This window comes from Ovis aries, unplaced genomic scaffold (genome assembly GCF_016772045.2).
Source record: "Ovis aries strain OAR_USU_Benz2616 breed Rambouillet unplaced genomic scaffold, ARS-UI_Ramb_v3.0 scaffold_111, whole genome shotgun sequence".
In the NCBI taxonomy this organism is placed as follows: domain Eukaryota; kingdom Metazoa; phylum Chordata; class Mammalia; order Artiodactyla; family Bovidae; genus Ovis; species Ovis aries.
In genome coordinates, this window is record NW_024599728.1 from 149,989 (window position 1) to 288,924 (window position 138,936).

Sequence of the window (138,936 nt, forward strand, 5' to 3'; positions counted from 1 at the left end):
TGCTTGGCCGCCCAGACTCAGCGCTGCACGGAGTGCACCAGGCTCCCAGGGTCCCTGGCTGGGGTCTGCAGCCCCACACACCCGGAGGCTGACTCCTGGGCGCCCAGCAGCTGCCTCACACACGTAGCTTCCTAGCGCTCTCCTCCCCAGCAGAGACGTGTGCAGCTGGTTGGGGCCTGCCCCTGCGTGCCTGGGCTCCCGCCCACAGCCCCAGCTCAGGGCAAGCAGCCTCTGAGCCAAGACCTGCAGGAGGCGCAGAGCGCCCCACCTGGAAGCCGAGTGAACGGCTGGCGGGAGGCGAGCCTCCTCGAGGGAAGAAGAGGCAGCCCAGCCTCGTTTGGCTCAAGCCCTACTTGGCTGGAGCCGAGTGCGCCTCCAGGACGGCAGAGCTCCAGCTCTGCTCAGAGGCCCGATCTGGCAGAGTTGCTGGCGCGAGGCTGCTCTGCCCTGGGCGAGCCTTGCCCAGACTTGCCTCACAGCTAGGCTTCCTTCCCAGGAAGGAGCAGGCTGCGCGCGGCTGGGAGACGCCACTGGCGCCTTCCTGACCTCAGCTCCGCTCCTGCCTTGCCTTTGCACCTAGGCCCCAGGCGTCCTTGGGGAGGGCTTAGGGACGGTGGCTTGCACACTGCCAAGGGCTCCAGCAGGAAGAGCTCTGTGTGAGCGAAGGAAGGGCTAGTGCAGGGCTCCTCCAGCCGTTGCTTGGCCGCCCAGACTCAGCGCTGCACGGAGTGCACCAGGCTCCCAGGGTCCCTGGCTGGGGTCTACAGCCCCACACACCCGGAGGCTGACTCCTGGGCGCCCAGCAGCTGCCTCACACACGTAGCTTCCTAGCGCTCTCCTCCCCAGCAGAGACGTGTGCAGCTGGTTGGGGCCTGCCCCTGCGTGCCTGGGCTCCCGCCCACAGCCCCAGCTCAGGGCAAGCAGCCCCTGAGCCAAGACCTGCAGGAGGCGCAGAGCGCCCCACCTGGAAGCCGAGTGAACGGCTGGCGGGAGGCGAGCCTCCTCGAGGGAAGAAGAGGCAGCCCAGCCTCGTTTGGCTCAAGCCCTACTTGGCTGGAGCCGAGTGCGCCTCCAGGACGGCAGAGCTCCAGCTCTGCTCAGAGGCCCGATCTGGCAGAGTTGCTGGCGCGAGGCTGCTCTGCCCTGGGCGAGCCTTGCCCAGACTTGCCTCACAGCTAGGCTTCCTTCCCAGGAAGGAGCAGGCTGCGCGCGGCTGGGAGACGCCACTGGCGCCTTCCTGACCTCAGCTCCGCTCCTGCCTTGCCTTTGCACCTAGGCCCCAGGCGTCCTTGGGGAGGGCTTAGGGACGGTGGCTTGCACACTGCCAAGGGCTCCAGCAGGAAGAGCTCTGTGTGAGCGAAGGAAAGGGCTAGTGCAGGGCTCCTCCAGCCGTTGCTTGGCCGCCCAGACTCAGCGCTGCACGGAGTGCACCAGGCTCCCAGGGTCCCTGGCTGGGGTCTACAGCCCCACACACCCGGAGGCTGACTCCTGGGCGCCCAGCAGCTGCCTCACACACGTAGCTTCCTAGCGCTCTCCTCCCCAGCAGAGACGTGTGCAGCTGGTTGGGGCCTGCCCCTGCGTGCCTGGGCTCCCGCCCACAGCCCCAGCTCAGGCAAGCAGCCCCTGAGCCAAGACCTGCAGGAGGCGCAGAGCGCCCCACCTGGAAGCCGAGTGAACGGCTGGCGGGAGGCGAGCCTCCTCGAGGGAAGAAGAGGCAGCCCAGCCTCGTTTGGCTCAAGCCCTACTTGGCTGGAGCCGAGTGCGCCTCCAGGACGGCAGAGCTCCAGCTCTGCTCAGAGGCCCGATCTGGCAGAGTTGCTGGCGCGAGGCTGCTCTGCCCTGGGCGAGCCTTGCCCAGACTTGCCTCACAGCTAGGCTTCCTTCCCAGGAAGGAGCAGGCTGCGCGCGGCTGGGAGACGCCACTGGCGCCTTCCTGACCTCAGCTCCGCTCCTGCCTTGCCTTTGCACCTAGGCCCCAGGCGTCCTTGGGGAGGGCTTAGGGACGGTGGCTTGCACACTGCCAAGGGCTCCAGCAGGAAGAGCTCTGTGTGAGCGAAGGAAAGGGCTAGTGCAGGGCTCCTCCAGCCGTTGCTTGGCCGCCCAGACTCAGCGCTGCACGGAGTGCACCAGGCTCCCAGGGTCCCTGGCTGGGGTCTGCAGCCCCACACACCCGGAGGCTGACTCCTGGGCGCCCAGCAGCTGCCTCACACACGTAGCTTCCCTAGCGCTCCTCCCCAGCAGAGACGTGTGCAGCTGGTTGGGGCCTGCCCCTGCGTGCCTGGGCTCCCGCCCACAGCCCCAGCTCAGGGCAAGCAGCCCCTGAGCTAAGATCTGCAGGAGGCGCAGAGCGCCCCACCTGGAAGCCGAGTGAACGGCTGGCGGGAGGCGAGCCTCCTCGAGGGAAGAAGAGGCAGCCCAGCCTCGTTTGGCTCAAGCCCTACTTGGCTGGAGCCGAGTGCGCCTCCAGGACGGCAGAGCTCCAGCTCTGCTCAGAGGCCCGATCTGGCAGAGTTGCTGGCGCGAGGCTGCTCTGCCCTGGGCGAGCCTTGCCCAGACTTGCCTCACAGCTAGGCTTCCTTCCCAGGAAGGAGCAGGCTGCGCGCGGCTGGGAGACGCCACTGGCGCCTTCCTGACCTCAGCTCCGCTCCTGCCTTGCCTTTGCACCTAGGCCCCAGGCGTCCTTGGGGAGGGCTTAGGGACGGTGGCTTGCACACTGCCAAGGGCTCCAGCAGGAAGAGCTCTGTGTGAGCGAAGGGACGGGCTAGTGCAGGGCTCCTCCAGCCGTTGCTTGGCCGCCCAGACTCAGCGCTGCACGGAGCGCACCAGGCTCCCAGGGTCCCTGGCTGGGGTCTGCAGCCCCACACCCCCGGAGGCTGACTCCCTGGGCGCCCAGCAGCTGCCTCACACACGTAGCTTCCCTAGCGCCCTCCTCCCCAGCAGAGACGTGTGCAGCTGGTTGGGGCCTGCCCCTGCGTGCCTGGGCTCCCGCCCACAGCCCCAGCTCAGGGCAAGCAGTCCCTGAGCCAAGACCTGCAGGAGGCGCAGAGCGCCCCCACTTGGAAGCCGAGTGAACGGCTGGCGGGGAGGCGAGCCTCCTCGAGGGAAGAAGAGGCAGCCCAGCCTCGTTTGGCTCAAGCCCTACTTGGCTGGAGCCGAGTGCGCCTCCAGGACGGCAGAGCTCCAGCCCTGCTCAGAGGCCCGATCTGGCAGAGTTGCTGGCGCGAGGCTGCTCTGCCCTGGGCGAGCCTTGCCCAGACTTGCCTCACAGCTAGGCTTCCTTCCCAGGAAGGAGCAGGCTGCGCGCGGCTGGGAGACGCCACTGGCGCCTTCCTGACCTCAGCTCCGCTCCTGCCTTGCCTTTGCACCTAGGCCCCAGGCGTCCTTGGGGAGGGCTTAGGGACGGTGGCTTGCACACTGCCAAGGGCTCCAGCAGGAAGAGCTCTGTGTGAGCGAAGGCTAGTGCAGGGCTCCTCCAGCCGTTGCTTGGCCGCCCAGACTCAGCGCTGCACGGAGTGCACCAGGCTCCCAGGGTCCCTGGCTGGGGTCTGCAGCCCCACACACCCGGAGGCTGACTCCTTGGGCGCCCAGCAGCTGCCTCACACACGTAGCTTCCTAGCGCTCTCTCCCCAGCAGAGACGTGTGCAGCTGGTTGGGGCCTGCCCCTGCGTGCCTGGGCTCCCGCCCACAGCCCCAGCCCAGGGCAAGCAGCCCCTGAGCCAAGACCTGCAGGAGGCGCAGAGCGCCCCACCTGGAAGCCGAGTGAACGGCTGGCGGGGAGGCGAGCCTCCTCGAGGGAAGAAGAGGCAGCCCAGCCTCGTTTGGCTCAAGCCCTACTTGGCTGGAGCCGAGTGCGCCTCCAGGACGGCAGAGCTCCAGCTCTGCTCAGAGGCCCGATCTGGCAGAGTTGCTGGCGCGAGGCTGCTCTGCCCTGGGCGAGCCTTGCCCAGACTTGCCTCACAGCTAGGCTTCCTTCCCAGGAAGGAGCAGGCTGCGCGCTGCGCTTGGAGACGCCACTGGCGCCTTCCTGACCTCAGGTCCGCTCCTGCCTTGCCTTTGCACCTAGGCCCCAGGCGTCCTTGGGGAGGGCTTAGGGACGGTGGCTTGCACACTGCCAAGGGCTCCAGCAGGAAGAGCTCTGTGTGAGCGAAGGAAAGGGCTAGTGCAGGGCTCCTCCAGCCGTTGCTTGGCCGCCCAGACTCAGCGCTGCACGGAGTGCACCAGGCTCCCAGGGTCCCTGGCTGGGGTCTGCAGCCCCACCCACCCGGAGGCTGACTCCCTGGGCGCCCAGCAGCTGCCTCACACACGTAGCTTCCCTAGCGCTCTCCTCCCCAGCAGAGACGTGTGCAGCTGGTTGGGGCCTGCCCCTGCGTGCCTGGGCTCCCGCCCACAGCCCCAGCTCAGGGCAAGCAGCCCCTGAGCCAAGACCTGCAGGAGGCGCAGAGCGCCCCACCTGGAAGCCGAGTGAACGGCTGGCGGGAGGCGAGCCTCCTCGAGGGGAAGAAAGAAGCAGCCCCAGCCTCGTTTGGCTCAAGCCCTACTTGGCTGGAGCCGAGTGCGCCTCCAGGACGGCAGAGCTCCAGCTCTGCTCAGAGGCCCGATCTGGCAGAGTTGCTGGCGCGAGGCTGCTCTGCCCTGGGCGAGCCTTGCCCAGACTTGCCTCACAGCTAGGCTTCCTTCCCAGGAAGGAGCAGGCTGCGCGCGGCTGGGAGACGCCACTGGCGCCTTCCTGACCTCAGCTCCGCTCCTGCCTTGCCTTTGCACCTAGGCCCCAGGCGTCCTTGGGGAGGGCTTAGGGACGGTGGCTTGCACACTGCCAAGGGCTCCAGCAGGAAGAGCTCTGTGTGAGCGAAGGAAAGGGCTAGTGCAGGGCTCCTCCAGCCGTTGCTTGGCCGCCCAGACTCAGCGCTGCACGGAGTGCACCAGGCTCCCAGGGTCCCTGGCTGGGGTCTGCAGCCCCACACACCCGGAGGCTGACTCCTGGGCGCCCAGCAGCTGCCTCACACACGTAGCTTCCCTAGCGCTCTCCTCCCCAGCAGAGACGTGTGCAGCTGGTTGGGGCCTGCCCCTGCGTGCCTGGGCTCCCGCCCACAGCCCCAGCTCAGGGCAAGCAGCCCCTGAGCTAAGATCTGCAGGAGGCGCAGAGCGCCCCACCTGGAAGCCGAGTGAACGGCTGGCGGGAGGCGAGCCTCCTCGAGGGAAGAAGAGGCAGCCCAGCCTCGTTTGGCTCAAGCCCTACTTGGCTGGAGCCGAGTGCGCCTCCAGGACGGCAGAGCTCCAGATCTGCTCAGGAGGCCCGATCTGGCAGAGTTGCTGGCGCGAGGCTGCTCTGCCCTGGGCGAGCCTTGCCCAGACTTGCCTCACAGCTAGGCTTCCTTCCCAGGAAGGAGCAGGCTGCGCGCGGCTGGGAGACGCCACTGGCGCCTTCCTGACCTCAGCTCCGCTCCTGCCTTGCCTTTGCACCTAGGCCCCAGGCGTCCTTGGGGAGGGCTTAGGGACGGTGGCTTGCACACTGCCAAGGGCTCCAGCAGGAAGAGCTCTGTGTGAGCGAAGGGAAGGGCTAGTGCAGGGCTCCTCCAGCCGTTGCTTGGCCGCCCAGACTCAGCGCTGCACGGAGTGCACCAGGCTCCCAGGGTCCCTGGCTGGGGTCTGCAGCCCCACACACCTGGAGGCTGACTCCCTGGGCGCCCAGCAGCTGCCTCACACACGTAGCTTTCCTAGCGCTCTCCTCCCCAGCAGAGACGTGTGCAGCTGGTTGGGGCCTGCCCCTGCGTGCCTGGGCTCCCGCCCACAGCCCCAGCTCAGGGCAAGCAGCCCCTGAGCCAAGACCTGCAGGAGGCGCAGAGCGCCCCCACCTGGAAGCCGAGTGAATGGCTGGCGGGGAGGCGAGCCTCCTCGAGGGAAGAAGAGGCAGCCCAGCCTCGTTTGGCTCAAGCCCTACTTGGCTGGAGCCGAGTGCGCCTCCAGGACTGCAGAGCTCCAGCTCTGCTCAGAGGCCCGATCTGGCAGAGTTGCTGGCGCGAGGCTGCTCTGCCCTGGGCGAGCCTTGCCCAGACTTGCCTCACAGCTAGGCTTCCTTCCCAGGAAGGAGCAGGCTGCGCGCGGCTGGGAGACGCCACTGGCGCCTTCCTGACCTCAGCTCCGCTCCTGCCTTGCCTTTGCACCTAGGCCCCAGGCGTCCTTGGGGAGGGCTTAGGGACGGTGGCTTGCACACTGCCAAGGGCTTCAGCAGGAAGAGCTCTGTGTGAGCGAAGGAAAGGGGCTATGCAGGGCTCCTCCAGCCGTTGCTTGGCCGCCCAGACTCAGCGCTGCACGGAGTGCACCAGGCTCCCAGGGTCCCTGGCTGGGGTCTGCAGCCCCACACACCCGGAGGCTGACTCCCTGGGCGCCCAGCAGCTGCCTCACACACGTAGCTTCCCTAGCGCTCTCCTCCCCAGCAGAGACGTGTGCAGCTGGTTGGGGCCTGCCCCTGCGTGCCTGGGCTCCCGCCCACAGCCCCAGCTCAGGGCAAGCAGCCCCTGAGCCAAGACCTGCAGGAGGCGCAGAGCGCCCCCACCTGGAAGCCGAGTGAACGGCTGGCGGGGAGGCGAGCCTCCTCGAGGGAAGAAGAGGCAGCCCAGCCTCGTTTGGCTCAAGCCCTACTTGGCTGGAGCCGAGTGCGCCTCCAGGACGGCAGAGCTCCAGCTCTGCTCAGAGGCCCGATCTGGCAGAGTTGCTGGCGCGAGGCTGCTCTGCCCTGGGCGAGCCTTGCCCAGACTTGCCTCACAGCTAGGCTTCCTGCCCAGGAAGGAGCAGGCTGCGCGCGGCTGGGAGACGCCACTGGCGCCTTCCTGACCTCAGCTCCGCTCCTGCCTTGCCTTTGCACCTAGGCCCCAGGCGTCCTTGGGGAGGGCTTAGGGACGGTGGCTTGCACACTGCCAAGGGCTCCAGCAGGAAGAGCTCTGTGTGAGCGAAGGAAAGGGCTAGTGCAGGGCTCCTCCAGCCGTTGCTTGGCCGCCCAGACTCAGCGCTGCACGGAGTGCACCAGGCTCCCAGGGTCCCTGGCTGGGGTCTGCAGCCCCACACACCCGGAGGCTGACTCCTGGGCGCCCAGCAGCTGCCTCACACACGTAGCTTCCTAGCGCCTCCTCCCCAGCAGAGACGTGTGCAGCTGGTTGGGGCCTGCCCCTGCGTGCCTGGGCTCCCGCCCACAGCCCCCAGCTCAGGGCAAGCAGCCCCTGAGCTAAGATCTGCAGGAGGCGCAGAGCGCCCCACCTGGAAGCCGAGTGAACGGCTGGCGGGAGGCGAGCCTCCTCGAGGGAAGAAGAGGCAGCCCAGCCTCGTTTGGCTCAAGCCCTACTTGGCTGGAGCCGAGTGCGCCTCCAGGACGGCAGAGCTCCAGCTCTGCTCAGAGGCCCGATCTGGCAGAGTTGCTGGCGCGAGGCTGCTCTGCCCTGGGCGAGCCTTGCCCAGACTTGCCTCACAGCTAGGCTTCCTTCCCAGGAAGGAGCAGGCTGCGCGCGGCTGGGAGACGCCACTGGCGCCTTCCTGACCTCAGCTCCGCTCCTGCCTTGCCTTTGCACCTAGGCCCCAGGCGTCCTTGGGGAGGGCTTAGGGACGGTGGCTTGCACACTGCCAAGGGCTCCAGCAGGAAGAACTCTGTGTGAGCGAAGGAAAGGGCTAGTGCAGGGCTCCTCCAGCCGTTGCTTGGCCGCCCAGACTCAGCGCTGCACGGAGTGCACCAGGCTCCCAGGGTCCCTGGCTGGGGTCTGCAGCCCCACACACCCGGAGGCTGACTCCTGGGCGCCCAGCAGCTGCCTCACACACGTAGCTTCCTAGCGCTCTCCTCCCCAGCAGAGACGTGTGCAGCTGGTTGGGGCCTGCCCCTGCGTGCCTGGGCTCCCGCCCACAGCCCCAGCTCAGGCAAGCAGCCCCTGAGCCAAGACCGGCAGGAGGCGCAGAGCGCCCCCACCTGAAAGCCGAGTGAACGGCTGGCGGGGAGGCGAGCCTCCTCGAGGGAACAAGAGGCAGCCCAGCCTCGTTTGGCTCAAGCCCTACTTGGCTGGAGCCGAGTGCGCCTCCAGGACGGCAGAGCTCCAGCTCTGCTCAGAGGCCCGATCTGGCAGAGTTGCTGGCGCGATGCTGCTCTGCCCTGGGCGAACTTGCCCAGACTTGCCTCACAGCTAGGCTTCCTTCCCAGGAAGGAGCAGGCTGCGCGCGGCTGGGAGACCCCACTGGCGCCTTCCTGACCTCAGCTCCGCTCCTGCCGTGCCTTTGCACCTAGGCCCCAGGCGTCCTTGGGGAGGGCTTAGGGGACGGTGGCTTGCACACTGCCAAGGGCTCCAGCAGGAAGAGCTCTGTGTGAGCGAAGGAAAGGGCTAGTGCAGGGCTCCTCCAGCCGTTGCTTGGCCGCCCAGACTCAGCGCTGCACGGAGTGCACCAGGCTCCCAGGGTCCCTGGCTGGGGTCTGCAGCCCCACACACCCGGAGGCTGACTCCTGGGCGCCCAGCAGCTGCCTCACACACGTAGCTTCCTAGCGCTCCTCCCCAGCAGAGACGTGTGCAGCTGGTTGGGGCCTGCCCCTGCGTGCCTGGGCTCCCGCCCACAGCCCCAGCCCAGGGCAAGCAGCCCCTGAGCCAAGACCTGCAGGAGGCGCAGAGCGCCCCACCTGGAAGCCGAGTGAACGGCTGGCGGGAGGCGAGCCTCCTCGAGGGAAGAAGAGGCAGCCCAGCCTCGTTTGGCTCAAGCCCTACTTGGCTGGAGCCGAGTGCGCCTCCAGACGGCAGAGCTCCAGCTCTGCTCAGAGGCCCGATCTGGCAGAGTTGCTGGCGCGAGGCTGCTCTGCCCTGGGCGAGCCTTGCCCAGACTTGCCTCACAGCTAGGCTTCCTTCCCAGGAAGGAGCAGGCTGCGCGCGGCTGGGAGACGCCACTGGCGCCTTCCTGACCTCAGCTCCGCTCCTGCCTTGCCTTTGCACCTAGGCCCCAGGCGTCCTTGGGGAGGGCTTAGGGACGGTGGCTTGCACACTGCCAAGGGCTCCAGCAGGAAGAGCTCTGTGTGAGCGAAGGAAAGGGCTAGTGCAGGGCTCCTCCAGCCGTTGCTTGGCCGCCCAGACTCAGCGCTGCACGGAGTGCACCAGGCTCCCAGGGTCCCTGGCTGGGGTCTGCAGCCCCACACACCCGGAGGCTGACTCCTGGGCGCCCAGCAGCTGCCTCACACACGTAGCTTCCTAGCGCTCTCCTCCCCAGCAGAGACGTGTGCAGCTGGTTGGGGCCTGCCCCTGCGTGCCTGGGCTCCCGCCCACAGCCCCAGCTCAGGGCAAGCAGCCCCTGAGCCAAGACCTGCAGGAGGCGCAGAGCGCCCCACCTGGAAGCCGAGTGAACGGCTGGCGGGAGGCGAGCCTCCTCGAGGGAAGAAGAGGCAGCCCAGCCTCGTTTGGCTCAAGCCCTACTTGGCTGGAGCCGAGTGCGCTCCAGGACGGCAGAGCTCCAGCTCTGCTCAGAGGCCCGATCTGGCAGAGTTGCTGGCGCGAGGCTGCTCTGCCCTGGGCGAGCCTTGCCCAGACTTGCCTCACAGCTAGGCTTCCTTCCCAGGAAGGAGCAGGCTGCGCGCGGCTGGGAGACGCCACTGGCGCCTTCCTGACCTCAGCTCCGCTCCTGCCTTGCCTTTGCACCTAGGCCCCAGGCGTCCTTGGGGAGGGCTTAGGGACGGTGGCTTGCACACTGCCAAGGGCTCCAGCAGGAAGAGCTCTGTGTGAGCGAAGGAAAGGGCTAGTGCAGGGCTCCTCCAGCCGTTGCTTGGCCGCCCAGACTCAGCGCTGCACGGAGTGCACCAGGCTCCCAGGGTCCCTGGCTGGGGTCTGCAGCCCCACACACCCGGAGGCTGACTCCTGGGCGCCCAGCAGCTGCCTCACACACGTAGCTTCCCTAGCGCTCTCCTCCCCAGCAGAGACGTGTGCAGCTGGTTGGGGCCGGCCCCTGCGTGCCTGGGCTCCCGCCCACAGCCCCAGCTCAGGGCAAGCAGCCCCTGAGCCAAGACCTGCAGGAGGCGCAGAGCGCCCCACCTGGAAGCCGAGTGAACGGCTGGCGGGGAGGCGAGCCTCCTCGAGGGAAGAAGAGGCAGCCCAGCCTCGTTTGGCTCAAGCCCTACTTGGCTGGAGCCGAGTGCGCCTCCAGGACGGCAGAGCTCCAGCTCTGCTCAGAGGCCCGATCTGGCAGAGTTGCTGGCGCGAGGCTGCTCTGCCCTGGGCGAGCCTTGCCCAGACTTGCCTCACAGCTAGGCTTCCTTCCCAGGAAGGAGCAGGCTGCGCGCGGCTGGGAGACGCCACTGGCGCCTTCCTTACCTCAGCTCCGCTCCTGCCTTGCCTTTGCACCTAGGCCCCAGGCGTCCTTGGGGAGGGCTTAGGGACGGTGGCTTGCACACTGCCAAGGGCTCCAGCAGGAAGAGCTCTGTGTGAGCGAAGGAAAGGGCTAGTGCAGGGCTCCTCCAGCCGTTGCTTGGCCGCCCAGACTCAGCGCTGCACGGAGTGCACCAGGCTCCCAGGGTCCCTGGCTGGGGTCTGCAGCCCCACACACCCGGAGGCTGACTCCTGGGCGCCCAGCAGCTGCCTCACACACGTAGCTTCCCTAGCGCTCTCCTCCCCAGCAGAGACGTGTGCAGCTGGTTGGGGCCTGCCCCTGCGTGCCTGGGCTCCCGCCCACAGCCCCAGCCCAGGGCAGCCCCTGAGCCAAGACCTGCAGGAGGCGCAGAGCGCCCCACCTGGAAGCCGAGTGAACGGCTGGCGGGAGGCGAGCCTCCTCGAGGGAACAAGAGGCAGCCCAGCCTCGTTTGGCTCAAGCCCTACTTGGCTGGAGCCGAGTGCGCCTCCAGGACGGCAGAGCTCCAGCCCTGCTCAGAGGCCCGATCTGGCAGAGTTGCTGGCGCGAGGCTGCTCTGCCCTGGGCGAGCCTTGCCCAGACTTGCCTCACAGCTAGGCTTCCTTCCCAGGAAGGAGCAGGCTGCGCGCGGCTGGGAGACGCCACTGGCGCCTTCCTGACCTCAGCTCCGCTCCTGCCTTGCCTTTGCACCTAGGCCCCAGGCGTCCTTGGGGAGGGCTTAGGGACGGTGGCTTGCACACTGCCAAGGGCTCCAGCAGGAAGAGCTCTGTGTGAGCGAAGGAAAGGGCTAGTGCAGGGCTCCTCCAGCCGTTGCTTGGCCGCCCAGACTCAGCGCTGCACGGAGTGCACCAGGCTCCCAGGGTCCCTGGCTGGGGTCTGCAGCCCCACACACCCGGAGGCTGACTCCTGGGCGCCCAGCAGCTGCCTCACACACGTAGCTTCCTAGCGCTCTCCTCCCCAGCAGAGACGTGTGCAGCTGGTTGGGGCCTGCCCCTGCGTGCCTGGGCTCCCGCCCACAGCCCCAGCTCAGGCAAGCAGCCCCTGAGCCAAGACCTGCAGGAGGCGCAGAGCGCCCCACCTGGAAGCCGAGTGAACGGCTGGCGGGAGGCGAGCCTCCTCGAGGGAAGAAGAGGCAGCCCAGCCTCGTTTGGCTCAAGCCCTACTTGGCTGGAGCCGAGTGCGCTCCAGGACGGCAGAGCTCCAGCTCTGCTCAGAGGCCCGATCTGGCAGAGTTGCTGGCGCGAGGCTGCTCTGCCCTGGGCGAGCCTTGCCCAGACTTGCCTCACAGCTAGGCTTCCTTCCCAGGAAGGAGCAGGCTGCGCGCGGCTGGGAGACGCCACTGGCGCCTTCCTGACCTCAGCTCCGCTCCTGCCTTGCCTTTGCACCTAGGCCCCAGGCGTCCTTGGGGAGGGCTTAGGGACGGTGGCTTGCACACTGCCAAGGGCTCCAGCAGGAAGAGCTCTGTGTGAGCGAAGGAAAGGGCTAGTGCAGGGCTCCTCCAGCCGTTGCTTGGCCGCCCAGACTCAGCGCTGCACGGAGTGCACCAGGCTCCCAGGGTCCCTGGCTGGGGTCTGCAGCCCCACACACCCGGAGGCTGACTCCTGGGCGCCCAGCAGCTGCCTCACACACGTAGCTTCCCTAGCGCTCTCCTCCCCAGCAGAGACGTGTGCAGCTGGTTGGGGCCTGCCCCTGCGTGCCTGGGCTCCCGCCCACAGCCCCAGCCCAGGGCAAGCAGCCCCTGAGCCAAGACCTGCAGGAGGCGCAGAGCGCCCCCACCTGGAAGCCGAGTGAACGGCTGGCGGGAGGCGAGCCTCCTCGAGGGAAGAAGAGGCAGCCCAGCCTCGTTTGGCTCAAGCCCTACTTGGCTGGAGCCGAGTGCGCCTCCAGGACGGGTAGAGCTCCAGCTCTGCTCAGAGGCCCGATCTGGCAGAGTTGCTGGCGCGAGGCTGCTCTGCCCTGGGCGAGCCTTGCCCAGACTTGCCTCACAGCTAGGCTTCCTTCCCAGGAAGGAGCAGGCTGCGCGCGGCTGGGAGACGCCACTGGCGCCTTCCTGACCTCAGCTCCGCTCCTGCCTTGCCTTTGCACCTAGGCCCCAGGCGTCCTTGGGGAGGGCTTAGGGGCCGGTGACTTGCACACTGCCAAGGGCTCCAGCAGGAAGAGCTCTGTGTGAGCGAAGGAAAGGGCTAGTGCAGGGCTCCTCCAGCCGTTGCTTGGCCGCCCAGACTCAGCGCTGCACGGAGTGCACCAGGCTCCCAGGGTCCCTGGCTGGGGTCTGCAGCCCCACACACCCGGAGGCTGACTCCTGGGCGCCCAGCAGCTGCCTCACACACGTAGCTTCCCTAGCGCTCCTCCCCAGCAGAGACGTGTGCAGCTGGTTGGGGCCTGCCCCTGCGTGCCTGGGCTCCCGCCCACAGCCCCAGCTCAGGGCAAGCAGCCCCTGAGCCAAGACCTGCAGGAGGCGCAGAGCGGCCCCACCTGGAAGCCGAGTGAACGGCTGGTGGGGAGGCGAGCCTCCTCGAGGGAAGAAGAGGCAGCCCAGCCTCGTTTGGCTCAAGCCCTACTTGGCTGGAGCCGAGTGCGCCTCCAGGACGGCAGAGCTCCAGCTCTGCTCAGAGGCCCGATCTGGCAGAGTTGCTGGCGCGAGGCTGCTCTGCCCTGGGCGAGCCTTGCCCAGACTTGCCTCACAGCTAGGCTTCCTTCCCAGGAAGGAGCAGGCTGCGCGCGGCTGGGAGACGCCACTGGCGCCTTCCTGACCTCAGCTCCGCTCCTGCCTTGCCTTTGCACCTAGGCCCCAGGCGTCCTTGGGGAGGGCTTAGGGACGGTGGCTTGCACACTGCCAAGGGCTCCAGCAGGAAGAGCTCTGTGTGAGCGAAGGAAGGGCTAGTGCAGGGCTCCTCCAGCCGTTGCTTGGCCGCCCAGACTCAGCGCTGCACGGAGTGCACCAGGCTCCCAGGGTCCCTGGCTGGGGTCTGCAGCCCCACACACCCGGAGGCTGACTCCTGGGCGCCCAGCAGCTGCCTCACACACGTAGCTTCCTAGCGCTCTCCTCCCCAGCAGAGACGTGTGCAGCTGGTTGGGGCCTGCCCCTGCGTGCCTGGGCTCCCGCCCACAGCCCCAGCTCAGGGCAAGCAGCCCCTGAGCCAAGACCTGCAGGAGGCGCAGAGCGCCCCACCTGGAAGCCGAGTGAACGGCTGGCGGGAGGCGAGCCTCCTCGAGGGAAGAAGAGGCAGCCCAGCCTCGTTTGGCTCAAGCCCTACTTGGCTGGAGCCGAGTGCGCCTCCAGGACGGCAGAGCTCCAGCTCTGCTCAGAGGCCCGATCTGGCAGAGTTGCTGGCGCGAGGCTGCTCTGCCCTGGGCGAGCCTTGCCCAGACTTGCCTCACAGCTAGGCTTCCTTCCCAGGAAGGAGCAGGCTGCGCGCGGCTGGGAGACGCCACTGGCGCCTTCCTGACCTCAGCTCCGCTCCTGCCTTGCCTTTGCACCTAGGCCCCAGGCGTCCTTGGGGAGGGCTTAGGGACGGTGGCTTGCACACTGCCAAGGGCTCCAGCAGGAAGAGCTCTGTGTGAGCGAAGGAAAGGGCTAGTGCAGGGCTCCTCCAGCCGTTGCTTGGCCGCCCAGACTCAGCGCTGCACGGAGTGCACCAGGCTCCCAGGGTCCCTGGCTGGGGTCTGCAGCCCCACACACCCGGAGGCTGACTCCTGGGCGCCCAGCAGCTGCCTCACACACGTAGCTTCCTAGCGCTCTCCTCCCCAGCAGAGACGTGTGCAGCTGGTTGGGGCCTGCCCCTGCGTGCCTGGGCTCCCGCCCACAGCCCCCAGCTCAGGGCAAGCAGCCCCTGAGCCAAGACCTGCAGGAGGCGCAGAGCGCCCCACCTGGAAGCCGAGTGAACGGCTGGCGGGGAGGCGAGCCTCCTCGAGGGAAGAAGAGGCAGCCCAGCCTCGTTTGGCTCAAGCCCTACTTGGCTGGAGCCGAGTGCGCCTCCAGGACGGCAGAGCTCCAGCTCTGCTCAGAGGCCCGATCTGGCAGAGTTGCTGGCGCGAGGCTGCTCTGCCCTGGGCGAGCCTTGCCCAGACTTGCCTCACAGCTAGGCTTCCTTCCCAGGAAGGAGCAGGCTGCGCGCGGCTGGGAGACGCCACTGGCGCCTTCCTGACCTCAGCTCCGCTCCTGCCTTGCCTTTGCACCTAGGCCCCAGGCGTCCTTGGGGAGGGCTTAGGGGACGGTGGCTTGCACACTGCCAAGGGCTCCAGCAGGAAGAGCTCTGTGTGAGCGAAGGAAAGGGCTAGTGCAGGGCTCCTCCAGCCGTTGCTTGGCCGCCCAGACTCAGCGCTGCACGGAGTGCACCAGGCTCCCAGGGTCCCTGGCTGGGGTCTGCAGCCCCACACACCCGGAGGCTGACTCCTGGGCGCCCAGCAGCTGCCTCACACACGTAGCTTCCTAGCCCTCCTCCCCAGCAGAGACGTGTGCAGCTGGTTGGGGCCTGCCCCTGCGTGCCTGGGCTCCCGCCCACAGCCCCAGCTCAGGGCAAGCAGTCCCTGAGCCAAGACCTGCAGGAGGCGCAGAGCGCCCCCACTTGGAAGCCTAGTGAACGGCTGGCGGGAGGCGAGCCTCCTCGAGGGAAGAAGAGGCAGCCCAGCCTCGTTTGGCTCAAGCCCTACTTGGCTGGAGCCGAGTGCGCCTCCAGGACGGCAGAGCTCCAGCCCTGCTCAGAGGCCCGATCTGGCAGAGTTGCTGGCGCGAGGCTGCTCTGCCCTGGGCGAGCCTTGCCCAGACTTGCCTCACAGCTAGGCTTCCTTCCCAGGAAGGAGCAGGCTGCGCGCGGCTGGGAGACGCCACTGGCGCCTTCCTGACCTCAGCTCCGCTCCTGCCTTGCCTTTGCACCTAGGCCCCAGGCGTCCTTGGGGAGGGCTTAGGGACGGTGGCTTGCACACTGCCAAGGGCTCCAGCAGGAAGAGCTCTGTGTGAGCGAAGGGAAGGGCTAGTGCAGGGCTCCTCCAGCCGTTGCTTGGCCGCCCAGACTCAGCGCTGCACGGAGTGCACCAGGCTCCCAGGGTCCCTGGCTGGGGTCTGCAGCCCCACACACCCGGAGGCTGACTCCCTGGGCGCCCAGCAGCTGCCTCACACACGTAGCTTCCCTAGCGCTCTCCTCCCCAGCAGAGACGTGTGCAGCTGGTTGGGGCCTGCCCCTGCGTGCCTGGGCTCCCGCCCACAGCCCCAGCTCAGGGCAAGCAGCCCCTGAGCTAAGATCTGCAGGAGGCGCAGAGCGCCCCACCTGGAAGCCGAGTGAACGGCTGGCGGGAGGCGAGCCTCCTCGAGGGAAGAAGAGGCAGCCCAGCCTCGTTTTGGCTCAAGCCCTACTTGGCTGGAGCCGAGTGCGCTCCAGGACGGCAGAGCTCCAGCTCTGCTCAGAGGCCCGATCTGGCAGAGTTGCTGGCGCGAGGCTGCTCTGCCCTGGGCGAGCCTTGCCCAGACTTGCCTCACAGCTAGGCTTCCTTCCCAGGAAGGAGCAGGCTGCGCGCGGCTGGGAGACGCCACTGGCGCCTTCCTGACCTCAGCTCCGCTCCTGCCTTGCCTTTGCACCTAGGCCCCAGGCGTCCTTGGGAGGGCTTAGGGACGGTGGCTTGCACACTGCCAAGGGCTCCAGCAGGAAGAGCTCTGTGTGAGCGAAGGAAAGGGCTAGTGCAGGGCTCCTCCAGCCGTTGCTTGGCCGCCCAGACTCAGCGCTGCACGGAGTGCACCAGGCTCCCAGGGTCCCTGGCTGGGGTCTGCAGCCCCACACACCCGGAGGCTGACTCCTGGGCGCCCAGCAGCTGCCTCACACACGTAGCTTCCTAGCGCTCCTCCCCAGCAGAGACGTGTGCAGCTGGTTGGGGCCTGCCCCTGCGTGCCTGGGCTCCCGCCCACAGCCCCAGCTCAGGGCAAGCAGCCCCTGAGCCAAGACCTGCAGGAGGCGCAGAGCGCCCCACCTGGAAGCCGTCGAGTGAACGGCTGGCGGGAGGCGAGCCTCCTCGAAGGAAGAAGAGGCAGCCCAGCCTCGTTTGGCTCAAGCCCTACTTGGCTGGAGCCGAGTGCGCCTCCAGGACGGCAGAGCTCCAGCTCTGCTCAGAGGCCCGATCTGGCAGAGTTGCTGGCGCGAGGCTGCTCTGCCCTGGGCGAGCCTTGCCCAGACTTGCCTCACAGCTAGGCTTCCTTCCCAGGAAGGAGCAGGCTGCCCGCGGCTGGGAGACGCCTCTGGCGCCTTCCTGACCTCAGCTCCGCTCCTGCCTTGCCTTTGCACCTAGGCCCCAGGCGTCCTTGGGGAGGGCTTAGGGACGGTGGCTTGCACACTGCCAAGGGCTCCAGCAGGAAGAGCTCTGTGTGAGCGAAGGAAAGGGCTAGTGCAGGGCTCCTCCAGCCGTTGCTTGGCCGCCCAGACTCAGCGCTGCACGGAGTGCACCAGGCTCCCAGGGTCCCTGGCTGGGGTCTGCAGCCCCACACACCCGGAGGCTGACTCCTGGGCGCCCAGCAGCTGCCTCACACACGTAGCTTCCCTAGCGCTCTCCTCCCCAGCAGAGACGTGTGCAGCTGGTTGGGGCCTGCCCCTGCGTGCCTGGGCTCCCGCCCACAGCCCCAGCTCAGGGCAAGCAGCCCCTGAGCTAAGATCTGCAGGAGGCGCAGAGCGCCCCACCTGGAAGCCGAGTGAACGGCTGGCGGGAGGCGAGCCTCCTCGAGGGAAGAAGAGGCAGCCCAGCCTCGTTTTGCTCAAGCCCTACTTGGCTGGAACCGAGTGCGCTTCCAGGACGGCAGAGCTCCAGCTCTGCTCAGAGGCCCGATCTGCAGAGTCGCTGGCGCGAGGCTGCTCTGCCCTGGGCGAGCCTTGCCCAGACTTGCCTCACAGCTAGGCTTCCTTCCCAGGAAGGAGCAGGCTGCGCGCGGCTGGGAGACGCCACTGGCGCCTTCCTGACCTCAGCTCCGCTCCTGCCTTGCCTTTGCACCTAGGCCCCAGGCGTCCTTGGGGAGGGCTTAGGGACGGTGGCTTGCACACTGCCAAGGGCTCCAGCAGGAAGAGCTCTGTGTGAGCGAAGGAAAGGGCTAGTGCAGGGCTCCTCCAGCCGTTGCTTGGCCGCCCAGACTCAGCGCTGCACGGAGTGCACCAGGCTCCCAGGGTCCCTGGCTGGGGTCTGCAGCCCCACACACCCGGAGGCTGACTCCTGGGCGCCCAGCAGCTGCCTCACACACGTAGCTTCCTAGCGCTCTCCTCCCCAGCAGAGACGTGTGCAGCTGGTTGGGGCCTGCCCCTGCGTGCCTGGGCTCCCGCCCACAGCCCCAGCTCAGGCAAGCAGCCCCTGAGCCAAGACCTGCAGGAGGCGCAGAGCGCCCCACCTGGAAGCCGAGTGAACGGCTGGCGGGAGGCGAGCCTCCTCGAGGGAAGAAGAGGCAGCCCAGCCTCGTTTGGCTCAAGCCCTACTTGGCTGGAGCCGAGTGCGCCCAGGACGGCAGAGCTCCAGCTCTGCTCAGAGGCCCGATCTGGCAGAGTTGCTGGCGCGAGGCTGCTCTGCCCTGGGCGAGCCTTGCCCAGACTTGCCTCACAGCTAGGCTTCCTTCCCAGGAAGGAGCAGGCTGCGCGCGGCTGGGAGACGCCACTGGCGCCTTCCTGACCTCAGCTCCGCTCCTGCCTTGCCTTTGCACCTAGGCCCCAGGCGTCCTTGGGGAGGGCTTAGGGACGGTGGCTTGCACACTGCCAAGGGCTCCAGCAGGAAGAGCTCTGTGTGAGCGAAGGAAAGGGCTAGTGCAGGGCTCCTCCAGCCGTTGCTTGGCCGCCCAGACTCAGCGCTGCACGGAGTGCACCAGGCTCCCAGGGTCCCTGGCTGGGGTCTGCAGCCCCACACACCCGGAGGCTGACTCCTGGGCGCCCAGCAGCTGCCTCACACACGTAGCTTCCCTAGCGCTCTCCTCCCCAGCAGAGACGTGTGCAGCTGGTTGGGGCCTGCCCCTGCGTGCCTGGGCTCCCGCCCACAGCCCCAGCTCAGGGCAAGCAGCCCCTGAGCTAAGATCTGCAGGAGGCGCAGAGCGCCCCCACCTGGAAGCCGAGTGAACGGCTGGCGGGAGGCGAGCCTCCTCGAGGGAAGAAGAGGCAGCCCAGCCTCGTTTTGGCTCAAGCCCTACTTGGCTGGAGCCGAGTGCGCCTCCAGGACGGCAGAGCTCCAGCTCTGCTCAGAGGCCCGATCTGGCAGAGTTGCTGGCGCGAGGCTGCTCTGCCCTGGGCGAGCCTTGCCCAGACTTGCCTCACAGCTAGGCTTCCTTCCCAGGAAGGAGCAGGCTGCGCGCGGCTGGGAGACGCCACTGGCGCCTTCCTGACCTCAGCTCCGCTCCTGCCTTGCCTTTGCACCTAGGCCCCAGGCGTCCTTGGGGAGGGCTTAGGGACGGTGGCTTGCACACTGCCAAGGGCTCCAGCAGGAAGAGCTCTGTGTGAGCGAAGGAAAGGGCTAGTGCAGGGCTCCTCCAGCCGTTGCTTGGCCGCCCAGACTCAGCGCTGCACGGAGTGCACCAGGCTCCCAGGGTCCCTGGCTGGGGTCTGCAGCCCCACACACCCGGAGGCTGACTCCTGGGCGCCCAGCAGCTGCCTCACACACGTAGCTTCCTAGCGCTCTCCTCCCCAGCAGAGACGTGTGCAGCTGGTTGGGGCCTGCCCCTGCGTGCCTGGGCTCCCGCCCACAGCCCCAGCTCAGGCAAGCAGCCCCTGAGCCAAGACCTGCAGGAGGCGCAGAGCGCCCCACCTGGAAGCCGAGTGAACGGCTGGCGGGGAGGCGAGCCTCCTCGAGGGAAGAAGAGGCAGCCCAGCCTCGTTTGGCTCAAGCCCTACTTGGCTGGAGCCGAGTGCGCCTCCAGGACGGCAGAGCTCCAGCCCTGCTCAGAGGCCCGATCTGGCAGAGTTGCTGGCGCGAGGCTGCTCTGCCCTGGGCGAGCCTTGCCCAGACTTGCCTCACAGCTAGGCTTCCTTCCCAGGAAGGAGCAGGCTGCGCGCGGCTGGGAGACGCCACTGGCGCCTTCCTGACCTCAGCTCCGCTCCTGCCTTGCCTTTGCACCTAGGCCCCAGGCGTCCTTGGGGAGGGCTTAGGGACGGTGGCTTGCACACTGCCAAGGGCTCCAGCAGGAAGAGCTCTGTGTGAGCGAAGGAAAGGGCTAGTGCAGGGCTCCTCCAGCCGTTGCTTGGCCGCCCAGACTCAGCGCTGCACGGAGTGCACCAGGCTCCCAGGGTCCCTGGCTGGGGTCTGCAGCCCCACACACCCGGAGGCTGACTCCTGGGCGCCCAGCAGCTGCCTCACACACGTAGCTTCCCTAGCGCTCCTCCCCAGCAGAGACGTGTGCAGCTGGTTGGGGCCTGCCCCTGCGTGCCTGGGCTCCCGCCCACAGCCCCAGCTCAGGCAAGCAGCCCCTGAGCCAAGACCTGCAGGAGGCGCAGAGCGCCCCACCTGGAAGCCGAGTGAACGGCTGGCGGGAGGCGAGCCTCCTCGAGGGAAGAAGAGGCAGCCCAGCCTCGTTTGGCTCAAGCCCTACTTGGCTGGAGCCGAGTGCGCCTCCAGGACGGCAGAGCTCCAGCTCTGCTCAGAGGCCCGATCTGGCAGAGTTGCTGGCGCGAGGCTGCTCTGCCCTGGGCGAGCCTTGCCCAGACTTGCCTCACAGCTAGGCTTCCTTCCCAGGAAGGAGCAGGCTGCGCGCGGCTGGGAGACGCCACTGGCGCCTTCCTGACCTCAGCTCCGCTCCTGCCTTGCCTTTGCACCTAGGCCCCAGGCGTCCTTGGGGAGGGCTTAGGGACGGTGGCTTGCACACTGCCAAGGGCTCCAGCAGGAAGAGCTCTGTGTGAGCGAAGGAAAGGGCTAGTGCAGGGCTCCTCCAGCCGTTGCTTGGCCGCCCAGACTCAGCGCTGCACGGAGTGCACCAGGCTCCCAGGGTCCCTGGCTGGGGTCTGCAGCCCCACACACCCGGAGGCTGACTCCTGGGCGCCCAGCAGCTGCCTCACACACGTAGCTTCCCTAGCGCTCCTCCCCAGCAGAGACGTGTGCAGCTGGTTGGGGCCTGCCCCTGCGTGCCTGGGCTCCCGCCCACAGCCCCAGCTCAGGCAAGCAGCCCCTGAGCCAAGACCTGCAGGAGGCGCAGAGCGCCCCACCTGGAAGCCGAGTGAACGGCTGGCGGGAGGCGAGCCTCCTCGAGGGAAGAAGAGGCAGCCCAGCCTCGTTTTGGCTCAAGCCCTACTTGGCTGGAGCCGAGTGCGCCCAGGACGGCAGAGCTCCAGCTCTGCTCAGAGGCCCGATCTGGCAGAGTTGCTGGCGCGAGGCTGCTCTGCCCTGGGCGAGCCTTGCCCAGACTTGCCTCACAGCTAGGCTTCCTTCCCAGGAAGGAGCAGGCTGCGCGCGGCTGGGAGACGCCACTGGCGCCTTCCTGACCTCAGCTCCGCTCCTGCCTTGCCTTTGCACCTAGGCCCCAGGCGTCCTTGGGGAGGGCTTAGGGACGGTGGCTTGCACACTGCCAAGGGCTCCAGCAGGAAGAGCTCTGTGTGAGCGAAGGAAAGGGCTAGTGCAGGGCTCCTCCAGCCGTTGCTTGGCCGCCCAGACTCAGCGCTGCACGGAGTGCACCAGGCTCCCAGGGTCCCTGGCTGGGGTCTGCAGCCCCACACACCCGGCGGCTGACTCCTGGGCGCCCAGCAGCTGCCTCACACACGTAGCTTCCTAGCGCTCTCCTCCCCAGCAGAGACGTGTGCAGCTGGTTGGGGCCTGCCCCTGCGTGCCTGGGCTCCCGCCCACAGCCCCAGCTCAGGCAAGCAGCCCCTGAGCCAAGACCTGCAGGAGGCGCAGAGCGCCCCACCTGGAAGCCGAGTGAACGGCTGGCGGGGAGGCGAGCCTCCTCGAGGGAAGAAGAGGCAGCCCAGCCTCGTTTGGCTCAAGCCCTACTTGGCTGGAGCCGAGTGCGCCTCCAGGACGGCAGAGCTCCAGCCCTGCTCAGAGGCCCGATCTGGCAGAGTTGCTGGCGCGAGGCTGCTCTGCCCTGGGCGAGCCTTGCCCAGACTTGCCTCACAGCTAGGCTTCCTTCCCAGGAAGGAGCAGGCTGCGCGCGGCTGGGAGACGCCACTGGCGCCTTCCTGACCTCAGCTCCGCTCCTGCCTTGCCTTTGCACCTAGGCCCCAGGCGTCCTTGGGGAGGGCTTAGGGGTGGTGGCTTGCACACTGCCAAGGGCTCCAGCAGGAAGAGCTCTGTGTGAGCGAAGGAAAGGGCTAGTGCAGGGCTCCTCCAGCCGTTGCTTGGCCGCCCAGACTCAGCGCTGTACGGAGTGCACCAGGCTCCCAGGGTCCCTGGCTGGGGTCTGCAGCCCCACACACCCGGAGGCTGACTCCTGGGCGCCCAGCAGCTGCCTCACACACGTAGCTTCCTAGCGCTCTCCTCCCCAGCAGAGACGTGTGCAGCTGGTTGGGGCCTGCCCCTGCGTGCCTGGGCTCCCGCCCACAGCCCCAGCTCAGGGCAAGCAGCCCCTGAGCTAAGATCTGCAGGAGGCGCAGAGCGCCCCCACCTGGAAGCCGAGTGAACGGCTGGCGGGAGGCGAGCCTCCTCGAGGGAAGAAGAGGCAGCCCAGCCTCGTTTGGCTCAAGCCCTACTTGGCTGGAGCCGAGTGCGCCTCCAGGACGGCAGAGCTCCAGCTCTGCTCAGAGGCCCGATCTGGCAGAGTTGCTGGCGCGAGGCTGCTCTGCCCTGGGCGAGCCTTGCCCAGACTTGCCTCACAGCTAGGCTTCCTTCCCAGGAAGGAGCAGGCTGCGCGCGGCTGGGAGACGCCACTGGCGCCTTCCTGACCTCAGCTCCGCTCCTGCCTTGCCTTTGCACCTAGGCCCCAGGCGTCCTTGGGGAGGGCTTAGGGACGGTGGCTTGCACACTGCCAAGGGCTCCAGCAGGAAGAGCTCTGTGTGAGCGAAGGAAAGGGCTAGTGCAGGGCTCCTCCAGCCGTTGCTTGGCCGCCCAGACTCAGCGCTGCACGGAGTGCACCAGGCTCCCAGGGTCCCTGGCTGGGGTCTGCAGCCCCACACACCCGGAGGCTGACTCCCTGGGCGCCCAGCAGCTGCCTCACACACGTAGCTTTCCTAGCGCTCTCCTCCCCAGCAGAGACGTGTGCAGCTGGTTGGGGCCTGCCCCTGCGTGCCTGGGCTCCCGCCCACAGCCCCCAGCTCAGGGCAAGCAGCCCCTGAGCTAAGATCTGCAGGAGGCGCAGAGCGCCCCCACCTGGAAGCCGAGTGAACGCCTGGCGGGGAGGCGAGCCTCCTCGAGGGAAGAAGAGGCAGCCCAGCCTCGTTTGGCTCAAGCCCTACTTGGCTGGAGCCGAGTGCGCCTCCAGGACGGCAGAGCTCCAGCCCTGCTCAGAGGCCCGATCTGGCAGAGTTGCTGGCGCCAGGCTGCTCTGCCCTGGGCGAGCCTTGCCCAGACTTTCCTCACAGCTAGGCTTCATTCCCAGGAAGGAGCAGGCTGCGCGCGGCTGGGAGACGCCACTGGCGCCTTCCTGACCTCAGCTCCGCTCCTGCCTTGCCTTTGCACCTAGGCCCCAGGCGTCCTTGGGGAGGGCTTAGGGGACGGTGGCTTGCACACTGCCAAGGGCTCCAGCAGGAAGAGCTCTGTGTGAGCGAAGGAAAGGGCTAGTGCAGGGCTCCTCCAGCCGTTGCTTGGCCGCCCAGACTCAGCGCTGCACGGAGTGCACCAGGCTCCCAGGGTCCCTGGCTGGGGTCTGCAGCCCCACACACCCGGAGGCTGACTCCCTGGGCGCCCAGCAGCTGCCTCACACACGTAGCTTCCCTAGCGCTCTCCTCCCCAGCAGAGACGTGTGCAGCTGGTTGGGGCCTGCCCCTGCGTGCCTGGGCTCCCGCCCACAGCCCCAGCTCAGGCAAGCAGCCCCTGAGCCAAGACCTGCAGGAGGCGCAGAGCGCCCCACCTGGAAGCCGAGTGAACGGCTGGCGGGAGGCGAGCCTCCTCGAGGGAAGAAGAGGCAGCCCAGCCTCGTTTGGCTCAAGCCCTACTTGGCTGGAGCCGAGTGCGCCTCCAGGACGGCAGAGCTCCAGCCCTGCTCAGAGGCCCGATCTGGCAGAGTTGCTGGCGCGAGGCTGCTCTGCCCTGGGCGAGCCTTGCCCAGACTTGCCTCACAGCTAGGCTTCCTTCCCAGGAAGGAGCAGGCTGCGCGCGCTGGGAGACGCCACTGGCGCCTTCCTGACCTCAGCTCCGCTCCTGCCTTGCCTTTGCACCTAGGCCCCAGGCGTCCTTGGGGAGGGCTTAGGGACGGTGGCTTGCACACTGCCAAGGGCTCCAGCAGGAAGAGCTCTGTGTGAGCGGAAAGGGCTAGTGCAGGGCTCCTCCAGCCGTTGCTTGGCTGCCCAGACTCAGCGCTGCACGGAGTGCACCAGGCTCCCAGGGTCCCTGGCTGGGGTCTGCAGCCCCACACACCCGGAGGCTGACTCCTGGGCGCCCAGCAGCTGCCTCACACACGTAGCTTCCCTAGCGCTCCTCCCCAGCAGAGACGTGTGCAGCTGGTTGGGGCCTGCCCCTGCGTGCCTGGGCTCCCGCCCACAGCCCCAGCTCAGGGCAAGCAGCCCCTGAGCCAAGACCTGCAGGAGGCGCAGAGCGCCCCCACCTGGAAGCCGAGTGAACGGCTGGCGGGGAGGCGAGCCTCCTCGAGGGAAGAAGAGGCAGCCCAGCCTCGTTTGGCTCAAGCCCTACTTGGCTGGAGCCGAGTGCGCCTCCAGGACGGCAGAGCTCCAGCTCTGCTCAGAGGCCCGATCTGGCAGAGTTGCTGGCGCGAGGCTGCTCTGCCCTGGGCGAGCCTTGCCCAGACTTGCCTCACAGCTAGGCTTCCTTCCCAGGAAGGAGCAGGCTGCGCGCGGCTGGGAGACGCCACTGGCGCCTTCCTGACCTCAGCTCCGCTCCTGCCTTGCCTTTGCACCTAGGCCCCAGGCGTCCTTGGGGAGGGCTTAGGGGACGGTGGCTTGCACACTGCCAAGGGCTCCAGCAGGAAGAGCTCTGTGTGAGCGAAGGAAAGGGCTAGTGCAGGGCTCCTCCAGCCGTTGCTTGGCCGCCCAGACTCAGCGCTGCACGGAGTGCACCAGGCTCCCAGGGTCCCTGGCTGGGGTCTGCAGCCCCACACACCCGGAGGCTGACTCCTGGGCGCCCAGCAGCTGCCTCACACACGTAGCTTCCCTACCTCTGTCCTCCCCAGCAGAGACGTGTGCAGCTGGTTGGGGCCTGCCCCTGCGTGCCTGGGCTCCCTCCCAGAGCCCCAGCTCAGGGCAAGCAGCCCCTGAGCTAAGATCTGCAGGAGGCGCAGAGCGCCCCCACCTGGAAGCCGAGTGAACGGCTGGCGGGGAGGCGAGCCTCCTCGAGGGAAGAAGAGGTAGCCCAGCCTCGTTTGGCTTAAGCCCTACTTGGCTGGAGCTGAGTGCGCCTCCAGGACGGCAGAGGTCCAGCTCTGCTCAGAGGCCCGATCTGGCAGAGTTGCTGGCGCGAGGCTGCTCTGCCCTGGGCGAGCCTTGCCCAGACTTGCCTCACAGCTAGGCTTCCTTCCCAGGAAGGAGCAGGCTGCGCGCGGCTGGGAGACGCCACTGGCGCCTTCCTGACCTCAGCTCCGCTCCTGCCTTGCCTTTGCACCTAGGCCCCAGGCGTCCTTGGGGAGGGCTTAGGGGACGGTGGCTTGCACACTGCCAAGGGCTCCAGCAGGAAGAGCTCTGTGTGAGCGAAGGAAAGGGCTAGTGCAGGGCTCCTCCAGCCGTTGCTTGGCCGCCCAGACTCAGCGCTGCACGGAGTGCACCAGGCTCCCAGGGTCCCTGGCTGGGGTCTGCAGCCCCACACACCCGGAGGCTGACTCCTGGGCGCCCAGCAGCTGCCTCACACACGTAGCTTCCTAGCGCTCTCCTCCCCAGCAGAGACGTTTGCAGCTGGTTGGGGCCTGCCCCTGCGTGCCTGGGCTCCCGCCCACAGCCCCAGCTCAGGCAAGCAGCCCCTGAGCCAAGACCTGCAGGAGGCGCAGAGCGCCCCACCTGGAAGCCGAGTGAACAGCTGGCGGGAGGCGAGCCTCCTCGAGGGAAGAAGAGGCAGCCCAGCCTCGTTTTGGCTCAAGCCCTACTTGGCTGGAGCCGAGTGCGCCTCCAGGACGGCAGAGCTCCAGCTCTGCTCAGAGGCCCGATCTGGCAGAGTTGCTGGCGCGAGGCTGCTCTGCCCTGGGCGAGCCTTGCTCAGACTTTCCTCACAGCTAGGCTTCCTTCCCAGGAAGGAGCAGGCTGCGCGCGGCTGGGAGACGCCACTGGCGCCTTCCTGACCTCAGCTCCGCTCCTGCCTTGCCTTTGCACCTAGGCCCCAGGCGTCCTTGGGGAGGGCTTAGGGACGGTGGCTTGCACACTGCCAAGGGCTCCAGCAGGAAGAGCTCTGTGTGAGCAAAGGAAAGGGCTAGTGCAGGGCTCCTCCAGCCGTTGCTTGGCCGCCCAGACTCAGCGCTGCACGGAGTGCACCAGGCTCCCAGGGTCCCTGGCTGGGGTCTGCAGCCCCACACACCCGGAGGCTGACTCCTGGGCGCCCAGCAGCTGCCTCACACACGTAGCTTCCTAGCGCTCTCCTCCCCAGCAGAGACGTGTGCAGCTGGTTGGGGCCTGCCCCTGCGTGCCTGGGCTCCCGCCCACAGCCCCAGCTCAGGGCAAGCAGCCCCTGAGCCAAGACCTGCAGGAGGCGCAGAGCGCCCCCACCTGGAAGCCGAGTGAACGGCTGGCGGGGAGGCGAGCCTCCTCGAGGGAAGAAGAGGCAGCCCAGCCTCGTTTGGCTCAAGCCCTACTTGGCTGGAGCCGAGTGCGCCTCCAGGACGGCAGAGCTCCAGCTCTGCTCAGAGGCCCGATCTGGTAGAGTTGCTGGCGCGAGGCTGCTCTGCCCTGGGCGAGCCTTGCCCAGACTTGCCTCACAGCTAGGCTTCCTTCCCAGGAAGGAGCAGGCTGCGCGCGGCTGGGAGACGCCACTGGCGCCTTCCTGACCTCAGCTCCGCTCCTGTCTTGCCTTTGCACCTAGGCCCCAGGCGTCCTTGGGGAGGGCTTAGGGACGGTGGCTTGCACACTGCCAAGGGCTCCAGCAGGAAGAGCTCTGTGTGAGCGGAAAGGGCTAGTGCAGGGCTCCTCCAGCCGTTGCTTGGCCGCCCAGACTCAGCGCTGCACGGAGTGCACCAGGCTCCCAGGGTCCCTGGCTGGGGTCTGCAGCCCCACACACCCGGAGGCTGACTCCTGGGCGCCCAGCAGCTGCCTCACACACGTAGCTTCCTAGCGCTCTCCTCCCCAGCAGAGACGTGTGCAGCTGGTTGGGGCCTGCCCCTGCGTGCCTGGGCTCCCGCCCACAGCCCCAGCTCAGGCAAGCAGCCCCTGAGCCAAGACCTTCAGGAGGCGCAGAGCGCCCCCACCTGGAAGCCGAGTGAACGGCTGGCGGGGAGGCGAGCCTCCTCGAGGGAAGAAGAGGCAGCCCAGCCTCGTTTGGCTCAAGCCCTACTTGGCTGGAGCCGAGTGCGCCTCCAGGACGGCAGAGCTCCAGCTCTGCTCAGAGGCCCGATCTGGCAGAGTTGCTGGCGCGAGGCTGCTCTGCCCTGGGCGAGCCTTGCTCAGACTTTCCTCACAGCTAGGCTTCCTTCCCAGGAAGGAGCAGGCTGCGCGCGGCTGGGAGACGCCACTGGCGCCTTCCTGACCTCAGCTCCGCTCCTGCCTTGCCTTTGCACCTAGGCCCCAGGCGTCCTTGGGGAGGGCTTAGGGACGGTGGCTTGCACACTGCCAAGGGCTCCAGCAGGAAGAGCTCTGTGTGAGCGAAGGAAGGGCTAGTGCAGGGCTCCTCCAGCCGTTGCTTGGCCGCCCAGACTCAGCGCTGCACGGAGTGCACCAGGCTCCCAGGGTCCCTGGCTGGGGTCTGCAGCCCCACACACCCGGAGGCTGACTCCTGGGCGCCCAGCAGCTGCCTGACACACGTAGCTTCCCTAGCGCGCTCCTCCCCAGCAGAGACGTGTGCAGCTGGTTGGGGCCTGCCCCTGCATGCCTGGGCTCCCGCCCACAGCCCCAGCTCAGGGCAAGCAGCCCCTGAGCTAAGATCTGCAGGAGGCGCAGAGCGCCCCCACCTGGAAGCCGAGTGAACGGCTGGCGGGAGGCGAGCCTCCTCGAGGGAAGAAGAGGCAGCCCAGCCTCGTTTGGCTCAAGCCCTACTTGGCTGGAGCCGAGTGCGCTCCAGGACGGCAGAGCTCCAGCTCTGCTCAGAGGCCCGATCTGGCAGAGTTGCTGGCGCGAGGCTGCTCTGCCCTGGGCGAGCCTTGCTCAGACTTGCCTCACAGCTAGGCTTCCTTCCCAGGAAGGAGCAGGCTGCGCGCGGCTGGGAGACGCCACTGGCGCCTTCCTGACCTCATCTCCGCTCCTGCCTTGCCTTTGCACCTAGGCCCCAGGCGTCCTTGGGGAGGGCTTAGGGGACGGTGGCTTGCACACTGCCAAGGGCTCCAGCAGGAAGAGCTCTGTGTGAGCGAAGGAAAGGGCTAGTGCAGGGCTCCTCCAGCCGTTGCTTGGCCGCCCAGACTCAGCGCTGCACGGAGTGCACCAGGCTCCCAGGGTCCCTGGCTGGGGTCTGCAGCCCCACACACCCGGAGGCTGACTCCTGGGCGCCCAGCAGCTGCCTCACACACGTAGCTTCCTAGCGCCTCCTCCCCAGCAGAGACGTGTGCAGCTGGTTGGGGCCTGCCCCTGCGTGCCTGGGCTCCCGCCCACAGCCCCAGCTCAGGGCAGCCCTGAGCCAAGACCTGCAGGACGGCGCAGAGCGCCCCACCTGGAAGCCGAGTGAACGGCTGGCGGGAGGCGAGCCTCCTCGAGGGAAGAAGAGGCAGCCCAGCCTCGTTTGGCTCAAGCCCTACTTGGCTGGAGCCGAGTGCGCCTCCAGGACGGCAGAGCTCCAGCTCTGCTCAGAGGCCCGATCTGGCAGAGTTGCTGGCGCGAGGCTGCTCTGCCCTGGGCGAGCCTTGCCCAGACTTGCCTCACAGCTAGGCTTCCTTCCCAGGAAGGAGCAGGCTGCGCGCGGCTGGGAGACGCCACTGGCGCCTTCCTGACCTCAGCTCCGCTCCTGCCTTGCCTTTGCACCTAGGCCCCAGGCGTCCTTGGGGAGGGCTTAGGGACGGTGGCTTGCACACTGCCAAGGGCTCCAGCAGGAAGAGCTCTGTGTGAGCGAAGGAAAGGGCTAGTGCAGGGCTCCTCCAGCCGTTGCTTGGCCGCCCAGACTCAGCGCTGTACGGAGTGCACCAGGCTCCCAGGGTCCCTGGCTGGGGTCTGCAGCCCCACACACCCGGAGGCTGACTCCTGGGCGCCCAGCAGCTGCCTCACACACGTAGCTTCCTAGCGCTCTCCTCCCCAGCAGAGACGTGTGCAGCTGGTTGGGGCCTGCCCCTGCGTGCCGGGGCTCCCGCCCACAGCCCCAGCTCAGGGCAAGCAGCCCCTGAGCCAAGACCTGCAGGAGGCGCAGAGCGCCCCCACCTGGAAGCCGAGTGAACGGCTGGCGGGGAGGCGAGCCTCCTCGAGGGAAGAAGAGGCAGCCCAGCCTCGTTTTGGCTCAAGCCCTACTTGGCTGGAGCCGAGTGCGCTCCAGGACGGCAGAGCTCCAGCTCTGCTCAGAGGCCCGATCTGGCAGAGTTGCTGGCGCGAGGCTGCTCTGCCCTGGGCGAGCCTTGCCCAGACTTGCCTCACAGCTAGGCTTCCTTCCCAGGAAGGAGCAGGCTGCGCGCGGCTGGGAGACGCCACTGGCGCCTTCCTGACCTCAGCTCCGCTCCTGCCTTGCCTTTGCACCTAGGCCCCAGGCGTCCTTGGGGAGGGCTTAGGGACGGTGGCTTGCACACTGCCAAGGGCTCCAGCAGGAAGAGCTCTGTGTGAGCAAAGGAAAGGGCTAGTGCAGGGCTCCTCCAGCCGTTGCTTGGCCGCCCAGACTCAGCGCTGCACGGAGTGCACCAGGCTCCCAGGGTCCCTGGCTGGGGTCTGCAGCCCCACACACCCGGAGGCTGACTCCCTGGGCGCCCAGCAGCTGCCTCACACACGTAGCTTCCCTAGCGCTCTCCTCCCCAGCAGAGACGTGTGCAGCTGGTTGGGGCCTGCCCCTGCGTGCCTGGGCTCCCGCCCACAGCCCCAGCTCAGGCAAGCAGCCCCTGAGCCAAGACCTGCAGGAGGCGCAGAGCGCCCCACCTGGAAGCCGAGTGAACGGCTGGTGGGGAGGCGAGCCTCCTCGAGGGAAGAAGAGGCAGCCCAGCCTCGTTTGGCTCAAGCCCTACTTGGCTGGAGCCGAGTGCGCCTCCAGGACGGCAGAGCTCCAGCCCTGCTCAGAGGCCCGATCTGGCAGAGTTGCTGGCGCGAGGCTGCTCTGCCCTGGGCGAGCCTTGCCCAGACTTGCCTCACAGCTAGGCTTCCTTCCCAGGAAGGAGCAGGCTGCGCGCGGCTGGGAGACGCCACTGGCGCCTTCCTGACCTCAGCTCCGCTCCTGCCTTGCCTTTGCACCTAGGCCCCAGGCGTCCTTGGGGAGGGCTTAGGGACGGTGGCTTGCACACTGCCAAGGGCTCCAGCAGGAAGAGCTCTGTGTGAGCGAAGGAAAGGGCTAGTGCAGGGCTCCTCCAGCCGTTGCTTGGCCGCCCAGACTCAGCGCTGCACGGAGTGCACCAGGCTCCCAGGGTCCCTGGCTGGGGTCTGCAGCCCCACACACCCGGAGGCTGACTCCTGGGCGCCCAGCAGCTGCCTCACACACGTAGCTTCCTAGCGCTCTCCTCCCCAGCAGAGACGTGTGCAGCTGGTTGGGGCCTGCCCCTGCGTGCCTGGGCTCCCGCCCACAGCCCCAGCTCAGGGCAAGCAGCCCCTGAGCCAAGACCTGCAGGAGGCGCAGAGCGCCCCCACCTGGAAGCCGAGTGAACAGCTGGCGGGAGGCGAGCCTCCTCGAGGGAAGAAGAGGCAGCCCAGCCTCGTTTGGCTCAAGCCCTACTTGGCTGGAGCCGAGTGCGCCTCCAGGACGGCAGAGCTCCAGCTCTGCTCAGAGGCCCGATCTGGCAGAGTTGCTGGCGCGAGGCTGCTCTGCCCTGGGCGAGCCTTGCCCAGACTTGCCTCACAGCTAGGCTTCCTTCCCAGGAAGGAGCAGGCTGCGCGCGGCTGGGAGACGCCACTGGCGCCTTCCTGACCTCAGCTCCGCTCCTGCCTTGCCTTTGCACCTAGGCCCCAGGCGTCCTTGGGGAGGGCTTAGGGACGGTGGCTTGCACACTGCCAAGGGCTCCAGCAGGAAGAGCTCTGTGTGAGCGAAGGAAGGGCTAGTGCAGGGCTCCGCCAGCCGTTGCTTGGCCGCCCAGACTCAGCGCTGCACGGAGTGCACCAGGCTCCCAGGGTCCCTGGCTGGGGTCTGCAGCCCCACACACCCGGAGGCTGACTCCTGGGCGCCCAGCAGCTGCCTCACACACGTAGCTTCCCTAGCGCTCTCCTCCCCAGCAGAGACGTGTGCAGCTGGTTGGGGCCTGCCCCTGCGTGCCTGGGCTCCCGCCCACAGCCCCAGCTCAGGCAAGCAGCCCCTGAGCCAAGACCTGCAGGAGGCGCAGAGCGCCCCCACCTGGAAGCCGAGGGAACAGCTGGCGGGAGGCGAGCCTCCTCGAGGGAAGAAGAGGCAGCCCAGCCTCGTTTGGCTCAAGCCCTACTTGGCTGGAGCCGAGTGCGCTCCAGGACGGCAGAGCTCCAGCTCTGCTCAGAGGCCCGATCTGGCAGAGTTGCTGGCGCGAGGCTGCTCTGCCCTGGGCGAGCCTTGCCCAGACTTGCCTCACAGCTAGGCTTCCTTCCCAGGAAGGAGCAGGCTGCGCGCGGCTGGGGGACGCCACTGGCGCCTTCCTGACCTCAGCTCCGCTCCTGCCTTGCCTTTGCACCTAGGCCCCAGGCGTCCTTGGGGAGGGCTTAGGGACGGTGGCTTGCACACTGCCAAGGGCTCCAGCAGGAAGAGCTCTGTGTGAAGGAAGGGGCTAGTGCAGGGCTCCTCCAGCCGTTGCTTGGCCGCCCAGACTCAGCGCTGCACGGAGTGCACCAGGCTCCCAGGGTCCCTGGCTGGGGTCTGCAGCCCCACACACCCGGAGGCTGACTCCTGGGCGCCCAGCAGCTGCCTCACACACGTAGCTTCCTAGCGCTCTCCTCCCCAGCAGAGACGCTTTGCAGCTGGTTGGGGCCTGCCCCTGCGTGCCTGGGCTCCCTCCCAGAGCCCCAGCTCAGGGCAAGCAGCCCCTGAGCCAAGACCTGCAGGAGGCGCAGAGCGCCCCCACCTGGAAGCCGAGTGAACGGCTGGCGGGAGGCGAGCCTCCTCGAGGGAAGAAGAGGCAGCCCAGCCTCGTTTGGCTCAAGCCCTACTTGGCTGGAGCCGAGTGCGCCTCCAGGACGGCAGAGCTCCAGCTCTGCTCAGAGGCCCGATCTGGCAGAGTTGCTGGCGCGAGGCTGCTCTGCCCTGGGCGAGCCTTGCCCAGACTTGCCTCACAGCTAGGCTTCCTTCCCAGGAAGGAGCAGGCTGCGCGCGGCTGGGAGACGCCACTGGCGCCTTCCTGACCTCAGCTCCGCTCCTGCCTTGCCTTTGCACCTAGGCCCCAGGCGTCCTTGGGGAGGGCTTAGGGGACGGTGGCTTGCACACTGCCAAGGGCTCCAGCAGGAAGAGCTCTGTGTGAGCGAAGGAAAGGGCTAGTGCAGGGCTCCTCCAGCCGTTGCTTGGCCGCTCAGACTCAGCGCTGCACGGAGTGCACCAGGCTCCCAGGGTCCCTGGCTGGGGTCTGCAGCCCCACACACCCGGAGGCTGACTCCTGGGTGCCTAGCAGCTGCCTCACACACGTAGCTTCCCTAGCACTCTCCTCCCCAGCAGAGACGTGTGCAGCTGGTTGGGGCCTGCCCTGCGTGCCTGGGCTCCCGCCCACAGCCCCAGCTCAGGGCAAGCAGCCCCTGAGCCAAGACCTGCAGGAGGCGCAGAGCGACCCACCTTTAAGCCGAGTGAACAGCTGGCGGGGAGGCGAGCCTCCTCGAGGGAAGAAGAGGCAGCGCAGCCTCGTTTGGCTCAAGCCCTAGTTGGCTGGAGCCGAGTGCGCTCCAGGACGGCAGAGCTCCAGCTCTGCTCAGAGGCCCGATCTGGCAGAGTTGCTGGCGGGAGGCTGCTCTGCCCTGGGCGAGCCTTGCCCAGACTTGCCTCACAGCTAGGCTTCCTTCCCAGGAAGGAGCAGGCTGCGCGCGGCTGGGAGACGCCACTGGTGCCTTCCTGACCTCAGCTCCGCTCCTGCCTTGCCTTTGCACCTAGGCCCCAGGCGTCCTTGGGGAGGGCTTAGGGGACGGTGGCTTGCACACTGCCAAGGGCTCCAGCAGGAAGAGCTCTGTGTGAGCGAAGGAAAGGGCTAGTGCAGGGCTCCTCCAGCCGTTGCTTGGCCGCCCAGACTCAGCGCTGCACGGAGTGCACCAGGCTCCCAGGGTCCCTGGCTGGGGTCTGCAGCCCCACACACCCGGAGGCTGACTCCCTGGGCGCCCAGCAGCTGCCTCACACACGTAGCTTCCTAGCGCTCTCCTCCCCAGCAGAGACGTGTGCAGCTGGTTGGGGCCTGCCCCTGCGTGCCTGGGCTCCCGCCCACAGCCCCAGCTCAGGCAAGCAGCCCCTGAGCCAAGATCTGCAGGAGGCGCAGAGCGCACCCACCTGGAAGCCGAGTGAACGGCTGGCGGGGAGGCGAGCCTCCTCGAGGGAAGAAGAGGCAGCCCAGCCTCGTTTGGCTCAAGCCCTACTTGGCTGGAGCCGAGTGCGCCTCCAGGACGGCAGAGCTCCAGCCCTGCTCAGAGGCCCGATCTGGCAGAGTTGCTGGCGCGAGGCTGCTCTGCCCTGGGCGAGCCTTGCCCAGACTTGCCTCACAGCTAGGCTTCCTTCCCAGGAAGGAGCAGGCTGCGCGAGGCTGGGGGACGCCACTGGCGCCTTCCTGACCTCAGCTCCGCTCCTGCCTTGCCTTTGCACCTAGGCCCCAGGCGTCCTTGGGGAGGGCTTAGGGACGGTGGCTTGCACACTGCCAAGGGCTCCAGCAGGAAGAGCTCTGTGTGAGCGAAGGAAAGGGCTAGTGCAGGGCTCCTCCAGCCGTTGCTTGGCCGCCCAGACTCAGCGCTGCACGGAGTGCACCAGGCTCCCAGGGTCCCTGGCTGGGGTCTGCAGCCCCACACACCCGGAGGCTGACTCCTGGGCGCCCAGCAGCTGCCTCACACACGTAGCTTCCTAGCGCTCTCCTCCCCAGCAGAGACGTGTGCAGCTGGTTGGGGCCTGCCCCTGCGTGCCTGGGCTCCCGCCCACAGCCCCAGCTCAGGCAAGCAGCCCCTGAGCCAAGACCTGCAGGAGGCGCAGAGCGCCCCACCTGGAAGCCGAGTGAACGGCTGGCGGGGAGGCGAGCCTCCTCGAGGGAAGAAGAGGCAGCCCAGCCTCGTTTGGCTCAAGCCCTACTTGGCTGGAGCCGAGTGCGCCTCCAGGACGGCAGAGCTCCAGCTCTGCTCAGAGGCCCGATCTGGCAGAGTTGCTGGCGCGAGGCTGCTCTGCCCTGGGCGAGCCTTGCCCAGACTTGCCTCACAGCTAGGCTTCCTTCCCAGGAAGGAGCAGGCTGCGCGCGGCTGGGAGACGCCACTGGCGCCTTCCTGACCTCAGCTCCGATCCTGCCTTGCCTTTGCACCTAGGCCCCAGGCGTCCTTGGGGAGGGCTTAGGGACGGTGGCTTGCACACTGCCAAGGGCTCCAGCAGGAAGAGCTCTGTGTGAGCGAAGGAAAGGGCTAGTGCAGGGCTCCTCCAGCCGTTGCTTGGCCGCCCAGACTCAGCGCTGCACGGAGTGCACCAGGCTCCCAGGGTCCCTGGCTGGGGTCTGCAGCCCCACACACCCGGAGGCTGACTCCTGGGCGCCCAGCAGCTGCCTCACACACGTAGCTTCCTAGCGCCTCCTCCCCAGCAGAGACGTGTGCAGCTGGTTGGGGCCTGCCCCTGCGTGCCTGGGCTCCCGCCCACAGCCCCAGCTCAGGCAAGCAGCCCCTGAGCCAAGACCTGCAGGAGGCGCAGAGCGCCCCACCTGGAAGCCGAGTGAACAGCTGGCGGGAGGCGAGCCTCCTCGAGGGAAGAAGAGGCAGCCCAGCCTCGTTTGGCTCAAGCCCTACTTGGCTGGAGCCGAGTGCGCTCCAGGACGGCAGAGCTCCAGCTCTGCTCAGAGGCCCGATCTGGCAGAGTTGCTGGCGCGAGGCTGCTCTGCCCTGGGCGAGCCTTGCCCAGACTTGCCTCACAGCTAGGCTTCCTTCCCAGGAAGGAGCAGGCTGCGCGCGGCTGGGAGACGCCACTGGCGCCTTCCTGACCTCAGCTCCGCTCCTGCCTTGCCTTTGCACCTAGGCCCCAGGCGTCCTTGGGGAGGGCTTAGGGACGGTGGCTTGCACACTGCCAAGGGCTCCAGCAGGAAGAGCTCTGTGTGAGCGAAGGAAGGGCTAGTGCAGGGCTACTCCAGCCGTTGCTTGGCCGCCCAGACTCAACGCTGCACGGAGTGCACCAGGCTCCCAGGGTCCCTGGCTGGGGTCTGCAGCCCCACACACCCGGAGGCTGACTCCTGGGCGCCCAGCAGCTGCCTCACACACGTAGCTTCCTAGCGCTCCTCCCCAGCAGAGACGTGTGCAGCTGGTTGGGGCCTGCCCCTGCGTGCCTGGGCTCCCGCCCACAGCCCCAGCTCAGGGCAAGCAGCCCCTGAGCCAAGACCTGCAGGAGGCGCAGAGCGCCCCCACCTGGAAGCCGAGTGAACGGCTGGCGGGGAGGCGAGCCTCCTCGAGGGAAGAAGAGGCAGCCCAGCCTCGTTTGGCTCAAGCCCTACTTGGCTGGAGCCGAGTGCGCCTCCAGGACGGCAGAGCTCCAGCTCTGCTCAGAGGCCCGATCTGGCAGAGTTGCTGGCGCGAGGCTGCTCTGCCCTGGGCGAGCCTTGCCCAGACTTGCCTCACAGCTAGGCTTCCTTCCCAGGAAGGAGCAGGCTGCGCGCGGCTGGGAGACGCCACTGGCGCCTTCCTGACCTCAGCTCCGCTCCTGCCTTGCCTTTGCACCTAGGCCCCAGGCTTCCTTGGGGAGGGCTTAGGGGACGGTGGCTTGCACACTGCCAAGGGCTCCAGCAGGAAGAGCTCTGTGTGAGCGAAGGAAAGGGCTAGTGCAGGGCTCCTCCAGCCGTTGCTTGGCCGCCCAGACTCAGCGCTGCACGGAGTGCACCAGGCTCCCAGGGTCCCTGGCTGGGGTCTGCAGCCCCACACACCCGGAGGCTGACTCCTGGGCGCCCCAGCAGCTGCCTCACACACGTAGCTTCCCTAGCGCTCTCCTCCCCAGCAGAGACGTGTGCAGCTGGTTGGGGCCTGCCCCTGCGTGCCTGGGCTCCCGCCCACAGCCCCAGCTCAGGGCAAGCAGCCCCTGAGCCAAGACCTGCAGGAGGCGCAGAGCGACCCACCTTTAAGCCGAGTGAACAGCTGGCGGGGAGGCGAGCCTCCTCGAGGGAAGAAGAGGCAGCCCAGCCTCGTTTGGCTCAAGCCCTACTTGGCTGGAGCCGAGTGCGCCTCCAGGACGGCAGAGCTCCAGCTCTGCTCAGAGGCCCGATCTGGCAGAGTTGCTGGCGCGAGGCTGCTCTGCCCTGGGCGAGCCTTGCCCAGACTTGCCTCACAGCTAGGCTTCCTTCCCAGGAAGGAGCAGGCTGCGCGCGGCTGGGAGACGCCACTGGCGCCTTCCTGACCTCAGCTCCGCTCCTGCCTTGCCTTTGCACCTAGGCCACAGGCGTCCTTGGGGAGGGCTTAGGGACGGTGGCTTGCACACTGCCAAGGGCTCCAGCAGGAAGAGCTCTGTGTGAGCGAAGGAAAGGGCTAGTGCAGGGCTCCTCCAGCCGTTGCTTGGCCGCCCAGACTCAGCGCTGCACGGAGTGCACCAGGCTCCCAGGGTCCCTGGCTGGGGTCTGCAGCCCCACACACCCGGAGGCTGACTCCTTGGGCGTCCAGCAGCTGCCTCACACACGTAGCTTCCCTAGCGCTCTCCTCCCCAGCAGAGACGTGTGCAGCTGGTTGGGGCCTGCCCCTGCGTGCCTGGGCTCCCGCCCACAGGCCCAGCTCACGGCAAGCAGCCCCTGAGCTAAGATCTGCAGGAGGCGCAGAGCGCCCCCACCTGGAAGCCGAGTGAACGGCTGGCGGGGAGGCGAGCCTCCTCGAGGGAAGAAGAGGCAGCCCAACCTCGTTTGGCTCAAGCCCTACTTGGCTGGAGCCGAGTGCGCCTCCAGGACGGCAGAGCTCCAGCTCTGCTCAGAGGCCCGATCTGGCAGAGTTGCTGGTGCGAGGCTGCTCTGCCCTGGGCGAGCCTTGCCCAGACTTGCCTCACAGCTAGGCTTCCTTCCCAGGAAGGAGCAGGCTGCGCGCGGCTGGGAGACGCCACTGGAGCCTTCCTGACCTCAGCTCCGCTCCTGCCTTGCCTTTGCACCTAGGCCCCACGCGTCCTTTGGGAGGGCTTAGGGGCCGGTGGCTTGCGCACTGCCAAGGGCTCCAGCAGGAAGAGCTCTGTGTGAGCGAAGGAAGGGCTAGTGCAGGGCTCCTCCAGCCGTTGCTTGGCCGCCCAGACTCAGCGCTGCACGGAGTGCACCAGGCTCCCAGGGTCCCTGGCTGGGGTCTGCAGCCCCACACACCCGGAGGCTGACTCCTGGGCGCCCAGCAGCTGCCTCACACACGTAGCTTCCCTAGCGCTCTCCTCCCCATCAGAGACGTGTGCAGCTGGTTGGGGCCTGCCCCTGCGTGCCTGGGCTCCCGCCCACAGCCCCTGCTCAGGGCAAGCAGCCCCTGAGCCAAGACCTGCAGGAGGCGCAGAGCGCCCTCACCTGGAAGCCGAGTGAACAGCTGGCGGGAGGCGAGCCTCCTCGAGGGAAGAAGAGGCAGCCCAGCCTCGTTTGGCTCAAGCCCTACTTGGCTGGAGCCGAGTGCGCTCCAGGACGGCAGAGCTCCAGCTCTGCTCAGAGGCCCGATCTGGCAGACTTGCTGGCGCGAGGCTGCTCTGCCCTGGGCGAGCCTTGCCCAGACTTGCCTCACAGCTAGGCTTCCTTCCCAGGAAGGAGCAGGCTGCGCGCGGCTGGGAGACGCCACTGGCGCCTTCCTGACCTCAGCTCCTCTCCTGCCTTGCCTTTGCACCTAGGCCCCAGGCGTCCTTGGGGAGGGCTTAGGGCCGGTGGCTTGCACACTGCCAAGGGCTCCAGCAGGAAGAGCTCTGTGTGAGCGAAGGAAAGGGCTAGTGCAGGGCTCCTCCAGCCGTTGCTTGGCCGCCCAGACTCAGCGCTGCACGGAGTGCACCAGGCTCCCAGGGTCCCTGGCTGGGGTCTGCAGCCCCACACACCCGGAGGCTGACTCCTGGGCGCCCAGCAGCTGCCTCACACACGTAGCTTCCTAGCGCTCCTCCCCAGCAGAGACGTGTGCAGCTGGTTGGGGCCTGCCCCTGCGTGCCTGGGCTCCCGCCCACAGCCCCAGCTCAGGCAAGCAGCCCCTGAGCCAAGACCTGCAGGAGGCGCAGAGCGCCCCACCTGGAAGCCGAGTGAACAGCTGGCGGGAGGCGAGCCTCCTCGAGGGAAGAAGAGGCAGCCCAGCCTCGTTTGGCTCAAGCCCTACTTGGCTGGAGCCGAGTGCGCCTCCAGGACGGCAGAGCTCCAGCTCTGCTCAGAGGCCCGATCTGGCAGAGTTGCTGGCGCGAGGCTGCTCTGCCCTGGGCGAGCCTTGCCCAGACTTGCCTCACAGCTAGGCTTCCTTCCCAGGAAGGAGCAGGCTGCGCGCGGCTGGGAGACGCCACTGGCGCCTTCCTGACCTCAGCTCCGCTCCTGCCTTGCCTTTGCACCTAGGCCCCAGGCGTCCTTGGGGAGGGCTTAGGGACGGTGGCTTGCACACTGCCAAGGGCTCCAGCAGGAAGAGCTCTGTGTGAGCGAAGGAAAGGGCTAGTGCAGGGCTCCTCCAGCCGTTGCTTGGCCGCCCAGACTCAGCGCTGCACGGAGTGCACCAGGCTCCCAGGGTCCCTGGCTGGGGTCTGCAGCCCCACACCCGGAGGCTGACTCCCTGGGCGCCCAGCAGCTGCCTCACACACGTAGCTTCCTAGCGCTCTCCTCCCCAGCAGAGACGTGTGCAGCTGGTTGGGGCCTGCCCCTGCGTGCCTGGGCTCCCGCCCACAGCCCCAGCTCAGGGCAAGCAGCCCCTGAGCTAAGATCTGCAGGAGGCGCAGAGCGCCCCCACCTGGAAGCCGAGTGAACGGCTGGCGGGGAGGCGAGCCTCCTCGAGGGAAGAAGAGGCAGCCCAGCCTCGTTTGGCTCAAGCCCTACTTGGCTGGAGCCGAGTGCGCTCCAGGACGGCAGAGCTCCAGCTCTGCTCAGAGGCCCGATCTGGCAGAGTTGCTGGCGCGAGGCTGCTCTGCCCTGGGCGAGCCTTGCCCAGACTTGCCTCACAGCTAGGCTTCCTTCCCAGGAAGGAGCAGGCTGCGCGCGGCTGGGAGACGCCACTGGCGCCTTCCTGACCTCAGCTCCGCTCCTGCCTTGCCTTTGCACCTAGGCCCCAGGCGTCCTTGGGGAGGGCTTAGGGACGGTGGCTTGCACACTGCCAAGGGCTCCAGCAGGAAGAGCTCTGTGTGAACGAAGGAAAGGGCTAGTGCAGGGCTCCTCCAGCCGTTGCTTGGCCGCCCAGACTCAGCGCTGCACGGAGTGCACCAGGCTCCCAGGGTCCCTGGCTGGGGTCTGCAGCCCCACACACCCGGAGGCTGACTCCCTGGGCGCCCAGCAGCTGCCTCACACACGTAGCTTCCTAGCGCTCCTCCCCAGCAGAGACGTGTGCAGCTGGTTGGGGCCTGCCCCTGCGTGCCTGGGCTCCCGCCCCACAGCCCCAGCTCAGGGCAAGCAGCCCCTGAGCTAAGATCTGCAGGAGGCGCAGAGCGCCCCCACCTGGAAGCCGAGTGAACGGCTGGCGGGAGGCGAGCCTCCTCGAGGAAGAAGAGGCAGCCCAGCCTCGTTTGGCTCAAGCCCTACTTGGCTGGAGCCGAGTGCGCCTCCAGGACGGCAGAGCTCCAGCTCTGCTCAGAGGCCCGATCTGGCAGAGTTGCTGGCGCGAGGCTGCTCTGCCCTGGGCGAGCCTTGCCCAGACTTGCCTCACAGCTAGGCTTCCTTCCCAGGAAGGAGCAGGCTGCGCGCGGCTGGGAGACGCCACTGGCGCCTTCCTGACCTCAGCTCCGCTCCTGCCTTGCCTTTGCACCTAGGCCCCAGGCGTCCTTGGGGAGGGCTTAGGGACGGTGGCTTGCACACTGCCAAGGGCTCCAGCAGGAAGAGCTCTGTGTGAGCGAAGGAAAGGGCTAGTGCAGGGCTCCTCCAGCCGTTGCTTGGCCGCCCAGACTCAGCGCTGCACGGAGTGCACCAGGCTCCCAGGGTCCCTGGCTGGGGTCTGCAGCCCCACACACCCGGAGGCTGACTCCTGGGCGCCCAGCAGCTGCCTCACACACGTAGCTTCCTAGCGCTCTCCTCCCCAGCAGAGACGTGTGCAGCTGGTTGGGGCCTGCCCCTGCGTGCCTGGGCTCCCGCCCACAGCCCCAGCTCAGGGCAAGCAGCCCCTGAGCTAAGATCTGCAGGAGGCGCAGAGCGCCCCACCTGGAAGCCGAGTGAACAGCTGGCGGGAGGCGAGCCTCCTCGAGGGAAGAAGAGGCAGCCCAGCCTCGTTTGGCTCAAGCCCTACTTGGCTGGAGCCGAGTGCGCCTCCAGGACGGCAGAGCTCCAGCTCTGCTCAGAGGCCCGATCTGGCAGAGTTGCTGGCGCGAGGCTGCTCTGCCCTGGGCGAGCCTTGCCCAGACTTGCCTCACAGCTAGGCTTCCTTCCCAGGAAGGAGCAGGCTGCGCGCGGCTGGGAGACGCCACTGGCGCCTTCCTGACCTCAGCTCCGCTCCTGCCTTGCCTTTGCACCTAGGCCCCAGGCGTCCTTGGGGAGGGCTTAGGGGACGGTGGCTTGCACACTGCCAAGGGCTCCAGCAGGAAGAGCTCTGTGTGAGCGAAGGAAGGGCTAGTGCAGGGCTCCTCCAGCCGTTGCTTGGCCGCCCAGACTCAGCGCTGCACGGAGTGCACCAGGCTCCCAGGGTCCCTGGCTGGGGTCTGCAGCCCCACACACCCGGAGGCTGACTTCCTGGGCGCCCAGCAGCTGCCTCACACACGTAGCTTCCCTAGCGCTCTCCTCCCCAGCAGAGACGTGTGCAGCTGGTTGGGGCCTGCCCCTGCCTGCCTGGGCTCCCGCCCACAGCCCCAGCTCAGGGCAAGCAGCCCCTGAGCCAAGACCGGCAGGAGGCTCAGAGCGCCCCCACCTGGAAGCCGAGTGAACAGCTGGCGGGAGGCGAGCCTCCTCGAGGGAAGAAGAGGCAGCCCAGCCTCGTTTTGGCTCAAGCCCTACTTGGCTGGAGCCGAGTGCGCTCCAGGACGGCAGAGCTCCAGCCCTGCTCAGAGGCCCGATCTGGCAGAGTTGCTGGCGCGAGGCTGCTCTGCCCTGGGCGAGCCTTGCCCAGACTTGCCTCACAGCTAGGCTTCCTTCCCAGGAAGGAGCAGGCTGCGCGCGGCTGGGAGACGCCACTGGCGCCTTCCTGACCTCAGCTCCGCTCCTGCCTTGCCTTTGCACCTAGGCCCCAGGCGTCCTTGGGGAGGGCTTAGGGGACGGTGGCTTGCACACTGCCAAGGGCTCCAGCAGGAAGAGCTCTGTGTGAGCGAAGGGAAGGGCTAGTGCAGGGCTCCTCCAGCCGTTGCTTGGCCGCCCAGACTCAGCGCTGCACGGAGTGCACCAGGCTCCCAGGGTCCCTGGCTGGGGTCTGCAGCCCCACACACCCGGAGGCTGACTCCTGGGCGCCCAGCAGCTGCCTCACACACGTAGCTTCCTAGCGCTCTCCTCCCCAGCAGCGACGTGTGCAGCTGGTTGGGGCCTGCCCCTGCGTGCCTGGGCTCCCGCCCACAGCCCCAGCTCAGGCAAGCAGCCCCTGAGCCAAGACCTGCAGGAGGCGCAGAGCGCCCCACCTGGAAGCCGAGTGAACAGGCGGGAGGCGAGCCTCCTCGAGGGAAGAAGAGGCAGCCCAGCCTCGTTTGGCTCAAGCCCTACTTGGCTGGAGCCGAGTGCGCCTCCAGGACGGCAGAGCTCCAGCTCTGCTCAGAGGCCCGATCTGGCAGAGTTGCTGGCGCGAGGCTGCTCTGCCCTGGGCGAGCCTTGCCCAGACTTGCCTCACAGCTAGGCTTCCTTCCCAGGAAGGAGCAGGCTGCGCGCGGCTGGGAGACGCCACTGGCGCCTTCCTGACCTCAGCTCCGCTCCTGCCTTGCCTTTGCACCTAGGCCCCAGGCGTCCTTGGGGAGGGCTTAGGGACGGTGGCTTGCACACTGCCAAGGGCTCCAGCAGGAAGAGCTCTGTGTGAGCGAAGGAAGGGCTAGTGCAGGGCGCCTCCAGCCGTTGCTTGGCCGCCCAGACTCAGCGCTCCACGGAGCGCACCAGGCTCCCAGGGTCCCTGGCTGGGGTCTGCAGCCCCACACACCCGGAGGCTGACTCCTGGGCGCCCAGCAGCTGCCTCACACACGTAGCTTCCTAGCGCTCCTCCCCAGCAGAGACGTGTGCAGCTGGTTGGGGCCTGCCCCTGCGTGCCTGGGCTCCCGCCCACAGCCCCAGCTCAGGCAAGCAGCCCCTGAGCCAAGACCTGCAGGAGGCGCAGAGCGCCCCACCTGGAAGCCGAGTGAACGGCTGGCGGGAGGCGAGCCTCCTCGAGGGAAGAAGAGGCAGCCCAGCCTCGTTTGGCTCAAGCCCTACTTGGCTGGAGCCGAGTGCGCTCCAGGACGGCAGAGCTCCAGCTCTGCTCAGAGGCCCGATCTGGCAGAGTTGCTGGCGCGAGGCTGCTCTGCCCTGGGCGAGCCTCGCCCAGACTTGCCTCACAGCTAGGCTTCCTTCCCAGGAAGGAGCAGGCTGCGCGCGGCTGGGAGACGCCACTGGCGCCTTCCTGACCTCAGCTCCGCTCCTGCCTTGCCTTTGCACCTAGGCCCCAGGCGTCCTTGGGGAGGGCTTAGTGGACGGTGGCTTGCACACTGCCAAGGGCTCCAGCAGGAAGAGCTCTGTGTGAGCGAAGGAAAGGGCTAGTGCAGGGCTCCTCCAGCCGTTGCTTGGCCGCCCAGACTCAGCGCTGCACGGAGTGCACCAGGCTCCCAGGGTCCCTGGCTGGGGTCTGCAGCCCCACACACCCGGAGGCTGACTCCTGGGCGCCCAGCAGCTGCCTCACACACGTAGCTTCCTAGCGCTCTCCTCCCCAGCAGAGACGTGTGCAGCTGGTTGGGGCCTGCCCCTGCGTGCCTGGGCTCCCGCCCACAGCCCCAGCTCAGGGCAAGCAGCCCCTGAGCCAAGACCTGCAGGAGGCGCAGAGCGCCCCACCTGGAAGCCGAGTGAACAGCTGGCGGGGAGGCGAGCCTCCTCGAGGGAAGAAGAGGCAGCCCAGCCTCGTTTGGCTCAAGCCCTACTTGGCTGGAGCCGAGTGCGCCTCCAGGACGGCAGAGCTCCAGCTCTGCTCAGAGGCCCGATCTGGCAGAGTTGCTGGCGCGAGGCTGCTCTGCCCTGGGCGAGCCTTGCCCAGACTTGCCTCACAGCTAGGCTTCCTTCCCAGGAAGGAGCAGGCTGCGCGCGGCTGGGAGACGCCACTGGCGCCTTCCTGACCTCAGCACCGCTCCTGCCTTGCCTTTGCACCTAGGCCCCAGGCGTCCTTGGGGAGGGCTTAGGGGACGGTGGCTTGCACACTGCCAAGGGCTCCAGCAGGAAGAGCTCTGTGTGAGCGAAGGAAAGGGCTAGTGCAGGGCTCCTCCAGCCGTTGCTTGGCCGCCCAGACTCAGCGCTGCACGGAGTGCACCAGGCTCCCAGGGTCCCTGGCTGGGGTCTGCAGCCCCACACACCCGGAGGCTGACTCCTGGGCGCCCAGCAGCTGCCTCACACACGTAGCTTCCTAGCGCTCTCCCCAGCAGAGACGTGTGCAGCTGGTTGGGGCCTGCCCCTGCGTGCCTGGGCTCCCGCCCACAGCCCCAGCTCAGGCAAGCAGCCCCTGAGCCAAGACCTGCAGGAGGCGCAGAGCGCCCCACCTGGAAGCCGAGTGAACGGCTGGCGGGAGGCGAGCCTCCTCGAGGGAAGAAGAGGCAGCCCAGCCTCGTTTGGCTCAAGCCCTACTTGGCTGGAGCCGAGTGCGCCTCCAGGACGGCAGAGCTCCAGCTCTGCTCAGAGGCCCGATCTGGCAGAGTTGCTGGCGCGAGGCTGCTCTGCCCTGGGCGAGCCTTGCCCAGACTTGCCTCACAGCTAGGCTTCCTTCCCAGGAAGGAGCAGGCTGCGCGCGGCTGGGAGACGCCACTGGCGCCTTCCTGACCTCAGCTCCGCTCCTGCCTTGCCTTTGCACCTAGGTCCCAGGCGTCCTTGGGGAGGGCTTAGGGGACGGTGGCTTGCACACTGCCAAGGGCTCCAGCAGGAAGAGCTCTGTGTGAGGGAAGGGCTAGTGCAGGGCTCCTCCAGCCGTTGCTTGGCCGCCCAGACTCAGCGCTGCACGGAGTGCACCAGGCTCCCAGGGTCCCTGGCTGGGGTCTGCAGCCCCACACACCTGGAGGCTGACTCCCTGGGCGCCAGCAGCTGCCTCACACACGTAGCTTCCCTAGCGCTCTCCTCCCCAGCATAGACGTGTGCAGCTGGTTGGGGCCTGCACCTGCGTGCCTGGGCTCCCGCCCAAGCCCCAGCTCAGGGCAAGCAGCCCCTGAGCCAAGACCTGCAGGAGGCGGAGAGCGCCCCCACCTGGAAGCCGAGTGAACAGCTGGCGGGGAGGCGAGCCTCCTGGAGGGAAGAAGAGGCAGCCCAGCCTCGTTTGGCTCAAGCCCTACTTGGCTGGAGCCGAGTGCGCCTCCAGGACGGCAGAGCTCCAGCTCTGCTCAGAGGCCCGATCTGGCAGAGTTGCTGGCGCGAGGCTGCTCTGCCCTGGGCGAGCCTTACCCAGACTTGCCTCACAGCTAGGCTTCCTTCCCAGGAAGGAGCAGGCTGCGCGGCTGGGAGACGCCACTGGCGCCTTCCTGACCTCAGCTCCGCTCCTGCCTTGCCTTTGCACCTAGGCCCTAGGCGTCCTTTGGGAGGGCTTAGGGCCGGTGGCTTGCACACTGCCAAGGGCTCCAGCAGGAAGAGCTCTGTGTGAGGAAGGAAAGGGCTAGTGCAGGGCTCCTCCAGCCGTTGCTTGGCCGCCCAGACTCAGCGCTGCACGGAGTGCACCAGGCTCCCAGGGTCCCTGGCTGGGGTCTGCAGCCCCACACACCCGGAGGCTGACTCCCTGGGCGCCCAGCAGCTGCCTCACACACGTAGATTTCCTAGCGCTCTCCTCCCCAGCAGAGACGTGTGCAGCTGGTTGGGGCCTGCCCCTGCGTGCCTGGGCTCCCGCCCACAGCCCCAGCTCAGGGCAAGCAGCCCTGAGCCAAGACCTGCAGGAGGCGCAGAGCGCCCCCACCTGGAAGCCGAGTGAACAGCTGGCGGGAGGCGAGCCTCCTCGAGGGAAGAAGAGGCAGCCCAGCCTCGTTTTGGCTCAAGCCCTACTTGGCTGGAGCCGAGTGCGCCTCCAGGACGGCAGAGCTCCAGCTCTGCTCAGAGGCCCGATCTGGCAGAGTTGCTGGCGCGAGGCTGCTCTGCCCTGGGCGAGCCTTGCCCAGACTTGCCTAGCTGCTAGGCTTCCTGCCCAGGAAGGAGCAGGCTGCGCGCGGCTGGGAGACGCCACTGGCGCCTTCCTGACCTCAGCTCCGCTCCTGCCTTGCCTTTGCACCTAGGCCCCAGGCGTCCTTGGGGAGGGCTTAGGGGCCGTGGCTTGCACACTGCCAAGGGCTCCAGCAGGAAGACCTCTGTGCGAGGAAGGGGAAGGGCTAGTGCAGGGCTCCTCCAGCGGTTGCTTGGCCGCCCAGACTCAGCGCTGCACAGAGTGCACCAGGCTCCCAGGGCCCTGGCTGGGGTCTGCAGCCCGCACACCCGGAGGCTGACTCCCTGGGCGCCCAGCAGCTGCCTCACACACGTAGCTTCCTAGCGCTCTCCTCCCCAGCAGAGACGTGTGCAGCTGCTTGGGGCCTGCCCCTGTGTGCCTGGGCTCCCGCCCACAACCCCAGCTCAGGGCAAGCAGCCCTGAGCCAAGACCTGCAGTAGGCGCAGAGGGCCCCCACCTGGAAGCCGAGTGAACAGCTGGCGGGGAGGCGAGCCTCCTCGAGGGAAGAAGAGGCAGCCCAGCCTCGTTTGGCTCAAGCCCTACTTGGCTGGAGCCGAGTGCGCCTCCAGGACGGCAGAGCTCCAGCTCTGCTCAGAGGCCCGATCTGGCAGAGTTGCTGGCGCGAGGCTACTCTGCCCTGGTCGAGCCTTGCCCAGACTTGCCTCACTGCTAGGCTTCCTGCCCAGGAAGGAGCAGGCTGCGCGAGGCTGGGAGACGCCACTGGCGCCTTCATGGCCTCAGCTCCGCTCCTGCCTTGCCTTTGCACCTAGGCCCCAGGCGTCCTTTGGGAGGGCTTAGGGCCGGTGGCTTGCACACTGCCAAGGGCTCCAGCAGGAAGAGCCCTCTGTGAGCGAAGGAAAGGGCTAGTGCAGGGCTCCTCCAGCGGTTGCTTGGCCGCCCAGACTCAGCGCCGAACGGAGTGCACCAGGCTCCCAGGGCCCCTGGCTGGGGTCTGCAGCCCCGCACACCCGGAGGCTGACTCCCTGGGCGCCCAGCAGCTGCCTCACACACGTAGCTTCCCTAGCGCTCTCCTCCCCAGCAGAGACGTGTGCAGCTGGTTGGGGCCTGCCCCTGCGTGCCTGGGCTCCCGCCCACAGCCCCAGCTCAGGGCAAGCAGCCCCTGAGCCAAGACCTGCAGGAGGCGCAGAGCGCCCCCACCTGGAAGCCGAGTGAACGGCTGGCGGGGAGGCGAGCCTCCTCGAGGGAAGAGGCAGCCCAGCCTCGTTTGGCTCAAGCCCTACTTGGCTGGAGCCGAGTGCGCCTCCAGGACGGCAGAGCTCCAGCTCTGCTCAGAGGCCCGATCTGGCAGAGTTGCTGGCGCGAGGCTGCTCTGCCCTGGGCGAGCCTTGCCCAGACTTGCCTCACAGCTAGGCTTCCTGCCCAGGAAGAAGCAGGCTGCGCGAGGCTGGGAGACGCCACTGGCGCCTTCCTGGCCTCAGCTCCGCTCCTGCCTCGCCTTTGCACCTAGGCCCCAGGCGTCCTTAGGGAGGGGCTTAGGGCCGGTGGCTTGCACACTGCCAAGGGTTCCAGCAGGAAGAGCTCTGTGAGAGGGAAGGAAGGGCTAGTGCAGGGCTCCTCCAGCGGTTGCTTGGCCGCCCAGACTCAGCGCCGACGGAGTGCACCAGGCTCCCAGGGCCCCTGGCTGGTCTGCAGCCCCGCACACCCGGAGGCTGACTCCTGGGCGCCCAGCAGCTGCCTCACACACGTAGCTTCCCTAGCGCCTCCTCCCCAGCAGAGACGTGTGCAGCTGGTTGGGGCCTGCCCCTGCGTGCCTGGGCTCCCGCCCACAGCCCCAGCTCAGGGCAAGCAGCCCCTGAGCCAAGACCTGCAGGAGGCGAGAGCGCCCCACCTGGAAGCCGAGTGAACAGCTGGCGGGAGGCGAGCCTCCTCGAGGGAAGAAGAGGCAGCCCAGCCTCGTTTGGCTCAAGCCCTACTTGGCTGGAGCCGAGTGCGCCTCCAGGACGGCAGAGCTCCAGCTCTGCTCAGAGGCCCGATCTGGCAGAGTTGCTGGCGCGAGGCTGCTCTGCCCTGGGCGAGCCTTGCCCAGACTTGCCTCGCTGCTAGGCTTCCTGCCCAGGAAGGAGCCGGCTGCGAGGCTGGGAGATGCCACTGGCGCCTTCCTGGCCTCAGCTCCGCTCCTGCCTTGCCTTTGAACCTAGGCCCCAGCTTCCTTTGGGAGGGCTTAGGGCCGTGTCTTGCACACTGCCAAGGGCTCCAGGAGGAAGAGCTCTGTGCTAGGGAAGGAAGGGCTAGTGCAGGGCTCTCCAGCGGTTGCTTGGCCGCCCAGACTCAGCGCTGCACGGAGTGCACCAGGCTCCCAGGGTCCCTGGCTGGGGTCTGCAGCCCCGCACACCCGGAGGCTGACTCCTGGGCGCCCAGCAGCTGCCTCACACACGTAGCTTCCTAGCGCTCTCCTCCCCAGCAGAGACGCGTGCAGCTGGTGGGGCCTGCCCTGCGTGCCTGGGCTCCCGCCCACAGCCCCAGCTCAGGGCAAGCAGCCCCTGAGTCAAGACCCGCAGGAGGCGCAGAGCGCCCCACCTGGTAGCCGAGTGAAGAGCTGGCGGGAGGCGAGCCTCCTCGAGGGAAGAAGAGGCAGTCCAGCCTCGTTTGGCTCAAGTCCTACTTGGCTGGAGCCGAGTGTGCCTCCAGGACGGCAGAGCTCCAGCACTGCTCAGAGGCCCGATCTGGCAGAGTTGCTGGCGCGAGGCTGCTCTGCCCTGGGCGAGCCTTGCCCAGACTTGCCTCACAGCTAGGCTTCCTGCCCAGGAAGGAGCAGGCTGCGCGCGGCTGGGAGACGCCACTGGCGCCTTCCTGACCTCAGCTCCGCTCCTGCCTCGCCTTTGCACCTAGGCCCCGGTGTCCTTTGGGAGGGCTTAGGGCCGGTGGCTTGCACACTGCCAAGGGCTCCAGCAGGAAGAGCTCTGTGTGAGGAAGGAAGGGTAGTGCAGGGCTCCTCCAGCGGTTGCTGGCCGCCCAGACTCAGCGCTGCACGGAGTGCACCAGGCTCCCAGGGACCCTGGCTGGGGTCTGCAGCCCGAACACCTGGAGGCTGACTCCTGGGTGCCCAGCAGCTGCCTTACACACGTAGCTTCCCTAGCGCTCTCCTCCCCAGCAGAGACGTGTGCAGCTGTTTGGGGCCTTCCCCTGCGTGCCTTGGCTCCCGCCCACAGCCCCAGCTCAGGCAAGCAGCCCCTGAGCCAAGACCTGCAGGAGGCGCAGATCGCCCCACCTGGAAGCCGAGTGAACAGCTGGCGGGAGGCGAGCCTCCTCGAAGGAAGAAGAGGCAGCCCAGCCGCGTGTGGCTCAAGCCCTACTTGGCTGGATCCGAGTGCGCTCCAGGACGGCAGAGCTCCAGCTCTGCTCAGAGGCCCGATCTGGCAGAGTTCCTGGCTCGAGGCTGCTCTGCCCTGGCCGAGCCTTGCCCTGACTTGCCTCACAGCTAGGCTTCCTGCCAAGGAAGGAGCAGGCTCCGCGCGGCTGGGAGATGCCACTGGCGCCTTCCTGACCTCAGCTCTGCTCCTGCCTTGCCTTTGCACCAGGCGTCCTTGGGGATGGCTTAGGGGCCGGTGGGTTGCACACTGCCAATGGCTCCAGCAGGAAGAGCTCTGTGTGAGGGAAGGGAAGGGCTAGTGCAGGTCTCCTCCAGCCGTTGCTTGGTCGCCCAGACTCAGCGCTGCACGGAGTGCACCAGGCTCCCCAGGGTCCCTGGCTGGGCTCTGCAGCCCCACACACCCGGAGTCTGACTCCTGGGCGCCCAGTAGCTGCCCTCACACACGTAGGTTCCCTAGCGCTCTCCTCTCCAGCAGAGACGTGTGCAGGTGGTTGGGTCCTGCACCTGCGTGCCTGGGCTCCCGCCCACAGCCCCAGCTCAGGGGAAGCAGCCCCTGATCCTAGACCTGCAGGAGGCGCAGAGCGCCCACCTGGAAGCCGAGTGAACAGCTGGCGGGAGGCGAGCCTCCTCGAGGGAAGAAGAGGCAGCCCAGCCTCGTTTTGGCTCAAGCCCTACTTGGCTGGAGCCGAGTGCGCCCCAGGATGGCAGAGCTCCAGCTCTGCTCAGAGGCCCGATCAGGCAGAGTTCCTGGTGCGAGGCTGCTCTGCCCTGGGCGAACCTTGCCCAGACTTGCCTCACAGCTAGGCTTCCTACCCAGGAAGGAGCAGCCTTTGCGCGCGGCTGGGAGACGCCACTGGCGCCTTCCTGGCCTCAGCTCCACTCCTGCATTGCCTTTGCACCTAGGCCCCAGGCGTCCTTTGGGAGGCCTTAGGGGCCGGTGGCTTCCACACTGCCAAGGGCTCCAGCAGGAAGAGCTCTGTGAAGGGAAGGGAAGGGCTAGTGCAGGGCTCCTCCAGCAGTTGCTGGCCGCCCAGACCTCACCCTGAAGGCTCCCTGGGTCCCTGGCCCGCACCCCACACACCCCACAGGCTCACCCTGGGCCCCCAGCTCTGCCTCACCTGCTCCTCAGCCTCCTCCTGAGCCTAACCTCACCCTGGGGCCTGCCCTCCTCCTCCCACCCCAGCCTCACCTCACCCCTCACCCTAACAAGTCGGAGGGCTGTTCCACGAACTCTAACCTTTACCCTACCCTAACCCGACCCCCATCCACATCCTAACCCTAACCCACTCAGAGTTGCGGCTCAGCCCTACTGCCCTTGAAGTACCTACCCCATCTTCTTCATTTTTGACACTTCCCATGCATAACAAAAGACGAGGCTGTAAGGTTTCAAACATGGATCCAAGACCCATTATCCACATGCGTATGCACCTACACGTCATTTAAATCTCTTGCATCACCAAAATACCTCTCCACCACTTATCCAGTCGCCATTGATGGATCACATCTATCTCATACATTTTATAACTTAGCAATCAAATACGCACCAGGACTCTGGGTAATTATAGAGACAAGATTTATTTATACCATAAATATTTCAACAAATTCCACTTTCTACGATGAGTTCAATCTTCACAAAAGTAGGATGAACAGCACCTGTTTCCACTAGGATCCATAGAGCGTGAAAATCTTAATGATGACCACCAGAAAGGTCAGCACGGTTGATATCACAGATTTTTCAGTGTTCCAATACAAGTTCTACCCAAATCCATAAAGAAAGACATACGCATAGGAAACTACAAATTGAAAGCAAGTCTATTGAGATAAATATTGGACATCAATTGTATGAATCTTTAAGGCATAACTGCAGACATTCTTCAGACATTCTTCAAATTCATAGAATGACAACAAAGTATGGCTACGTACAATCCATTCAGTTTTATAAGCCACTCATGAATAACCTCACAAGCCATTTGAAACCAGATGACAATTTCAAATAGCTTTGATCTACAAACAAGGCTGTAAGACAGAAAGTTAAAATCGAAATACATGAAGTAAATCCTCAATAGATATGAAAACATCCCATGGTAGTGAAGTCAATTAGCATTAGTTATTAGGGCTTTCATGCACAGACTCATCTCTGATCGATGTGATCCCAATTCATATTTGGCAAAAAATACGAAAGCTGATCTTAACAGTCATATTATTTTTCTTGTACCCCTAAAAAGAAAAATGAACATGAAAACTAAATTAAGCTTGGAGGCTCACATTTCCCAATCGGTATACAAAGCAACAGCATGTCAAACTTTCTAATTCACATATGCATTTAAATGAAATTGGATGAAATACCCCTAAATAAACACATACTTCTATGCCCAATGTTTCACAAGGCAGAAAACGCTCAATGAATGAAACTGAGAGGGTAACAGCCAGGAAGGCCAGGGGTCTCCAAAGGAGGAAATGGGGTGCAAGTGTCAGACAGTTGTTATCTGTCACTTCCGAGGCAGGAGGAAACAAGCTGTTATCTTTTTCCCTTCTTGATACAAATTTAAAAAGAGATTTTCTCTACAAATCTGTGTTGCTATAATGACACCTGGTTCTGCCTGAACTTCACTTTTCTCATACTTTGAGCTGACCAAGGCATTTTTCTCATGGAAAGGTTTGCCTTAAGCTATGTGAATGTACTATGTATTTACCCTAGACTCTATCTTCAAGTAGGTTCTGCCTAAAGGCTCAGAACTGACTTGACAAACCAATATGCTTTACTCATACATGGCTCTCCTGATCTATGTGAGTGAAGCTATCCATTTGCTCATATCAATCGTTTTATGGCCCAGGATGACTCACCTGGTGCCACGGTCATCTCCATATATCTTGTGGGTGAGGGGTCTGCTGCCATTCCTTTCTCTAATGAGTAGACTGCTAGTAGCTAGATAACATCCAGCCAAAGATGAGTAGGGGGCACTCTTTCTGCCCCTTCTGATGTCTATGTCAGAAGCTTTCTCTTTATACTTTAATAAAACGTTGGGACACAAAAGCTCTGACTGATCAAGCCTCATCACTGGCCCCGGGTTGAATTCTTCCTCTAAGGAGCCCAAGAATTCAAGCATCTTTCATGGTTAGACAACAACCTTTCCAAACAATGGTCTTTCAAAAAAAAATGATGATAAGTGATGAGTATGCATATGTCTACGAATGAAATGGGACCTATATGTCAAACCACATAAAAATATATCTTCCCTCAACATACATATAACACAACCAGGCCTTCACATGCATCGATTCTCCAACTATCAAGTCATACAAATATGGATGTAAAATATCACAATACATTCCAAAGTTTAAAAGTGATGGATATTGACTTTCGCCCGCTGGTGCTTCTTTTATGTCATCTCCATTATATTAGCTATGACAACGAATCATGTGCTGTGCGAAGTCACTTACATTGTGTCCAACTCCTTGGGATCATATGGACTAGGCCCCACCAGGCTCCTCTCTCCATGAGATTCTCTAGGCAAAGATACTGGAGGGGGTTGCCATGCTCTCCTCAGGAGATCTTCCTGCCCCAGGGATGGAATCCATACCTCCCATGTCTCCTGCATGGGTATGTTCTGCATGTTCTTTACCACTAGAACCACCTGGGAAGCCCCAAGACACATGAACATCAGTGGATTTGGGGATCCACGGGCATATACAGAACCATTCCTCCAACAAAACTGAAGAATGACTTTAAAATCTCAAACAAAACATGAGTATATGTGTTCACAAACTTCATGGAGCAAGGGTTTCTTCGATCTGAAAACTGGCATCGATGAAGGACTGTGTGAAGAATACTTCAAAGTCTATTTGGCAAACACAGCCTACGTTGGCTATATTTAGTCCTCAGTTGAATGGAATGTCATGAGTACTGGTCATTTCAAATAAGTAGCCTATGACGCTGTTTACACTTATTGGGACGCGTGGTATACCACATTCACACATTTCAGTAGCATTGGTGCAAAAACGATCCATTTCTCAGGGAAGCTTCTACATGGACTCCTGGGATCAGAGCTCTAACTCATACACACATACTTTTCCTTTTAAAATGATCCTGCATGATAAGCAAACAAAACACTGGATGAACACCTAGACGGTGAGCTCTGTACTAAATGATTTTAAAGCCAGTAGATGGAATGAGCTGATGAGGAAGACTACAAACGAGTCATCTTCTTCAACTTGGTCAAACTGCTCATAGTCATACAAGTGAATGAAAAGTTGAGCCTGTTGTCATTAAATCTGTTTAAAAGAAATAGAATAATAAAACAAATTAGTAAATCTTATTTTCTTAATAAACATTGTATTATTTCTGCACAGCTTTGTTACTGGCATGAATAGAATATCTACAATAATAACTTGTCACAGTGAAATGGATTCACATTCGATATCGATTCACATCTATAATTGATGCCATAGCTGTTTGATACTATTGCTTGAATGAATGCAACTTATGTGACTTCACAAACTACAAACACGACTCACATAATAGGTATTAAAAACCTTGAGTGACATGAGCGTGAAGACTTAGTAGAGTTGCTCTCAAGAATAATGATACTATTATTCGCTCTAGCCATAGTACTGGAATCTGTACATTAACACCCCTGCAAAACAAAAGGAAAGGATAGAATAATAATAAAGGAACTTCATAACTATATTCCTACTGTAAACATTCAACACTATGTTTTCTTTTAAACTGACTTTCATATTTGGTCTACTGTAACCTCTTCTGTGTTCATTTTATGCTAAACTTATTGCTAACAGTAAAATTACCATACGAGCTCTAATTAATTTTTTTTTACTTGCAAAGCTACTGATAGAACCAAAGGCCAATATCTACATCAAACAGGAGAAACGGAATGGAAACTGTAAACAATTTTATGGAAGAACATTTCCGTGCTCCCATTCAGTCAAATGGGCATTCAAAAGGATGTGATTTTTCTGAAAGTTTATTTCAGAAACTTGGAATTGGATGACTGCAAACAATAAAACTAACAATATATTGATACATAATATTAATAATATACAGTGGGTCATTCTTTTTTATTCTGCCACAGCTAACAGACAGAAAGTCAGTTGTCATAACTACTACTAACATAAGACCCTCACCGATAAGTGAAGATATATAGGAAAATCCATAATAGCTCTAAAAACCATCAAAGATAAAATGGTAATTAAAAAATACACTGACAGTTTAGCTGGTATAAGAAACAGGATGATTATGAAAGCAAAGCCAACAATCATGGATAGGCCATGGAAGCCCGTGGCTGTCACCAGTGTTGACTTATATCCTTCATCTGAGGTTGTTAAAGCGCTTGGTAAAATCCAGAGGTTTGCAGCAGTGGTAACCTCCTGAACAGACTGAAATAAAAAGGGTTTCCAGAATATCCTGATGATTTCCATCTACTAGGCTGTGATGAGCTCAAGCAATGCATACTCCAGAGGACAGAAGACAGACAGGTTGGGAACACGTCTACTGCACTTACGGAGAAAGGGAATGTTGCTGCTCAGCCTAGTACAAGTGTAGAAGCAACACCTTGGTGATTCGACCTTTAAAGACTCGATACATATGAGAACGACTGGTATGAATAAACCTTCAGAAGTGCTTTCTCAGACCTCCTCCCATCATAAGCACAAGCATAATGAAAACGCTGAGTTTTCATGGTCTCACCCAAAATAAGACTCACTTATGGCTTTGCTTTGAGAATAGTTGAACTACTCATTGTTCAAGAGAAATGATCCTTTCTTCTCTGAAGATTTGTGAATCATTCACAGGGTGTGGTGAATAAACTACTTAAGGGTCTAATACATAAAAATGCAATAGGCTAAGCACAGAGATGTTTTTCTCCCTTTCTCAAAGGATGGAACATTTTGTATTTGCACTGATTTTATGTCTTGACTTCATGTACAATTATATACTGATTTTTTTAGTTGACATACAATAGGACTAAAAATATTGATATAATACTGATAACTCATGTTGGTATGTGTGGTTGTCACATAGGATTCACAGGAGATTTAAATTCACAGTTGTCAACGTAAAGGATGAATGCTATTTAGCTTCTTCGTGAATCTAGACCACGAATGAAGAGTTTTCCTCAACATATTTCACTGAGAGAAATACAAGGATGATAGGCATAATACTATGCTTCGACTCACGGATATCTAAGCATTGCTCACAATACAGATCTGATTTTCAACACCAGGGTTCTTTCAGTGTCCTTGAACAGCATTTGTTTTTCTGTATACAGAAGAAAAACTCATGAGTATCAAACTGGTTCACATAAAACATGTGTATGAATTGTTATCTTCCTGAACCAGGGATCAAACCCACATCACTTCCCCCTCCTGCACTGGTAGGCAGATTTTTATTTATCAACTGTGCCACCTAGGAATCGACATACATTTCAAGGACCACTGCCATCAGCTTCTACTGTTCATGACCAAAGTAGGAGAAACAACATTGGAAGAAGTACTCATAAGGGTACTCATAGGAAGTACTCATAAGTCAAGGAACTGTTATACTGGGTACTCTCGTTGTTACTGGGACAAGTCAGTTCCTCCGATGATGATGGGTATAACTGAAAAATTATTACAAATGCATGGGCTGCGATGTCTACATGATAAATGTGTTCCTCTTATACTATTGCTTCAGGGATGCCTACTTCAGCATGAAGGAATGCACTTCAAGGGATGCCCGCTATTCCAGCTCAAGCAACAGATAGTGAAGTGCAGATCATTGTCCTTTGTTGAAAATAATCAGCACTTTGTCAACATAGGGAACATGCCAGAGGAACCCTTGGGATGGAACTCTAAAACAGGTTGGGCCCTCTTTTGCCAAGCCCTGCGATAAAATACAAATCAGAAAAGAAAAATAGCATCGGTTTTGTCAGGACTTCCTCATCTTTTCTTTCTTGGTAGCAGGAAGCAGACATTGAGGCCAGAGGACTGCAGGATTTCATTGTGAACTAACGTTGGGTGGGGTGGAAGCTCATCACTCTAGTAAGAATGTGGTTCAATAAAATGGAATTTCATTCACTTCATGGACATAGAGTTCTATAATCCTTCATTAAGGAATTCAATAAGCTATATTTCCTTACACCTTCACAATCTCTTGGTTTACGAGAACATCAATTGCTAGTCCAGCACTTATACAATGAGTGTTACAGGTAGTATGAATGTATAAATGATGATGAGCAATGACAGGAAGTTTATTTAATCTCTGTTTGAATTCTTGATTTTTATATAATTTTTATAATATCCTTACAGATGTGAATATTTTACTGACATGTATAAATACACGTTGAGTAGTGCTATGATAACTCATAGTGTTGGCACAATAAATATCATGGTTACTATGTGCTTTTCATATATTCCTTTTGAGATTCTCTTCCATTATACATTATCATAAGATATTTAATAGTTTCCTAAACTGTACAGTAGGTCCTTGTGGCTTCTTTTATATATAGTAATGTACTTGTTAATAATTCAAACAAAAACTGGTACACAAATATTCATAGTGACATTCACAATAGCTCAAAGGTAGAACTCATTCAAGTGTCCGTTGGTGGGAGACTGAATATGCAACACAAGGTATATTCAGAAGCTTGAACGGTATTCCACCATACGAAAAAGTACATTAAATGGTGCTGCCACTCTGCAAGACATTACAGAAATGACTCCAAAACAAACACATGGAATAAATACATAGTTCGATTCCAATTCAAGCTATGTACCCAAAAGGATTGGGAAAGGGGGCTGAAAAATGGATACTTCTTCCGTCATACTCACAACAGCATGATTCACACTGGCAAACAAACAGAAGTGATCTAAGTGTCCATGGCAGCCAATTCCATAAACAAACTGTGGTATACACACAATGGAATCTGATTCGGCCCTTCAAAGTCAGTAATTCTGACAATGCGACAATGTGGACAAACCTTATGGTCATTAGATCATGTGAAATAAACCAGACCAAGAAAAGACAAACGTTCTGTGATTCCACTCATATGAGATATCCAAACAAGTCAAATCTGTCAGAAATAGCAGAGAGTGATTCCGACCGATCGAAAAGAGTTCATGTTTCATGGACCTCAGTTTCCCTTGGAAAACTGACTTCCCGTGATATCTCCAAAACCAATTAGACAAATAATTGGAAGCTATATCCAGTCAAATGAATGTAGACATAATGTTATATACAGTGTACACCAAACTCACTCAAACTTCTTAACAGACAAAAGGCAAAACTGTATCTATGGTACCTCAGCTTAGCTTAAAACTGTATCTACGGTACCTCACTTCTGCTTATAAAATTTAACAACAACAACAACAACACACTAAAGTCTATCCAAAAAGGATATAAAACATATATAACATTAACTTTAAAGAATTAGACATTTAAACTGTGAAAACCTTATTCACAAAACTTAAACACAAGCCACAGGAAAATATATTTATAAAATACATATCTGATAAAGGATTGTACTCCAAATATACCAAAAATCTAGAACAATCTCATAAAAATGTATACACCTAAACACCTGGCCTACAAAAATATAAAGATAGTAAATAAGCCTATCAAAAGACTCAAAATCACATATCATTAGGAAATTACAAACTAAAATAACAGTGAGGTAGCACTGCACACCTATTAGATCCAGTAAACTCAAAAAAAAAAAAAACGGGGTAGGGCACAACTTCTCCGGTGGCTCAGTGGTAAAGAATCTGCCTGACAATGCAAGACACTCTAGTTTGATCCCTTACCCCAGAAGATCCCACATGCCACAGAGAAACATAGCTGGATTTTTCCACAGCTAAACAAAGCTCACCTGTGACCTGAATACTATATGGCTAGCACTTACTAAACAGCTTTGAAAACGTCCAGACAAAAAGTATCACATGATTATATACAACAGCTCTACTTGTAATAACTAAAACTTTCAAATATCAGGATGTCTTCAGTAGATGACAGTGTAAACAAATGGGGATACATCCAAAGTGAAGGGGAGCAAATGCTACCACAAAATATACCACCTCAGCATGAGAATTAGTGGGACCCAATTAACTTTTTTTTTAGAGGACACATGATCATCTCTGAAACCCAAGTTCAAGACAGCTCTTCTGTGAGTCACATTTACCAGAGAAATCTCATTTCAAAGGAATCCTCTCTATATGCCAGATAGAAGGATGAGACACAGTCTTTGAAACTCTTTTTTCTTTTCTATCGATAGGGAAAGCTAAGCCGTAAATCTGCACAACAACCATACCCTTCCTTTCCTTTGGTTGTATTTGTAAAATATTTGTTTCTTTTTTAATTTGGCTGCGCCAGGTCAACCTTCATTGAGGTAAGCCAGATATTTAGCTACAACATGCAAATTCTCCTTTGTGGCATGGGAGATCTAGCTCTTGGATCAGGGAATGAACCTGGGCCTCCTTCTTTGGGAGTGTCCAGTCTCAGCCACTGGACCACCAGAAAGTGCCTGTTTTGTTTTCAGATGAAGATGGAATCTAAGGTGATATCTTGGGCCATTTCAGTCACTGACTCAGTTTCCTGAGTTTCTCCAAAGCACGCACAAGGTGCACATTATTAAACTGGTTTGCAAAACAAGAAAAGGTTGTCTGCTACAACACTGTATGCTTACAAATATCTAAACGGTAAATGGCATATTATTTATTTTTAATTACTATGGGGGGGAGAAAGAATGCAGGATTCATACATGTTACCACATGAATAAATATTAAAACCATCTTCAGTGAAAAAGAAATCCACATAGAAAAGGCCACCCAGAACCCTTATTCACCATGTCTGCTTTCAATCCATCAAGTTTGTCCAAATAACTGAAAATCTCAGTAACACTCTAAATAAAGAAAAAGGATGAAGATGGAAACAAAAGATATATTCATACACTTGAACAATTGCTAAAAGTGGAAGTGGGGCGGTGGATTACATTATAATGTAGGTACCATATGATTTCCTGATTTTGGAGATTATGTGCTGGTTCTGCAGAAGGTACCCATTTTGGATAAAACACATAGAGTATTTTTAGATGATGTGGCAAATGCTAGCACTTGTTCCCATTGCTAGGCATTTTCTGTACATTTTAAATGACTGGAAAGTATACTAGGTTTCAAAACAACCATGTCAATACCACAAAAGAAATTTAGCGCAGACAGGCAGGAAACTTTCTGATACAGGCCAAGACTTACCCAGATGAAGTTCAAGGGAAGCTGGGATGCTCACTGCCCGTGAAGGAGTCCACGTGGAATGAAGAAGTAGTGTGGGAAGTCTATTAGTAACCACCATGTCTTGGGTCCTCTGGATGACCTACTGCAGGAGAAACAGATCTTACAGATAAAATGTTCCACATCACTTCACAAAAAGTTGTTAGACTACATTCAGTAAAGCTGAATCATTTTGGATTAATTTACAATCATAAAATACTACCCTTTACAGTCCAAAAATCACTTGCATTTCTATACACTAATAACAATCAGAAAAAATATTAAGAAAATCCCACTTAAATAAAACATCTAGCAACAAACTTAATCACGAACATAAAAACCAGTAGTCAGAAAACTAGAAGGCACTGATAAAGAAACCAAAGAAAATACAAACACACAGAAAATTATTCCACGCTCATGCACTGGAACAATGAGGAATTAAAAGGTCCATTCCAACCAAAGTCATCAACAAATACACGGACTGCAATCACAAAATAATATTCAATGGCATTTTTCACAGAAATAGAAATATTCCTAATATTAGGCTGCTACTGTTGAACAGGACCTTAAACGGCCAAAAGACTCTGAGAAAGAGGAACACAGCTGGAGGCATCTTCCTATCCCTCTTCAAACTACATCACGGAGCTGTAGTGACCACCACAGTGAGGAACTGGCAGGAACACAGACACATGGACTCCAGGAGAGAATAGAGAGCCCAGAAACGAACCCACCTGTACATGGTCAGTTCCTGAAAATCAAACCAGGAACGAGCGAAGAGGAAAGGACAGTCTTCTCAAGAAACAGTGACAGGAAAATGGCCACCTACACGGAAGAACATCAGTGTTCATCCTCTACATCATCTAACACAAATCTAACTGAAAACCCACCGCTTTGCACACGGAGCTCTTTCCCCTGAGTCCTCTGAGATGGACCTCCAGTCAGCCCTCAGCTGGACACAGGAAACGTCTACTCCATCCTCATTTTTCGCTCTTGCAGCGCCTCCCTGCTGGTGGGCACTGAGGCAACCCTGCTCCTCTCAGCCTGGATGCAGCCCTGTTATCCAGAAGCCTGAGCCCTGATGGTCCTGAGGAGACAAAGCTCCCGCCAGCTGCTCACGGAGCAGAGTCTAAAGGCAAGCGTCCTGCGCCCGCGGGTCAGAGGGGGCTTTGGCGCCCCCTGCGGGCCACAAGAGAAGAGCGGGCAGCCCGGTGCTCACAGACCTCAGAGGGCTCACCCAGAAGCAGCTCTGCTGCGAGCACTCAGACTGGAAGCCCAAACTGAAATGGAGCAGAATAGCTCCATGACCCTCCGCAAAACATGGCTAAGGAACAATCAGAGCCTGCATGGAATGCAGCCATAAAAAAGGAACACATTTGAGTTTGTTCTAATAAAGGGGAGGGAAGTCAGTCAAAGAGAGAAAAACATGGAATCTAGAAGGATGGTACTGACGAGTCTGTTCACAGAGCAGCAATGGAGGTGCAGACATAGAGAACAGACTTACAGACGAGGGTGGGGAACAAGAGGGAGAGGGTGAGATGAATGGAGAGAGCAGCATGGATGCAGGTACACCTACATTTGTAAATAGACAACCAATGGGAATTTGCTGTATGATTCAGGGAACTCAAACTGGGGCTCAGTAGTAACCTAGAGAGGTGGGAATGCATGCGAGGTGGGAGGGAGATTCAAGAGCAAGAGGACATAGGTACACCTATGGTTAATTCATGTGGATGTATGACAAACCAAACCAATATTGTAAAGCAATGATCAATCAACTAAAAGAAATAACTTTAAAAAAATATGAACATAAACACAAACTTTGCAACAAGGTAACTCCATTTAAAAAACTATAGAATTTTAGAAAACTGCAAAGTTCTACATGACCGTTGGTCTGGTGATCAGGTCTAACATACACAAAACAAGCCAACTTACCAAATTATGAATATAAATTATTTAAAACATTGCCTTTTATCATTTCATACATTTACCCTGTGGAGGACCTTACTCGAGAGAACCAAAAACAAACTGTTAAATGAACCACGGACCACCCACCCTGGCCAGGCAACAGAGAAAAGAAAACACTTGCAGGAATCATCTTACAACAGGAGGTCCTGGGAAGGAACAAGGAACGAACAAGCTACCACCAACCAGAATTCTGGAGAGGTCAGGAGATGGGAGGCTCCAGTTCAGAGGTCCTACCAACCTCCCAGGATCCACTTCGCTGGAATCCATCTCAGCTGAGTGATGCGTGTGCCCCCAAGAAGGATCCCAATTCAGAATGCCTGGCAAGAGACAAACCAGAAATGAGCCCGATGACCATAAAACCTGAGACTGTGAGCCACGTGACAGAGTGGTTCTCTCCGTTTCCCTCACCCTCCTGCCCTCCACCCTGGCAGCCCTTCCCAATAAAGCCTCTCGCTTGGACAGCACTCCTCTCCTCAGACAACTCATTGCCCAGTGTCAGACAAGAACTCACTCTCAAGCCCTGAAAGGGATCCCCTTCCTTCATCAAAAGCAATATCCAGGAGAAAATATCTTCAAAACGCTATCTTGCAGAGAAGGAAATCAGAGAAGGCAATGGCAGCCCACTCCAGTACCATTGCCTGGAGAATCCCACGGACAGAGGAGCCTGGTAGGCTGCAACCCCGGGGTCACTAAGAGACGGACACGACTTCACTGAGTGGCTTCACTTTCACTTTTCACTTTCATGCACTGGAGAAGGACATGGCAACCCACTCCAGTGTTCTTGCCTGGAGAATCCCAGGGACAGAGGAGCCTGGTAGGCTGCTGTCTATGGGGTCGCGCAGAGTCAGGCACGACTGAAGCGACGCAGCAGCAGCAGCAGAGAAGGAAATGGCACCACCTGCAGTACTCTGGTCTCAGAAATCCCAGGGACAGAGGAGCTTGGTGGGCTACAGTCCAAAAGCAGGGCATTTCTGATGGGAGGAAACAGTCCCAGGGAAGCTGAGCTGCTCACCAAAGGCCCCAGAGCTTTGGATAGCACACCAGAGCTGGGGCTGAGGATTCCCAGCTGCCATGCCTCTTGATCCTGGCCTCTTTCACTAGATACATGTGTGGAAAACTAGTCTAAAATATGCCCTGGTGGTTCCATAGTAAAGAATCCACCCCCGGTGCTGGAGATGCATGTGCGATCCCTAGGATGGGAAGATCCCACATCCTATGGAGCCCGTGTGCCACAACAGCCGAGCGAGCCTGTGCTCTAGATCCTGGAAGCCACGATGCCGAGTTCACATGCTGCAGCCACTGAAGCCCGTGAGCCTGTGCCTCAACAAGAGGAGACACTGCAGTGAGAAGCCTGCAAACCACTAGTTATGGCCCATGCTCACCAAAACTAGAGAAAAGCCCACACACAAAGAGGCAACACAGCCAACAATCAATAAAACTGTTTTCCTAAAACAATGCATATCTGACAAAGAAACTGTATTCGAATTGTCTAAGAACACTAGAGCAAACAAGCCCATTCATAATTGGTAGCGACTGAAATAGACACCTGGCCACTGAGGGTATACTGATAGTAAACTATCATACAAAAACATACTCAAGATACTGGTGCAATGCATGCAGAGCCCCCTTTGAAAGACAATCTGACAGTTTTTTTTCAGTAACCACGTGGGACAAGCACTGAATTCTGTGTATGACAAGCGGTGGAAGCCAGGTATCTTACCATTGGAATGCAAAGTTACAGATAAACAAAAGGAAACGTTACAATGTCCATGTCGTGGTGGATCAGGTTGGAGACATCACAAATTACCTTTAACTGAATATGTTCAAGGTGAGCTGGAATACATGTATATATATATATATCCATGTATTGTCAGCTGAGCATATTGAGCTCCTACATGTATGTTTTAAATATCATTCTCTAATAAAAGGGAACAGGAAACATCTCCAATGGCCCGGTGGTAAAGAATCTGCCTACCGATGCAGGGAACACGGGTTCAATTCCTGTGTAGGAGATTCCACACGCCCAGGGGCAACGAAGCCCTTGAACAGCTCTTGAAGTTTGCATGCTCCAGAGCCCAAGTTCTGCAAACAGAGAAAGCACTGCAATGAGAAGCCATGGCACAGCAACTAGAGGGTAGCCTCTGCTCACTACAACTAGACAAACGAGCAATAAAGACCCAGCACAGTCAAAAATAATGTAATGTTTAAAAAAGGACAGTTCTTTGAAGAAATGACTGAGACTAGGGGTGAGACTGTAAATATATGAGACAGGGTCATCTTAAATTATGAGAAATTAAAGAAACTAAAGACAACTATCAAGCTGTCCAAACTGATACAAATGAATGATGACACAGTGTTATCTGTATACACCAGCAAATAACAATCTGAAAAGGAATTTAAACAAACGATTCCCTTTCAGTCATGTCAACATTACTAAAAGACTTTGCTATGGACAGAATGAGGATAACAAGACTGGCACACTGGAAATGATACATGATTGCTGAAAAATACCCTAAAGACATGGACAGATATGCCATAGCGATGAAAAGGCTTCAGTTGGCAATACCATGGAATGCATCTTCAATCTGAAATGAAGATTCAATATGAATTTCAAAAGGCTGAAAGGTGGTTGCTAAACCACAAAAGATGCCAGCATTCTTGGACTCCAGAGGAGAATTCAATCCAGGGCAAGTGACGAAGCTTGATGGCTCAGAGGTTTTCTGTTAAAAAGTTTTATTAAAATATAAAAGAGATCGAGAGAGCTGCTGACGTAGACAGTAAAAGGGGGAAGAGTACCCCTGCTAGTCTTTAGCCAGATGTTATAGAGCCACTAGCAGTCTGCTAATGAAAGAAAGACAATGTGTCAGAGAATGGCACCAGGCCCTCACCCACAGCATGCATTGAGATAACATTGGCAGCAGATGAGTCATCCCAGGCCATAAAATGATGGACATGAATCTTGAAGAAAGGCAGATTTCCAAGCAAATATATAGTTTCATTCACATAGATTAAGAGAACAAGGTATGAGTACAACATACTGGTTTGTCAAGTTTTTTCTGAGCCTTTAGGGGAAACTGACCTGAAGACAGAGCCTTGGGTAAATACATAGTACATTAGCATACCTTAAGACAAACATTTCCATAAGAAAAATGCATTGCTTAGTTCAAGGTTTGAGGAAAGTTAAATTCAGGTGGAGCCAGGAGTGGTCATGGCAACACAGAAATTTCTGAGAAACCTTTCAAATTTGTATCAAGATGGAGAAAAAAATGCAGCACTCTTTTGTCTCCTCCGGCCTCTTAGAGAGAGAAAAAAACGTCTGACACTTGCGGTCTATTTTCTCTGTCTGGAGACCCCTGGCCTTCCTGCCTGTTATCCTCTCCAGGCCTGTAGGAAGCAATACACTAGGCTGCTTGGGAAAACCGCACGGGTCTGAGCTTTATGCAAAGGGGTAAAGCAGTAAAACCCTTGACCTCAAAGGCGAGGCTTTTCTGCGACCGCCATTTTAGTCGGCTCCGAGACTGCAAACAAAGAGGGCAGAATACATGGTTCCCTGCTCCGCCCAGTCCGAGTTCCCTTACCTGTGGCCCACAGCCCTGCGCTCTGCTCGCTGGATGCCAATCGACGGGGACCCAGGAGCCCACGAAACGAGCATTCCCAGCTGCAATGGCGAGCCCTGAGAGCCCTGGCCCCCGACGCGCCGCCATGTTCATCCCGCCCCAGACCCGCTCACGTGAGCCGCGCTCCTGACCAGCCGCCCAGGCTGGCCCCGCCCCCGACGCGCTCACGGTGCGCCCCACCCCCACGCCCCCTTCCAGGACAGGCCCGCGGGACCGCGACTGCCTCCAGGTGAAACACAAGGACAAGCAAATCCACCCCACCGAGACAATCCAAGCTTTTTCTCAGCTGATCTGTCTATGATTTAGGGATAAAACTATGACTATAGAAAGCAAAGATGACCTAGGACAGCCATGATATTCTATAGAGCCAGACCCTGGCGGGCAGAGGCTTGAAGAGCGTCCGGGAGCTCTGTCAGAACAGCAAGCCTCTGTAGCGTAGCGGTTAGGTGCGCTGGTGAGCAGGCAGATGATGGTCTGTAAGTCAGGAGTTCAAATCCGCAGTTTAACTCTTTTGCTCTTAGGGGGCGGGGGACAGCAACAGGCGGGACTTAGACCAGAAACGTTTATTTTTATTTTAGAGGTTTATTGTTTAGCTTAGGGTTAGGGTTCGGGCAACCCCCCAACTTGTTAGGGTTCGGGTTCAGGTTAGAATTCGGGGACCCCCCTCTTCTTAGAGTTCGGGGTGTTACCATTAGGGTTATAGGTTAAAGTGAGGGCTAAGAGGGTCCATAGTTCTTTATTAGCCTGCCCTGGTGGGCTGAGGCTTGAAGAATGCCTGGGAGGCTGACTCGTGGGCGCCCAGCAGCTGCCTCACACACGTAGCTTCCTAGCCCTCTGCTCCCCAGCAGGGGGTGTGCAGCTGGTTGGGGCCTGCCCCTGCCTGTCTGGGCTCCCGCCCACAGCCCCAGCTCAGGGAAGCAGCCCTGAGCCAAGACCTGCAGCAGGCACAGAGCGTGCCCCCCCCCGGAAGCCAAGTGAACAGCATGCGGGTAAAAGAGCCTACTCCAGGGAAGAAAGGCAGCCCAGCCGCGTGAGGAAGCCCAGCCGCGTGCAGCTGCAAGCCCTGCTTGGGCGGAGCCCAGTGCGCCTTCAGTACCACAGAGAATCAGCTCTCCTTAGGGGCCCGATCTAGCAGAGTAACTGGCGGGAGGTTGCTCTGCCCTGGGCAAGCCTTGCCCAGACTTGCATCGCTGCTAGGCTTCCTGCCCAGGAAGGAGCACGCTGCGCGAGGCTTGGAGACGCCACTGGCGCCTTCCTGGCCTCAGTTCCTCTTCTGCCTTGCCTTTGCACCAAAGCCCCAGGCCTCCTTGGGGAGGGCTTAGATGCCAGTGGGTTACACACTGCCAAGGGCTCCAGCAGTGTGAGCTCTGTCAGACGGAAGGGAAGGGCAGGTGCAGGGCTCCTCCAGCGGTTGCTTGGCCGCCCAGACTCATCGCCACACGGAGAGCACCAGGCTTCCAGGGCCCCTGGCTGGGGTCTGCAGCCCTGCACACCCGGAGGCTGACTCTGTGGGCGCCCAGCAAGTGCATGACAGACGTAGGTTCCTAGCACTCTCCTCCCCAGCAGAGACATCTGCAAGTGGTTGGGGTCTGATCCTGCCTGTCTGGGTTCCCACCCACAGCACCAACTCAGGGAAGCAGCCCCTGAGGCAAGAACTGCTGGAGGAGCCCTGCGCCCCCGCCTGATCGGCGAGTGCACAACCAAGAGGGAAGCGAGCCCCTCGGGGAAAGAGGAGGCAGCCCAGCCCCGTCAAGCTGAAATCCCTGCTTGCCCAGGCCAAGTGTGCCTCCAGTACAGCAGAGCTCCAGCTCTGCTCAGAGGCCCGATCTGGCAGAGTTCCTGGCGCGAGGCTTCTCTGCCATGGGCGAGCCTTGCCCAGACTTGCCTTGCTTTACGCTCCTCCCCAGGAAGGAGCATGCTGCGCAAGGCTGGGAGAAGCCACTGGCGCCTTCCTGGGCTCAGCTCCGCTCCTCCCTTGCCTTTGAACCTAGGCCCCAGGGGTCCTTGGGGATTGCTTAGGGCCTGGTGGATTGCACACTGCCAAGGGCTCCAGCAGTGAGAGCTCTGTGAGAGGGAAGGGAAAGGCAAGTGCAGGGATCCTCGAGCGGTTGCTGGACCGCCCAGACTCATCGCCACACGGAGAGCTCAGGCTCCCAGGGCCCCTGGCTGGGGTCTGCAGCCCCGCACACCAGGAGGCTGACTCCATGGGCGCCCAGCAAGTGCATGACAGACGTAGGTTCCTTAGCACTCTCCTCCCCAGCAGAGACATGTGCCAGTGCTTCGGGCTTGATCCTGCGTGTCTGGGTACCCGCCCACAACCCCAACTCAGTGGAAACAGCCCCTGAGGCAAAACCTGCTGGAGGAGCCCTGTGTCCCCGCCTGATCGGCGAGTGTACAGCCAGGAGGGAAGTGAGGCTCCTCAGGGAAGAGGAGGAAGCACAGCCCCGTCAAGCTGAAAGCCCTGCTTGCCCAGAGCTAAGTGAGCCTCCAGTACAGCAGAGCTCTAGGTCTTCTCAGAAGCCCGATCTGGCAGAGTTCCTGTCGTGAGGCTGCTCTGCCATGGGCGAGACTTGCCCAGACTTGCCTTGCTTTTAGGCACCCTCCCCAGGAAGGAGCAGGCTGCGCGAGGCTGGGAGATGCCACTGGCGACTTCCTGGCCTCAGCTCCGCTCCTGCCTTGCCTTTGCACCTAGGCCCCAGGCGTCCTAGGGCAGGGCTTAGGGGTTGTGGTTGCACACTGCCAAGGGCGCCAGCAGTGAGAGCTCTGTCAGAGGGAAGGGAAAGGCACCTGCATGGCTCCTCCAGCGGTTGCTTGGCAGCCAAGACTCAGCGCCTCACGAAGAGCACCAGGCTCCCAGGGCCCCTGGCTGGGTCTGCAGCCCCGCACACCTGGAGGCTGACTCCGTGGGCGCCCAGCAAGTGCATGACAGACGTAGGTTCCCTAGCACTCTCCTCCCCAGCACAGACATGTGCTGGTGGTTGGGCCTGATCCTGCAAGTCTGGGTCCCACCCACAGCCCCAACTCAGGAAACAGCCCCTGAGGCAAGACCTGCTGGAGGAGCCCTGCTACCTCGCCTGATTGGCGAGTGCACAGCCAGCAGGAAGCGAGCCTCCTCGGGGAAGAGGAGGCTGCCCAGCCCTTCAAGCTGAAAGCCCTGCTTGCCTGAGCCAAGTGTGCCTCTGCCTGGGCTCCCGCCTCAGCCCCAGCTCAGGGCAGCCCCTGAGCCAAGACCTGCAGTAGCCGCCGAGCGCCCCTGCCTGGAAGCCGAGAGGCAGCCCAGCCGCGTGTGGCTCTAGCCCTACTTGGCTGGGCCCCAGTGCGCCCCAGGACGGCAGAGCTCCAGCTCTGCTCAGAGGCCTGATCTGGCAGAGTTCTGGCGCGAGGCTGCTCTGCTTCCTGCCCAGGAAGGAGCAGGCTGGGAGATGCCACTGGCGCCTTTCTGGCGTCAGCTCTGCTCCTGCCTTGCCTTTGCACCTAGGCCCCAGGAGTCCTTGGGGAGGGCTTAGGGCCGGTGGCTTGCACACTGCCAAGGGCTCCAGCAGTGAGAGCTCTGTCAGACGGAAGGGAAGGGCACCTGCAGGGCTCCTCCAGCGGTTGCTTGGCCGCCCAGACTCAGCGCCTCACGAAGAGCACCAGGCTCCCAGGGCCCCTGGCTGGGGTCTGCAGCCCCGCACACCCGGAGGCTGACTCCCGTGGGCGCCCAGCAAGTGCATGACAGACGTAGGTTCCTAGCACTCTCCTCCCCAGCACAGACATGTGCCGGTGGTTGGGCCTGATCCTGCGTGTCTGGGTCCCGCCCACAGCCCCAACTCAGGGAAGCAGCCCTGAGGCAAGACCTGCTGGAGGAGCCCTGCTCCCCGCCTGATTGGCGAGTGCACAGCCAGCAGGGAAGCGAGCCTCCTCGGGGGAAGAGGAGGCAGCCCAGCCCTTCAAGCTGAAAGCCCTGCTTGCCCCGAGCCAAGGCCCGATCTGGCAGAGTTCCTGGCGCGAGGCTGCTCTGCCATGGGCGAGCCTTGCCCAGACTTGCCTTGCTTTTAGGCACCCTCCCAGGAAGGAGCAGGCTGCGCGAGGCTGGGAGATGCCACTGGCGCCTTCCTGGCCTCAGCTCCGCTCCTGCCTTGCCTTTGCACCTAGGCCCCAGGCGTCCTTGGGGAGGCTTAGGGCTGGTGGGTTGCACACTGCCAAGGGCTCCAGCAGTGAGAGCTCTGCCAGACGGAAGTGAAGGAAACCTGCAGGGCTCCTCCAGCGGTTGTTGGCCGCCCAGACTCAGCGCCTCACGAAGAGCACCAGGCTCCCAGGGCCCCTGGCTGGGGTCTGCAGCCCGCACACCCGGAGGCTGACTCCTGGCGCCCAGCAAGTGCATGACAGACGTAGGTTCCTAGCACTCTCCTCCCCAGCAGAGACATGTGCCAGTGGTTGGCCTGATCCTGCGTGTCTGGGTCCCGCCCACAGCCCCAACTCAGGGAAGCAGCCCCTGAGTCAAGACCTGCTGGAGGAGCCCTGGAGTGCACAGCCAGCAGGGAAGCGAGCTCCTCGGGAAGAGGAGGCAGCAGCCTCAGCTGAAAGCCTGAGCTCTAGCTCTCAGAGGCCCCGATCTGGCAGAGTTCCTGTCGCGAGGCTGCTCTGCCATGGGCGAGCCTTGCCCAGACTTGCCTTGCTTTTAGGCACCCTCCCCAGGAAGGAGCAGGCTGCGCGAGGCTGGGAGATGCCACTGGCGCCTTCCTGTCCTCAGCTCCGCTCCTGCCTTGCCTTTGCACCTAGGCCCCAGGCGTCCTTGGGGAGGACTTAGGGCCGGTGACATGCACACTGCCAGGGCTCCAGCAGGAGAGCTCTGTGAGAGGGAAGGGAAAGGCAAGTGCAGGGATCCTCGGTTGCTTGGCCGCCCAGACTCAGCGCCGCACGGAGAGCACCAGGCTCCCAGGGCCCTGGCTGGGGTCTGCAGCCCCGCACACCAGAGGCTGACTCCCGTGGGCGCCCAGCAAGTGCATGACAGACGTAGGTTCCTAGCACTCTCCTCCCCAGCACAGACATGTGAGTGGTTGGGGCCTGATCCTGCGTGTCTGGGCTCCGCCCACAGCCCCAACTCAGGAAGCAGCCCTGAGGCAAGACCTGCAGGAGCGAGCCCCCTTGGCGAGTGCACAGCAGCAGGGAAGCGAGCCTCCTGGGGAAGAGGCAGCCAGCCCTGCTTGCTGAGCCAAGGTGCCTCCAGTAGGCAGAGCTCCAGCTCTGCTCAGAGGCCTGATCTGGCAGAGTTCTGGCGCGAGGCTGCTCTGCCTGGGCGAGCCTTGCCCAGACTTGCCTTGCTTTTAGGCACCCTACCCCAGGAAGGAGCAGGCTGCGCGAGGCTGGGAGATGCCACTGGCGCCTTCCTGGCCTCAGCTCCGCTCCTGCCTTGCCTTTGCACCTAGGCCCCAGGCGTCCTAGGGAGGGCTTAGGGCTGGTGGGTTGCACACTGCCAAGGGCTCCAGCAGTGAGAGCTCTGTCAGAGGGAAGGAAGGGCACCTGCAGGGCTCCTCCAGCGGTTGCTTGGCCGCCCAGACTCAGGGCCTCACGAAGAGCACCAGGCTCCCAGGGCCCCTGGCTGGTCTGCAGCCCCGCACACCAGGAGGCTGACTCCTCGGCGCCCAGCAAGTGCATGACACACGTAGGTTCCCTAGCACTCTCCTCCCCAGCAGAGACATGTGCAGCTGGTTGGGCCTGATCCTGCGTGTCTGGGTCCCGCCCACAGCCCCAACTCAGGGAAGCAGCCCCTGAGGCAAGACCTGCTGGAGGAGCCCTGCTACCCCGCCTGATTGGCGAGTGCACAGCCAGCAGGGAAGCGAGCCTCCTGGGGAAGAAGAGGCAGCCCAGCCTCTTCAAGCTGAAAGCCCTGCTTGCTGGAGCCAAGTGTGCCTCCAGAGCAGAGCTCCAGCTCTGCTCAGAGGCCCGATCTGGCAGAGTTCTGGCGCGAGGCTGCTCTGCCCTGGGCGAGCCTTGCCCAGACTTGCCTCGCTGCTAGGCTTCCTGCCCAGGAAGGAGCAGGCTGCGCGAGGCTGGGAGATGCCACTGGCGCCTTCCTGGCCTCAGCTCCGCTCCTGCCTTGCCTTTGCACCTAGGCCCCAGGCGTCCTTGGGAGGGCTTAGGGGCCGGTGGCTTGCACACTGCCAAGGGCTCCAGCAGGAGAGCTCTGTGAGAGGGAAGAGGGCTAGTGCAGGGCTCCTCCAGCGGTTCCTTGGCCGCCCAGACTCAGCGCCGCACGGAGCACCAGGCTCCCAGGGCCCCTGGCTGGGGTCTGCAGCCCCGCACACCCGGAGGCTGACTCCTGGGCGCCCAGCAGCTGCCTCACACACGTAGCTTCCTAGCGCTCTCCTCCCCAGCACAGACATGTGCAGCTGGTTGGGCCTGCCCTGCGTGTCTGGGCTCCCGCCCACAGCCCCAACTCAGGGAAGCAGCCCCTGAGCCAAGACCTGCAGAGCTGGAAGCCGAGTGAACAGCCAGGGAAGCGAGCCTCCTCAGGGAAGAAGAGGCAGCCCAGCCTCGTTTGGCTCAAGCCCTACTTGGCTGGAGCCGAGTGCCTCCAGGACGGCAGAGCTCCAGCTCTGCTCAGAGGCCCGATCTGGCAGAGTTCTGGCGCGAGGCTTCTCTGCCATGGGCGAGCCTTGCCCAGACTTGCCTCGCTGCTAGGCTTCCCAGGAAGGAGCAGGCTGCGCGAGGCTGGGAGATACCACTGGCGCCTTCCTGGCCTCAGCTCCGCTCCTGCCTTGCCTTTGCACCTAGGCCCCAGGCGTCCTTGGGGAGGGCTTAGGGGCCGTGGCTGCACACTGCCAAGGGCTCCAGCAGGAAGAGCTCTGTGAGGGAAGGAAGGGCTAGTGCAGGGCTCCTCCAGCGGTTGCTGGCCGCCCAGACTCAGCGCCACGGAGTGCACCAGGCTCCCAGGGCCCCTGGCTGTGGTCTGCAGCCCCGCACACCCGGAGGCTGACTCCCTGGGCGCCCAGCAGCTGCCTCACACACGTAGCTTCCTAGCGCTCTCCTCCCCAGCAGAGACATGTGCAGCTGGTTGGGGCCTGCCCTGCGTGCCTGGGCTCCCGCCCCACAGCCCCAGCTCAGGCAAGCAGCCCCTGAGCTAAGACCTGCAGGAGGCGCAGAGCGCCCCCACCTGGAAGCCGAGTGAACAGCTGGTGGGGAGGCGAGCCTCCTCGAGGGAAGAAGAGGCAGCCCAGCCTCGCTGGAGCCGAGTGCGCCTCCAGGACGGCAGAGCTCCAGCTCTGCTCAGAGCCCCGATCTGGCAGAGTTGCTGGCGCGAGGCTGCTCTGCCCTGGGCGAGCCTTGCCCAGACTTGCCTCGCTGCTAGGCTTCCTGCCCAGGAAGGAGCAGGCTGCGCGAGGCTGGGAGATGCCACTGGCGCCTTCCTGGCCTCAGCTCCGCTCCTGCCTTGCCTTTGCACCTAGGCCCCAGGCGTCCCTTGGGAGGGCTTAGGGGCCGGTGGCTTGCACACTGCCAAGGGCTCCAGCAGGAAGAGCTCTGTGCGAGGGAAGGAAGGGCTAGTGCAGGGCTTCTCAGCGTTGCTTGGCCGCCCAGACTCAGCGCCGCACGGAGTGCACCAGGCTCCCAGGGCCCTGGCTGGGGTCTGCAGCCCCGCACACCCGGAGGCTGACTCCCTGGGCGCCCAGCAGCTGCCTCACACACGTAGCTTCCCTAGCGCTCTCCTCCCCAGCAGAGACGTGTGCAGCTGGTTGGGGCCTGCCCCTGCGTGCCTGGGCTCCCGCCCACAGCCCCAGCTCAGGGCAAGCAGCCCCTGAGCCAAGACCTGCAGGAGGCGCAGAGCGCCCCCACCTGGAAGCCGAGTGAACAGCTGGCGGGGAGGCGAGCCTCCTCGAGGGAAGAAGAGGCAGCCCAGCCTCGTTTGGCTCAAGCCCTACTTGGCTGGAGCCGAGTGCGCCTCCAGGACGGCAGAGCTCCAGCTCTGCTCAGAGCCCCGATCTGGCAGAGTTGCTGGCGCGAGGCTGCTCTGCCCTGGGCGAGCCTTGCCCAGACTTGCCTCACTGCTAGGCTTCCTGCCCAGGAAGGAGCAGGCTGGGCGAGGACAATGGCGCCTTCCTGGCCTCAGCTCCGCTCCTGCCTTGCCTTTGCACCTAGGCCCCAGGCGACCCTTGGGAGGGCTTAGGGGCCGGCGGCTTGCACACTGCCAAGGGCTCCAGCAGGAAGAGCTCTGGGTGAGGGAAGGGAAGGGCTAGTGCAGGGCTTCTCAAGCGTTTGCTTCGCCGCCCAGACTCAGCGCCGCACGGAGTGCACCAGGCTCCCAGGGCCCCTGGCTGGGGTCTGCAGCCCGCACACCCGGAGGCTGACTCCCTGGGCGCCCAGCAGCTGCCTCACACACGTAGCTTCCCTAGCGCTCTCCTCCCCAGCAGAGACGTGTGCAGCTGGTTGGGGCCTGCCCCTGCGTGCCTGGGCTCCCGCCCACAGCCCCAGCTCAGGGCAAGCAGCCCCTGAGCCAAGACCTGCAGGAGGCGCAGAGCGCCCCCACCTGGAAGCCGAGTGAACAGCTGGCGGGGAGCCGAGCCTCCTCGAGGGAAGAAGAGGCAGCCCAGCCTCGTTTGGCTCAAGCCCTACTTGGCTGGAGCCGAGTGCGCCTCCAGGACGGCAGAGCTCAGCTCTGCTCAGAGGCCCGATCTGGCAGAGTTGCTGGCGCGAGGCTGCTCTGCCCTGGGCGAGCCTTGCCCAGACTTGCCTCGCTGCTAGACTTCCTGCCCAGGAAGGAGCAGGCTGCGCGAGGCTGGGAGACGCCAGTGGCGCCTTCCTGGCCTCAGCTCCGCTCCTGCCTTGCCTTTGCACCTAGGCCCCAGGCGTCCTTGGAGAGGGCTTAGGGGCCGGTGGCTTGCACACTGCCAAGGGCTCCAGCAGGAAGAGCTCTGTGCGAGGGAAGTAAGGCCTAGTGCAGGGCTCCTCCAGCGGTTGCTTGGCCGGCCACACTCAGCACCGCACGGAGTGCACCAGGCTCCCAGGCACCCTGGCTGGGGTCTGCAGCCCTGCGCACCCGGAGGCTGACTCCCTGGGCGCCCAGCAGCTGCCTCACACACGTAGCTTCCCTAGCGCTCTCCTCCCCAGCAGAGACGTGTGCAGCTGGTTGGGGCCTGCCCCTGCGTGCCTGGGCTCCCGCCCACAGCCCCAGCTCAGGGCAAGCAGCCCCTGAGCCAAGACTTGCAGGAGGCGCAGAGCGCCCCCACCTGGAAGCCGAGTGAACAGCTGGCGGGGAGGCGAGCCTCCTCGAGGGAAGAAGAGGCAGCCCAGCCTCGTTTGGCTCAAGCCCTACTTGGCTGGAGCCGAGTGCGCCTCCAGGACGGCAGAGCTCCAGCTCTGCTCAGAGGCTCGATCTGGCAGAGTTGCTGGCGCGAGGCTGCTCTGCCCTGGGTGAGCCTTGCCCAGACTTGCCTCGCTGCTAGGTTTCCTGCCCCAGGAAGGAGCAGGCTGCGCGAGGCTGGGGAACGCCACTGGCGCCTTCCTGGCCTCAGCTCCGCTCCTGCCTTGCCTTTACACCAAGGCCCCAGGCGTCCTTACGGAAGGCTTAGGGCCGGTGGCTTGCACACTGCCAAGGGCTCCAGCAGGAGCTCTGTCAGAGGAAGGAAGGGCCTGCAGGGCTCCTCCAGCGGTTGCTTGGCCGCCAAGACTCAGCGCCTCACGAAGAGCACCAGGCTCCCAGGGCCCCTGGCTGGGGTCTGCAGCCCCGCACACCCGGAGGCTGACTCCTGGGCGCCCAGCAGCTGCCTCACACACGTAGCTTCCCTAGCACTCTCCTCCCCAGCAGAGACGTGCAGCTGGTTGGGGCCTGATCCTGCGTGTCTGGGTTCCCGCCCACAGCCCCAACTCAGGGAAGCAGCCCTGAGCCAAGACCTGCTGGAGGAGCTTCCTGGAAGAGTGAACAGCTGGCGGGAGGCGAGCCTCCTGGGGAAGAAGAGGCAGCCCAGCTCGTTTGGCTCAAGCCCACTTGGCTGGAGCCGAGTGAGCCGCCAGGAAGGCAGAGCTCTAGCTCTGCTCAGAGGCCCGATCTGGCAGAGTTCCTGTCGCGAGGCTGCTCTGCCATGGGCGAGCCTTGCCCAGACTTGCCTTGCTTTTAGGCACCCTCCCAAGGAAGGAGCAGGCTGCGCGAGGCTGGGAGATGCCACTGGCGTCTTTCTGGCCTCAGCTCCGCTCCTTCCTTGCCTTTGCTCTTAGGCCCCAGGGGTCCTTGGGGAGTGCTTAGGGCCTTGTGGGTTGCACACTGCCAAGGGGGCCGGCAGTAAGAGCTCTGTCAGAGGCAAGGGAAGGGCACCTGCATGGCTCCTCCAGCGGTTGCTTGGCCGCCCAGACTCAGCACCGCACGGAGAGCACCAGGCTCCCAGGGCCATGGCTGGGTTCTGCAGCCCCGAAAACCCGGAAGCTGACTCCGTGGGCGCCCAGCAAGTGCATGACAGACGTAGATTCCCTAGCACTCTCCTCCCCAGCACAGACATGTGCCGGTGGTTCGGGCCTGATCCTGCGTGTCTGGGTACCCGCCTACAGCCCCAACTCAGTGGAAATAGCTCCTGACGCAAGACCTGCTGGAGGAGACCTGTGCCCCCACCTGATCGGGGAGTGCACAGCCAGCAGGGAAGTGAGGCTCCTCCGGGGAAGAGGAGGCAGCACAGCCCCGTCAAGCTGAAAGCCCTGCTTGCCCGGAGCTAAGTGAGCCTCCAGTACAGCAGAGCTCTAGCTCTTCTCAGAAGCCCGATCTGGCAGAGTTCCTGTCGGAGGCTGCTCTGCCATGGGCGAGCCTTGCCCAGACTTGCCTTGCTTTTAGGCACCCTCCCCAGGAAGGAGCAGGCTGCGCGAGGTTGGGAGATGCCACTGGCGCCTTCCTGGCCTCTGCTCCGCTCCTGCCTTGCCTTTGCAGCTAGGCCCCAGGCGTCCTTGGGGAGGGCTTAGGGGCTGGTGGGTTGCACACTGCCAAGGGCTCCAGCAGTGAGATCTCTGTCAGACGGAAGGGAAGGGCGGCTGCAGGGCTCCTCCAGCGGTTGCTTGGCCGCCCAGACTCAGGGCCACACGGAGAGCCCCAGGCTCCCAGGGCCCCTGGCTGGGGTCTGCAGCCCCGCACACCTGGAGGCTGACTCCGTGGGCGCCCAGCAAGTGCATGACAGACGTAGGTTCCCTAGCACTCTCCTCCCCAGCACAGACATGTGCCGGTGGTTGGGGCCTGCCCCTCCGTGCCTGGGCTCCCGCCCACAGCCCCAGCTCAGGGCAAGCATCCCCTGAGCCAAGACCAGCCGGAGGCGCAGAGCTCCCAGCATTGAAACCGAGTGATCAGCATGAGGGAGGCGAGCCTCCTCGAGGGAAGTAGAGGCAGCCCAGCCGAGTGCGGCTCAAGCCCTGCTTGGCTGGATCCGAGCGGGCCTCCAGTATGGCAGAGCTCCAGCTCTGCTCAGAGGCCTCATGTGGCAGAGTTGCTGGCGCGAGGCTGCTCTACCCTGGGCGAGCCTTGCCCAGACTTGCCTCACTGCTAGGCTTCCTGCCCAGGAACGAGCAGGCTGCGTGAGCCTGGGAGACGCCACTGGCGCCTTCCTGACCTCAGCTCCGCATCTGCCTTGCCTATGAACCTAGACCCCAGGCGTCCGTGGGTAGTGCTTAGGGGCCGGTGGCTTGCATACTGCCAAGGGCTCAGGCAGGGAGAGCTCTGTGAGAGGGAAGGGAAGGGCAAGTGCAGGGCTCCTTCAGCGGTTGCTTGGTCGCCCAGACTCAGCGCCGCACGAAGAACCGCACCTCCCAGGGCCACTGGCTGGGGTCTCCAGCCCGGCATACCTGGAGGCTGACTCCGTGGGTGCCCATCAGCTGCCTCTCACACGTCGTTCCCTTGCGCTCTCCTCCCCAGCAGAGACGTGTGCAGCAGTTTGGGGTATGACCCTGCTTGTCTTGACTCCCGCCCACAGCCCCAGCTCAGGGCAAGCAGCCCCTGAGCCAAGACCTGCAGGAGGCACAGAGCTTCCGCGCCTGGAAGCCGAACGAAGAGCATTCAAGGTGGCGAGCCTCCTCGAGGGTAGAAGAGGCAGCCCAGCCGCGTGCGGCTCACTCCCTGCTTGGCTGGATCCGAGCGCGCCTCCAGTATGGCAGAACTCCAGCTCTGCTCAGCGGCCCGATCTGGCAGAGTTCCTGGTCTGAGGCTGCTCTGCCCTGGCCGAGCCTTGCCCTGACTTGCCTGGCTGCTAGGCTTCCTGCCATGGAAGGAGCAGGCTCCTTGAGGCTGGGAGATGCCACTGTTGCCTTCCTGGCCTCAGCTCTGCTCCTGCCTTGCCTTTGCACCAGGCGTCCTTGGGGATGGCTTAGGGGCCGGTGGGTTGCACACTGCCAAGGGCTCCAGCAGGAAGAGCTCTGTCAGAGGGAAGGGAAGGGCAAGTGCAGGTCTCCTCCAGCGGTTGCTTGACCGCCCAGACTCAGCGCCGCACGGTGAGCACCAGGCTCCTTGGGCCCCTGGCGGGCTCTGGAGCCCCGCACACCTCGAGTCTGACTCCGTCGGCGCCCAGTAGCTGCCTCACACACGTAGGTTCCCTAGCGCTCTCCTCTCCAGCAGAGACGTGTGCAGGTGGTTGGGTCCTGCACCTGTGTGTCTGGGCTCCCGCCCACAGCCCCAGCTCAGGGGAAGCAGCCCCTGATCCTAGACCAGAATGAGGGGCAGGGAGCCGGCGCCTGGAAGCCGAGTGAACAGCATGCGGGAATCGAGCTTCCTAGGGGAAGACGAAGCAGCCCAGCCGCCTTAGGCTGCAAGCCCTTCTTCGGTGGAGTCGAGTGCGCCTCCAGGATGGCAGAGCTCCAGCTCTGCTCAGAGGCCCGATCTGGCAGAGTTCCTGGCGCGAGGCTACTCTGCCCTGGGCGAACCCTGCCCAGACTTGCCTCGCTGCTAGGCTTCCTACCCAGGAAGGAGCAGCCTTTGCGAAGTTGGGTGACGCTACTGGCGCCTTCCTGGCCTCAGCTCCACTCCTGCATTGCCTTTGCACCTAGGCCCCAGGCGTCCTTTGGGAGGCCTTAGGGGCCGGTGGGTTCCACACTGCCAAGGGCTCCCATAGTGAGAGGTCTGTTCAAGGGAAGGGATGGGTATATTTGGAGTACAATCCTGTATCAGATGTGAGGCCCACACCTTCACCCTGAATGCTCACTCTGAACCCTCACCCCGAACCCTTACCCTCACCCACACCCTCACCCTGAACCCTCACCCTCTCCCTGAACCCTCACCCTCTCCCTGAATCCTCACCCTCATCCTGAATCCTAACCCTCACCCTGAACCCTCACCCTTAATCCTTACCCTCACCCTCATCCTGAACCCTCACACCTCACCCCTCACCCTAACAAGTTTGGAGGGCTGTTCCACGAACTCTAACCTTTACCCTACCCTAACCCAACCCCCATCCACATCCTAACCCTAACCCACATCATAGTCACGCCCTCAGCCCTATACTTACCCTTGAAGTACCTACCCGCATCTTCTTCATTTTTGACACTTCTCATGCATAACAAAAGACGAGGTTGTAAGGTTTCAAACATGGATCCAAGACCCATTATCCACATAAAAGGGATATAAATACTATTTAAATCTCTTGCATCACCAAAATACCTCTCCACCACTTATCCAGTCGCCATTGATGGATCACATCTATCTCATACATTTTATAACTTAGCAATCAAATACGCACCAGGACTCTGGGTAATTATAGAGACAAGATTTATTTATACCATAAATATTTCAACAAATTCCACTTTCTACGATGAGTTCAATCTTCACAAAAGTAGGATGAACAGCACCTGTTTCCACTAGGATCCATAGAGCGTGAAAATCTTAATGATGACCACCAGAAAGGTCAGCACGGTTGATATCACAGATTTTTCAGTGTTCCAATACAAGTTCTACCCAAATCCATAAAGAAAGACATACGCATAGGAAACTACAAATTGAAAGCAAGTCTATTGAGATAAATATTGGACATCAATTGTATGAATCTTTAAGGCATAACTGCAGACATTCTTCAGACATTCTTCAAATTCATAGAATGACAACAAAGTATGGCTACGTACAATCCATTCGGTTTTATAAGCCACTCATGAATAACCTCACAAGCCATTTGAAACCAGATGACAATTTCAAATAGCTTTGATCTACAAACAAGGCTGTAAGACAGAAAGTTAAAATCGAAATACATGAAGTAAATCCTCAATAGATATGAAAACATCCCATGGTAGTGAAGTCAATTAGCATTAGTTATTAGGGCTTTCATGCACAGACTCATCTCTGATCGATGTGATCCCAATTCATATTTGGCAAAAAATACGAAAGCTGATCTTAACAGTCATATTATTTTTCTTTGTACCCCTAAAAGAAAAATGAACATGAAAAACTAAATTAAGCTTGGAGGCTCACATTTCCCAATCGGTATACAAAGCAACAGCATGTCAAACTTTCTAATTCACATATGCATTTAAATGAAATTGGATGAAATACCCCTAAATAAACACATACTTCTATGCCCAATGTTTCACAAGGCAGAAAACGCTCAATGAATGAAACTGAGAGGGTAACAGCCAGGAAGGCCAGGGGTCTCCAAAGGGAGGAAATGGGGTGCAAGTGTCAGACAGTTGTTATCTGTCACTTCCGAGGCAGGAGGAAACAAGCTGTTATCTTTTTCCCCTTCTTGATACAAATTTAAACAGAGATTTTCTCTTACAATTCTGTGTTGCTATAATGACACCTGGTTCCGCCTGAACTTCACTTTTCTCATACTTTGAGCTGACCAAGGCATTTTTCTCATGGAAAGGTTTGCCTTAAGCTATGTGAATGTACTATGTATTTACCCTAGACTCTATCTTCAAGTAGGTTCTGCCTAAAGGCTCAGAACTGACTTGACAAACCAATATGCTTTACTCATACATGGCTCTCCTGATCTATGTGAGTGAAGCTATCCATTTGCTCATATCAATCGTTTTATGGCCCAGGATGACTCACCTGGTGCCACGGTCATCTCCATATATCTTGTGGGTGAGGGGTCTGCTGCCATTCCTTTCTCTAATGAGTAGACTGCTAGTAGCTAGATAACATCCAGCCAAAGATGAGTAGGGGGCACTCTTTCTGCCCCCTTCTGATGTCTATGTCAGAAGCTTTCTCTCTTTTATACTTTAATAAAACGTTGGGACACAAAAGCTCTGACTGATCAAGCCTCATCACTGGCCCCGGGTTGAATTCTTCCTCTAAGGAGCCCAAGAATTCAAGCATCTTTCATGGTTAGACAACAACCTTTCCAAACAATGGTCTTTTCAAAAAAAAATGATGATAAGTGATGAGTATGCATATGTCTACGAATGAAATGGGACCTATATGTCAAACCACATAAAAATATATCTTCCCTCAACATACATATAACACAACCAGGCCTTCACATGCATCGATTCTCCAACTATCAAGTCATACAAATATGGATGTAAAATATCACAATACATTCCAAAGTTTAAAAGTGATGGATATTGACTTTCGCCCGCTGGTGCTTCTTTTTATGTCATCTCCATTATATTAGCTATGACAACGAATCATGTGCTGTGCGAAGTCACTTACATTGTGTCCAACTCCTTGGGATCATATGGACTAGGCCCCACCAGGCTCCTCTCTCCATGAGATTCTCTAGGCAAAGATACTGGAGGGGTTGCCATGCTCTCCCTCAGGAGATCTTCCTGCCCCAGGGATGGAATCCATACCTCCCATGTCTCCTGCATGGGTATGTTCTGCATGTTCTTTACCACTAGAACCACCTGGGAAGCCCCAAGACACATGAACATCAGTGGATTTGGGGATCCACGGGCATATACAGAACCATTCCTCCAACAAAACTGAAGAATGACTTTAAAATCTCAAACAAAACATGAGTATATGTGTTCACAAACTTCATGGAGCAAGGGTTTCTTCGATCTGAAAACTGGCATCGATGAAGGACTGTGTGAAGAATACTTCAAAGTCTATTTGGCAAACACAGCCTACGTTGGCTATATTTAGTCCTCAGTTGAATGGAATGTCATGAGTACTGGTCATTTCAAATAAGTAGCCTATGACGCTGTTTACACTTATTGGGACGCGTGGTATACCACATTCACACATTTCAGTAGCATTGGTGCAAAACGATCCATTTCTCAGGGGAAGCTTCTACATGGACTCCTGGGATCAGAGCTCTAACTCATACACACATACTTTTCCTTTTAAAATGATCCTGCATGATAAGCAAACAAAACACTGGATGAACACCTAGACGGTGAGCTCTGTACTAAATGATTTTAAAGCCAGTAGATGGAATGAGCTGATGAGGAAGACTACAAACGAGTCATCTTCTTCAACTTGGTCAAACTGCTCATAGTCATACAAGTGAATGAAAAGTTGAGCCTGTTGTCATTAAATCTGTTTAAAAGAAATAGAATAATAAAACAAATTAGTAAATCTTATTTTCTTAATAAACATTGTATTATTTCTGCACAGCTTTGTTACTGGCATGAATAGAATATCTACAATAATAACTTGTCACAGTGAAATGGATTCACATTCGATATCGATTCACATCTATAATTGATGCCATAGCTGTTTGATACTATTGCTTGAATGAATGCAACTTATGTGACTTCACAAACTACAAACACGACTAACATAATAGGTATTAAAAACCTTGAGTGACATGAGCGTGAAGACTTAGTAGAGTTGCTCTCAAGAATAATGATACTATTATTCGCTCTAGCCATAGTACTGGAATCTGTACATTAACACCCCTGCAAAACAAAAGGAAAGGATAGAATAATAATAAAGGAACTTCATAACTATATTCCTACTGTAAACATTCAACACTATGTTTTCTTTTAAACTGACTTTCATATTTGGTCTACTGTAACCTCTTCTGTGTTCATTTTATGCTAAACTTATTGCTAACAGTAAAATTACCATACGAGCTCTAATTAATTTTTTTTTTACTTGCAAAGCTACTGATAGAACCAAAGGCCAATATCTACATCAAACAGGAGAAACGGAATGGAAACTGTAAACAATTTTATGGAAGAACATTTCCGTGCTCCCATTCAGTCAAATGGGCATTCAAAAGGATGTGATTTTTCTGAAAGTTTATTTCAGAAACTTGGAATTGGATGACTGCAAACAATAAAACTAACAATATATTGATACATAATATTAATAATATACAGTGGGTCATTCTTTTTTATTCTGCCACAGCTAACAGACAGAAAGTCAGTTGTCATAACTACTACTAACATAAGACCCTCACCGATAAGTGAAGATATATAGGAAAATCCATAATAGCTCTAAAAACCATCAAAGATAAAATGGTAATTAAAAATACACTGACAGTTTAGCTGGTATAAGAAACAGGATGATTATGAAAGCAAAGCCAACAATCATGGATAGGCCATGGAAGCCCGTGGCTGTCACCAGTGTTGACTTATATCCTTCATCTGAGGTTGTTAAAAGCGCTTGGTAAAATCCAGAGGTTTGCAGCAGTGGTAACCTCCTGAACAGACTGAAATAAAAAGGGTTTCCAGAATATCCTGATGATTTCCATCTACTAGGCTGTGATGAGCTCAAGCAATGCATACTCCAGAGGACAGAAGACAGACAGGTTGGGAACACGTCTACTGCACTTACGGAGAAAGGGAATGTTGCTGCTCAGCCTAGTACAAGTGTAGAAGCAACACCTTGGTGATTCGACCTTTAAAGACTCGATACATATGAGAACGACTGGTATGAATAAACCTTCAGAAGTGCTTTCTCAGACCTCCTCCCATCATAAGCACAAGCATAATGAAAACGCTGAGTTTTCATGGTCTCACCCAAAATAAGACTCACTTATGGCTTTGCTTTGAGAATAGTTGAACTACTCATTGTTCAAGAGAAATGATCCTTTCTTCTCTGAAGATTTGTGAATCATTCACAGGGTGTGGTGAATAAACTACTTAAGGGTCTAATACATAAAAATGCAATAGGCTAAGCACAGAGATGTTTTTCTCCCTTTCTCAAAGGATGGAACATTTTGTATTTGCACTGATTTTATGTCTTGACTTCATGTACAATTATATACTGATTTTTTAGTTGACATACAATAGGACTAAAAATATTGATATAATACTGATAACTCATGTTGGTATGTGTGGTTGTCACATAGGATTCACAGGAGATTTAAATTCACAGTTGTCAACGTAAAGGATGAATGCTATTTAGCTTCTTCGTGAATCTAGACCACGAATGAAGAGTTTTCCTCAACATATTTCACTGAGAGAAATACAAGGATGATAGGCATAATACTATGCTTCGACTCACGGATATCTAAGCATTGCTCACAATACAGATCTGATTTTCAACACCAGGGTTCTTTCAGTGTCCTTGAACAGCATTTGTTTTTCTGTATACAGAAGAAAAAACTCATGAGTATCAAACTGGTTCACATAAAACATGTGTATGAATTGTTATCTTCCTGAACCAGGGATCAAACCCACATCACTTCCCCCTCCTGCACTGGTAGGCAGATTTTTATTTATCAACTGTGCCACCTAGGAATCGACATACATTTCAAGGACCACTGCCATCAGCTTCTACTGTTCATGACCAAAGTAGGAGAAACAACATTGGAAGAAGTACTCATAAGGGTACTCATAGGAAGTACTCATAAGTCAAGGAACTGTTATACTGGGTACTCTCGTTGTTACTGGGACAAGTCAGTTCCTCCGATGATGATGGGTATAACTGAAAATTATTACAAATGCATGGGCTGCGATGTCTACATGATAAATGTGTTCCTCTTATACTATTGCTTCAGGGATGCCTACTTCAGCATGAAGGAATGCACTTCAAGGGATGCCCGCTATTCCAGCTCAAGCAACAGATAGTGAAGTGCAGATCATTGTCCTTTGTTGAAAATAATCAGCACTTTGTCAACATAGGGAACATGCCAGAGGAACCCTTGGGATGGAACTCTAAAAACAGGTTGGGCCCTCTTTTGCCAAGCCCTGCGATAAAATACAAATCAGAAAAAGAAAAATAGCATCGGTTTTGTCAGGACTTCCTCATCTTTTCTTTCTTGGTAGCAGGAAGCAGACATTGAGGCCAGAGGACTGCAGGATTTCATTGTGAACTAACGTTGGGTGGGGTGGAAGCTCATCACTCTAGTAAGAATGTGGTTCAATAAAATGGAATTTCATTCACTTCATGGACATAGAGTTCTATAATCCTTCATTAAGGAATTCAATAAGCTATATTTCCTTACACCTTCACAATCTCTTGGTTTACGAGAACATCAATTGCTAGTCCAGCACTTATACAATGAGTGTTACAGGTAGTATGAATGTATAAATGATGATGAGCAATGACAGGAAGTTTATTTAATCTCTGTTTGAATTCTTGATTTTTATATAATTTTTATAATATCCTTACAGATGTGAATATTTTACTGACATGTATAAATACACGTTGAGTAGTGCTATGATAACTCATAGTGTTGGCACAATAAATATCATGGTTACTATGTGCTTTTCATATATTCCTTTTGAGATTCTCTTCCATTATACATTATCATAAGATATTTAATAGTTTCCTAAACTGTACAGTAGGTCCTTGCGGCTTCTTTTATATATAGTAATGTACTTGTTAATAATTCAAACAAAAACTGGTACACAAATATTCATAGTGACATTCACAATAGCTCAAAGGTAGAACTCATTCAAGTGTCCGTTGGTGGGAGACTGAATATGCAACACAAGGTATATTCAGAAGCTTGAACGGTATTCCACCATACGAAAAAGTACATTAAATGGTGCTGCCACTCTGCAAGACATTACAGAAATGACTCCAAAACAAACACATGGAATAAATACATAGTTCGATTCCAATTCAAGCTATGTACCCAAAAGGATTGGGAAAGGGGCTGAAAAATGGATACTTCTTCCGTCATACTCACAACAGCATGATTCACACTGGCAAACAAACAGAAGTGATCTAAGTGTCCATGGCAGCCAATTCCATAAACAAACTGTGGTATACACACAATGGAATCTGATTCGGCCCTTCAAAGTCAGTAATTCTGACAATGCGACAATGTGGACAAACCTTATGGTCATTAGATCATGTGAAATAAACCAGACCAAGAAAAGACAAACGTTCTGTGATTCCACTCATATGAGATATCCAAACAAGTCAAATCTGTCAGAAATAGCAGAGTGATTCCGACCGATCGAAAAGAGTTCATGTTTCATGGACCTCAGTTTCCCTTGGAAAACTGACTTCCCGTGATATCTCCAAAACCAATTAGACAAATAATTGGAAGCTATATCCAGTCAAATGAATGTAGACATAATGTTATATACAGTGTACACCAAACTCACTCAAACTTCTTAACAGACAAAAGGCAAAACTGTATCTATGGTACCTCAGCTTAGCTTAAAACTGTATCTACGGTACCTCACTTCTGCTTATAAAATTTAACAACAACAACAACAACACACTAAAGTCTATCCAAAAAGGATATAAAACATATATAACATTAACTTTAAAGAATTAGACATTTAAACTGTGAAAACCTTATTCACAAAACTTAAACACAAGCCACAGGAAAATATATTTATAAAATACATATCTGATAAAGGATTGTACTCCAAATATACCAAAAAATCTAGAACAATCTCATAAAAAATGTATACACCTAAACACCTGGCCTACAAAAATATAAAGATAGTAAATAAGCCTATCAAAAGACTCAAAATCACATATCATTAGGAAATTACAAACTAAAATAACAGTGAGGTAGCACTGCACACCTATTAGATCCAGTAAACTCAAAAAAAAAAAAAAAACGGGGTAGGGCACAACTTCTCCGGTGGCTCAGTGGTAAAGAATCTGCCTGACAATGCAAGACACTCTAGTTTGATCCCTTACCCCAGAAGATCCCACATGCCACAGAGAAACATAGCTGGATTTTTCCACAGCTAAACAAAGCTCACCTGTGACCTGAATACTATATGGCTAGCACTTACTAAACAGCTTTGAAAACGTCCAGACAAAAAGTATCACATGATTATATACAACAGCTCTACTTGTAATAACTAAAAACTTTCAAATATCAGGATGTCTTCAGTAGATGACAGTGTAAACAAATGGGGATACATCCAAAGTGAAGGGGAGCAAATGCTACCACAAAATATACCACCTCAGCATGAGAATTAGTGGGACCCAATTAACTTTTTTTTTAGAGGACACATGATCATCTCTGAAACCCAAGTTCAAGACAGCTCTTCTGTGAGTCACATTTACCAGAGAAATCTCATTTCAAAGGAATCCTCTCTATATGCCAGATAGAAGGATGAGACACAGTCTTTGAAACTCTTTTTCTTTTCTATCGATAGGAAAGCTAAGCCGTAAATCTGCACAACAACCATACCCTTCCTTTCCTTTGGTTGTATTTGTAAAATATTTGTTTCTTTTTTAATTTGGCTGCGCCAGGTCAACCTTCATTGAGGTAAGCCAGATATTTAGCTACAACATGCAAATTCTCCTTTGTGGCATGGGAGATCTAGCTCTTGGATCAGGGAATGAACCTGGGCCTCCTTCTTTGGGAGTGTCCAGTCTCAGCCACTGGACCACCAGAAAGTGCCTGTTTTGTTTTCAGATGAAGATGGAATCTAAGGTGATATCTTGGGCCATTTCAGTCACTGACTCAGTTTCCTGAGTTTCTCCAAAGCACGCACAAGGTGCACATTATTAAACTGGTTTGCAAAACAAGAAAAGGTTGTCTGCTACAACACTGTATGCTTACAAATATCTAAACGGTAAATGGCATATTATTTATTTTTAATTACTATGGGGGGGGGGAAAGAATGCAGGATTCATACATGTTACCACATGAATAAATATTAAAACCATCTTCAGTGAAAAAGAAATCCACATAGAAAAGGCCACCCAGAACCCTTATTCACCATGTCTGCTTTCAATCCATCAAGTTTGTCCAAATAACTGAAAATCTCAGTAACACTCTAAATAAAGAAAAAAGGATGAAGATGGAAACAAAAGATATATTCATACACTTGAACAATTGCTAAAAGTGGAAGTGGGGTGGTGGATTACATTATAATGTAGGTACCATATGATTTCCTGATTTTGGAAATTATGTGCTGGTTCTGCAGAAGGTACCCATTTTGGATAAAACACATAGAGTATTTTAGATGATGTGGCAAATGCTAGCAGTTGTTCCCATTGCTAGGCATTTTCTGTACATTTTAAATGACTGGAAAGTATACTAGGTTTCAAAACAACCATGTCAATACCACAAAAGAAATTTAGCGCAGACAGGCAGGAAACTTTCTGATACAGGCCAAGACTTACCCAGATGAAGTTCAAGGGAAGCTGGGATGCTCACTGCCCGTGAAGGAGTCCACGTGGAATGAAGAAGTAGTGTGGGAAGTCTATTAGTAACCACCATGTCTTGGGTCCTCTGGATGACCTACTGCAGGAGAAACAGATCTTACAGATAAAATGTTCCACATCACTTCACAAAAAGTTGTTAGACTACATTCAGTAAAGCTGAATCATTTTGGATTAATTTACAATCATAAAATACTACCCTTTACAGTCCAAAAATCACTTGCATTTCTATACACTAATAACAATCAGAAAAAAATATTAAGAAAATCCCACTTAAATAAAACATCTAGCAACAAACTTAATCACGAACATAAAAAACCAGTAGTCAGAAAACTAGAAGGCACTGATAAAGAAACCAAAGAAAATACAAACACACAGAAAATTATTCCACGCTCATGCACTGGAACAATGAGGAATTAAAAGGTCCATTCCAACCAAAGTCATCAACAAATACACGGACTGCAATCACAAAATAATATTCAATGGCATTTTCACAGAAATAGAAATATTCCTAATATTAGGCTGCTACTGTTGAACAGGACCTTAAACGGCCAAAAGACTCTGAGAAAGAGGAACACAGCTGGAGGCATCTTCCTATCCCTCTTCAAACTACATCACGGAGCTGTAGTGACCACCACAGTGAGGAACTGGCAGGAACACAGACACATGGACTCCAGGAGAGAATAGAGAGCCCAGAAACGAACCCACCTGTACATGGTCAGTTCCTGAAAATCAAACCAGGAACGAGCGAAGAGGAAAGGACAGTCTTCTCAAGAAACAGTGACAGGAAAATGGCCACCTACACGGAAGAACATCAGTGTTCATCCTCTACATCATCTAACACAAATCTAACTGAAAACCCACCGCTTTGCACACGGAGCTCTTTCCCCTGAGTCCTCTGAGATGGACCTCCAGTCAGCCCTCAGCTGGACACAGGAAACGTCTACTCCATCCTCATTTTTCGCTCTTGCAGCGCCTCCCTGCTGGTGGGCACTGAGGCAACCCTGCTCCTCTCAGCCTGGATGCAGCCCTGTTATCCAGAAGCCTGAGCCCTGATGGTCCTGAGGAGACAAAGCTCCCGCCAGCTGCTCACGGAGCAGAGTCTAAAGGCAAGCGTCCTGCGCCCGCGGGTCAGAGGGGGCTTTGGCGCTTCTGCGGGCCACAAGAGAAGAGCGGGCAGCCCGGTGCTCACAGACCTCAGAGGGCTCACCCAGAAGCAGCTCTGCTGCGAGCACTCAGACTGGAAGCCCAAACTGAAATGGAGCAGAATAGCTCCATGACCCTCCGCAAAACATGGCTAAGGAATAATCAGAGCCTGCATGGAATGCAGCCATAAAAAGGAACACATTTGAGTTTGTTCTAATAAAGGGGAGGGAAGTCAGTCAAAGAGAGAAAAACATGGAATCTAGAAGGATGGTACTGACGAGTCTGTTCACAGAGCAGCAATGGAGGTGCAGACATAGAGAACAGACTTACAGACGAGGGTGGGGAACAAGAGGGAGAGGGTGAGATGAATGGAGAGAGCAGCATGGATGCAGGTACACCTACATTTGTAAATAGACAACCAATGGGAATTTGCTGTATGATTCAGGGAACTCAAACTGGGGCTCAGTAGTAACCTAGAGAGGTGGGAATGCATGCGAGGTGGGAGGGAGATTCAAGAGCAAGAGGACATAGGTACACCTATGGTTAATTCATGTGGATGTATGACAAACCAAACCAATATTGTAAAGCAATGATCAATCAACTAAAAGAAATAACTTTAAAAAAATATGAACATAAACACAAACTTTGCAACAAGGTAACTCCATTTAAAAAACTATAGAATTTTAGAAAACTGCAAAGTTCTACATGACCGTTGGTCTGGTGATCAGGTCTAACATACACAAAACAAGCCAACTTACCAAATTATGAATATAAATTATTTAAAACATTGCCTTTTATCATTTCATACATTTACCCTGTGGAGGACCTTACTCGAGAGAACCAAAAACAAACTGTTAAATGAACCACGGACCACCCACCCTGGCCAGGCAACAGAGAAAAGAAAACACTTGCAGGAATCATCTTACAACAGGAGGTCCTGGGAAGGAACAAGGAACGAACAAGCTACCACCAACCAGAATTCTGGAGAGGTCAGGAGATGGGAGGCTCCAGTTCAGAGGTCCTACCAACCTCCCAGGATCCACTTCGCTGGAATCCATCTCAGCTGAGTGATGCGTGTGCCCCCAAGAAGGATCCCAATTCAGAATGCCTGGCAAGAGACAAACCAGAAATGAGCCCGATGACCATAAAACCTGAGACTGTGAGCCACGTGACAGAGTGGTTCTCTCCGTTTCCCTCACCCTCCTGCCCTCCACCCTGGCAGCCCTTCCCAATAAAGCCTCTCGCTTGGACAGCACTCCTCTCCTCAGACAACTCATTGCCCAGTGTCAGACAAGAACTCACTCTCAAGCCCTGAAAGGGATCCCCTTCCTTCATCAAAAGCAATATCCAGGAGAAAATATCTTCAAAACGCTATCTTGCAGAGAAGGAAATCAGAGAAGGCAATGGCAGCCCACTCCAGTACCATTGCCTGGAGAATCCCACGGACAGAGGAGCCTGGTAGGCTGCAACCCCGGGGTCACTAAGAGACGGACACGACTTCACTGAGTGGCTTCACTTTCACTTTTCACTTTCATGCACTGGAGAAGGACATGGCAACCCACTCCAGTGTTCTTGCCTGGAGAATCCCAGGGACAGAGGAGCCTGGTAGGCTGCTGTCTATGGGGTCGCGCAGAGTCAGGCACGACTGAAGCGACGCAGCAGCAGCAGCAGCAGCAGCAGAGAAGGAAATGGCACCACCTGCAGTACTCTGGTCTCAGAAATCCCAGGGACAGAGGAGCTTGGTGGGCTACAGTCCAAAAGCAGGGCATTTCTGATGGGAGGAAACAGTCCCAGGGAAGCTGAGCTGCTCACCAAAGGCCCCAGAGCTTTGGATAGCACACCAGAGCTGGGGCTGAGGATTCCCAGCTGCCATGCCTCTTGATCCTGGCCTCTTTCACTAGATACATGTGTGGAAAACTAGTCTAAAATATGCCCTGGTGGTTCCATAGTAAAGAATCCACCCCCGGTGCTGGAGATGCATGTGCGATCCCTAGGATGGGAAGATCCCACATCCTATGGAGCCCGTGTGCCACAACAGCCGAGCGAGCCTGTGCTCTAGATCCTGGAAGCCACGATGCCGAGTTCACATGCTGCAGCCACTGAAGCCCGTGAGCCTGTGCCGCTCAACAAGAGGAGACACTGCAGTGAGAAGCCTGCAAACCACTAGTTATGGCCCATGCTCACCAAAACTAGAGAAAAGCCCACACACAAAGATGCAACACAGCCAACAATCAATAAAACTGTTTTCCTAAAACAATGCATATCTGACAAAGAAACTGTATTCGAATTGTCTAAGAACACTAGAGCAAACAAGCCCATTCATAATTGGTAGCGACTGAAATAGACACCTGGCCACTGAGGGTATACTGATAGTAAACTATCATACAAAAACATACTCAAGATACTGGTGCAATGCATGCAGAGCCCCCTTTGAAAGACAATCTGACAGTTTTTTTTCAGTAACCACGTGGGACAAGCACTGAATTCTGTGTATGACAAGCGGTGGAAGCCAGGTATCTTACCATTGGAATGCAAAGTTACAGATAAACAAAAGGAAACGTTACAATGTCCATGTCGTGGTGGATCAGGTTGGAGACATCACAAATTACCTTTAACTGAATATGTTCAAAGGTGAGCTGGAATACATGTATATATATATATCCATGTATTGTCAGCTGAGCATATTGAGCTCCTACATGTATGTTTTAAATATCATTCTCTAATAAAAGGGAACAGGAAACATCTCCAATGGCCCGGTGGTAAAGAATCTGCCTACCGATGCAGGGAACACGGGTTCAATTCCTGTGTAGGAGATTCCACACGCCCAGGGGCAACGAAGCCCTTGAACAGCTCTTGAAGTTTGCATGCTCCAGAGCCCAAGTTCTGCAAACAGAGAAAGCACTGCAATGAGAAGCCATGGCACAGCAACTAGAGGGTAGCCTCTGCTCACTACAACTAGACAAACGAGCAATAAAGACCCAGCACAGTCAAAAATAATGTAATGTTTAAAAAAGGACAGTTCTTTGAAGAAATGACTGAGACTAGGGGTGAGACTGTAAATATATGAGACAGGGTCATCTTAAATTATGAGAAATTAAAGAAACTAAAGACAACTATCAAGCTGTCCAAACTGATACAAATGAATGATGACACAGTGTTATCTGTATACACCAGCAAATAACAATCTGAAAAGGAATTTAAACAAACGATTCCCTTTCAGTCATGTCAACATTACTAAAAGACTTTGCTATGGACAGAATGAGGATAACAAGACTGGCACACTGGAAATGATACATGATTGCTGAAAAATACCCTAAAGACATGGACAGATATGCCATAGCGATGAAAAGGCTTCAGTTGGCAATACCATGGAATGCATCTTCAATCTGAAATGAAGATTCAATATGAATTTCAAAAGGCTGAAAGGTGGTTGCTAAACCACAAAAGATGCCAGCATTCTTGGACTCCAGAGGAGAATTCAATCCAGGGCAAGTGACGAAGCTTGATGGCTCAGAGGTTTTCTGTTAAAAGTTTTATTAAAATATAAAAGAGATCGAGAGAGCTGCTGACGTAGACAGTAAAGGGGAAGAGTACCCCTGCTAGTCTTTAGCCAGATGTTATAGAGCCACTAGCAGTCTGCTAATGAAAGAAAGACAATGTGTCAGAGAATGGCACCAGGCCCCTCACCCACAGCATGCATTGAGATAACATTGGCAGCAGATGAGTCATCCCAGGCCATAAAATGATGGACATGAATCTTGAAGAAAGGCAGATTTCCAAGCAAATATATAGTTTCATTCACATAGATTAAGAGAACAAGGTATGAGTACAACATACTGGTTTGTCAAGTTTTTCTGAGCCTTTAGGGAAACTGACCTGAAGACAGAGCCTTGGGTAAATACATAGTACATTAGCATACCTTAAGACAAACATTTCCATAAGAAAAATGCATTGCTTAGTTCAAGGTTTGAGGAAAGTTAAATTCAGGTGGAGCCAGGAGTGGTCATGGCAACACAGAAATTTCTGAGAAACCTTTCAAATTTGTATCAAGATGGAGAAAAAAAATGCAGCACTCTTTTGTCTCCTCCGGCCTCTTAGAGAGAGAAAAAACGTCTGACACTTGCGGTCTATTTTCTCTGTCTGGAGACCCCTGGCCTTCCTGCCTGTTATCCTCTCCAGGCCTGTAGGAAGCAATACACTAGGCTGCTTGGGAAAACCGCACGGGTCTGAGCTTTATGCAAGGGGTAAAGCAGTAAAACCCTTGACCTCAAAGGCGAGGCTTTTCTGCGACCGCCATTTTAGTCGGCTCCGAGACTGCAAACAAAGAGGGCAGAATACATGGTTCCCTGCTCCGCCCAGTCCGAGTTCCCTTACCTGTGGCCCACAGCCCTGCGCTCTGCTCGCTGGATGCCAATCGACGGGGACCCAGGAGCCCACGAAACGAGCATTCCCAGCTGCAATGGCGAGCCCTGAGAGCCCTGGCCCCCGACGCGCCGCCATGTTCATCCCGCCCCAGACCCGCTCACGTGAGCCGCGCTCCTGACCAGCCGCCCAGGCTGGCCCCGCCCCCGACGCGCTCACGGTGCGCCCCACCCCACGCCCCCTTCCAGGACAGGCCCGCGGGACCGCGACTGCCTCCAGGTGAAACACAAGGACAAGCAAATCCACCCCACCGAGACAATCCAAGCTTTTTCTCAGCTGATCTGTCTATGATTTAGGGATAAAACTATGACTATAGAAAGCAAAGATGACCTAGGACAGCCATGATATTCTATAGAGCCAGACCCTGGCGGGCAGAGGCTTGAAGAGCGTCCGGGAGCTCTGTCAGGACAGCAAGCCTCTGTAGCGTAGCGGTTAGGTGCGCTGGTGAGCAGGCAGATGATGGTCTGTAAGTCAGGAGTTCAAATCCGCAGTTTAACTCTTTTGCTCTTAGGGGGCGGGGGACAGCAACAGGCGGGACTTAGACCAGAAACGTTTATTTTTATTTTAGAGGTTTATTGTTTAGCTTAGGGTTAGGGTTCGGGCAACCCCCCAACTTGTTAGGGTTCGGGTTCAGGTTAGAATTCGGGGACCCCCTCTTCTTAGAGTTCGGGGTGTTACCATTAGGGTTATAGGTTAAAGTGAGGGCTAAGAGGGTCCATAGTTCTTTATTAGCCTGCCCTGGTGGGCTGAGGCTTGAAGAATGCCTGGGAGGCTGACTCGTGGGCGCCCAGCAGCTGCCTCACACACGTAGCTTCCCTAGCCCTCTGCTCCCCAGCAGGGGGGTGTGCAGCTGGTTGGGGCCTGCCCCTGCCTGTCTGGGCTCCCGCCCACAGCCCCAGCTCAGGGGAAGCAGCCCCTGAGCCAAGACCTGCAGCAGGCACAGAGCGTGCCCCCCCCCCCGAAGCCAAGTGAACAGCATGCGGGGAAAAGAGCCTACTCCAGGGAAGAAAGGCAGCCCAGCCGCGTGAGGAAGCCCAGCCGCGTGCAGCTGCAAGCCCTGCTTGGGCGGAGCCCAGTGCGCCTTCAGTACCACAGAGAATCAGCTCTCCTTAGGGGCCCGATCTAGCAGAGTAACTGGCGGGAGGTTGCTCTGCCCTGGGCAAGCCTTGCCCAGACTTGCATCGCTGCTAGGCTTCCTGCCCAGGAAGGAGCACGCTGCGCGAGGCTTGGAGACGCCACTGGCGCCTTCCTGGCCTCAGTTCCTCTTCTGCCTTGCCTTTGCACCAAAGCCCCAGGCCTCCTTGGGGAGGGCTTAGATGCCAGTGGGTTACACACTGCCAAGGGCTCCAGCAGTGTGAGCTCTGTCAGACGGAAGGGAAGGGCAGGTGCAGGGCTCCTCCAGCGGTTGCTTGGCCGCCCAGACTCATCGCCACACGGAGAGCACCAGGCTTCCAGGGCCCCTGGCTGGGGTCTGCAGCCCTGCACACCCGGAGGCTGACTCCGTGGGCGCCCAGCAAGTGCATGACAGACGTAGGTTCCCTAGCACTCTCCTCCCCAGCAGAGACATCTGCAAGTGGTTGGGGTCTGATCCTGCCTGTCTGGGTTCCCACCCACAGCACCAACTCAGGGGAAGCAGCCCCTGAGGCAAGAACTGCTGGAGGAGCCCTGCGCCCCCGCCTGATCGGCGAGTGCACAACCAAGAGGGAAGCGAGCCCCCTCGGGGAAAGAGGAGGCAGCCCAGCCCCGTCAAGCTGAAATCCCTGCTTGCCCAGGCCAAGTGTGCCTCCAGTACAGCAGAGCTCCAGCTCTGCTCAGAGGCCTGATCTGGCAGAGTTCCTGGCGCGAGGCTTCTCTGCCATGGGCGAGCCTTGCCCAGACTTGCCTTGCTTTTACGCTCCCTCCCCAGGAAGGAGCATGCTGCGCAAGGCTGGGAGAAGCCACTGGCGCCTTCCTGGGCTCAGCTCCGCTCCTCCCTTGCCTTTGAACCTAGGCCCCAGGGGTCCTTGGGGATTGCTTAGGGCCTGGTGGATTGCACACTGCCAAGGGCTCCAGCAGTGAGAGCTCTGTGAGAGGGAAGGGAAAGGCAAGTGCAGGAATCCTCGAGCGGTTGCTGGACCGCCCAAACTCATCGCCACACGGAGAGCTCAGGCTCCCAGGGCCCCTGGCTGGGGTCTGCAGCCCGCACACCAGGAGGCTGACTCCGTGGGCGCCCAGCAAGTGCATGACAGACGTAGGTTCCTAGCACTCTCCTCCCCAGCAGAGACATGTGCCAGTGCTTCGGGCTTGATCCTGCGTGTCTGGGTACCCGCCCACAACCCCAACTCAGTGGAAACAGCCCTGAGGCAAAACCTGCTGGAGGAGCCCTGTGCCCCTGCCTGATCGGCGAGTGTACAGCCAGCAGGGAAGTGAGGCTCCTCGGGGAAGAGGAGGCAGCACAGCCCCGTCAAGCTGAAAGCCCTGCTTGCCCAGAGCTAAGTGAGCCTCCAGTACAGCAGAGCTCTAGCTCTTCTCAGAAGCCTGATCTGGCAGAGTTCCTGTCGCGAGGCTGCTCTGCCATGGGCGAGACTTGCCCAGACTTGCCTTGCTTTTAGGCACCCTCCCCAGGAAGGAGCAGGCTGCGCGAGGCTGGGAGATGCCACTGGCGCCTTCCTGGCCTCAGCTCCGCTCCTGCCTTGCCTTTGCACCTAGGCCCCAGGCGTCCTAGGGCAGGGCTTAGGGGTTGGTGGGTTGCACACTGCCAAGGGCGCCGGCAGTGAGAGCTCTGTCAGAGGGAAGGGAAGGGCACCTGCATGGCTCCTCCAGCGGTTGCTTGGCAGCCAAGACTCAGCGCCTCACGAAGAGCACCAGGCTCCCAGGGCCCCTGGCTTGGGTCTGCAGCCCTGCACACCTGGAGGCTGACTCCGTGGGCGCCCAGCAAGTGCATGACAGACGTAGGTTCCCTAGCACTCTCCTCCTCAGCACAGACATGTGCTGGTGGTTGGGCCTGATCCTGCAAGTCTGGGTCCCACCCACAGCCCCAACTCAGGGAAGCAGCCCCTGAGGCAAGACCTGCTGGAGGAGCCCTGCTACCTCGCCTGATTGGCGAGTGCACAGCCAGCAGGGAAGCGAGCCTCCTCGGGGGAAGAGGAGGCTGCCCAGCCCCTTCAAGCTGAAAGCCCTGCTTGCCTGAGCCAAGTGTGCCTCTGCCTGGGCTCCCGCCCCCAGCCCCAGCTCAGGGCAAGCAGCCCCTGAGCCAAGACCTGCAGGAGGCGCAGAGCGCCCCCGCCTGGAAGCCGTGTGAACAGCAGGGGGAGGCGAGCCTCCTCCAGGGAAGAAGAGGCAGCCCAGCCGCGTGTGGCTCTAGCCCTACTTGGCTGGGCCCCAGTGCGCCTCCAGTACGGCAGAGCTCCAGCTCTGCTCAGAGGCCCGATCTGGCATAGTTGCTGGCACGAGGATGCTCTGCTCTGGGCGAGCCTTGCCCAGACTTGCCTCGCTGATAGGCTTCCTGCCCAGGAAGGAGCAGGCTGCACGAGGCTGGGAGATGCCGCTGGCGCCTTCCTGGCGTCACCTCCGCTCCTGCCTTGCCTTTGCACCTAGGCCCCAGGAGTCCTTGGCGAGGGCTTAGGGGCCGGTGGCTTGCACACTGCCAAGGGCTCCAGCAGTGAGAGCTCTGTCAGACGGAAGGGAAGGGCAAGTACAGGGCTCCTCCAGCGGTTCCTTGGCCGACCAGACTCAGCGCCTCACGGAGAGCACCAGGCTCCCAGGGCCCCTGGCTGGGGTCTGCAGCCCCGCACACCTGGAGGCTGACTCCGTGGGCGCCCAGCAAGTGCATGACAGACGTAGGTTCCCTAGCACTCTCCTCCCCAGCACAGACATGTGCTGGTGGTTCGGGCCTGATCCTGCGTGTCTGGGTTCCCGCCCACAGCCCCAACTCAGGGGAAGCAGCCCCTGAGGCAAGACCTGCTGGAGGAGCCCTGCTCCCCCGTCTGATTGGCGAGTGCACAACCAGCAGGGAAGCGAGCCTCCTCGGGGGAAGAGGAGGCAGCCCAGCCCCGTCAAGCTGAAAGCCATGCTTGCCGGAGCCAAGTGGGCCTCCAGAACAGCAGATCTCCAGCTCTGCTCAGAGGCCCGATCTGGCAGAGTTCCTGGCGCGAGGCTTCTCTGCCATGGGCGAGCCTTGCCCAGACTTGCCTTGCTTTTAGGCACCCTCCCCAGGAAGGAGCAGGCTGCGCGAGGCTGGGAGATGCCACTGGCGCATTCCTGGCCTCAGATCCGCTCCTGCCTTGCCTTTGCACCTAGGCCCCAGGCTTCCTTGGGGAGTGCTTAGGGGCTTGCGAGTTGCACACTGCCAAGGGCTCCAACAGTGAGAGCTCTGCCAGACGGAAGTGAAGGAAACCTGCAGAGCTCCTCCAGCGGTTGTTGGCCGCCCAGACTCAGCGCCTCACGAAGAGCACCAGGCTCCCAGGGCCCCTGGCTGGGGTCTGCAGCCGCGCACACCCGGAGGCTGACTCCGTGGGAGCCCAGCAAGTGCATGACAGACGTAGGTTTCCTAGCACTTTCCTCCCCAGCAGAGACATGTGCTGGTGGTTCGGGCCTGATCCTGCGTGTCTGGGTCCCGCCACAGCCCCAACTCAGGGAAGCAGCCCCTGAGGCAAAACCTGCTGGAGGAGCCCTGAGCCCCGCCTGATTGGCGAGTGCACAGCCAGCAGGGAAGCGAGGCTCCTCGGGGAAGAGGAGGCAGCCCAGCCTCAAGCTGAAAGCCCTGGCTCTGCTCAGAGGCCCGATCTGGCAGAGTTCCTGTCGCGAGGCTGCTCTGCCCTGGGCGAGCCTTGCCCAGACTTGCCTTGCTTTTAGGCACCCTCCCCAGGAAGGAGCAGGCTGCGCGAGGTTGGGAGATGCCACTGGCGCCTTCCTGTCCTCAGCTCCGCTCCTGCCTTGCCTTTGCACCTAGGCCCCAGGCGTCCTTGCGGAGGACTTAGGGGCCGGTGGCTTGCACACTGCCAAGGGCTCCAGCAGGAGAGCTCTGTCAGAGGGAAGGAAAGGCAAGTGCAGGGATCCTCGAGCGGTTGCTGGGCCGCCCAGACTCATCGCCACACGGAGAGCACCAGGCTCCCAGGGCCCCTGGCTGGGGTCTGCAGCCCCGCACACCTGGAGGCTGACTCCTGGGCGCCCAGCAAGTGCATGACAGACGTAGGTTCCTAGCACTCTCCTCCCCAGCACAGACATGTGAGGTGGTTGGGGCCTGATCCTGCAAGTCTGGGTCGCCCACAGCCCCAACTCAGGAAGCAGCCCTGAGGCAAGACCTGCTGGAGGAGCCCTGCTACCCCGCCTGATTGGCGAGTGCAGAGCCAGCAGGGAAGCGAGCCTCCTCAGGGGAAGAGGAGGCAGCCCAGCCCTTCAAGCTGAAAGCCCTCTTGCCCGAGCCAAGTGTGCCTCCAGTAGAGCAGGCTCCAGCTCTGCTCAGAGGCCCGATCTGGCAGAGTTCTGGCGCGAGGCTGCTCTGCCGTGGGCGAGCCTTGCCCAGACTTGCCTTGCTTTTAGGCACCCTACCCAGGAAGGAGCATGCTGGACGAGGCTGGGAGATGCCACTGGCGGCTTCCTGGCCTCAGCTCCGCTCCTGCCTTGCCTTTGCACCTAGGCCCCAGGCGTCCTTTGGAAGGGTTTAGGGGCCGGTGGCTTGCACACTGCCAAGGGCTCCAGCAGGAAGAGCTCTGGGTGAGGGAAGGGAAGGGCTAGTGCAGGGCTTCTCAAGCGTTTGCTTCGCCGCCCAGACTCAGCGCCGCACGGAGTGCACCAGGCTCCCAGGGCCCCTTGCTGGGGTCTGCAGGCCCGCACACCCGGAGGCTGACTCCCTGGGCGCCCAGCAGCTGCCTCACACACGTAGCTTCCCTAGCGCTCTCCTCCCCAGCAGAGACGTGTGCAGCTGGTTGGGGCCTGCCCCTGCGTGCCTGGGCTCCCGCCCACAGCCCCAGCTCAGGGCAAGCAGCCCCTGAGCCAAGACCTGCAGGAGGCGCAGAGTGCCCCCACCTGGAAGCCGAGTGAACAGCTGGCGGGGAGGCGAGCCTCCTCGAGGGAAGAAGAGGCAGCCCAGCCTCGTTTGGCTCAAGCCCTACTTGGCTGGAGCCGAGTGCGCCTCCAGGACGGCAGAGCTCCAGCTCTGCTCAGAGGCCCGATCTGGCAGAGTTGCTGGCGCGAGGCTGCTCTGCCCTGGGCGAGCCTTGCCCAGACTTGCCTCGCTGCTAGACTTCCTGCCCAGGAAGGAGCAGGCTGCGCGAGGCTGGGAGACGCCACTGGCGCCTTCCTGACCTCAGCTCCGCTCCTGCCTTGCCTTTGCACCTAGGCCCCAGGCGTCCTTGCGGAGGGCTTAGGGGATGGTGGCTTGCACACTGCCAAGGGCTCCAGCAGGAAGAGCTCTCTGCGAGGGCAGTATGGGCTAGTGCAGGGCTCCTCCAGCGGTTGCTTGGCTGCCCAGACTCAGCGCCGCACGGAGTGCACCAGGCTCCCAGGCACCCTGGCTGGGGTCTGCAGCCCTGCGCACCCGGAGGCTGACTCCCTGGGCGCCCAGCAGCTGCCTCACACACGTAGCTTCCCTAGCGCTCTCCTCCCCAGCAGAGACGTGTGCAGCTGGTTGGGGCCTGCCCCTGCGTGCCTGGGCTCCCTCCTACAGCCCCAGCTCAGGGCAAGCAGCCCCTGAGCCAAGACTTGCAGGAGGCGCAGAGCGCCCTCACCTGGAAGCCGAGTGAACAGCTGGCGGGGAGGCGAGCCTCCTCGAGGGAAGAAGAGGCAGCCCAGCCTCGTTTGGCTCAAGCCCTACTTGGCTGGAGCCGAGTGCGCCTCCAGGACGGCAGAGCTCCAGCTCTGCTCAGAGGCTCGATCTGGCAGAGTTGCTGGCGCGAGGCTGCTCTGCCCTGGGCGAGCCTTGCCCAGACTTGCCTCGCTGCTAGGTTTCCTGCCCTGGACTTAGCAGGCTTCGCGAGGCTGGGGAACGCCACTGGCGCCTTCCTGGCCTCAGCTCCGCTCCTGCCTTGCCTTTACACCAAGGCCCCAGGCGTCCTTACGGAAGGCTTAGGGGCTGGTGGGTTACACACTGTCAAGGGCAACGACAGTGAGAGCTCTGTCAGAGGGAAGGGAAGGACACCTGCAGGGCTCCTCCAGCGGTTGCTTGGCCGCCAAGACTCAGCGCCTCACGAAGAGCACCAGGCTCCCAGGGCCCCTGGCTGGGGTCTGCAGCCCCGCACACCCGGAGGCTGACTCCTGGGCGCCCAGCAGCTGCCTCACACACGTAGGTTCCCTAGCGCTCTCCTCCCCAGCACAGACATGCAGCTGGTTGGGGCCTGCTCCTGAGGGCAAGAGAGCTCTGCTGAGGAGCCTCCTGCTCCCGCCTGCTTGGCGAGTGCACAGCTCCAGCAGGGAAGCTGAGGGCGCCCTCGGGGGCAGAGAGGAGGCAGCCCAGCCCCGTCAAGTGGAAAGCCTAGCTGCGCGGAGCCGAGTGAGCCGCCAGTAAGGCAGAGCTCCAGCTCTGCTCAGAGGCCCGATCTGGCAGAGTTCCTGTCGCGAGGCTGCTCTGCCATGGGCGAGCCTTGCCCAGACTTGCCTTGCTTTTAGGCACCCTCCCAAGGAAGGAGCAGGCTGCGCGAGGCTGGGAGATGCCACTGGCGTCTTTCTGGCCTCAGCTCCGCTCCTTCCTTGCCTTTGCTCTTAGGCCCCAGGGGTCCTTGGGGAGTGCTTAGGGCCTTGTGGGTTGCACACTGCCAAGGGGGCCGGCAGTAAGAGCTCTGTCAGAGGCAAGGGAAGGGCACCTGCATGGCTCCTCCAGCGGTTGCTTGGCCGCCCAGACTCAGCACCGCACGGAGAGCACCAGGCTCCCAGGGCCATGGCTGGGTTCTGCAGCCCCGAAACCCGGAAGCTGACTCCGTGGGCGCCCAGCAAGTGCATGACAGACGTAGATTCCCTAGCACTCTCCTCCCCAGCAGAGACATGTGCCGCAGTTTCGGGCCTGATCCTGTGCGTCTGGGTACCCGCCCACAGCCCTAACTCAGGGGAAACACCCCCTGAGGCAAGACCTGCTGGAGGAGCCCTGTGCCCCCACCTGATGGGCAAGTGCACAGACAGCAGGGAAGTGAGGCTCCTCGGGGTAGAGGAGGCAGCACAGCCCCGTCAAGCTGAGAGCCCTGCTTGCCCGGAGCTAAGTGAGTCTCCAGTACAGCAGAGCTCTATCACTTCTCAGAAGCCCGATCTGGCAGACTTCCTGGCGCGAGGCTGCTCTGGTTAGGGCGAGCCTTGCCCAGACTTGCCTTGCTTTTAGGCACCCTCCCCAGGAAGGAGCAGGCTGCGCGAGGTTGGGAGATGCCACTGGCGCCTTCCTGGCCTCTGCTCCGCTCCTGCCTTGCCTTTGCAGCTAGGCCCCAGGCGTCCTTGGGGAGGGCTTAGGGGCTGGTGGGTTGCACACTGCCAAGGGCTCCAGCAGTGAGATCTCTGTCAGACGGAAGGGAAGGGCGGCTGCAGGGCTCCTCCAGCGGTTGCTTGGCCGCCCAGACTCAGGGCCACACGGAGAGCCCCAGGCTCCCAGGGCCCCTGGCTGGGGTCTGCAGCCCCGCACACCTGGAGGCTGACTCCGTGGGCGCCCAGCAAGTGCATGACAGACGAAGGTTCCCTAGCACTCTCCTCCCCAGCACAGACATGTGCCGGTGGTTGGGCCTCCCCTCCGTGCCTGGGCTCCGGCCCACAGCCCCAGCTCAGGGCAAGCATCCCCTGAGCCAAGACCAGCCGGAGGCGCAGAGCTCCCAGCATTGAAACCGAGTGATCAGCATGAGGGAGGCGAGCCTCCTCGAGGGAAGTAGAGGCAGCCCAGCCGAGTGCGGCTCAAGCCCTGCTTGGCTGGATCCGAGCGGGCCTCCAGTATGGCAGAGCTCCAGCTCTGCTCAGAGGCCTCATGTGGCAGAGTTGCTGGCGCGAGGCTGCTCTACCCTGGGCGAGCCTTGCCCAGACTTGCCTCACTGCTAGGCTTCCTGCCCAGGAACGAGCAGGCTGCGTGAGCCTGGGAGACGCCACTGGCGCCTTCCTGACCTCAGCTCCGCATCTGCCTTGCCTATGAACCTAGACCCCAGGCGTCCGTGGGTAGTGCTTAGGGGCCGGTGGCTTGCATACTGCCAAGGGCTCAGGCAGGGAGAGCTCTGTGAGAGGGAAGGAAGGGCAAGTGCAGGGCTCCTTCAGCGGTTGCTTGGTCGCCCAGACTCAGCGCCGCACGAAGAACCGCACCTCCCAGGGCCACTGGCTGGGGTCTCCAGCCCGGCATACCTGGAGGCTGACTCCGTGGGTGCCCATCAGCTGCCTCTGACACGTCGTTCCCTTGCGCTCTCCTCCCCAGCAGAGACGTGTGCAGCAGTTTGGGGTATGACCCTGCTTGTCTTGACTCCCGCCCACAGCCCCAGCTCAGGGCAAGCAGCCCCTGAGCCAAGACCTGCAGGAGGCACAGAGCTTCCGCGCCTGGAAGCCGAACGAAGAGCATTCAAGGTGGCGAGCCTCCTCGAGGGTAGAAGAGGCAGCCCAGCCGCGTGTGGCTCACTCCCTGCTTGGCTGGATCCGAGCGCGCCTCCAGTATGGCAGAACTCCAGCTCTGCTCAGCGGCCCGATCTGGCAGAGTTCCTGGTCTGAGGCTGCTCTGCCCTGGCCGAGCCTTGCCCTGACTTGCCTGGCTGCTAGGCTTCCTGCCATGGAAGGAGCAGGCTCCTTGAGGCTGGGAGATGCCACTGTTGCCTTCCTGGCCTCAGCTCTGCTCCTGCCTTGCCTTTGCACCAGGCGTCCTTGGGGATGGCTTAGGGGCCGGTGGGTTGCACACTGCCAAGGGCTCCAGCAGGAAGAGCTCTGTCAGAGGGAAGGGAAGGGCAAGTGCAGGTCTCCTCCAGCGGTTGCTTGACCGCCCAGACTCAGCGCCGCACGGTGAGCACCAGGCTCCTTAGGCCCCTGGGGGGCTCTGGAGCCCCGCACACCTCGAGTCTGACTCCGTCGGCGCCCAGTAGCTGCCTCACACACGTAGGTTCCCTAGCGCTCTCCTCTCCAGCAGAGACGTGTGCAGGTGTTTGGGTCCTGCACCTGTGTGTCTGGGCTCCCGCCCACAGCCCCAGCTCAGGGGAAGCAGCCCCTGATCCTAGACCAGAATGAGGGGCAGGGAGCCGGCGCCTGGAAGCCGAGTGAACAGCATGCGGGAATCGAGCTTCCTAGGGGGAAGACGAAGCAGCCCAGCCGCCTTAGGCTGCAAGCCCTTCTTCGGTGGAGTCGAGTGCGCCTCCAGGATGGCAGAGCTCCAGCTCTGCTCAGAGGCCCGATCTGGCAGAGTTCCTGGCGCGAGGCTACTCTGCCCTGGGCGAACCCTGCCCAGACTTGCCTCGCTGCTAGGCTTCCTACCCAGGAAGGAGCAGCCTTTGCGAAGTTGGGTGACGCTACTGGCGCCTTCCTGGCCTCAGCTCCACTCCTGCATTGCCTTTGCACCTAGGCCCCAGGCGTCCTTTGGGAGGCCTTAGGGGCCGGTGGGTTCCACACTGCCAAGGGCTCCCATAGTGAGAGGTCTGTTCAAGGGAAGGGATGGGTATATTTGGAGTACAATCCTGTATCAGATGTGAGGCCCACACCTTCACCCTGAATGCTCACTCTGAACCCTCACCCCGAACCCTTACCCTCACCCACACCCTCACCCTGAACCCTCACCCTCTCCCTGAACCCTCACCCTCACCCTCCCTGAATCCTCACCTCATCCTGAATCCTAACCTCACCCTGAACCCTCACCCTTAATCCTTACCTCACCCTCATCCTGAACCCTCACACCTCACCCCTCACCCTAACAAGTTTGGAGGGCTGTTCCACGAACTCTAACCTTTACCCTACCCTAACCCAACCCCCATCCACATCCTAACCCTAACCCACATCATAGTCACGCCCTCAGCCCTATACTTACCCTTGAAGTACCTACCCGCATCTTCTTCATTTTTGACACTTCCCATGCATAACAAAAGACGAGGTTGTAAGGTTTCAAACATGGATCCAAGACCCATTATCCACATAAAAGGGATATAAATACTATTTAAATCTCTTGCATCACCAAAATACCTCTCCACCACTTATCCAGTCGCCATTGATGGATCACATCTATCTCATACATTTTATAACTTAGCAATCAAATACGCACCAGGACTCTGGGTAATTATAGAGACAAGATTTATTTATACCATAAATATTTCAACAAATTCCACTTTCTACGATGAGTTCAATCTTCACAAAAGTAGGATGAACAGCACCTGTTTCCACTAGGATCCATAGAGCGTGAAAATCTTAATGATGACCACCAGAAAGGTCAGCACGGTTGATATCACAGATTTTTCAGTGTTCCAATACAAGTTCTACCCAAATCCATAAAGAAAGACATACGCATAGGAAACTACAAATTGAAAGCAAGTCTATTGAGATAAATATTGGACATCAATTGTATGAATCTTTAAGGCATAACTGCAGACATTCTTCAGACATTCTTCAAATTCATAGAATGACAACAAAGTATGGCTACGTACAATCCATTCGGTTTTATAAGCCACTCATGAATAACCTCACAAGCCATTTGAAACCAGATGACAATTTCAAATAGCTTTGATCTACAAACAAGGCTGTAAGACAGAAAGTTAAAATCGAAATACATGAAGTAAATCCTCAATAGATATGAAAACATCCCATGGTAGTGAAGTCAATTAGCATTAGTTATTAGGGCTTTCATGCACAGACTCATCTCTGATCGATGTGATCCCAATTCATATTTGGCAAAAAATACGAAAGCTGATCTTAACAGTCATATTATTTTTCTTTGTACCCCTAAAAAGAAAAATGAACATGAAAAACTAAATTAAGCTTGGAGGCTCACATTTCCCAATCGGTATACAAAGCAACAGCATGTCAAACTTTCTAATTCACATATGCATTTAAATGAAATTGGATGAAATACCCCTAAATAAACACATACTTCTATGCCCAATGTTTCACAAGGCAGAAAACGCTCAATGAATGAAACTGAGAGGGTAACAGCCAGGAAGGCCAGGGGTCTCCAAAGGGAGGAAATGGGGTGCAAGTGTCAGACAGTTGTTATCTGTCACTTCCGAGGCAGGAGGAAACAAGCTGTTATCTTTTTTCCCCTTCTTGATACAAATTTAAACAGAGATTTTCTCTTACAATTCTGTGTTGCTATAATGACACCTGGTTCCGCCTGAACTTCACTTTTCTCATACTTTGAGCTGACCAAGGCATTTTTCTCATGGAAAGGTTTGCCTTAAGCTATGTGAATGTACTATGTATTTACCCTAGACTCTATCTTCAAGTAGGTTCTGCCTAAAGGCTCAGAACTGACTTGACAAACCAATATGCTTTACTCATACATGGCTCTCCTGATCTATGTGAGTGAAGCTATCCATTTGCTCATATCAATCGTTTTATGGCCCAGGATGACTCACCTGGTGCCACGGTCATCTCCATATATCTTGTGGGTGAGGGGTCTGCTGCCATTCCTTTCTCTAATGAGTAGACTGCTAGTAGCTAGATAACATCCAGCCAAAGATGAGTAGGGGGGCACTCTTTCTGCCCCCTTCTGATGTCTATGTCAGAAGCTTTCTCTCTTTATACTTTAATAAAACGTTGGGACACAAAAGCTCTGACTGATCAAGCCTCATCACTGGCCCCGGGTTGAATTCTTCCTCTAAGGAGCCCAAGAATTCAAGCATCTTTCATGGTTAGACAACAACCTTTCCAAACAATGGTCTTTTCAAAAAAAAATGATGATAAGTGATGAGTATGCATATGTCTACGAATGAAATGGGACCTATATGTCAAACCACATAAAAATATATCTTCCCTCAACATACATATAACACAACCAGGCCTTCACATGCATCGATTCTCCAACTATCAAGTCATACAAATATGGATGTAAAATATCACAATACATTCCAAAGTTTAAAAGTGATGGATATTGACTTTCGCCCGCTGGTGCTTCTTTTTATGTCATCTCCATTATATTAGCTATGACAACGAATCATGTGCTGTGCGAAGTCACTTACATTGTGTCCAACTCCTTGGGATCATATGGACTAGGCCCCACCAGGCTCCTCTCTCCATGAGATTCTCTAGGCAAAGATACTGGAGGGGTTGCCATGCTCTCCCTCAGGAGATCTTCCTGCCCCAGGGATGGAATCCATACCTCCCATGTCTCCTGCATGGGTATGTTCTGCATGTTCTTTACCACTAGAACCACCTGGGAAGCCCCAAGACACATGAACATCAGTGGATTTGGGGATCCACGGGGCATATACAGAACCATTCCTCCAACAAAACTGAAGAATGACTTTAAAATCTCAAACAAAACATGAGTATATGTGTTCACAAACTTCATGGAGCAAGGGTTTCTTCGATCTGAAAACTGGCATCGATGAAGGACTGTGTGAAGAATACTTCAAAGTCTATTTGGCAAACACAGCCTACGTTGGCTATATTTAGTCCTCAGTTGAATGGAATGTCATGAGTACTGGTCATTTCAAATAAGTAGCCTATGACGCTGTTTACACTTATTGGGACGCGTGGTATACCACATTCACACATTTCAGTAGCATTGGTGCAAAACGATCCATTTCTCAGGGAAGCTTCTACATGGACTCCTGGGATCAGAGCTCTAACTCATACACACATACTTTTCCTTTTAAAATGATCCTGCATGATAAGCAAACAAAACACTGGATGAACACCTAGACGGTGAGCTCTGTACTAAATGATTTTAAAGCCAGTAGATGGAATGAGCTGATGAGGAAGACTACAAACGAGTCATCTTCTTCAACTTGGTCAAACTGCTCATAGTCATACAAGTGAATGAAAAGTTGAGCCTGTTGTCATTAAATCTGTTTAAAAGAAATAGAATAATAAAACAAATTAGTAAATCTTATTTTCTTAATAAACATTGTATTATTTCTGCACAGCTTTGTTACTGGCATGAATAGAATATCTACAATAATAACTTGTCACAGTGAAATGGATTCACATTCGATATCGATTCACATCTATAATTGATGCCATAGCTGTTTGATACTATTGCTTGAATGAATGCAACTTATGTGACTTCACAAACTACAAACACGACTAACATAATAGGTATTAAAAACCTTGAGTGACATGAGCGTGAAGACTTAGTAGAGTTGCTCTCAAGAATAATGATACTATTATTCGCTCTAGCCATAGTACTGGAATCTGTACATTAACACCCCTGCAAAACAAAAGGAAAGGATAGAATAATAATAAAGGAACTTCATAACTATATTCCTACTGTAAACATTCAACACTATGTTTTCTTTTAAACTGACTTTCATATTTGGTCTACTGTAACCTCTTCTGTGTTCATTTTATGCTAAACTTATTGCTAACAGTAAAATTACCATACGAGCTCTAATTAATTTTTTTTTACTTGCAAAGCTACTGATAGAACCAAAGGCCAATATCTACATCAAACAGGAGAAACGGAATGGAAACTGTAAACAATTTTATGGAAGAACATTTCCGTGCTCCCATTCAGTCAAATGGGCATTCAAAAGGATGTGATTTTTCTGAAAGTTTATTTCAGAAACTTGGAATTGGATGACTGCAAACAATAAAACTAACAATATATTGATACATAATATTAATAATATACAGTGGGTCATTCTTTTTTATTCTGCCACAGCTAACAGACAGAAAGTCAGTTGTCATAACTACTACTAACATAAGACCCTCACCGATAAGTGAAGATATATAGGAAAATCCATAATAGCTCTAAAAACCATCAAAGATAAAATGGTAATTAAAAAATACACTGACAGTTTAGCTGGTATAAGAAACAGGATGATTATGAAAGCAAAGCCAACAATCATGGATAGGCCATGGAAGCCCGTGGCTGTCACCAGTGTTGACTTATATCCTTCATCTGAGGTTGTTAAAAGCGCTTGGTAAAATCCAGAGGTTTGCAGCAGTGGTAACCTCCTGAACAGACTGAAATAAAAGGGTTTCCAGAATATCCTGATGATTTCCATCTACTAGGCTGTGATGAGCTCAAGCAATGCATACTCCAGAGGACAGAAGACAGACAGGTTGGGAACACGTCTACTGCACTTACGGAGAAAGGGAATGTTGCTGCTCAGCCTAGTACAAGTGTAGAAGCAACACCTTGGTGATTCGACCTTTAAAGACTCGATACATATGAGAACGACTGGTATGAATAAACCTTCAGAAGTGCTTTCTCAGACCTCCTCCCATCATAAGCACAAGCATAATGAAAACGCTGAGTTTTCATGGTCTCACCCAAAATAAGACTCACTTATGGCTTTGCTTTGAGAATAGTTGAACTACTCATTGTTCAAGAGAAATGATCCTTTCTTCTCTGAAGATTTGTGAATCATTCACAGGGTGTGGTGAATAAACTACTTAAGGGTCTAATACATAAAAATGCAATAGGCTAAGCACAGAGATGTTTTTCTCCCTTTCTCAAAGGATGGAACATTTTGTATTTGCACTGATTTTATGTCTTGACTTCATGTACAATTATATACTGATTTTTTAGTTGACATACAATAGGACTAAAAATATTGATATAATACTGATAACTCATGTTGGTATGTGTGGTTGTCACATAGGATTCACAGGAGATTTAAATTCACAGTTGTCAACGTAAAGGATGAATGCTATTTAGCTTCTTCGTGAATCTAGACCACGAATGAAGAGTTTTCCTCAACATATTTCACTGAGAGAAATACAAGGATGATAGGCATAATACTATGCTTCGACTCACGGATATCTAAGCATTGCTCACAATACAGATCTGATTTTCAACACCAGGGTTCTTTCAGTGTCCTTGAACAGCATTTGTTTTTCTGTATACAGAAGAAAAAACTCATGAGTATCAAACTGGTTCACATAAAACATGTGTATGAATTGTTATCTTCCTGAACCAGGGATCAAACCCACATCACTTCCCCCTCCTGCACTGGTAGGCAGATTTTTATTTATCAACTGTGCCACCTAGGAATCGACATACATTTCAAGGACCACTGCCATCAGCTTCTACTGTTCATGACCAAAGTAGGAGAAACAACATTGGAAGAAGTACTCATAAGGGTACTCATAGGAAGTACTCATAAGTCAAGGAACTGTTATACTGGGTACTCTCGTTGTTACTGGGACAAGTCAGTTCCTCCGATGATGATGGGTATAACTGAAAAATTATTACAAATGCATGGGCTGCGATGTCTACATGATAAATGTGTTCCTCTTATACTATTGCTTCAGGGATGCCTACTTCAGCATGAAGGAATGCACTTCAAGGGATGCCCGCTATTCCAGCTCAAGCAACAGATAGTGAAGTGCAGATCATTGTCCTTTGTTGAAAATAATCAGCACTTTGTCAACATAGGGAACATGCCAGAGGAACCCTTGGGATGGAACTCTAAAAACAGGTTGGGCCCTCTTTTGCCAAGCCCTGCGATAAAATACAAATCAGAAAAGAAAAATAGCATCGGTTTTGTCAGGACTTCCTCATCTTTTCTTTCTTGGTAGCAGGAAGCAGACATTGAGGCCAGAGGACTGCAGGATTTCATTGTGAACTAACGTTGGGTGGGGTGGAAGCTCATCACTCTAGTAAGAATGTGGTTCAATAAAATGGAATTTCATTCACTTCATGGACATAGAGTTCTATAATCCTTCATTAAGGAATTCAATAAGCTATATTTCCTTACACCTTCACAATCTCTTGGTTTACGAGAACATCAATTGCTAGTCCAGCACTTATACAATGAGTGTTACAGGTAGTATGAATGTATAAATGATGATGAGCAATGACAGGAAGTTTATTTAATCTCTGTTTGAATTCTTGATTTTTATATAATTTTTTATAATATCCTTACAGATGTGAATATTTTACTGACATGTATAAATACACGTTGAGTAGTGCTATGATAACTCATAGTGTTGGCACAATAAATATCATGGTTACTATGTGCTTTCATATATTCCTTTTGAGATTCTCTTCCATTATACATTATCATAAGATATTTAATAGTTTCCTAAACTGTACAGTAGGTCCTTGCGGCTTCTTTTATATATAGTAATGTACTTGTTAATAATTCAAACAAAAACTGGTACACAAATATTCATAGTGACATTCACAATAGCTCAAAGGTAGAACTCATTCAAGTGTCCGTTGGTGGGAGACTGAATATGCAACACAAGGTATATTCAGAAGCTTGAACGGTATTCCACCATACGAAAAGTACATTAAATGGTGCTGCCACTCTGCAAGACATTACAGAAATGACTCCAAAACAAACACATGGAATAAATACATAGTTCGATTCCAATTCAAGCTATGTACCCAAAAGGATTGGGAAAGGGGCTGAAAAATGGATACTTCTTCCGTCATACTCACAACAGCATGATTCACACTGGCAAACAAACAGAAGTGATCTAAGTGTCCATGGCAGCCAATTCCATAAACAAACTGTGGTATACACACAATGGAATCTGATTCGGCCCTTCAAAGTCAGTAATTCTGACAATGCGACAATGTGGACAAACCTTATGGTCATTAGATCATGTGAAATAAACCAGACCAAGAAAAGACAAACGTTCTGTGATTCCACTCATATGAGATATCCAAACAAGTCAAATCTGTCAGAAATAGCAGAGTGATTCCGACCGATCGAAAAGAGTTCATGTTTCATGGACCTCAGTTTCCCTTGGAAAACTGACTTCCCGTGATATCTCCAAAACCAATTAGACAAATAATTGGAAGCTATATCCAGTCAAATGAATGTAGACATAATGTTATATACAGTGTACACCAAACTCACTCAAACTTCTTAACAGACAAAAGGCAAAACTGTATCTATGGTACCTCAGCTTAGCTTAAAACTGTATCTACGGTACCTCACTTCTGCTTATAAAATTTAACAACAACAACAACAACACACTAAAGTCTATCCAAAAAGGATATAAAACATATATAACATTAACTTTAAAGAATTAGACATTTAAACTGTGAAAACCTTATTCACAAAACTTAAACACAAGCCACAGGAAAATATATTTATAAAATACATATCTGATAAAGGATTGTACTCCAAATATACCAAAAAATCTAGAACAATCTCATAAAAATGTATACACCTAAACACCTGGCCTACAAAAATATAAAGATAGTAAATAAGCCTATCAAAAAGACTCAAAATCACATATCATTAGGAAATTACAAACTAAAATAACAGTGAGGTAGCACTGCACACCTATTAGATCCAGTAAACTCAAAAAAAAAAAAAAACGGGGTAGGGCACAACTTCTCCGGTGGCTCAGTGGTAAAGAATCTGCCTGACAATGCAAGACACTCTAGTTTGATCCCTTACCCCAGAAGATCCCACATGCCACAGAGAAACATAGCTGGATTTTTCCACAGCTAAACAAAGCTCACCTGTGACCTGAATACTATATGGCTAGCACTTACTAAACAGCTTTGAAAACGTCCAGACAAAAAGTATCACATGATTATATACAACAGCTCTACTTGTAATAACTAAAAACTTTCAAATATCAGGATGTCTTCAGTAGATGACAGTGTAAACAAATGGGGATACATCCAAAGTGAAGGGGAGCAAATGCTACCACAAAATATACCACCTCAGCATGAGAATTAGTGGGACCCAATTAACTTTTTTTTTAGAGGACACATGATCATCTCTGAAACCCAAGTTCAAGACAGCTCTTCTGTGAGTCACATTTACCAGAGAAATCTCATTTCAAAGGAATCCTCTCTATATGCCAGATAGAAGGATGAGACACAGTCTTTGAAACTCTTTTTCTTTTCTATCGATAGGAAAGCTAAGCCGTAAATCTGCACAACAACCATACCCTTCCTTTCCTTTGGTTGTATTTGTAAAATATTTGTTTCTTTTTTAATTTGGCTGCGCCAGGTCAACCTTCATTGAGGTAAGCCAGATATTTAGCTACAACATGCAAATTCTCCTTTGTGGCATGGGAGATCTAGCTCTTGGATCAGGGAATGAACCTGGGCCTCCTTCTTTGGGAGTGTCCAGTCTCAGCCACTGGACCACCAGAAAGTGCCTGTTTTGTTTTCAGATGAAGATGGAATCTAAGGTGATATCTTGGGCCATTTCAGTCACTGACTCAGTTTCCTGAGTTTCTCCAAAGCACGCACAAGGTGCACATTATTAAACTGGTTTGCAAAACAAGAAAAGGTTGTCTGCTACAACACTGTATGCTTACAAATATCTAAACGGTAAATGGCATATTATTTATTTTTAATTACTATGGGGGGGGGAAAGAATGCAGGATTCATACATGTTACCACATGAATAAATATTAAAACCATCTTCAGTGAAAAAGAAATCCACATAGAAAAGGCCACCCAGAACCCTTATTCACCATGTCTGCTTTCAATCCATCAAGTTTGTCCAAATAACTGAAAATCTCAGTAACACTCTAAATAAAGAAAAAAGGATGAAGATGGAAACAAAAGATATATTCATACACTTGAACAATTGCTAAAAGTGGAAGTGGGGCGGTGGATTACATTATAATGTAGGTACCATATGATTTCCTGATTTTGGAGATTATGTGCTGGTTCTGCAGAAGGTACCCATTTTGGATAAAACACATAGAGTATTTTAGATGATGTGGCAAATGCTAGCAGTTGTTCCCATTGCTAGGCATTTTCTGTACATTTTAAATGACTGGAAAGTATACTAGGTTTCAAAACAACCATGTCAATACCACAAAAGAAATTTAGCGCAGACAGGCAGGAAACTTTCTGATACAGGCCAAGACTTACCCAGATGAAGTTCAAGGGAAGCTGGGATGCTCACTGCCCGTGAAGGAGTCCACGTGGAATGAAGAAGTAGTGTGGGAAGTCTATTAGTAACCACCATGTCTTGGGTCCTCTGGATGACCTACTGCAGGAGAAACAGATCTTACAGATAAAATGTTCCACATCACTTCACAAAAAGTTGTTAGACTACATTCAGTAAAGCTGAATCATTTTGGATTAATTTACAATCATAAAATACTACCCTTTACAGTCCAAAAATCACTTGCATTTCTATACACTAATAACAATCAGAAAAAAATATTAAGAAAATCCCACTTAAATAAAACATCTAGCAACAAACTTAATCACGAACATAAAAAACCAGTAGTCAGAAAACTAGAAGGCACTGATAAAGAAACCAAAGAAAATACAAACACACAGAAAATTATTCCACGCTCATGCACTGGAACAATGAGGAATTAAAAGGTCCATTCCAACCAAAGTCATCAACAAATACACGGACTGCAATCACAAAATAATATTCAATGGCATTTTCACAGAAATAGAAATATTCCTAATATTAGGCTGCTACTGTTGAACAGGACCTTAAACGGCCAAAAAGACTCTGAGAAAGAGGAACACAGCTGGAGGCATCTTCCTATCCCTCTTCAAACTACATCACGGAGCTGTAGTGACCACCACAGTGAGGAACTGGCAGGAACACAGACACATGGACTCCAGGAGAGAATAGAGAGCCCAGAAACGAACCCACCTGTACATGGTCAGTTCCTGAAAATCAAACCAGGAACGAGCGAAGAGGAAAGGACAGTCTTCTCAAGAAACAGTGACAGGAAAATGGCCACCTACACGGAAGAACATCAGTGTTCATCCTCTACATCATCTAACGCAAATCTAACTGAAAACCCACCGCTTTGCACACGGAGCTCTTTCCCCTGAGTCCTCTGAGATGGACCTCCAGTCAGCCCTCAGCTGGACACAGGAAACGTCTACTCCATCCTCATTTTTCGCTCTTGCAGCGCCTCCCTGCTGGTGGGCACTGAGGCAACCCTGCTCCTCTCAGCCTGGATGCAGCCCTGTTATCCAGAAGCCTGAGCCCTGATGGTCCTGAGGAGACAAAGCTCCCGCCAGCTGCTCACGGAGCAGAGTCTAAAGGCAAAGCGTCCTGCGCCCGCGGGTCAGAGGGGGCTTTGGCGCCCCTGCGGGCCACAAGAGAAGAGCGGGCAGCCCGGTGCTCACAGACCTCAGAGGGCTCACCCAGAAGCAGCTCTGCTGCGAGCACTCAGACTGGAAGCCCAAACTGAAATGGAGCAGAATAGCTCCATGACCCTCCGCAAAACATGGCTAAGGAATAATCAGAGCCTGCATGGAATGCAGCCATAAAAAGGAACACATTTGAGTTTGTTCTAATAAAGGGGAGGGAAGTCAGTCAAAGAGAGAAAAACATGGAATCTAGAAGGATGGTACTGACGAGTCTGTTCACAGAGCAGCAATGGAGGTGCAGACATAGAGAACAGACTTACAGACGAGGGTGGGGAACAAGAGGGAGAGGGTGAGATGAATGGAGAGAGCAGCATGGATGCAGGTACACCTACATTTGTAAATAGACAACCAATGGGAATTTGCTGTATGATTCAGGGAACTCAAACTGGGGCTCAGTAGTAACCTAGAGAGGTGGGAATGCATGCGAGGTGGGAGGGAGATTCAAGAGCAAGAGGACATAGGTACACCTATGGTTAATTCATGTGGATGTATGACAAACCAAACCAATATTGTAAAGCAATGATCAATCAACTAAAAGAAATAACTTTAAAAAATATGAACATAAACACAAACTTTGCAACAAGGTAACTCCATTTAAAAAACTATAGAATTTTAGAAAACTGCAAAGTTCTACATGACCGTTGGTCTGGTGATCAGGTCTAACATACACAAAACAAGCCAACTTACCAAATTATGAATATAAATTATTTAAAACATTGCCTTTTATCATTTCATACATTTACCCTGTGGAGGACCTTACTCGAGAGAACCAAAACAAACTGTTAAATGAACCACGGACCACCCACCCTGGCCAGGCAACAGAGAAAAGAAAACACTTGCAGGAATCATCTTACAACAGGAGGTCCTGGGAAGGAACAAGGAACGAACAAGCTACCACCAACCAGAATTCTGGAGAGGTCAGGAGATGGGAGGCTCCAGTTCAGAGGTCCTACCAACCTCCCAGGATCCACTTCGCTGGAATCCATCTCAGCTGAGTGATGCGTGTGCCCCCAAGAAGGATCCCAATTCAGAATGCCTGGCAAGAGACAAACCAGAAATGAGCCCGATGACCATAAAACCTGAGACTGTGAGCCACGTGACAGAGTGGTTCTCTCCGTTTCCCTCACCCTCCTGCCCTCCACCCTGGCAGCCCTTCCCAATAAAGCCTCTCGCTTGGACAGCACTCCTCTCCTCAGACAACTCATTGCCCAGTGTCAGACAAGAACTCACTCTCAAGCCCTGAAAGGGATCCCCTTCCTTCATCAAAAGCAATATCCAGGAGAAAATATCTTCAAAACGCTATCTTGCAGAGAAGGAAATCAGAGAAGGCAATGGCAGCCCACTCCAGTACCATTGCCTGGAGAATCCCACGGACAGAGGAGCCTGGTAGGCTGCAACCCCGGGGTCACTAAGAGACGGACACGACTTCACTGAGTGGCTTCACTTTCACTTTTTCACTTTCATGCACTGGAGAAGGACATGGCAACCCACTCCAGTGTTCTTGCCTGGAGAATCCCAGGGACAGAGGAGCCTGGTAGGCTGCTGTCTATGGGGTCGCGCAGAGTCAGGCACGACTGAAGCGACGCAGCAGCAGCAGCAGCAGCAGCAGCAGCAGAGAAGGAAATGGCACCACCTGCAGTACTCTGGTCTCAGAAATCCCAGGGACAGAGGAGCTTGGTGGGCTACAGTCCAAAAGCAGGGCATTTCTGATGGGAGGAAACAGTCCCAGGGAAGCTGAGCTGCTCACCAAAGGCCCCAGAGCTTTGGATAGCACACCAGAGCTGGGGCTGAGGATTCCCAGCTGCCATGCCTCTTGATCCTGGCCTCTTTCACTAGATACATGTGTGGAAAACTAGTCTAAAATATGCCCTGGTGGTTCCATAGTAAAGAATCCACCCCCGGTGCTGGAGATGCATGTGCGATCCCTAGGATGGGAAGATCCCACATCCTATGGAGCCCGTGTGCCACAACAGCCGAGCGAGCCTGTGCTCTAGATCCTGGAAGCCACGATGCCGAGTTCACATGCTGCAGCCACTGAAGCCCGTGAGCCTGTGCCCTCAACAAGAGGAGACACTGCAGTGAGAAGCCTGCAAACCACTAGTTATGGCCCATGCTCACCAAAACTAGAGAAAAGCCCACACACAAAGAGGCAACACAGCCAACAATCAATAAAACTGTTTTCCTAAAACAATGCATATCTGACAAAGAAACTGTATTCGAATTGTCCAAGAACACTAGAGCAAACAAGCCCATTCATAATTGGTAGCGACTGAAATAGACACCTGGCCACTGAGGGTATACTGATAGTAAACTATCATACAAAAACATACTCAAGATACTGGTGCAATGCATGCAGAGCCCCCTTTGAAAGACAATCTGACAGTTTTTTTTCAGTAACCACGTGGGACAAGCACTGAATTCTGTGTATGACAAGCGGTGGAAGCCAGGTATCTTACCATTGGAATGCAAAGTTACAGATAAACAAAAGGAAACGTTACAATGTCCATGTCGTGGTGGATCAGGTTGGAGACATCACAAATTACCTTTAACTGAATATGTTCAAGGTGAGCTGGAATACATGTATATATATATATCCATGTATTGTCAGCTGAGCATATTGAGCTCCTACATGTATGTTTTAAATATCATTCTCTAATAAAAGGGAACAGGAAACATCTCCAATGGCCCGGTGGTAAAGAATCTGCCTACCGATGCAGGGAACACGGGTTCAATTCCTGTGTAGGAGATTCCACACGCCCAGGGGCAACGAAGCCCTTGAACAGCTCTTGAAGTTTGCATGCTCCAGAGCCCAAGTTCTGCAAACAGAGAAAGCACTGCAATGAGAAGCCATGGCACAGCAACTAGAGGGTAGCCTCTGCTCACTACAACTAGACAAACGAGCAATAAAGACCCAGCACAGTCAAAAATAATGTAATGTTTAAAAAAGGACAGTTCTTTGAAGAAATGACTGAGACTAGGGGTGAGACTGTAAATATATGAGACAGGGTCATCTTAAATTATGAGAAATTAAAGAAACTAAAGACAACTATCAAGCTGTCCAAACTGATACAAATGAATGATGACACAGTGTTATCTGTATACACCAGCAAATAACAATCTGAAAAGGAATTTAAACAAACGATTCCCTTTCAGTCATGTCAACATTACTAAAAGACTTTGCTATGGACAGAATGAGGATAACAAGACTGGCACACTGGAAATGATACATGATTGCTGAAAAATACCCTAAAGACATGGACAGATATGCCATAGCGATGAAAAGGCTTCAGTTGGCAATACCATGGAATGCATCTTCAATCTGAAATGAAGATTCAATATGAATTTCAAAAGGCTGAAAGGTGGTTGCTAAACCACAAAAGATGCCAGCATTCTTGGACTCCAGAGGAGAATTCAATCCAGGGCAAGTGACGAAGCTTGATGGCTCAGAGGTTTTCTGTTAAAAAGTTTTATTAAAATATAAAAGAGATCGAGAGAGCTGCTGACGTAGACAGTAAAAGGGGGAAGAGTACCCCTGCTAGTCTTTAGCCAGATGTTATAGAGCCACTAGCAGTCTGCTAATGAAAGAAAGACAATGTGTCAGAGAATGGCACCAGGCCCTCACCCACAGCATGCATTGAGATAACATTGGCAGCAGATGAGTCATCCCAGGCCATAAAATGATGGACATGAATCTTGAAGAAAGGCAGATTTCCAAGCAAATATATAGTTTCATTCACATAGATTAAGAGAACAAGGTATGAGTACAACATACTGGTTTGTCAAGTTTTTCTGAGCCTTTAGGGAAACTGACCTGAAGACAGAGCCTTGGGTAAATACATAGTACATTAGCATACCTTAAGACAAACATTTCCATAAGAAAATGCATTGCTTAGTTCAAGGTTTGAGGAAAGTTAAATTCAGGTGGAGCCAGGAGTGGTCATGGCAACACAGAAATTTCTGAGAAACCTTTCAAATTTGTATCAAGATGGAGAAAAAAATGCAGCACTCTTTTGTCTCCTCCGGCCTCTTAAGAGAGAGAAAAAACGTCTGACACTTGCGGTCTATTTTCTCTGTCTGGAGACCCTGGCCTTCCTGCCTGTTATCCTCTCCAGGCCTGTAGGAAGCAATACACTAGGCTGCTTGGGAAAACCGCACGGGTCTGAGCTTTATGCAAGGGGTAAAGCAGTAAAACCCTTGACCTCAAAGGCGAGGCTTTTCTGCGACCGCCATTTTAGTCGGCTCCGAGACTGCAAACAAAGAGGGCAGAATACATGGTTCCCTGCTCCGCCCAGTCCGAGTTCCCTTACCTGTGGCCCACAGCCCTGCGCTCTGCTCGCTGGATGCCAATCGACGGGGACCCAGGAGCCCACGAAACGAGCATTCCCAGCTGCAATGGCGAGCCCTGAGAGCCCTGGCCCCGACGCGCCGCCATGTTCATCCCGCCCCAGACCCGCTCACGTGAGCCGCGCTCCTGACCAGCCGCCCAGGCTGGCCCCGCCCCGACGCGCTCACGGTGCGCCCCACCCCACGCCCCCTTCCAGGACAGGCCCGCGGGACCGCGACTGCCTCCAGGTGAAACACAAGGACAAGCAAATCCACCCCACCGAGACAATCCAAGCTTTTCTCAGCTGATCTGTCTATGATTTAGGGATAAAACTATGACTATAGAAAGCAAAGATGACCTAGGACAGCCATGATATTCTATAGAGCCAGACCCTGGCGGGCAGAGGCTTGAAGAGGTCCGGGAGCTCTGTCAGGACAGCAAGCCTCTGTAGCGTAGCGGTTAGGTGCGCTGGTGAGCAGGCAGATGATGGTCTGTAAGTCAGGAGTTCAAATCCGCAGTTTAACTCTTTTGCTCTGAGGGGCGGGGGACAGCAACAGGCGGGACTTAGACCAGAAACGTTTATTTTTATTTTAGAGGTTTATTGTTTAGCTTAGGGTTAGGGTTCGGGCAACCCCCAACTTGTTCAGGTTCGGGTTCAGGTTAGGGTTAGAATTTGGGGATCCCCCTCTTGTAAGAGTTCGGGTTTGGCATTAGTGTTGGGGTTACAGCTTAAAGTGAGCCCTAATAGGGCCCATAGTTCTTTATTAGCCTGCCCTGGCGGGCCGAGGCTTGAAGAGGGTTCGGGAGCCCTGCTGAGAGCAGCAAGCCTCTGTAGCATAGGGGTTAGGTGGGCCACTAGGCAGGCGGACTATGGCCTGTAAATCAGGGGTTCAAGTCTCCAGTCTGACCTTTTTGCTTTTAAGGGCAGGGACTGCAAGAGCCAGGGCTTAGACCAGAAAATTTTTTTATTTTAGAGGTTTATTGTTAAGCTTAGGGTTAGGTTCGGGCAACCCCCCCCACTTGTTAGGGTTCGGGTTCAGGTTAGAATTCGGGACCCCCCTCTTCTTAGAGTTCGGGTTTGGGTTAGGGTTCATGTCAGGGTCAGGGTTCGGGTTACGGTTAGGGTTGGCATTAGCTCTAGGGTTACAGCTAAAGTGAGCGCTAATAGGGTCCATAGTTCTTTATTAGCCTGCAGTGGCGGGGTGAGGCTTGAAGAGTGCCTGGGAGCAAGACAAAACCCAGTAATCCTCCCTAGCGAAGCGGTTAGGCTGACAACCAGTTAAACATCCAACTTGGCTCTGTAGGTCAGGCATTCGAGTCCCAGTTTTGCCTCGTTTGCTTTTAGGGGGTGAGGGACAGCAAGGGGCGGGGCTTAGGCCAGAAAAGTTTATGTTTATGTTAGAGTTTTATTGTTAGGGTTAGGTTTAGGGTTCTGGCATCCCCCAACTTGTTAGGGTTCAGGTTCAGAGTTCGGGTGCGGGGAATCCCCTCTCTACTTAGGGTTCGGGTTCAGGGTTCGTGTTTGTGGTTTGGGGTTCAGCATTTGGGGTTAGGGGTTCGCGGTTCTAGTTTGAAGTTTGGGGTTCCGATTAGGGGTTCAAGGTTCAGCTTAGGGGTTTGGGGTTCGGGGTTCGGGTTAGGGGTTCGCGGTTTGGGTTTGGGGTTTGGGGTTCGGGTTAGGGTTCGCGTTTCAGATTTGGGGATCAGGTTATGGGTTCTCAGTTCGGGGTTCGCAGTTCGGGTTTGGGGTTTGGGGTTCAGGTAAAGGGTTTGGGGTTCGCGGTTTGGGTTTGTGGTTTGAGGTTTGGGTTTGGGGTTTGGGGATCAGGTTAGGGCTCTCGGATTGGGTTAGGGGTTCACAGTTCGGGTTTGGGTTTGAGGTTAGGGTGAAGGGTTTGGGGTTCATGGTTTGGGTTGGAGGTTTGGGATTCGGGTTAGGGTTTTGGGTTTGGGATTCGGGTTATGGGTTTGGGTTTTGGGGTTCGCGGTTTGGGTTTGGGGTTCTGGTTAGGGGTCTGGGGTCTGGGTTTGGGGTTTGGAGTTCGAGGTTTGGGGTTCGCGTTTCAGGTTAGGGGTTGAGGGTTGGGGTTTGGGGTTCATGGTTTGGGATAGGGGTTCATGGATTTGGTTAGGGGTTAGGATTTGGGGTTTGGAGTCTGGGATTTGGGTCAGGGTTCGTGGTTTGGGGTTCCAGTTATGGGTTTGGGGTTTGGGTTCAGGGTTGTGGGTTGGGGGTTCGGTTTTTGGGTTTGCAGTTTGGGTTACGGATTAGGGGTTTGGGGTTTGGGTTTGGGGTCTGGAATTGGGGTTCGAGGATTGGGGTTGGGGGTTCCGATTAGAGGTTCAGTAAGTGAGATTTGTGGATCGGGGGTCAAGATTTGAGGTTTGGGGTTTGGGCTTCGGGGTTTGGGGTTCAGGGTTTGGGGATGGGGTGTGAGGTGCAGTTTCGAGTTGTGCTGTTCAGGTTAGGAGTTAGGGGTTGGGAGTTCGGGGTTCGGCTTAGGGGTTTGGGGTGTGCGGTTTGGGGTTTGAGGTTTGGGGTTCCGGCTAGGGGTTTGGGGTTTGGGGTTCGGAGTTTGGGTTTGAGGGTTGGGTTTTGGGGTTTGGGTTTCGGGGTTTAGAATTCGGGTTAGGTGTTCGCAGTTTGGGTTAGGGGTTTGGGGTTTGGGTTGGGGGTGTGTGGGGTACGGGTTAGGGGTTTGGGTTCAGGGTTTGGGGTTCACTTTATGGGTTTGCGTTTCCGGTAAGGCATTAGGGGTGTGCGGTCTGGGTGTGGGGTCTGTGTTAGCGGTTTGGGGTTGGGGGTCCGGGTTCCAGATTTGGGGTTCGGGGTTTGAGTTATGGATTCGGGGTTTGGGCTACATGGTTCGGGGTTTGTGGTATGGGGTTTGGGGGTCGGGGTTTGGGTTTGGGGTCGGGGTTAGGGTTCGCAGTTAGGGGTTCAGATCGGGTTAGGGGTTTGGGGTCTGGAGTTTGAGGTTCGGTTAAGGGTTCGCTGTTCTGGTTAGGGGTTAGTGACAGGGCTTCTGTTTTAGGGTAGGGGTCGCAGTTCAGGTTATGGGTTAGGGGTTTGGTGTTTCATTTCGGGTTATGGTAAAGGGTTCAGGTAGGGGATTGGGTTAGGGATTCGGGTTCAGGTTGGGAGTTCGGTGCTTGGGGTTAGAGATTTGGATTCGGAAATGGGTTGGGGTTCATGGTATGGTGTCTGAGTTAGGGGTTTGGGGTTCGGAGTTTGGGGGTTCTTGTTCTGATTAGGGGCTTGGGGTTTGGGGTATGGGGTCTGGCTTCGGGGTTAGAGGCTCGCGGTTTGGGGTTGCGGTTTGGAGATTGGAGTTTGGGTTTGGGATTAAGGGGTAGGTGTTTGGTTTGAGGTCGGGTTAGGGTTAAGGTATCAGGTTTCAGGTTCATTGTTTGGGGATTCGAGCTAGGCATTCAGTTTACGGGTTTGGGATATAGGGTTTTGAGGTCAGGGTGGAGTTCGGGGATTGGAGTCGCGATTAGGGGCTACTGAGTGCCGCAGAGGCAAGGGCTCCAGCAGTAAAAGCAGGCTGCGAGAAGCTGGGAGACGCTACTGGCGCCTTTCTGGCCTCAGCTCCGCTCCTGCCTTGCCTTTGCACCTAGGCCCCAGGCGTCCTTGGGAAGGGCTTAGGGGCCGGTGGCTTGCACACTGCCAAGGGTTCCAGCAGGGAGACCTCTGTGAGAGGGAAGGAAAGGCAAGTGCAGGGCACCTCCAGCGGTTGCTTGGCCGCCCAGACTCAGCGCCGAACGGAGTGCACCAGCCTCCCAGGGCCCGTGGCTCTTGTCTGCAGCCCCGCACTCCCGGAGGCTGACTCCCTGGGCGCCCAGCAGCTGCCTCACACACGTAGCTTCCTAGCGCTCTCCTCCCCAGCAGAGACGTGTGCAGCTGGTTGGGGCCTGCCCTGCGTGCCTGGGCTCCCGCCCACAGCCCCAGCTCAGGCAAGCAGCCCTGAGCCAAGACCTGCAGGAGGCGCAGAGCGCCCCCACCTGGAAGCCGAGTGAACAGCTGGCGGGAGGCGAGCCTCGAGGGAAGAAGAGGCAGCCCAGCCTCGTTTGGCTCAAGGCCTACTTGGCTGGAGCCGAGTGCGCCTCCAGGACGGCAGAGCTCCAGCTCTGCTCAGAGCCCGATCTGGCAGAGTTGCTGGCGCGAGGCTGCTCTGCCCTGGGCGAGCCTTGCCCAGACATTCCACGCTGCTAGGCTTCCTGCCCGGAAGAAGCAGGCTGCGCGAGGCTGGCGCCTTCCTGGCCTCAGCTCCGCTCCTGCCTTGCCTTTGCACCTAGGCCCCAGGCGGCCTTAGGGAGGGCTTAGGGGCCGGTGGCTTGCACACTGCCAAGGGTTCAAGCAGGGAGAGCTCTGTGAGAGGGAAGGAAAGGCAAGAGCAGGGTTCCTCCAGCGGTTGCTTGGCCGCCCAGACTCAGCGCCGCACGGAGTGCACCAGCCTCCCAGGTCCTGTGGCTCTTGTCTGCAGCCCCGCGCTCCCGGAGGCTGACTCCCTGGGCGCCCAGCAGCTGCCTCACACACGTAGTTTCCCTAGCGCTCTCCTCCCCAGCAGAGACGTGTGCAGCTGGTTGGGGCCTGCCCTGCGTGCCTGGGCTCCCGCCCACAGCCCCAGCTCAGGCAAGCAGCCCTGAGCCAAGACCTGCAGGAGGCGCAGAGCGCCCCCACCTGGAAGCCGAGTGAACAGCTGGCGGGAGGCGAGCCTCGAGGGAAGAAGAGGCAGCCCAGCCTCGTTTTGGCTCAAGCCCTACTTGGCTGGAGCCGAGTGCGCCTCCATGGCGGCAGAGCTCCAGCTCTGCTCAGAGCCCCGATCTGGTAGAGTTGCTGGCACGAGGCTGCTCTGCCTGGGCGAGCTTCCTGCCCAGGAAGGAGCCGGCTGCGCGAGGCTGGGAGTCGCCACTGGCGCCTTCCTGGCCACACACTGCCAAGGGCTCCAGCAGGAGAGCTCTGTGAGGGAAGGAAAGGTGCAGGGCTCCTCCAGCGGTTGCTTGGCCGCCCAGACTCAGCGCCGCACGGAGTGCACCAGGCTCCCAGGCCCTGGCTGTCTGCAGCCCCGCACACCCGGAGGCTGACTCCTGGGCGCCCAGCAGCTGCCTCACACACGTAGCTTCCCTAGCGCTCTCCTCCCCAGCAGAGACGTGTGCAGCTGGTTGGGGCCTGCCCCTGCGTGCCTGGGCTCCCGCCCACAGCCCCAGCTCAGGGCAAGCAGCCCCTGAGCCAAGACCTGCTGGAGACGCAGAGCGCCCCCACCTTGAAGCCGAGTGAACAGCTGGCGGGGAGGCGAGCCTCCTCGAGGGAAGAATTGGCAGCCGAGCCTCGTTTGGCTCAAGCCCTACTTGGCTGGAGCCGAGTGTGCCTCCAGGACGGCAGAGCTCCAGCTCTGCTCAGAGTCCCGATCTGGCAGAGTTGCTGGCGCGAGGCTGCTCTGCCCTGGGCGAGCCTTGCCCAGACTTGCCTCGCTGCTAGGCTTCCTGCCCGGAAGAAGCAGGCTGCGCGAGGCTGGGAGACGCCATTGGCCCCTTCCTGGCCTCAGCTCTGCTCCTGCCTTGCCTTTGCACCTAGGCCCCAGGCGTCCTTAGGGAGGGCTTAGGGGCCTGTGTCTTGCACACTGCCAAGGGTTCCAGCAGGGAGAGCTCTGTGAGGGAAGGAAAGGCAAGTGCAGGGCTTCCAGCGGTTGCTTGGCCGCCCAGACTCAGCGCCGAACGGAGTGCACCAGGCTCCCAGGGCCTGGCTGGTCTGCAGCCCCGCACACCCGGAGGCTGACTCCTGGGCGCCCAGCAGCTGCCTCACACACGTAGCTTCCCTAGCGCTCTCCTCCCCAGCAGAGACGTGTGCAGCTGGTTGGGGCCTGCCCTGCGTGCCTGGGCTCCCGCCCACAGCCCCAGCTCAGGACAAGCAGCCCCTGAGCCAAGACCTGCAGGAGGCGCAGAGCGCCCCCACCTGGAAGCCGAGTGAACAGCTGGCGGGAGGCGAGCCTCGAGGGAAGAAGAGGCAGCCCAGCCTCGTTTGGCTCAAGCCCTACTTGGCTGGAGCCGAGTGCGCCTCCAGGATGGCAGAGCTCCAGCTCTGCTCAGAGTCCCGATCTGGCAGAGTTGCTGGCGCGAGGCTGCTCTGCCCTGGGCGAGCCTTGCCCAGACTTGCCTCGCTGCTAGGCTTCCTGCCCAGGAAGGAGCAGGCTGCGCGAGGCTGGGAGACGCCATTGGCCCCTTCCTGGCCTCAGCTCCGCTCCTGCCTTGCCTTTGCACCTAGGCCCCAGGCGTCCTTGGGGAGGGCTTAGGGCCGGTGGCTTGCACACTGCCAAGGGTTCCAGCAGGGAGAGCTCTGTGAGAGGGAAGGAAAAGCAAGTGCAGGGCTTCTCCAGCGGTTGCTTGGCCGCCCAGACTCAGCGCCCCACGGAGTGCACCAGGCTCCCAGGGCCCTGGCTGGGGTCTGCAGCCCCGCACACCCGGAGGCTGACTCCCTCGGCGCCCAGCAGCTGCCTCACACACGTAGCTTCCCTAGCGCTCTCCTCCCCAGCAGAGACGTGTGCAGCTGGTTGGGCCTGCCCTGCGTGCCTGGGCTCCCGCCCACAGCCCCAGCTCAGGCAAGCAGCCCCTGAGCCAAGACCTGCAGGAGGCGCAGAGCGCCCCCACCTGGAAGCCGAGTGAACAGCTGGCGGGAGGCGAGCCTCCTCGAGGGAAGAAGAGGCAGCCCAGCCTCGTTTGGCTCAAGCCCTACTTGGCTGGAGCCGAGTGCGCCTCCAGGACGGCAGAGCTCCAGCTCTGCTCAGAGGCCGGATCTGGCAGAGTTGCTGGCGCGCGGCTGCTCTGCCCTGGGCGAGCCTTGCCCAGACTTGCCTCACTGCTAGGCTTCCTGCCAAGGAAGGAGCAGGCTGCGCGAGGCTGGGAGTCGCCACTGGCGCCTTCCTGGCCTCAGCTCCGCTCCTGCCTTGCCTTTGCACCTAGGCCCCAGGCGTCCTTGGGGAGGGCTTAGGGCCGGTGGCTTGCACACTCCCAAGGGCTCCAGCAGGAAGAGCTCTGTGCGTGGGAGGGGAAAGACTAGTGTAGGGCGCCTCCAGCGGTTGCTTGGCCGCCCAGACTCAGCGCCCCACGGAGTGCACCAGGCTCCCAGGCCCTGGCTGGGTCTGCAGCCCCGCACACCCGGAGGCTGACTCCCTGGGCGCCCAGCAGCTGCCTCACACACGTAGCTTCCCTAGCGCTCTCCTCCCCAGCAGAGACGTGTGCAGCCGGTTGGGGCCTGCCCCTGCGTGCCTGGGCTCCCGCCCCCAGCCCCAGCTCAGGGCAAGCAGCCCCTTAGCCAAGACCTGCAGGAGGCGCAGAGCGCCCCCACCTAGAAGCCGAGTGAACAGCTGGCAGGGAGGCGAGCCTCCTCGAGGGAAGAAGAGGCAGCCCAGCCTCGTTTGGCTCAAGCCCTACTTGGCTGGAGCCGAGTGCGCCTCCAGGACGGCAGAGCTCCAGGTCTGCTCAGAGGCCCGATCTGGCAGAGTTGCTGGCGCGAGGCTGCTCTGCCCTGGGCGAGCCTGCCCCAGGAAGGAGCAGGCTGCGCGAGGCTGGGAGACGCCATTGCCTTCCTGGCCTCCTAGGCCCCAGGCGTCCTTGGGAGGGCTTAGGGCCGTGGCTTGCACACTGCCAAGGGTTCCAGCAGGAAGAGCTCTGTGCGAGGGAAGGAAAGGCAAGTGCAGGGCTCCTCCAGCGGTTGCTTGGCCGCCCAGACTCAGCGCCGCACGGAGTGCACCAGCTCCCAGGGCCCTGGCTGGGTCTGCAGCCCCGCACACCCGGAGGCTGACTCCTGGGCGCCCAGCAGCTGCCTCACACACGTAGCTTCCCTAGCGCTCTCCTCCCCAGCAGAGACGTGTGCAGCTGGTTGGGCCTGCCCCTGCGTGCCTGGGCTCCCGCCCACAGCCCCAGCTCAGGCAAGCAGCCCCTGAGCCAAGACCTGCAGGAGGCGCAGAGCGCCCCCACCTGGAAGCCGAGTGAACAGCTGGCGGGAGGCGAGCCTCGAGGGAAGAAGAGGCAGCCCAGCCTCGTTTGGCTCAAGCCCTACTTGGCTGGAGCCGAGTGCGCCTCCAGGACGGCAGAGCTCCAGCTCTGCTCAGAGGCCCGATCTGGCAGAGTTGCTGGCGCGAGGCTGCTCTGCCCTGGGCGAGCCTTGCCCAGACTTGCCTCGCTGCTAGGCTTCCTGCCCAGGAAGAAGCAGGCTGCGCGAGGCTGGGAGACGCCACTGGCGCCTTCCTGGCCTAGCCCCAGGCGTCCTTTGGGAGGGCTTAGGGCCGGTGGCTTGCACACTGCCAAGGGCTCCAGCAGGAAGAGCTCTGTGAGAGGGAAGGCTAGTGCAGGGCTCCTCCAGCGGTTGCTTGGCCGCCCAGACTCAGCGCCGCACGGAGTGCACCAGGCTCCCAGGGCCCTGGCTGGGGTCTGCAGCCCGCACACCCGGAGGCTGACTCCTGGGCGCCCAGCAGCTGCCTCACACACGTAGCTTCCCTAGCGCTCTCCTCCCCAGCAGAGACGTGTGCAGCTGGTTGGGGCCTGCCCTGCGTGCCTGGGCTCCTCGCCCACAGCCCCAGCTCAGGCAAGCAGCCCCTGAGCCAAGACCTGCAGGAGGCGCAGAGCGCCCCCACCTGGAAGCCGAGTGAATAGCTGGCGGGAGGCGAGCCTCGAGGGAAGAAGAGGCAGCCCAGCCTCGTTTGGCTCAAGCCCTACTTGGCTGGAGCCGAGTGCGCCTCCAGGACGGCAGAGCTCCAGCTCTGCTCAGAGGCCCGATCTGGCAGAGTTGCTGGCGCGAGGCTGCTCTGCCCTGGGCGAGCCTTGCCCAGACTTGCCTCGCTGCTAGGCTTCCTGCCCAGGAAGGAGCCGGCTGCGCGAGGCTGGGAGTCGCCACTGGCGCCTTCCTAGGCCCCAGGCGTCCTTGGGAGGGCTTAGGGGCCGTGGCTTGCACACTGCCAAGGGCTCCAGCAGGAAGAGCTCTGTGCGAGGGAAGGAAGGCAGTGCAGGGCTCCTCCAGCGGTTGCTTGGCCGCCCAGACTCAGCGCCGCACGGAGTGCACCAGGCTCCCAGGGCCCTGGCTGGGGTCTGCAGCCCCGCACACCCGGAGGCTGACTCCTGGGCGCCCAGCAGCTGCCTCACACACGTAGCTTCCTAGCGCTCTCCTCCCCAGCAGAGACGTGTGCAGCTGGTTGGGCCTGCCCCTGCGTGCCTGGGCTCCCGCCCACAGCCCCAGCTCAGGCAAGCAGCCCTGAGCCAAGACCTGCAGGAGGCGCAGAGCGCCCCCACCTGGAAGCCGAGTGAACAGCTGGCGGGAGGCGAGCCTCTCGAGGGAAGAAGAGGCAGCCCAGCCTCGTTTGGCTCAAGCCCTACTTGGCTGGAGCCGAGTGCGCCTCCAGGACGGCAGAGCTCCAGCTCTGCTCAGAGGCCCGATCTGGCAGAGTTGTTGGCGCGAGGCTGCTCTGCCCTGGGCGAGCTTCCTGCCCCAGGAAGGAGCAGGCTGCGCGAGGCTGGGAGACGCCACTGGCGCCTTCCTGGCCTCAGGCCCCAGGCGTCCTTTGGGAGGGCTTAGGGCCGGTGGCTTGCACACTGCCAAGGGCTCCAGCAGGAAGAGCTCTGTGCGAGGGAAGGAAGGCTAGTGCAGGGCTCCTCCAGCGGTTGCTTGGCCGCCCAGACTCAGCGCCGCACGGAGTGCACCAGGCTCCCAGGGCCCTGGCTGGGGTCTGCAGCCCCGCACACCCGGAGGCTGACTCCTGGGCGCCCAGCAGCTGCCTCACACACGTAGCTTCCCTAGCGCTCTCCTCCCCAGCAGAGACGTGTGCAGCTGGTTGGGGCCTGCCCCTGCGTGCCTGGGCTCCCGCCCACAGCCCCAGCTCAGGCAAGCAGCCCCTGAGCCAAGACCTGCAGGAGGCGCAGAGCGCCCCCACCTGGAAGCCGAGTGAACAGCTGGCGGGAGGCGAGCCCTCGAGGGAAGAAGAGGCAGCCCAGCCTCGTTTGGCTCAAGCCCTACTTGGCTGGAGCCGAGTGCGCCTCCAGGACGGCAGAGCTCCAGCTCTGCTCAGAGGCCCGATCTGGCAGAGTTGTTGGCGCGAGGCTGCTCTGCCCTGGGCGAGCTCTGCCTGCGAGGCTGGGAGACGCCACTGGCGCCTTCCTGGCCTCAGCTCCGCTCCTGCCTTGCCTTTGCACCTAGGCCCCAGGCGTCCTTGGGAGGGCTTAGGGCCGGTGGCTTGCACACTGCCAAGGGTTCCAGCAGGAAGAGCTCTGTGCGAGGGAAGGAAGGGCTAGTGCAGGGCTCCTCCAGCGGTTGCTTGGCCGCCCAGACTCAGCGCCGCACGGAGTGCACCAGCTCCCAGGGCCCTGGCTGGGGTCTGCAGCCCCGCACACCCGGAGGCTGACTCCCTGGGCGCCCAGCAGCTGCCTCACACACGTAGCTTCCCTAGCGCTCTCCTCCCCAGCAGAGACGTGTGCAGCTGGTTGGGGCCTGCCCTGCGTGCCTGGGCTCCCGCCCACAGCCCCAGCTCAGGGCAAGCAGCCCTGAGCCAAGACCTGCAGGAGGCGCAGAGCGCCCCCACCTGGAAGCCGAGTGAACAGCTGGCGGGAGGCGAGCCTCGAGGGAAGAAGAGGCAGCCCAGCCTCGTTTGGCTCAAGCCCTACTTGGCTGGAGCCGAGTGCGCCTCCAGGACGGCAGAGCTCCAGCTCTGCTCAGAGGCCCGATCTGGCAGAGTTGCTGGCGCGAGGCTGCTCTGCCCTGGGCGAGCTTCCTGCCCAGGAAGGAGCAGGCTGCGGGAGGCTGGGAGACGCCACTGGCGCCTTCCTGGCCTCAGGCCCCAGGCGTCCTTTGGGAGGGCTTAGGGCCGGTGGCTTGCACACTGCCAAGGGCTCCAGCAGGAAGAGCTCTGTGCGAGGGAAGGAAGGGCTAGTGCAGGGCTCCTCCAGCGGTTGCTTGGCCGCCCAGACTCAGCGCCGCACGGAGTGCACCAGGCTCCCAGGGCCCTGGCTGGGGTCTGCAGCCCCGCACACCCGGAGGCTGACTCCTGGGCGCCCAGCAGCTGCCTCACACACGTAGCTTCCCTAGCGCTCTCCTCCCCAGCAGAGACGTGTGCAGCTGGTTGGGGCCTGCCCTGCGTGCCTGGGCTCCCGCCCACAGCCCCAGCTCAGGCAAGCAGCCCTGAGCCAAGACTGCAGGAGGCGCAGAGCGCCCCCACCTGGAAGCCGAGTGAACAGCTGGCGGGAGGCGAGCCTCGAGGGAAGAAGAGGCAGCCCAGCCTCGTTTGGCTCAAGCCCTACTTGGCTGGAGCCGAGTGCGCCTCCAGGACGGCAGAGCTCCAGCTCTGCTCAGAGGCCCGATCTGGCAGAGTTGCTGGCGCGAGGCTGCTCTGCCCTGGGCGAGCTTCCTGCCCCAGGAAGGAGCAGGCTGCGCGAGGCTGGGAGACGCCACTGGCGCCTTCCTGGCCTCAGGCCCCAGGCGTCCTTTGGGAGGGCTTAGGGCCGGTGGCTTGCACACTGCCAAGGGTTCCAGCAGGAAGAGCTCTGTGCGAGGGAAGGAAGGGCTAGTGCAGGGCTCCTCCAGCGGTTGCTTGGCCGCCCAGACTCAGCGCCGCACGGAGTGCACCAGGCTCCCAGGGCCCTGGCTGGGGTCTGCAGCCCCGCACACCCGGAGGCTGACTCCTGGGCGCCCAGCAGCTGCCTCACACACGTAGCTTCCCTAGCGCTCTCCTCCCCAGCAGAGACGTGTGCAGCTGGTTGGGGCCTGCCCTGCGTGCCTGGGCTCCCGCCCACAGCCCCAGCTCAGGCAAGCAGCCCTGAGCCAAGACCTGCAGGAGGCGCAGAGCGCCCCCACCTGGAAGCCGAGTGAACAGCTGGCGGGGAGGCGAGCCTCCTCGAGGGAAGAAGAGGCAGCCCAGCCTCGTTTGGCTCAAGCCCTACTTGGCTGGAGCCGAGTGCGCCTCCAGGACGGCAGAGCTCCAGCTCTGCTCAGAGGCCCGATCTGGCAGAGTTGCTGGCGCGAGGCTGCTCTGCCCTGGGCGAGCCTTGCCCAGACTTGCCTCGCTGCTAGGCTTCCTGCCCAGGAAGGAGCAGGCTGCGCGAGGCTGGGAGACGCCACTGGCGCCTTCCTGGCCTCCTAGGCCCCAGGCGTCCTTTGGGAGGGCTTAGGGCCGTGGCTTGCACACTGCCAAGGGCTCCAGCAGGAAGAGCTCTGTGCGAGGGAAGGAAGGGCAGTGCAGGGCTCCTCCAGCGGTTGCTTGGCCGCCCAGACTCAGCGCCGCACGGAGTGCACCAGGCTCCCAGGGCCCTGGCTGGGGTCTGCAGCCCCGCACACCCGGAGGCTGACTCCTGGGCGCCCAGCAGCTGCCTCACACACGTAGCTTCCCTAGCGCTCTCCTCCCCAGCAGAGACGTGTGCAGCTGGTTGGGCCTGCCCTGCGTGCCTGGGCTCCCGCCCACAGCCCCAGCTCAGGCAAGCAGCCCTGAGCCAAGACCTGCAGGAGGCGCAGAGCGCCCCCACCTGGAAGCCGAGTGAACAGCTGGCGGGAGGCGAGCCTCGAGGGAAGAAGAGGCAGCCCAGCCTCGTTTGGCTCAAGCCCTACTTGGCTGGAGCCGAGTGCGCCTCCAGGACGGCAGAGCTCCAGCTCTGCTCAGAGGCCCGATCTGGCAGAGTTGCTGGCGCGAGGCTGCTCTGCCCTGGGCGAGCTTCCTGCCCAGGAAGGAGCCGGCTGCGCGAGGCTGGGAGTCGCCACTGGCGCCTTCCTGGCCTCAGGCCCCAGGCGTCCTTGGGAGGGCTTAGGGCCGGTGGCTTGCACACTGCCAAGGGTTCCAGCAGGGAGAGCTCTGTGAGAGGGAAGGAAAGGCAAGTGCAGGGCACCTCCAGCGGTTGCTTGGCCGCACAGACTCAGCGCCGCACGGAGTGCCCCAGGCTCCCAGGCCCCTGGCTGGGGTCTGCAGCATCGCACACCCGGAGGCTGACTCCCTGGGCGCCCAGCAGCTGCCTCACACACGTAGCTTCCCTAGCGCTCTCCTCCCCAGCAGAGACGTGTGCAGCTGGTTGGGGCCTGCCCTGCGTGCCTGGGCTCCCGCCCACAGCCCCAGCTCAGGCAAGCAGCCCTGAGCCAAGACCTGCAGGAGGCGCAGAGCGCCCCCACCTGGAAGCCGAGTGAACAGCTGGCGGGAGGCGAGCCTCCTCGAGGGAAGAAGAGGCAGCCCAGCCTCGTTTGGCCTAAGCCCTACTTGGCTGGAGCCGAGTGCGCCTCCAGGACGGCAGAGCTCCAGCTCTGCTCAGAGGCCCGATCTGGCAGAGTTGCTGGCGCGAGGCTGCTCTGCCCTGGGCGAGCCTTGCCCAGACTTGCCTCGCTGCTAGGCTTCCTGCCCAGGAAGAAGCAGGCTGCGGGAGGCTGGGAGTCGCCACTGGCGCTTTCCTGGCCTCTAGGCCCCAGGCGTCCTTGGGAGGGCTTAGGGCCGGTGGCTTGCACACTGCCAAGGGCTCCAGCAGGAAGAGCTCTGTGCGAGGGAAGGAAGGGCTAGTGCAGGGCTCCTCCAGCGGTTGCTTGGCCGCCCAGACTCAGCGCCGCACGGAGTGCACCAGGCTCCCAGGGCCCTGGCTGGGGTCTGCAGCCCCGCACACCCGGAGGCTGACTCCCTGGGCGCCCAGCAGCTGCCTCACACACGTAGCTTCCTAGCGCTCTCCTCCCCAGCAGAGACGTGTGCAGCTGGTTGGGCCTGCCCTGCGTGCCTGGGCTCCCGCCCACAGCCCCAGCTCAGGCAAGCAGCCCCTGAGCTAAGACCTGCAGGAGGCGCAGAGCGCCCCCACCTGGAAGCCGAGTGAACAGCTGGCGGGAGGCGAGCCTCGAGGGAAGAAGAGGCAGCCCAGCCTCGTTTGGCTCAAGCCCTACTTGGCTGGAGCCGAGTGCGCCTCCAGGACGGCAGAGCTCCAGCTCTGCTCAGAGCCCCGATCTGGTAGAGTTGCTGGCACGAGGCTGCTCTGCCTGGGCGAGCTTCCTGCCCAGGAAGGAGCAGGCTGCGCGAGGCTGGGAGACGCCACTGGCGCCTTCCTGGCCTCAGCTCCGCTCCTGCCTTGCCTTTGCACCTAGGCCCCAGGCGTCCTTTGGGAGGGCTTAGGGCCGTGGCTTGCACACTGCCAAGGGCTCCAGCAGGAAGAGCTCTGTGCGAGGGAAGGAAGGGCTAGTGCAGGGCTCCTCCAGCGGTTGCTTGGCCGCCCAGACTCAGCGCCGCACGGAGTGCACCAGGCTCCCAGGGCCCTGGCTGGGGTCTGCAGCCCCGCACACCCGGAGGCTGACTCCTGGGCGCCCAGCAGCTGCCTCACACACGTAGCTTCCTAGCGCTCTCCTCCCCAGCAGAGACGTGTGCAGCTGGTTGGGGCCTGCCCTGCGTGCCTGGGCTCCCGCCCACAGCCCCAGCTCAGGCAAGCAGCCCCTGAGCTAAGACCTGCAGGAGGCGAGCGCCCCCACCTGGAAGCCGAGTGAACAGCTGGCGGGAGGCGAGCCTCGAGGGAAGAAGAGGCAGCCCAGCCTCGTTTTGGCTCAAGCCCTACTTGGCTGGAGCCGAGTGCGCCTCCAGGACGGCAGAGCTCCAGCTCTGCTCAGAGGCCCGATCTGGCAGAGTTGCTGGCGCGAGGCTGCTCTGCCCTGGGCGAGCCTTGCCCCAGGAAGGAGCCGGCTGCGCGAGGCTGGGAGACGCCACTGGCGCCTTCCTGGCCTCAGCTCCGCTCCTGCCTTGCCTTTGCACCTAGGCCCCAGGCGTCCTTTGGGAGGGCTTAGGGCCGGTGGCTTGCACACTGCCAAGGGCTCCAGCAGGAAGAGCTCTGTGCGAGGAAGGAAGGGCTAGTGCAGGGCTCCTCCAGCGGTTGCTTGGCCGCCCAGACTCAGCGCCGCACGGAGTGCACCAGGCTCCCAGGGCCCCTGGCTGGGGTCTGCAGCCCCGCACACCCGGAGGCTGACTCCTGGGCGCCCAGCAGCTGCCTCACACACGTAGCTTCCCTAGCGCTCTCCTCCCCAGCAGAGACGTGTGCAGCTGGTTGGGCCTGCCCTGCGTGCCTGGGCTCCCGCCCACAGCCCCAGCTCAGGCAAGCAGCCCTGAGCCAAGACCTGCAGGAGGCGCAGAGCGCCCCCACCTGGAAGCCGAGTGAACAGCTGGCGGGAGGCGAGCCTCGAGGGAAGAAGAGGCAGCCCAGCCTCGTTTGGCTCAAGCCCTACTTGGCTGGAGCCGAGTGCGCCTCCAGGACGGCAGAGCTCCAGCTCTGCTCAGAGGCCCGATCTGGCAGAGTTGTTGGCGCGAGGCTGCTCTGCCCTGGGCGAGCTTCCTGCCCAGGAAGGAGCAGGCTGCGCGAGGCTGGGAGACGCCACTGGCGCCTTCCTGGCCTCAGCTCCGCTCCTGCCTTGCCTTTGCACCTAGGCCCCAGGCGTCCTTTGGGAGGGCTTAGGGCCGGTGGCTTGCACACTGCCAAGGGCTCCAGCAGGAAGAGCTCTGTGCCAGGGAAGGAAGGGCTAGTGCAGGGCTCCTCCAGCGGTTGCTTGGCCGCCCAGACTCAGCGCCGCACGGAGTGCACCAGGCTCCCAGGGCCCCTGGCTGGGGTCTGCAGCCCCGCACACCCGGAGGCTGACTCCTTGGGCGCCCAGCAGCTGCCTCACACACGTAGCTTCCCTAGCGCTCTCCTCCCCAGCAGAGACGTGTGCAGCTGGTTGGGCCTGCCCTGCGTGCCTGGGCTCCTCGCCCACAGCCCCAGCTCAGGCAAGCAGCCCTGAGCCAAGACCTGCAGGAGGCGCAGAGCGCCCCCACCTGGAAGCCGAGTGAACAGCTGGCGGGAGGCGAGCCTCGAGGGAAGAAGAGGCAGCCCAGCCTCGTTTGGCTCAAGCCCTACTTGGCTGGAGCCGAGTGCGCCTCCAGGGCGGCAGAGCTCCAGCTCTGCTCAGAGCCCCGATCTGGTAGAGTTGCTGGCGCGAGGCTGCTCTGCCTGGGCGAGCTTCCTGCCCAGGAAGGAGCCGGCTGCGCGAGGCTGGGAGTCGCCACTGGCGCCTTCCTGGCCTCAGCTCCTCCTGCCTTGCCTTTGCACCTAGGCCCCAGGCGTCCTTTGGGAGGGCTTAGGGCCGGCTTGCACACTGCCAAGGGCTCCAGCAGGAAGAGCTCTGTGCGAGGGAAGGAAGGCTAGTGCAGGGCTCCTCCAGCGGTTGCTTGGCCGCCCAGACTCAGCGCCGCACGGAGTGCACCAGGCCCCAGGGCCCTGGCTGGGGTCTGCAGCCCCGCACACCCGGAGGCTGACTCCTGGGCGCCCAGCAGCTGCCTCACACACGTAGCTTCCCTAGCGCTCTCCTCCCCAGCAGAGACGTGTGCAGCTGGTTGGGGCCTGCCCCTGCGTGCCTGGGCTCCCGCCCACAGCCCCAGCTCAGGCAAGCAGCCCTGAGCCAAGACCTGCAGGAGGCGCAGAGCGCCCCCACCTGGAAGCCGAGTGAACAGCTGGCGGGAGGCGAGCCTCGAGGGAAGAAGAGGCAGCCCAGCCTCGTTTGGCTCAAGCCCTACTTGGCTGGAGCCGAGTGCGCCTCCAGGACGGCAGAGCTCCAGCTCTGCTCAGAGGCCCGATCTGGTAGAGTTGCTGGCGCGAGGCTGCTCTGCCCTGGGCGAGCCTTGCCCAGACTTGCCTCGCTGCTAGGCTTCCTGCCCAGGAAGGAGCAGGCTGCGGCTGGGAGATACTGGCGCCTTCCTGGCCTCAGCCCCAGGCGTCCTTTGGGAGGGCTTAGGGCCGGTGGCTTGCACACTGCCAAGGGCTCCAGGAGGAAGGGCTCTGTGCCAGGGAAAGGAAGGGCTCGTGCAGGGCTCCTCCAGCGGTTGCTTGGCCGCCCAGACTCAGCGCCCCACGGAGTGCACCAGGCTCCCAGGGCCCCTGGCTGGGGTCTGCATCCCCGCACACCCGGAGGCACACTCCCTGGGCGCCCAGCAGCTGCCTCACACACGTAGCTTCCCTAGCGCTCTCCTCCCCAGCAGAGACGTGTGCAGCTGGTTGGGGCCTGCCCTGCGTGCCTGGGCTCCTCGCCCACAGCCCCAGCTCAGGCAAGCAGCCCCTGAGCTAAGACCTGCAGGAGGCGCAGAGCGCCCCCACCTGGAAGCCGAGTGAACAGCTGGCGGGGAGGCGAGCCCCCTCGAGGGAAGAAGAGGCAGCCCAGCCTCGTTTGGCTCAAGCCCTACTTGGCTGGAGCCGAGTGCGCCTCCAGGACGGCAGAGCTCCAGCTCTGCTCAGAGGCCTGATCAGGCAGAGTTGTTGGCGCGAGGCTTCTCTGCCCTGGGCGAGCCTTGCCCAGACTTGCCTCGCTGCTAGGCTTCCTGCCCAGGAAGGAGCATGCTGAGTGAGGCTGGGAGACGCCATTGGCGCCTTCCTGGCCTCAGCCCCAGGCGTCCTTTGGGAGGGCTTAGGGCCGGTGGCTTGCACACTGCCAAGGGCTCCAGCAGGAAGAGCTCTGTGCGAGGGAAGGAAGGGCTAGTGCAGGGCCTCCAGCGGTTGCTTGGCCGCCCAGACTCAGCGCCGCACGGAGTGCACCAGGCTCCCAGGGCCCTGGCTGGGGTCTGCAGCCCCGCACACCCGGAGGCTGACTCCTGGGCGCCCAGCAGCTGCCTCACACACGTAGCTTCCCTAGCGCTCTCCTCCCCAGCAGAGACGTGTGCAGCTGGTTGGGCCTGCCCTGCGTGCCTGGGCTCCCGCCCACAGCCCCAGCTCAGGCAAGCAGCCCCTGAGCCAAGACCTGCAGGAGGCGCAGAGCGCCCCCACCTGGAAGCCGAGTGAATAGCTGGCGGGAGGCGAGCCCCTCGAGGGAAGAAGAGGCAGCCCAGCCTCGTTTGGCTCAAGCCCTACTTGGCTGGAGCCGAGTGCGCCTCCAGGACGGCAGAGCTCCAGCTCTGCTCAGAGGCCCGATCTGGCAGAGTTGCTGGCGCGAGGCTGCTCTGCCCTGGGCGAGCCTTGCCCAGACTTGCCTCGCTGCTAGGCTTCCTGCCCAGGAAGGAGCCAGCTGCGCGAGGCTGGGAGACGCCACTGGCGCCTTCCTGGCCTCAGCTCCTCCTGCCTTGCCTTTGCACCTAGGCCCCAGGCGTCCTTTGGGAGGGCTTAGGGCCGGTGGCTTGCACACTGCCAAGGGCTCCAGCAGGAAGAGCTCTGTGCCAGGGAAGGAAGGCTAGTGCAGGGCTCCTCCAGCAGTTGCTTGGCCGCCCAGACTCAGCGCCGCACGGAGTGCACCAGGCTCCCAGGGCCCTGGCTGGGGTCTGCAGCCCCGCACACCCGGAGGCTGACTCCCTGGGCGCCCAGCAGCTGCCTCACACACGTAGCTTCCTTAGCGCTCTCCTCCCCAGCAGAGACGTGTGCAGCTGGTTGGGCCTGCCCTGCGTGCCTGGGCTCCCGCCCACAGCCCCAGCTCAGGCAAGCAGCCCCTGAGCCAAGACCTGCAGGAGGCCCAGAGCGCCCCCACCTGGAAGCCGAGTGAACAACTGGCGGGGAGGCGAGCCCCCTAGAGGGAAGAAGAGGCAGCCCAGCCTCGTTTGGCTCAAGCCCTACTTGGCTGGAGCCGAGTGCGCCCCAGGACGGCAGAGCTCCAGCTCTGCTCAGAGGCCCGATCTGGCAGAGATGCTGTTGCGAGGCTGCTCTGCCCTGGGCGAGCTTCCTGCCCAGGAAGGAGCAGGCTGCGCGAGGCTGGGAGACGCCACTGGCGCCTTCCTGGCCCTAGGCCCCAGGCGTCCTTTGGGAGGGCTTAGGGCCGGTGGCTTGCACACTGCCAAGGGCTCCAGCAAGAAGAGCTCTGTGCGAGGGAAGTAAGGGCTAGTGCAGGGTCCTCCAGCGGTTGCTTGGCCGCCCAGACTCAGCGCCGCACGGAGTGCACCAGGCTCCCAGGGCCCTGGCTGGGGTCTGCAGCCCTGCACACCCGGAGGCAGACTCCATGGACGCCCAGCAGCTGCCTCACACACGTAGCTTCCCTAGCGCTCTCCTCCCCAGCAGAGACGTGTGCAGCTGGTTGGGGCATGCCCCTGCGTGCCTGGGCTCCCGCCCACAGCCCCAGCTCAGGCAAGCAGCCCTGAGCCAAGACCTGCAGGAGGCGCAGAGCGCCCCCACCTGGAAGCCGAGTGAATAGCTGGCGGGAGGCGAGCCTCGAGGGAAGAAGAGGCAGCCCAGTCTGGTTTGGCTCAAGCCCTACTTGGCTGGAGCTGAGTGCGCCTCCAGGACGGCAGAGCTCCAGCTCTGCTCAGAGGCCCGATCTGGCAGAGTTGCTGGCGCGAGGCTGCTCTGCCCTGGGCGAGCCTTGCCCAGACTTGCCTCGCTGCTAGGCTTCCTGCCCAGGAAGGAGCCGGCTGCGCGCGGCTGGGAGACGCCACTGGCGCCTTCCTGGCCTCAGCTCCGCTCCTGCCTTGCCTTTGCACCTAGGCCCCAGGCGTCCTTTGGGAGGGCTTAGGGCCGGTGGCTTGCACACTGCCAAGGGCTCCAGCAGGAAGAGCTCTGTGCCAGGGAAAGGAAGGCTAGTGCAGGGCTCCTCCAGCGGTTGCTTGGCCGCCCAGACTCAGCGCCGCACGGAGTGCACCAGGCTCCCAGGGCCCTGGCTGGGGTCTGCAGCCCCGCACACCCGGAGGCTGACTCCTGGGCGCCCAGCAGCTGCCTCACACACGTAGCTTCCCTAGCGCTCTCCTCCCCAGCAGAGACGTGTGCAGCTGGTTGGGCCTGCCCTGCGTGCCTGGGCTCCCGCCCACAGCCCCAGCTCAGGCAAGCAGCCCTGAGCCAAGACCTGCAGGAGGCGCAGAGCGCCCCCACCTGGAAGCCGAGTGAACAGCTGGCGGGAGGCGAGCCTCCTCGAGGGAAGAAGAGGCAGCCCAGCCTCGTTTGGCTCAAGCCCTACTTGGCTGGAGCCGAGTGCGCCTCCAGGACGGCAGAGCTCCAGCTCTGCTCAGAGGCCCGATCTGGCAGAGTTGCTGGCGCGAGGCTGCTCTGCCCTGGGCGAGCCTTGCCCAGACTTGCCTCGCTGCTAGGCTTCCTGCCCAGGAAGGAGCAGGCTGCGCGAGGCTGGGAGATACCACTGGCGCCTTCCTGGCCTCAGCTCCTGCCTTGCCTTTGCACCTAGGCCCCAGGCGTCCTTTGGGAGGGCTTAGGGCCGGTGGCTTGCACACTGCCAAGGGCTCCAGCAGGAAGAGCTCTGTGCCAGGGAAAGGAAGGGCTAGAGCAGGGCTCCTCCAGCGGTTGCTTGGCCGCCCAGACTCAGCGCCGCACGGAGTGCACCAGGCTCCCAGGGCCCCTGGCTGGGGTCTGCAGCCCCGCACACCCGGAGGCTGACTCCTGGGCGCCCAGCAGCTGCCTCACACACGTAGCTTCCCTAGCGCCTCCTCCCCAGCAGAGACGTGCAGCTGGTTGGGGCCTGCCCTGCGTGCCTGGGCTCCCGCCCACAGCCCCAGCTCAGGCAAGCAGCCCCTGAGCTAAGACCTGCAGAGGCGCAGAGCGCCCCCACCTGGAAGCCGAGTGAACAGCTGGCGGGAGGCGAGCCTCGAGGGAAGAAGAGGCAGCCCAGCCTCGTTTGGCTCAAGCCCTACTTGGCTGGAGCCGAGTGCGCCTCCAGGACGGCAGAGCTCCAGCTCTGCTCAGAGGCCCGATCTGGCAGAGTTGCTGGCGCGAGGCTGCTCTGCCCTGGGCGAGCCTTGCCCAGACTTGCCTCGCTGCTAGGCTTCCTGCCCAGGAAGGAGCAGGCTGCGCGCGGCTGGGAGACGCCACTGGCGCCTTCCTGGCCTCAGCTCCGCTCCTGCCTTGCCTTTGCACCTAGGCCCCAGGCGTCCTTGGGGAGGGCTTAGGGCCGGTGGCTTGCACACTGCCAAGGGCTCAAGCAGGAAGAGCTCTGTGCGAGGGAAGGAAGGGCTAGTGCAGGGCTCCTCCAGCGGTTGCTTGGCCGCCCAGACTCAGCGCCGCACGGAGTGCACCAGGCTCCCAGGGCCCCTGACTGGGGTCTGCAGCCCCGCACACCCGGAGGCTGACTCCCTGGGCGCCCAGCAGCTGCCTCACACACGTAGCTTCCCTAGTGCTCTCCTCCCCAGCAGAGACGTGTGTAGCCGGTTGGGGCCTGCCCCTGCGTGCCTGGGCTCCCGCCCACAGCCCCAGCTCAGGCAAGCAGCCCCTGAGCTAAGACCTGCAGGAGGCGCAGAGCGCCCCCACCTGGAAGCCGAGTGAACAGCTGGCGGGAGGCGAGCCTCCTCGAGGGAAGAAG

The 138,936-nt window shown here is 58.4% G+C and overlaps 3 long non-coding RNA genes across 9 annotated transcripts; 1 reads left to right on the forward strand and 2 right to left on the reverse strand.

Annotated features, from left to right (window-relative positions):
* Nucleotides 1–47,384: 47,384 nt before the first annotated feature.
* Nucleotides 47,385–117,841, reverse strand: LOC121818464 (uncharacterized). The gene is made up of 11 exons (XR_009599057.1): nucleotides 117,703–117,841; nucleotides 116,105–116,211; nucleotides 114,298–114,431; nucleotides 112,887–112,977; nucleotides 100,053–112,259; nucleotides 92,227–99,391; nucleotides 90,629–90,735; nucleotides 88,827–88,960; nucleotides 74,843–86,788; nucleotides 72,618–74,159; nucleotides 47,385–47,498 (listed from the first exon to the last, which is right to left on the reverse strand). It is a non-coding gene; the product is annotated as an uncharacterized LOC121818464 (long non-coding RNA).
* Nucleotides 50,013–64,393, reverse strand: LOC132659095 (uncharacterized). 7 transcript variants are annotated; one of them, XR_009599061.1, is made up of 6 exons: nucleotides 64,254–64,393; nucleotides 62,651–62,757; nucleotides 60,859–60,992; nucleotides 58,699–58,819; nucleotides 54,652–54,733; nucleotides 50,013–52,734 (listed from the first exon to the last, which is right to left on the reverse strand). It is a non-coding gene; the product is annotated as an uncharacterized LOC132659095 (long non-coding RNA). The 7 variants fall into 7 exon arrangements; XR_009599063.1 differs by adding an exon at nucleotides 58,293–58,349 and having other exon boundaries at nucleotides 50,013–54,733; XR_009599064.1 differs by having other exon boundaries at nucleotides 58,293–58,819.
* LOC132659096 (uncharacterized) lies at nucleotides 64,160–79,595 on the forward strand. Its single transcript, XR_009599065.1, has 2 exons — nucleotides 64,160–66,528; nucleotides 69,941–79,595. It is a non-coding gene; the product is annotated as an uncharacterized LOC132659096 (long non-coding RNA).
* Nucleotides 117,842–138,936: the final 21,095 nt, after the last annotated feature.